The sequence below is a fragment of the Rhinopithecus roxellana genome, chromosome 5 (genome assembly GCF_007565055.1).
Source record: "Rhinopithecus roxellana isolate Shanxi Qingling chromosome 5, ASM756505v1, whole genome shotgun sequence".
Lineage (NCBI taxonomy): Eukaryota > Metazoa > Chordata > Mammalia > Primates > Cercopithecidae > Rhinopithecus > Rhinopithecus roxellana.
Genome location: NC_044553.1, coordinates 103,055,782 through 103,199,960, shown reverse-complemented (window position 1 = coordinate 103,199,960; position 144,179 = coordinate 103,055,782). Strand labels below are relative to the sequence as shown.

The window sequence follows — 144,179 nt, the reverse complement described above, 5'->3', positions numbered from 1 at the left end:
TATCAAACCCTAGAGTTTTAACCATGTAATAGTAATTTTTTAGTGTTTTTGCCGTTATTGTCCTTTTGATTTACTTAACTATGTCTAACTTGAACAAACAATGTTAAGTGGGGAAACAGATGCGATTAAATAGTCTGTAATTATGTTTTTAGTCAACTGCCACCATCACAGACTCCTCCTGCTACTCGGACCAGAAAAAAAAGTGACCTGACTGATTTCACCAACTGCTTTGCCAGGCCCTGATGCAGAATAGATGGCCTTATTAAGCAATCAAAAAATCAGCCATTACAGAGGAATGGTAATCAACGGTGTTTATACAGCCCACACACTAGCCCCACAATACACAATCAGGACCGTGAATTCTGCTAATTGGGTACCTTCTGTGTCCAGAGGTGCCTGCAAAGGGAAACAAAAGGGACTTGAAAATTAGTGTTTGTAGCAATTAGTTTCTGTCTAAAGGCTTAACCCAGCTCAGGGAAACCATGATTCAAACAGGGATTATTATAGCAACTCTGGTATTTAAATGTCTTCTGCCATTATTTGAGGTAGGATTTAGCTTTGGCAAAAGTAATGTAGATTCATCTTCTTTTTAAAATTTACTTAAAATGATTTTTGTTTAGAACTTTTCAAAAATCAAAACCATTAAGCCATTTGCTGCTTTAAATTTTCTGGCACTGAGTGTTGTGTGTGGATGTGTGTGTGTGTTTATACCTTATGATCTTGTTCAAGACCAGTTGAAAAGACTGTTAAATACATGTATTGTTGGGAAGCTCTGCCCGAGGAATAATATAGTCGAGTTTGCTGTGCCATTATATCTCTCAGAATGATCTGTAGTTTAGTGGGAACCACAGGGTGTAATTCTTGGTGAGGGAAAAAGGGACAGCAAGTGTTTTATTTAGAAGTGTATGTACAAATTCACATTCTAAGTAATAGTGCTCAAATAGTCCAGGAGGAGAATGTAGAGTCTCTGTGTGTATTTCATCTGAGTAAACTAGCAGGGCATTTCCAAATGGACCCTACTGAAAGCCCAGTGGATTTTATAAAATTGATTACAAAAAGCCTTTTGCCCTTTTCTTCCCTTTTAGTCTTTAGCATTTCTGACGTGATAATCAGACAGACAAACCTCCATGCTTTGCTTCTGTCTTTATGGACTCCCTGCTGTAGATGCTCAAAGGGCAAATTAACAGTAGCACAATTCGAGGGACCTCTTCACCTCCCATAGAAAGCATCAGCTGCAGGTTCTTGCTGTCCTGAAGCTCTCCACACAATTATAGAAGGATCATAACAATGAAGAAAAATAAAAGATTAGGGAGGGGAAGGGAAAAACCTAATGATTCAGAAGAAAACCAAAAAAAAATCGGTGCTTCACTTTCTGTGATTTAAAGGCTACATGAGCAAATGGCAGTTTGTCTTTTTAAATTTATTAATCATTTGCTCTCTCTAATTATTTAAATGATGGCTCACCATTGTGTCAATAAGTATAGTAAAAATTGTATTATTAACACCAAATTTCACGTTATTAAGACAGAAATTATTGAAAGAATATTGGTACTTTGAAAACAATCAGAATGATAAGTATGATAGTTTTAGAGACACTAACAACATTTTACTCCTGACTGATTACATTACATATTGATATTAATGAGCATCAGTATGTAGTGCAATCAGTCAGGAGAAAATGAGTGAAATGTGAACTAATGAGAGCTAATTGTATCACATAATAGCAAGGACACAATTCTACCAATTAAATTAGTTTGAGATGAAACAAATATGAATATAATAATGTTTATAATAATGAAGCAATTAGAGCTAATGAAATAAACTGTTAATAAAGACTAGGATCCCTAGCCCATTTCTTCCCTTCTCCTTCTAATTTCTCCAACTTCGAGTTGTGTTGTATTCACTGAAATCTTTTCAGCCATTGATGCTTGTTTCTTTGTATATTGGAAGCTATAGGGATGAAGAATAGAAACCTTTGTTATCTGCATGTTTCTTACTGTCATCCCTATAGAAGGCTCCTCATGGTCTGGTGTATTTCTTGGCAAGGTACCCCTTTCCTTCTGATGAATAAATCATGCCTTGTTCCACAGAGCTTTTACTTTCATATACTGTCTTTTCTTTACCTAGGGTTAGGAAATTGGCACTTCTTGGTGTCAACATTGATCTCTCTTGACATATTGGAGAGTTAACTGCTCAGGTCTAGTGCCTCTCCGTTGTGTAATTCAACTGGATTTTGCTTATTAGTCACTTCCTTGGTGTCCCTAAGTCTTTGATGATCATGCCACTTAGTACCCAGATACAGAGAGTCTCAACTGGGATGGCAAAGCCAGTTTCTTAAATATCTGATTAGGAATGTACTCTCCAGGAGAAATTGCACTCATGTCTCTCAGAAGATAGTTTTGGAGACCCAACTTCAGTCTTTCAAACTATCGACATCAGCGAAACAATCAGGAACCATATTCTGTATTACAATTTAGATTTCAGCCTAAATGTCTATGTTGCTGAGCATCTTATAGAACAGTGGGTGTAGGTATTAGGGAAGATGATACAGCAGTATGTTTCTGATCAGCTTTGAAACTCACCCATTTAGTGAAGACTATTACCTTCCAAGGAATGATGCATTAATATAAATTATGGATTAAGAAAAAAGTATTTTCTGTGGTGCATGCCTGTTCTATTATGAACACTGCATTGGTAATTAATGGCAATCTTGAAATATTTTAGTAATTTCTTCTTGATTATCTATTTGGATGTTACTCTGGTTGGTGTATTTATATTTATTCTCAATCTAGGCTAGTTAGTAAATAATATTTGGCCATTAAAGTAGGTGGTACTCTGTGCTGTGAAAGTTTCAACAAACTTCCTCATTTGGCTACCGTGTTTTTATCATGTATATTATTGTGTTTTTGCTTTTGCTTTTGTGTTACATTAAAAAGACATCAGAACGAGCTGTGAGTTAATGTTTCACTTATAAAAGGTTATGGATTACTCTCAGCTGGTTTCTCAGGCTGACACAGGGTTCATGATTAGAAGAATGAAAACAAACATGAATTGAAAATGTCACTAACCTTTATTGGACTCTGAGAATCCCGGAGTCTGCGTGACAGGAGGCTTTCCTGTTTTCAGCAGTATAAAGAAGATTGAAACAAAACAGCACGGATCTTAGCTATTTACATCTTTTAATGAATGCTCTTCACGTTTGGGTTCCTTTGTCTGTCTCCCAGTTTTCAAGGGTTTAGCTGTGAAAAGTGCGGATGGTATCACATACTCCTATAAACCATGGAGCAGACATCTGTCTAGTATGCTTTTTCCTCCAAATTACACTTAATGTTAAGGGCATCTATACAGCTGTGCTTGTATAAGGTAGCCTCTCAATGTTCACCAGCACTGAGTTGGAAAGTGTTTTCAAATATACTATTAGTAAAGCTGTGTGTTTTTGTGGGTGTGTGGTGAAGGGATATTTAAGATGAGATCTATTTTACATGTGATGGGCCCATTAGGTTTGAATCTGATAGTGCTGTCTTTAAAAACCTTTTATGAATGGTAAACCCTACACCCCAGGACCTCATTAGACTAGAGAAAGTAAAATGAACTGAAACAGTTTGTTTACATGAACCATAAAGTATCCAGAGATTAAAATGTGATATAGGGGATAATAAACACATCTGACCATCAATAATTTGTTTGAGCTTTAAGTTTCTATGAAGAATCCCTGTCTTTGTTTCTATACAATGATTTGGGCTTGGTTGTTCTTGACCTATATATGAATAACCTTACAGCATCTGAAACATATGTATATTTTCCTTTCCCCCTTAATTTCTCTCCCTGCTACCTCTTGATCTGGCACACTTTGTGACAAATTGTACTATATTTTTCACTGATTTCATGTGTAATTTGAGAAAATATTCTATAAAGATCACTAAGGAGATCTTAAAGCATATTCCTTTAAACTGCAAATACATAGTGGGTGAGGAATTTTAGACTTTTACAAAGGTATTTACTTGTTCCCAAATTAAAGTGAGTTCTATAGCCCCATGCTTAGTCCAAAATTATTTCAAATACTGGTATTTCATAGTGTAACTTTGGCCTATAATACAGATTTAATGACATTCGTTGATGGAGTATAAGTGTTTTGGAAACAGATCTATGCCTTTGTATTCCCAGTTTGTCTAATTACATATTATTCTTTTAACCCAGAATTTGTTTTTCCTTTTAAAAGAAGATCAAAGTAATCCTTTGGCCAGAATAAAATTTCATTTAAAAATATGGAGCATTTTCTGTTTTTATTTTATAATAGTCTTAGAAAAATTATATCTAATTAATAATAACATAATAAAGCAAAACTTATGCCCAAATATTAATCGTTAAGATCGACATCATTATTTTTTTTTTCTTTTTTTTTTTTTTTTTTTTTTTTTTGAGACAGAGTCTGGCTCTGTCACCTAGGCTGGAGTGCAGTGGCCGGATCTCAGCTCACTGCAAGCTCTGTCTCCCGGGTTCACACCATTCTCCTGCCTCAGCCTCCCAAGTAGCTGGGACTACAGGCGCCTGCCACCAGGCCCGGCTAATTTTTTGTATTTTTAGTAGAGATGGGGTTTCACCGTGTTGGCCAGGATGGTCTCGATCTCCTGACCTCGTGATCCGCCCGTCTCGGCCTCCCAAAGTGCTGGGATTACAGGCGTGAGCCACCGCGCCCGGCTATTTTTTTTTTTCTAAAGAGTTCAGTGCTTTTTAGAAAGATCAATTCTAAGTGATCACTTGGAAGATCTTCTATTGATTTATTTTTATTTTTTATTTTTACAGGTACATAGTAGGTGTATATATTTATAGGGCACATTAGATACTTTGATATCGGCATACAATGTATAGTAATCACATCAGGCTAAATGGGCTACCTGTCACCTCAAGTATTTATCCTTACTTTGTGTTAAAATCATTCCAATTACACTCTTTTAGTTCTTTAAAAATGTACATTATTGTCGATTATAATCACTATGTTGTGCTAGCAAATGTTAGATCTTATTCATTCTATCTAGCTATACTTTTGTAACCATTAACCGTCCCCACTTCTCTGCCCCCTCCCTCCATTACTCTTCACAGCCTCTGGTAACCACCATTCTACTCTTTATCTCCATGAGTTCATTTTTTTAATTTTTAGCTCCCACAAATAAGTGAGAACATGTGATGTTTGTCTTCCCATGCCTAGCTTATTTCACTTAACATAATGTCCTCCAGTTCCAGCCATGTCGTTACAAATGGCAGGGTCTCATTCTTTTTTTTATGACTGAATAGTATTCCCTTATGTATATGTACTACATTTTCTTTATTCATCTGTTGATGAACCCTTAGGGTGCTTCCAAATCCTGGCTATTGTGAATAGTGCTGCCATAAACATGGGATTGCAGATATCTCTGACGTGCTAATTTCCTTACTTTTTACCTAGCAGTGGGATTGCGGGATCATATGGTAGATCATATTCTAGTTTTTGAGGAACCTCCAAACTGTTCTCCATAGTGGTTTTACTAATTTACATTTCCACCAACATTATAAGAGGGTTCCCTTTTCTTCACACCATTGCCAGAGTTTGTTATTGCCTATCTTTGGATACAGGCTTTTTAAATTGGGGTGAGATAATATCTCATTATAGTTTTAATTTGCATTTCTCTGATAATAATGTGGAGCAACTTTTTATATGCCTGTTTACCATTCATATGTCTTTTGAGAAATGTCTATTCAGATTTTTAAAAATCCCATTATTAATCGGATTATTAAATTTTTTCCTACAGCATTGTTTGAGTTCCTTATATATTCTGGTTATTAATCCCTTGTCAGATGGGTTGTTGGCAAACTACCCATTTTCTCCCGTTCTGTGGGTTATGTCTTCACCTTGTCAATTATTTCCTTTGCTGTGCAGAAGCTTTTTAACTTAATGTTCATTTTTTCTTGGCTTGCTTGTGCTTGTTGGGTATTACTCAAGAAATCTTTGCCTAGACCAATGTTTTCTTTTAGTAGTTTCATAGTTTGAGGTTTTAGATGTAAGCCTTTAATCCATTTTGATTTGATTTTTGTATATGGAGAGAGATGGGGATCTAGTTTCATTCTTCTGCATATGGATATCCAGTTATCCCAGCACCATTTATTTGAAGAGACTCTTTTCTACAAGGTACGTCCTTGACACGTTTGTTGAAATGAGTTCACTGTAGGTGTGTGGATTAATTTCTAGGTTCTCTATTCTGTTCCATTAGTCTATAAGGTGAACATTATTTTTAAGCATGAAGTTAGAAAACTTGGTGAAAAGAAAGTTACTATTTTGGTACTTGTTTGGCTCAAAAGTGACAATTTTATTATTGCTTCAATTTAAAAGATTTATCTATACATATAATATTCTTTTATTTCAGAACAATCAAATGGGCTTTTTTCAATTTAAAATGTTTCCTCTTTGGGAAAATGTACAGGTTTTTCAGAGAAAGCAAATCACTCAGGCTTAAATTGGAAAGATTGTGGGACAGGAACCTGGTTCCAGTTTTGATCTTGCTGCTCTTGGTGATTTCTGTAATGTTGAAAGTCACTAAACTCACTGTCTTCACATTTCCTTTCCTTCTTTCTTTTCTCTCTCTCTTTTTTTTTTTTTTTTTTTTTTGAGACAGAGTCTCACTCTCTTGCCCAGGCTGAAGGGGCGATCTCGGCTCACTGCAACCTCCGCCTCCCAGGTTCAAGCAATTCCCCTGCCTCAGCCTACCAAGTAGCTGGGATTATAGGCACCTGCCACCATGCCCAGCTAATTTTTTGTATTTTTAGTAGAGATGGGGTTTCACCAGTTTGGCCAGGTTGGTCTTGAACTCCTGACCTCAAGTGATCCACCCACCTCAGCCTCCCAAAGTGCTGAGATTATAGGCGTGAACCACCGCGCCTGGCCCAGTGTTCACTTTGACAGAATGTGAAAACATCTGAAATTGAAGACATTATGAAATAAGCCAGTCACAAGACAACAAATACTATATTAGTCACCTTATATGAGGGACCTAGAGTAGTCAAATTTTACAAAGGCAGCAAGTAGAATGGTGGTTGTCAGGGGGAGGGAATATGGAATTATTGTTTAATGGATACAGTGTTTTAGTCTGGGAAGATGAAGTTCTGGAGATAGAAGGTGGTAATTGTTGCATGACAATATCAATGTATTTAATGCCATTAAATTGTTCATTTAAAAATGGTAAAAACTGTAAATTTTATGATTTGTGTATTTTACCACAGAATTCTTTTCATTGTCAAGGTTACCAATGACCTGGAAGGTGCCAAATCCAATGCTCAGTTCTTGGTTTTCACCATACTGAATCCCTCAGCATCATTTAACACGGAAAATCTTATTAAGCATTTTCTTCATTTGGTTTCCAGAGAATTGTAGTGTCTTAGTTTTGTGGTTTCTTTCTTTCTCTGTCTTTTCCTTTCTTTCAGTGGCTGCTCCTTCCCAGTAATCTTTGCCATATCCTCCTCCTCTTAGTGATACCAAATGCTTGGGAGGCCTCTTCTCTGCATATCTAAACTTGCTCTTCATGTGATCTGTCCAGTCTCATGACTTCAAATATCCACATGCAGATGACCCACACTTGTATCTTTAACCCCTGTTTTTCCCCTTATGTAGACACTATTTTAAATATCTTCATTTATATGTCCAATAGACCTTTCATATTTAACATTTAAAACAAAGGTTGATTTATTTTTTTCTCCTAAACCTGTTTTTCACCCATTGTTTACCATCTCAGTAGCTGGCAAAACTCTACCTGGTTTCACATGACAAAAATAAATAAATAAATAGAGAAATCTGAGATCATTCTTGACTATTCTCTTCTTTTACATCATGTATCTGTTCCATTAAAAAAATCCCGTTGGTAGTGCTACCTTCAAGATAAATCCCAAATCTGATCACTTGTGACCATTTCTTTTTCTGATACACTGATCTAAGCCATCTCTATCTTTTTCCTGGAACTTAGCATTGGTTTCCTAACTAGTTTCCCTGCTTCTTCTACTCTTGCTACTTCTCCCTCCTTCAAGTCTCTTCTCTTTCTAGCACCTCTAGTGCTCCTATAAAAATCTAAATCTGATCATGGCAAATACTCTAATTCTTCCAATCCCACTTAGAGGAAACTGTAGTAATAAATATTTTGATTATTTTAGAAAAATACTGATATTCTTTTTATCAAGTAGAGTTTGGTTAATGCTATGGCCTGAATGTGTCCCTACCCCCACTGCCATATGTTGAAGCCTAAATTCCTAATGAGGGAGTATTAAGAGGTGGAGCCTTTGGGAGGTTATTAGGTTATGAAGGCTCTGCCTTAATAAAAGAGGCTTGAGGGAGCCTGTTTGCCCCTTCCACCTTGTGAGGACAGATGGAATGCACCATCTGGGGAGGTGGGCTCACACTAGACACTGGATTAGCTAGTGCCTTGATCTTGGACTTCCCAGCCTCCAGAACTGTGAGAAATAAATTTCTGTTGTATATAAGCTGCTCAGTCTAAGGTATTTTATTATAGCAGCCCAAATGGAGTAAGACAATCAAATTTGTTATATGATTCTTTTAGCCCATGTATTTTTTATGTTGGGATATAATCCAGAATTTATAGAGAAGGGGTGTTTTGTTGATAAACAGTTTCTTACTATCTTTTCCTCAGGTCACCCATTTCTCTTAAGTGGCCTGGTCAAGTAGTGATGATACTAAAACAGGTAAAAAAAAAATCCTGCCCGCCTCTCTTATCTTTCACTATTTTCAACACACTTACAAGATTAGAATGAAAATAAGGTGACATTTATATTAACGTTTTGCTTGGGGGTGCCAAATTAAAGAGTAGATTAATACATTGCTTTTTTGCCAATGATTTTTTAAGCTTTTATTGTTCTCCTAGTAGGTTCTTTTGACTCTTCAGTATTTTGGTAAGGCCTTTTTTTTTTTTTTTTTTTTTTTTTCCAAATTTTCATCACGTACTATTATTTATTTCTTTTTCCATCCAGGTTACTAACAGTGAGTCGGAGTGATCGTGTTCTTCAACCTCTCTTAGATTCTGGGGCCTTGCACATCCACAACAACCATACAGGTCTTAACGATGGGGTAGCAACATCTAAAGTATGGCCATTGCAAAGGACACTTATCTATCAGGTTCTTTCCTGGGTTGTCATTTAAGGCTGCTTTCTGCAGCATACTTTCTGGTATTTGACTCCAATTTGGTTTAAGGGTCCCGTATAATTGGACCTCCATCCTTTGGGTAAAGAAAACAGCTCTTTCAGGGACAAGTCAATTAACCACCCTCAGCCATGCATGGTGCCTTAATAGTGTGGGCAGGGAATTGAGTTACTCTCAACTACTCACAGGAATATGCCCAACTTTAGCCTAATAGTTGCTTGGTTAGTGCATAGTTTGTTAAATCTCCTATGGGAGGCAAAGACTTTATAATTTTTCTGATACTTAATAGAGTAGCTTCAGAGTAAATCTAGTGGTATTTTTCTGAAGTTGTACTCATATTTGTGCTGTTTAACAAGAGAGTAACGTCTCCTAAGTTGTCCAGGTCATGCTCTAGAGAGAAGCTCTTTTTCATAATTTACAGGACGTGAACTGGATTTCTTAAATCACAAAAAGCACTGACCTAATTTTTTTGGTCTTTGTTTTTTTTTTTTTTTTTTTTTGAGCTCTTGTGACCTTGCGGTGATGAATTTTAGTGAGGTGGGAGCAAGGTGTGACAGTGTTTGTGGAGGAAAAGGTAGACCTGGCAGGTCTCAAATTGGCTTCTAAGAGTGTCCCAGTGTCCCAGCCTGACTCACGAGCTGCCTGCTGCAGTTCTGAAACTTTCAGCACCTTGAAATAGTGTTAATTATTTGGATATTGCTTGACTTCTTCCAACCCCTTTAAGTCTTAGAAAAAAGAAAAGATACGATTTTATTGGTGGTGAGGGTGGCTAAATATACACCACTAGAAAATGACATTTTCTGTTTTCTCAGCCCAGGTGAGCAATTAACGAGCAAGCTTTCCTGTATCCTTTTCCCCATACTGGACCTGGTGAGACCATGTCTGGCCTCAACTAAATAGCTTGTGATATGCCTGATTGATACTCTGGGAAAAGGGAAAAGTATTCCAGCAAAGAATCCAGATATCATACGCAGTTATTTAGACTAGCCCACGGGTATGATAACTGTAACTCTAAACTTAGACATATTCTGGAACCACATGATGCTTTTGTTGGTGGTTTTGGGGTGAGTGTTGTGCATTTTTATGTCTCTTCTGGTGAAGATGCCTAGGCAAATGTGTAATATGTACTAGACTAAATCTAGTTTTCTGTGCTCTCATTAGATATGTGATAATTGACTCATTTTTTTTTTTTTTACTTTTAATCTTATAAGGAATGCCCTTTGCTAATGTTTCATGAAAAGCTATGGCTGGCCAGACATGGTGGCTCACGCCTGTAATGCCAGCGCTTTGGGAGGCCGAGGTGGGCGGATCACCTGTGCTCAAGAGTCCGAGACCAGCTTGGGCAACATGGTGAAACCCGGTCTCTACTAAAAATACAAAATAATTAGCTGGACATGGTGGCACACACTTGTAATCCTAGCTACTCAGGAGGCTGAGGTATGAGAAGAATTGCTTGAACCTGGGAGCAGATGTTGCAGTGAGCCGAGATCATGCCGCCGCCCCCAGTCTTGGTGACAGATCAAGACTCCATTGAAAAAAAAAAAAAAAAAAAAAAAAAGAAAAAGAACAAGAAAAGCCATGGCTGAAATATAGAACTCATGAAGGTTTACTCCATTGTTACTGAAGTGCTGAGCACTGATCTGTAAGCCTATGCAAAGACATTGTAGGATGGGCAGCTTATCCCTTTGCTGATCGCTGTAAATTTTACTGAACACCCTGTATGTACTAACCACTGAACTAATTGCTGTCAATTGAACTTGAAAGGAGAGTGGCACTTTCCTGCAAGGGTCTCTGGGTTTCTTTACTGTTAGTGTTATTCCTAACCTCCAAGTTCATTTTTTTATTCTAATTGACAGTTAAATCCAGATAACTAGAAGAATGAACTAGCAAGAGAACTGTTGGCATAGCTTCTTTTAGTTCTGAGAGCCTTACAAAACTCCGAAAACTAGGGATTAAAAATACTTGGGTCCAATCTCTGAATTCTAGTAACTGAAAATGAAAATTGGAATAGTATAAAGAGATTTGGTCTTGGCATCATAAAGAAGAGGTTTGACTTCTTAGCAACAGAACACAGCCTCTCTATTTTTCTACAAAGTCATTGATCTACAAAGTTTATCCCTTTAAAATATATCTATCTTTGTCATCAATAGGAATTTTATATTTAATGTTGTTTCCTTTCATTCATTCACAAATTTTACTGAACACCCTGTATGTACTAGCCACTGAACTAATTGTTGGTTATTGTTGCTGCAAATATCTCTGCTCTCATGGAGCTTACAATCTGGTGGGAAAATATACAACAAACAAACAAACAAGCAATTATATATATAGTTGATTCCTATTGTAATAAGCCTTTCTTCATATGGCGGTTTAGACTTTAAAAATGTTTTTCTCTCCAGATTTTTCAATTTCTTAATAATACACAATTTTTTGAATTACAAAAGAAATCCGACTTTGTTTTTTTTGAGATGGAGTCTCACTCTGTTGCCCAGGCTGGAGTTCAGTGGTGCGATCTCAGCTCACTGCAACCTCTGCCTCCCAGATTTAAGTGATTCTCCTGCCTCAGACTCCCGAGTAGCTGGAATTACAGGCGTGCACCGCCATGCTTGGCTAATTCTTGTATTTGTAATAGAGACGGGGTTTCACCATGTTGGCCAGGCTGGTCTTAAACTCCTGATCTCATTATCTGCCCATCTTGGCCTCCCAAAGGGCTGGGATTGCAGGTGTGAGCCACCATGCCCAGCAGAAATTCTATTCTTTTCAAGGAGTGTTTCTATATCCAAATTTGGCTTTTGATAAAATGAAACTAGATGCTGACTCTGTACTTGCATGCTGTTGGAAATAAATATCAGAGATTTAGTGATAAAATACAACTTGAGAATTATTTAGTACTCCTTTGTATAAACTGAAAATACTCTAAATCATTTAATAAATATTTATTGAGGGATTTATTTATGCACGTCGCTGTGCCAGGCCCTTTAGGGGATGCATAATGTATCTGCAAAGTGCTTAATATATAATAAGTGATATAAGACTTGTAAAAAATAACTATAGTATAAGGCAGTCTGTGACAAATGTCTTAAGAATGAAAAAAGAATAGTAAGAAATCAGATTAAAGAGATATTTCTATTTGATTATATGAGTAATCAAGGAGGCTTTATGAATGGAGTCATGTTTCAATTGGCCTTGAAGGATGGATAGATTTAATTTAAAAATCCAATAGTAGGCGCGGTGGCTCGCACCTGTAATCCCGTCTCTACTAAAAATACAAAAAATTAGCTGGATGTGGTGGCAGGCACCTGTAGTCCCAGCTACTGGGGAGGCTGAGGCAGGAGAATGGCCTGAACCCGGGAGGCGGAGCTTGCAGTGAGCCGAGATTGCGCCACTGCACTCCAGCCTGGGTGACAGAGCGAGACTCCCATCCAAAAAAAAAAAAAAAAAAAAAAAAAAAAAAATCCAATAGTAACAGTTCATTTAAAAACTTGGAACATATATAAAACCATAAAGAAGGAAACAAAATTATCCATGACACACTCAGACACAGACACTGTTCTCAGGTGTATCTTTTTCTAGTTTTGTTGTACACAGACATACATAATTAGGAGTGTATTGTTCATATAGTTAGGTGACTTATTTTCTCATTTCAATTATATCTTAATCATTTCTTTATTATTAAACAGTTTTAGAAAATTTCATTTTAAACTTATACATAGTTTTCCATCCTATGGATTTCTGATGGATAGACTCTAAAGGAATGGTACTAGGGAGTTAATGAAAGGATTTTGAGCAATAGAATGACAGTCAACATGTGGAGAAGATGGTCCAGGAGCCACATTAGGATGGTTTGAAATGAACTGAGCCTGCAGCAGGGAGATGATGCTAGGACTCAATTACATTAGCCTGAGTGTCAGTTTGTGTGAGACTAAATGGAAGAACTAGAATGGAGATGTAAGAGAAGAGGAAGAAAGCATGGGAGATGCTGTGACGGAAGATCTGAGAAGACCCAGTGACTTTTGAAAGTAGAGGGAAAAGGGGAAAGAAACAGTCCCAGGGAAATCTCAAGATTTCTAGCATACGGGGTTGGGAGAGGGATTGTACTATTATCAGAAATGTAGACTTTACAAGTGAGCTGCATTTGAGAAACTGAGAAATGCCATTTGCTGGAAATTTTCATTTTATGCCTCTGGAATTTGATAGGCCAAACAAAGAGATAAGAATATTTAGCTGGCAACTAAAATACAAGATGAAATCTTATGAAAGAAATGGGGATGAAAATAATTGGTAGTCATTCATTCATTTTTTTCATGCATGCATAAATGCTTTAATGAATGTTTATTGAGCATCGAGTATCACTTATTTCTCCTAGATTTTCTTTTCTTTTCTTTTTTTTTTTTTTGTGATGGAATCTAGCTCTGTTGCCCAGGCTGGAGTGCAGTGGCGCGATCTCGGCTCACTGCAAGCTCCGCCTCCCGGGTTCACGTCATTCTCCTGCTTCAGCCTCCCGAGTAGCTGGGACTACAGACGCCCGCCGCCGCGCCCGGCTAATTTTTTGTATTTGTTAGTAGAGACAGGTTTCACCGTGTCAGCCAGGATGGTCTCGATCTCCTGACCTTGTGATTTGCCCACCTCGGCCTCCCAAAGTGCTGTATTTTTCCTAGATTTTCAAATCTGCTAAGTTTTAAATATTTCAACTACTGTATATTTTTTAATTTTCAAGAGCTGTTTAATTTCTGATTGTTCATTGTTCTTGCTTCATGGATACGTTTATTTTCTTAACTCTGTGAGGTATTATAATTTATTTGGAGTTATTTTCAGCTCTATATTTTGTCTCTTTTTTTCGGCTTCTTTCTTTTTTACCTGTTTGTTTGGGTCTCTGAGGCTGTCTATTGTAAGAGTTAGTCAGACACTAGGAGGCTGATTGGAAGGTGTGTGTGTGTGTGTGTGTGTGTGTGTGTGTATGTGTTGGTGGTAAGGCTTGTTGGCTAGTAGGCTTCCCTGTGAGGCTATTTGGTGATCTGAAGGTCTGGGTTTATTTTTTTCCAGAGACAGGTGCTCCATGTTCTGCCCTGGTTGTGTGTTATTTGGGACGGTAGATTTGGGCATGGGGAGAAGAGGTAGAACTCCGGCTGTTGCTTTTCTGAGGTTCTGTGGGAGAAGGGGACTTGGTGGGGGGTACCACCATTTTGTATGTAACCTTCCTTAATTCTTTCATTTTCAGTTCTGGCTCTGTGTCTGGTGTCTCTCAGTCTGGAGCCTGAAGATAGTTTTTGATTTCCCTTTTGATTTCTTTTTTGACCCATGGGTTGTTCAGGAATGTGTAGTTTTATTTTTATGCATTTGTGAATTTTCCTCTTGTTACTGATTCTAGTAAACATTTTGTTCAGAAAAGATACCCAGAATGATTTTAATATTTTTGGATTTGTTAAGCTTGTTTTTTGGCCTAACATATTGTCTGTCCTGAAGAATGTCCCATGCGTGCTTGAGGAGTGTGTATTTTGCTGTTATAGGATGGAATGTTCTGTATATGTCTGTTAGGTCCGTTTGGTCTAACGTGTAGTCCAAGTTCAATGATTCTTTATTATCTGTCTGGATGATCTGTCCACTGCTGGAGTAGGGTGTTGAAATCCCTACTATTATTGTATTGTTTCTCTCTCTCCCTCTAGATCTATTAATATTTGCTTTGTACATTTATATGTTCCAATGTTGAGTGTATATATATATATTTTCCTTTTCTTTTTTTTGAGACAGAGTCTCAGTCTGTTGCCCAGGCTGGAGTGCAGTGGTACAGCCTCAGCTAGTGCAACCTCTGCCACCCGGATTCAAGCAATTCTCCTGCCTCAGTCTCCCAAGTAGCTGGGATTACAGGCACCTGCCACCACACCCAGCTAATTTTGTAGTTTTAGTAGAGATGGGGTTTCACCATCTTGGCCAGACTGGTCTTGAACTCCTGACTTCATGATCCACCCACCTTGGCCTCCTAAAGTGCTGGGATTACAGGTGTCAGCCACCGCGCCTAGCCCGTGCACACGTGTGTGTGTGTGTGTACATATATAATTGTTATATCCTCTGGTGAATTGGTCCCTTCATTATTATATGATGGTCTTCTTTGTCTCTTGTGCCAGTTTTTGACTGAACGTCTATTTTATCTGGTGTAAATATAGCTATTCTGGCTTTCTTTTGGTTTTATTTGCATAAAATATCTTTTTCCATTCCTTCAATTTCAGTGTAAGTGTATCCTTAAAGCTGAAATGAGTCTCTTGCTTGTAGGCAGAATATAGTTTGGCTTATTTTAAAAAATCCATTCAGCTCTTCGATGTCTTTTGATTGAAGAAGTTAATTCATTTACATTCAAGGTAACTACTGACAGGTGAGGACTAACTACTGCCATTTTGTTAATTGTTTTCTGGCTGTTTTGTGCTTCTATTGTTTCTCTCTTTCTTGCTGTCTTCCTTTGTGATATGATTTTCTGTAGAGATATGCTTTGATTCCATTCTCTTTATCTTTTGTATATCTATTACAGATTTTTGCTCATGTTTATCATGAGGCTTGCTTACATAAAATACCTTGTAGTTATAACAGTCTATGTTAAGCTGATAACGTTGATCACATACAAAAACTCTGTACTTTTACTTCTTCCCTCAACATAAAGTTTTTGAGATCCCAATTTGCATCTTTTTTTATTGTATGTCCCTTAACAAATTATTGTAGCTATAGTTTTTTTAACCGTTTTGTAATTTAACCTTTATATAGACATATCTCATTTTATTGTGCTTCACAGATATTGTGTGTTTTGCAAATGGGAGGTTTGTGGTAGCCCTTTGTCAAGCAAGTGTGTTGTTGCCGTTTTTCCAACAGCATGTGCTCACTTTGTGTCTCTGTGTCACATTTTGTTAATTCTTGTAATATCTCAAAATTTTCATTATTATATCTATTATGGTGGTCTATGATCAGTGAGCTTTGATATCACTGTTATAATTATTTTGTGGTACCACAAACTGTACCATGTAAGATGGTGAATGTAATAAGTGTTGTATGTGTTCCGACAGCTTCACTCACTGGCCATTCCCTTTTCTCTCTCCCTCTCCTCGGGCCTCCCTATTCCCTGAGACACAATAATATTGATATTAGGCCAATTAATAACCCTACAATGGCCTCTAAGTGCTCAAGTGAAAGGAAGAGTCACAAGTCTTTCACTTTAAGTCAAAAGCTAGAAATGGTGAAGCTTAGTGAGGAAGGCATGTTGAAAGCTGAGACAGGCTGAAAGCTGGGCCTCTTGTACCAAATGGCCAAGTTGTGAATGCAAAGAAAGTGTTCTTGAAGGAAATTAAAAGTGCTGCTCCAGTGAGTACACAAGTGATAAGAAGGTGAAACAGCCTATTGCTGATATGGAGAAAGCTTTAGTAGTTTCAATGGAAGATCAAATCACCCACAACATTCCTTTAAGCTAAATCCTAATGGAGAGCAAGGCCTTAACTCTCTTCAATTCTATGGAGGCTGACAGAAGTGAGGAAGCTACAGAAGAAAAATTGGAAGCTGTCAGAGGTTGGTTCATGAGGTTTAAGGAAAAAGCCATTTCCATAATATAAAAGTACAAGGTGAAGCAGCAAGTGCTGATGGAGAAGGTACAGCAAGTTGTCCAGAAGATCTAGCTAAGATTATTGATGAAGGTAGCTACACTAAACAACAGATTCCCCATGTAAATGAAACAGTTTTATATTGGGAGAAGTTGGCATCTAAGACTTTCATAGCTGGAGAGGAGAAGTCAATGCTGGCTTCAAAGCTTAAGGGACAGGCTGACTCTTATCTGCTAATACAGATGGTGATTTTAAGTTGAAGCTAATGCTCATTTACCATCCTGAAAATCCTAGGGCCCTTAAAAATTATGCTAAATCCACTCTGCCCGTGTTCTCTAAATGGAACAAGAAGGCCTAGATGACAGTATGTCTGTTTAGACATGGTTCACTGAATATTTTAAGCCCACTGTTGAGACCTTCTGTTCAGCAAAATGATTTGATTCAAAGTAATACTGCTTATTTATAATGCACCTGGTCACCCAAGAGCGCTAATGGAAATGTACAGGAAATCAATGTTATTTTCATGCCTGTCAACACAATATCCATTCTGCAGCCCATGGATCCAGGAGTAATTTCAACTTTCAAATCATATTATTTAAGAAATATATTTCGTAAGGCTGCCATAGATAGTGATTCCCTTGATGGATCTGGGCAAAGTAAATTAAAAGCCTTCTGGAAAGGGTTCATCCCTCCAGATGCCATTAACATTTGTGATTCATGGGAGGAGGCCAAAATACCAACTTTAACAGGAGTTTGGAAGAAATTGATTCAAACTCTCATGGATGACTTTTAGGGGTTCAAGACTTCAGTGGAAGAAGTCACTGTAGATATGGTAGAAATAATAAAACTCAAATGAGAAGTGGAGCCTACAGATCTGACTGAATTATTACAACCTCATGATAAAACTGGAACAGATGAGGAGTTGTTTCTTACAGATGAGCAATGAAAGTAGTTTCTTGAAATGAAAAGTACTCCTGATGAAGATGCTGTGAACATTGTTGAAATGACAACAAATAATTTAGAATTATACATACACTTAGTTGATAATGCAGTGGCAAGGTTTGAGAGAATTGACTCCAATTTTGAAAGAAGTTCTACTGTGGGTAAAATGCATCAAACAGCATCACATGCTACACAGAAGTCTTTTGTGACGAGTCAGTCAATGTGGCAAATTTTATTGTCTTATTTTAAGAAATTGCCAGAACCACCCAACTTTCAGTTAACTACTTCCCAGATCAGTCAGCGGCTGTCAGCATTGAGGCAAGACCCTCCCTCCACCAGCAACTTGCTTAAGGCTCAGGTGATTATTAGCATTTTTTTTTTTAACAATAAAGTATTTTTAAGGTCTGTACATTTTTTTTTAGACATAGTGCTATTGCACACTTAATAAACATTGCAACCTAATATAAATAATACTTTTATATGTACTGGGAAACCAAAATATTCATGTGACATGCTTTATTGAGATATTTGCTTTATTGTGGTGGTGTGGAACTAAACCTGCAATATCTCTGAGGTATGACTGTACTAGGAATAAGTAATTTACATACCACCATTACAGAATTAGGGTATTTTGAATTTGATTATGTACTTATTTTGACCAGTGAGTTTTATATTTTCATACATTTTTGTGTTAGTAATTAGTGTTCTTTCATTTCAGATTGGAGAATTCCCTTTAGCATTTATCATAAAGCAGGTCTAGTGGTGATGAACTCCCTCAGCTTTCATTTGTCTGGGAAAGTCTTTAGATATTTATTTGTTAGCTTCTTATTTTATTCATATATTGTTTTCCTAATTTAGTTTTGGCATCTGTGTTTTCTGGTAGTTCATTGAACTTTTAAAAGGATTATTCTGAATTCTTTGCTTGTCAATGTATAGATATCTGTTTCTTTAGGAGTGACTCTTGGAACTTTGTTAGCTTCCTTTGGTGGTGTCACACTCCCCTGATTCTTTATGATCTTTTTATCCTTGCATTGGTGTCTGTGCATTTGAGGAAGCAGTCCCCTCTTTCAGCCTTTAGAGGTTTGCTTTGGCAGGGAAATACCTTCACCAGTTAGCCCAGCCTGGGGTTGTGGAACAGCCAGCTGATAGTGTCTGTGGGCCAGTGGGGCTTGATCCTTGGGTCTCTGTTGGGTGTGGCTGCTGCCCATGCCCAAGGTAGGGTATGGTTGCCGACTGGGCTCTCTTGTTGTAGGGGGCTGCTGGCTGTGCTCTGTACTCAGTCAGGGTTGCTACTGTGCTCCTAGATTGACATGACTGCAGTCTGGGCCTTGCAGTTAGGTGGTCTGTAGGCTGGACTCCCTGGTCAGGCAGGGCTGCAGGCTGTGCTTTGCAATTGGGTGTAGATAGACTGGGCTCTCCGGTTGGGCAATGCTAATGGCGGGGACTTGGTGACACCGTCAAGATCCTGACACTGGTTGCTGTGAGTCCCACTCTCTCTCTTTATTTCTACCTAACTTTAGGTGGTCCAGCCCTGCCAATTCCCTTAGCATTCCCTGTGAGGTGAGATGGCAGTGGGTCTCCCAGACTCCCTGGGCCCAGAATACTGGGAAAGCTGGATGTCTGCCTCAGGCTTTCTTTTCCCCACTGGAGAAACTGTAACTCTACTTGGTGTGGTGCTGTGTGGCCTCAGGGAGGGGTGACATAGTCAAAGTGAAGTTGACCTTTTCCTTCTAAGGCAGTTTTTCTGCATTTTTGAGCTCCACAGTGGATGCTTCAGCCATTTCATCCCTGGATTCAGGGATTTTCACAAAGGCATTCATGTCTGTGAAGTTGCCAGTCAGTATTTTTGTGAGGTGGATTAGAGCCAGGAACTTCCTATTCCACCATCTTGCTGATGTCCTCCACCTTGAAATTCTGAATCATTTTTGAATGAGGGGCCTTGCATTTTTATTTTTCTCTGGGCCTTACAAATTATGCAGTCAGTCCTGTAACAGTTGAGTGGAAAAGGTGTAGAATCATTCGCTTCTAAGTGAGAATAGTGGCCATCGAACAGAAACATCACAGCCAACCTCTTGCTGGGAGGACTGAGGGCAAGGAGGGAGTGCCTTTTGAGAGAACGCACAGTTCGAGGAGTGACAACTCTTTCCCCGCTTTTCCCCTGTCTCAAGTGGTGAAGGCCGTGGGTCATCCACTTGTCCTCCACCCCAAGAGAAGTGGCAATTCTGGAATGGTTCCCTGCCTCACTAAGTTGGGGAATGGGAATCTGTTTTTGTTCAAATGTTGCCAACACAGCTGGGTAAGCATCTGGAAGAAATGGCTATGAGAGAGTGGGCCACAATTCCTCCCACACCAGGTCTTGGGAGGCAAGACTAGTCTGCACTAGGGAAGAAGGGACAGAGAGCAAGCGAAAATGGTGTGGGGTAGGAGGGAAGTCTTAAAATGAAAATGGGAATGGAGTGTTATGATGAACAAGAGTGTTAAGAACCAGAATGAGAGTGTTTTGATAATTGAACAGTGAAAGCTTGAGGAATTGGGCATTTAAGTGTCATTAAATGAGCACATCACCCAGAGAGAAGCGGTGTTTAACAGAGCACTTCAAAAAAGAATCTGGGTTAGGGGAAGCTGGGGAAAGAAGGTAGAAGAGTGAGGAGGAGAAAGGAAGTAGGAAGTACAGGTGAAATAAGGTTGGTTACAGGTTGATGGTTGTTGAGCAGGTGAAGTACATAAGTGCACCTTGCTGTTTTCTTTCCTTTTATATATGTGAATGCTCTATAATAAAAAGTTAAAAAAGTATGGCCCCAAACGGATCACCTGAGGTCAGGAGTTTGAGACCATCCTGGCCAACATGGTGAAACCCCGTCTCTACTAAAAATACAAAAATTAGCCAGGCGTGGTAGCGCATGTCTGTAATCCCAGCAACTCAGGAATCTGAGGCAAGAGAATCATTTCAACCCAGGAGGTGGGGGTTGCAGTGAGCCAAGATCACGCCACTGCCCTCCAGCCTGGGTGACAGAGCGAGACTGTCTCCAAAACAAACAAACAAAAAAATTGGCCCCAAAATGCTTTAAAAACCTGCTTTGGAATTTTTGTTGTTTGAATATATTTGACCCATTTTAATTTGTCTTGTTTTATTTTTTATTTTTAAGGCATAATGATTTTATCTTTTAATATTCTTTTTGTTTGTTTTTGAGATTGAGTCTCACTCTGTCTCCCAGGCCGAGTGCAGTGGCGCCATCTGGGCTCACTGCAACCTCCGGCTCCCAGGTTCAAGTGATTCTCCGGCCTCAACCTCCCGAGTAGCTGGGATTGCAGGTGTGCACCACCATGCCTGGCTCATTTTTGTATTTTTAGTGGAGACAGGGTTTCACCATGTTGACCAGGCTGGTCTTGAATTCCTGACCTCAAGCAGTCCACCTGTCTTGGCCTCCCAAAGTGCTGGGATTACAGGTATGAGCAACTGCACCCAGCCTATATCTATTCCTAGTTTTACCTTTAATTTTTTATGCCTTTACATTAAAATACCTGTCACTTTTTAATATATTAGGAGAGTCCTAGTCTTACCATTTTACATTTCTGAGGTTCTTGTTCTCTTTTCTTGATATTTTAAAATATTTTTAACTTTTAAATAAGTTTAAACCTTAAGTGTCCTTCTCTCTCTCTCTCTCTCTCTCTCTCTCTCAGCAGCACTAACCTCCACCACTCTCCTCTAGAGTTTTCCAAAAATTATTTAGGCTAAAAGCACTTTTAAAAACCCTGTTAATCTTACTGTACAGATAGCACATTTGATTTGCTAAACATTGTTATTTCTTGTATCACGTAACTGGTCTCTTCCAGTTTCTAAAATATGCAGTCCTACCACACACCATTGGCAGCATATATCAGTATACAGGTATACACTAGTGGTTTGCTGTGTCTTGGACTCAAATACTTGGCCTTATATATCTTTTTGTAAAACTCATTTTGGAATATTTTTGCCATTCTGACTATAGCCAGCTCTTAGTTACTTGTAAGAATGGAAGTGTAGAAGTGAGGGTTTTTTTGTTTTTTTGTTTTTTTTTTTTGTTGTTTTTTTTTTTTTGAGACAGGGTCTTGCTCTGTCACCCAGGTTGGGGTGCAGTGGCATGATCACATTTTGCTGCAACCTTGACCTCCTGGGCTCAAGTGATCCACCTCAGCATCCCTAGTAGCTGGGACTACAGGTGTGCACCACGAGGCTCAGTTAATTTTTGTGATTTTTGTAGAGACGGGGTTTTGCCATGTTGCCCAGTCTGGTCTCAAACTCCTGGACTCAAGCAGTTCACCTGCCTTGGCCTCCAAAGTGCTGGAATTATAGGCATGAGCCACTGCACACCCAGCTTTTTTTTTTTTTTTTTATGTGGTTACACCTAATATTCTCTTCAAGCCATTCTAAGGAGACCTGCTTCAGAAGGCTCTGAAAGTTCTCCTTTTTGCAGTTTTCTTTTCACACTGCTTGCTTCTTTGTTACATTATGCTGTCTCTATCCTGAAGTGGCTCCGCACTTTGAAGCAAGGATGATTATTCTGTTTTTGTTTCCATTAAGGGTCCTAGAAGTCTAAAACTTCAACCAAACAAATAATTAAGTGAAAGTATAGGTAACGTAAGTGAAATTTCTTTTAGACCCTTGCTTTACAGGGGCCTTACTGGGTTCTTTATAAAATTGCTGAAGTCTATCATGGTAGACCTTTTAAAATATTTAAATCAGTTTCCTACAAAAAATTAAATACTGTGCACATATGCATAAGTATAAGCGTTTGATTTATTCCCAGGATTATGTCAGTATACTAATAGTGGTTCAGTTTCTCGAGGAAAAAGTCATATTAACCAAACTGTTGATGGTTGTATAGATAAAATATTTAATAATCTGCACTAAGAAATATAAGAGATGGGGAACACTCTTTGTGTGGAAGCACCTTGAAAGGTTTAAAGTCAGAAGCTTGGAATTTGGTCAAGGAGGGTTCATAATTCTGTATAAGAGTGCCAGGGAGTCTGATGAACGTGCAACCATAATAAAGAAATTTTTCTCTTACGACTGGTCCCCGAGTGGGCCATCCTTTTCCTTGGTCAAATGTGTAGATAAGCATTCATTTTTCTATGTTCCAGCCTACACATTCTTCCTTCTGACCAACAGTTTCTTTCTTTAGGGATGTTGTACCATTGGTTTGCTCATAGTTATATTCCTACTTCTACCTATTTCTGGCCCAGACATTCCTTTTTTTTTTTTTAGAAGGTCTCACTGTGTCACCCAAGCTGGAGTGCAGTGGCATGATGACAGCTCACTGCAGCCTCAACCTCCCAGGCTCAAGTGATTTTCCTACCTCAGCTTCCTGAGTAGCTGGGACTGCAAGCATGCCCTACCACACCCAGCTAATTTTGAAAAAAGTTTTGGCCGGGCACAGTGGCTCACGCCTGTAATCCCAGCACTTTGGGAGGCTAAGGTGGGTGGATCATGAGGTCAGGAGTTCAAGACCAGCCTGACCAACATGGTGAAACCCCATCTCTACTAAAAATACAGAAATTATCCAGGCATGGTGGTGCGTGCCTGTAATCTCAGCTACTCAGGAGGCTGAGGCAGGAGAATCACTTGAACCCGGGAGGCGGGGGTTGCAGTGAGCTGAGATTATTCCACTGCGCTCCAGCCTGTGCGAAAGAATGAGACTCCATCTCAAAAAAAAAAAAATTCTTTTGTAGAGATGGGGTTTTTCTGTATTGCTCAGGATGATGTTGAACTCCTGGAGATCAAGGCTGCAGTGAGATGTGATTGTGCCATTGCATCCCAGCCTGGGTGACAGAGCAAGACCCTGTCTCAAAAACAAAACAAAACAGAACAGTAAAACCTTACTTCTACACTTCCATGATATTCCAAAATGAGTTTTACAAAAAGATGTATAAGGCCAAGTATTTGAGTCCAAGACAAGGCAAACCACTAGCTCAGATTAAAGCCTGTACGTCTGAGATGGTCAATGAAGATTTGTTGATGGATTAGACAGATCGTTGCACTTCATTTGTTTGGTGTCAAACATTAAAGAGGTCTTGCATCCTTAGACACTAGCACATCTTATTAAAAAGTCTGATGTTTGCTCCTGTTTCCAACACTTGGAAACTTTAGGGTTCTTCTCATTCTTTTTTTTGTTTTGTTTTTTGAGACAGAGTTTTGCTCTTGTTGCCCAGGCTGGAGTGCAACGGCTCAATCTTGGCTCACTGCAATCTCCACCTCCCGGGTTCAAGTGATTCTCCTGCCTCAGCCTCCTGAGTAGCTGGGATGCACCACCACACCTGACTAATTTTGTATTTTTAGTAGAGACAGGGTTTCTCCATCTTGGTCAGGCTTGTCTCGAACTCCTGACCTCAGGTGATCCACTTGCCTCGGCCTCCCAAAGTGTTGGGATTGCAGGTGTGAGTCACTGCGCCCAGCCTCTTCTCATTCTTGTACCCATAGTAGAACTTGCTTTCTCTCATCTTACCACCACTTGCTTGATTCTTCAATATTTTCTCTCCTCTTTCCAGCTGGAATCCCCCAACAGGAGCCTCACTCTCCCGTGCCTAGGAATACGTACTCCAAAAATGTTGAAACTTGTGCCCAAAGATGTATCTGCTAGGATATTCAACAACCTAAATATTCATCAAAAGGAAATCGTTAAATGGATGTATAACCGTGTACATCCATATAGATATTATTTGCATGATTATATTTATAAACATTATATATATTCACAGTAAATTCTGAGCAATGGCTGTCCAAGAAAGAGGAGGAGGAATTAGTTGAAGGATTGTGAGAGAATAGGTAACCTTTTACTTTTTATACTGTATACTTCTGTATTTTTTGAAAAATGGCCAAATGAGCATCAAAAGATTGAATGATATACACAGATTTCCTCTAGCTAATATTTTATCTGGATTTCATTTTTCTATGAATCAGAGATCTTTCCCATTTCTCTTTGCCTATTCTGATGATAGATGATTCCATCTTGTGATTTCTCTGTCAATTTGAAAACTAATATGACTTTGAATAAATAGTTTGGATGACATTTCTTCCTTGATACCAGCGTTTCTGAAAGAGTGTAGACCTAAAACACTAAAAACATAGTATGAGTTATTTGTTCTGCATTCCCTTGAGACATAATGTTGAGCTTGAAAGTAGGTTTAGTTTTTTGAATACACAGTTCTTGGTTTAATAGTTAAGTGTCAGGCCAGGTACAGTGGCTCACGCCTGTAATCCCACCACTTTGGGAGGCAGAGGCAGATAGATCACCTGAGGTCAGGAGTTCGAGACCACCCTGGCTAACATGGTGAAACCCCATCTCTACTAAACATACAAAAAAAATAAATAAATAAAATTACCTGGGTGTGGTGGTGCACGCCTGTAGTCCCAGCTACTCAGGAGGCTGAGGCAGAAGAATGGCTTGAACCTGGGAGATGGAGGTTGTAGTGAGCTGAGATTGCACAACTGTACTCCAGCCTGGGCAACAGAGCGAGACTCCATCTCAAAAAAAAAAAAAAAAAAAAAAGTTAAATATCTGCAGAGTGCTAGATACACAATCATATGTAGAATAGGCATGTTGTGCATTCATTATTTCTACAGTATGAACCAAAAAAAAAAAAAAAAAAAAAAAAAAAAAAAAGGAAAAATGCACACAGAATGAGGAAAGAAAGAACAAGCAAGTGTATTTTATTTATTATGATAATCCTCCTCAAGTCCCCTCTTCGCACTTTTGATCTAGGTGAAAGCAAGCTGGGAACCTAATTAAACCAGTGCTAGAGAGGCCAGGAGATACAATGCACAAAAAAACCCGATTCTGATCAACCAGATTTTGAAGTTGAAGTTAATTAAGGCAATATACAAATAATCCCTGCAAGCAGTGACATTTAAAAATGCATGTTCAATATTCTGAAGCAGTGATGTAAATTATCAAGAATAAGACTCCAAAGGAAATGTAAAAACGCAGGCTCAACTTTTAATACCTTTTGGTAATGTTTTTATTGGACTTAATGTTTGCTGGGGGACCGTGTGTTTAGAGGTAATCTGACAACAAAAATGCAGCCCCATGACGTGGGGAGCCATGGAGGAGGGAGCCCACCAGGAAGGAGACCTGTAGTTAAGGGTCGATAATAACCATAAAAGTAAGAAAACTAATGACATTCTCTGTGGTTCTGTGGTGGTTTTGAGCCTCCCTGCAAGGTAAGAAGCAGAACCAAGATGCTGAGGTGTGGCCTTAGTGCTTATGAGGTTTATACCTTGGATAGGTTCTTAGAATGGGGATGACAAAAATTTTAACTGTGAAATTGTATCATATAAGTTAGAAGTTGCACAGACTTTCAAAGAATTCTAGTTCAGAGATTTCTATAGGACGAGTAGGGAACATGTGGTAATTGTTCTTTTTACATATCTGGGGAAAAATGCAGAATATTTAATATTTCTAAGATCATACAGCTGGCCAGTGGCAAAATGGGGAACTGGCCCCTGGGGTTCTCATTCTCACTTCTGTAAGATATCTGCAAATTCTGGGGGCAGCAACTTCTGGCACAGTTGCCTCTAGAAGCAATTCTGTTAACACAGGATGTAATATCATCATGAATTTCTCCCTGCTTCCCTCCCAATTATGCTTGTTTCTCTGTCCTTCCCCATTCCTTCCGTCTTTTTCTTCTATATCATTGGCATTGGCCAGCCGTTTCTTAAGACCTTCTAACTTTGCTCCCCTCCATGGCATTTCATCTTTGTATATATGTCCAGAGATCATCCTAGAAATTGTGAATTCTCTTGTATATTGTCAGTTCTATTTTGGTTGGGTGCTTCTTTTTCTCTTGGTGGGAGAGGAGAGGAGAAATTGTGCTGATCTATTTTATGTAGCTCAGAATTGAATTTCTAGAGCCTCAGAGACTTAATAGAACTGGAAATGTGCTCCACATTTTGCCTATCAACAAAGCCTAATCAAGAATACATTCTTTGCCAGCAACATTCAAAATGGAGATGATTCCAAGCTGTGGCTTGGAAATAAACTCCTTTTATTGCATTTCAATTTATAGTGTTCTTCGCTTTTATTTTGTACAAATATTCAGGGAATTTTCCCATGTCGAAGAACCTGATGCATAAATTAAGATATTTCAAGTAATGTCATTTATGATCTGTGGAGAGATCATTTTGGGTTGATATGCAATACTATTCTGAGTTTCAGACAACAATCTATGTACTTATAATGTGTTCCTACATACACTTCTTACAGGAGGACTAATTGTCTTGGGATTAACAACATAATTTAATGGGACTGGTGTATTATTCAGACCTCAGTTTGCAAACCTGTGGGTGTTCTTTTGTTTTTGTTCTCCCTTTTTTTTTTTTTCTGCTTTTCTTTGATTTTCCTCCCCACAAACTCTCTCATGGGACACAGCTCGCAGAGCTGCTCAAAATTAATTTAAGACCCCAAGACAAATCACCAGTTCTTTGATTTGTAATAGCAGAATCAGGTAACATTTAAGAGCAGGATAAACAACATGTGAAGTATTCATGGGGATGGAACTGTCACTCAGGTTGAACAATTCAAGAGTTTGGAAACTGCTATTTGCAAATTCATCTTGTGGATCTACTTGGTGGAATGCTGCTTCTAACTAAAAACAAGGGAGAAAAAAAATCAAGTGGAAGAAATGTTTAAGTTCCCAGAACCAGAAAAAATTAAATAAATCTCAAATACTCACATTAAATTAACCCTGGATATATCTTGCTAACATGGCAAGTCGTTATATGCTTAATACAATTGAGATACACGATTTTGGTGAGTGGACAATATTTCTTGAAACAATATTTTTCACAGTACGTGAAATATAAGAGGTTGGGATAACACCAAATTAACCCTGAGGGAGACAGTCACTGATATGCTCATTATTTTATATGGGAAGCTGAGGAGAGTAAAGCTGAAGAATCCGATAGATAGACAGACAGGTCTCAAGCTGTGAACACATGTGTTTTCAAAGTCCATTTAAAATTGGTAGTTTCTAACTTTTCAGCACATTTTCCTACGATGATAATAGTGAATTCTCAATAATGTTAGCTATGGGCTAGGCCCTTTCTAAGTGCTTATGTGAATTGTCTCATTTAATTCTTTCAAAAATCCTATGACTTAGATTATAGTTAACCTAATTTTGCAGAAGAATCTGAGGCATGGAGATATTAAATTGTTCAAGGTTACACAGCTGGATGCCAAGCAGTCTGACTCTAGAACCTGTTTTTTTACCCACTTTGCACATACAGTTGATGGTATGAATCATAATTAGGTTCTGTTTTGATGATCTGTTACTGTATAACAATCTACCCTCTTCCCCCTGCACATTTTATTTTACTTACAATTTTATGGGTCAGAAATTTAAAAAGGGCACATCTGGGCAGTTTACATTTGTCCTACCTGTTGTCAACTGAGGTAGCTAGACTGAGGCTGGGGGATTCACTTCCAGTGTGGCTCACATGGCTGGCAACTTGGTGTTGGCTGTCAGCTGAGAGCTGGATGGGGGCTGTTGGCCAGGGTCCTTGGTTCTTCTCTACAAGGGCCTTTCTGTGGGGCTGCTTAGGCTTCCTCACAGGATGGCGGCTGGATTCCAAGGGTGAGTGTTCCAAGAGATATGAAGTGGAAGCTGCCAGTTTCTTATGGTCTGGGCCTGAAAAACTAGTACAGCGTTATTTCTGTTTGTCAAAATTGTGATAGAGGCCATTTAGATTCAAGGAGAGGTGGTCTACTTCTCAGTGGAAAGAGTGGCAAAGAATTTGCAGTCATCCTTAATCTACCACAGGTACGCCAAATAGACCATAAAAGTCCACTTATTTACCATGTGACCTAGATTAATGTTCCTCAAAACTCATGTTTAACCTCTTCCTCTATCAGTGTAGTTTTAATTTAAATCTTACTTTTTTTTTTTTTTTTAGAGACAGAGTGTTGCTCTGTTGTCCAGGCTGGAGTGCAGAGGTGTGATCATAGCTCACTGCAACCTTGACCTCCTGGGTTCAAGCAATTCTCGTGCCTCAGCCTCCTGAGTAGCTGGGACAACAGGCGCTCACCACCATACTGGCTAATTTTTGTATATATGTATATATATATGTATATATATTTTTTTGGGTAGAGATGGGGTTTCACCATGTTGCCTAGGCTGGTCTTGAACTCCTGGCCTCAAGCAGTCTGCCAGCCTCAGCCTCCTAAAATGTTAGGATGACAGGTTTGAGCCACTGCACCTGGCCAAAATCTTAACTTTTAAAATATGTTTTCTTTCAACTCTTATGGTTTATGATTCTTTGAGACAAGTGTGCATTATTTTACAATATAAAATCCCTAGAACAGAGTTGGGATTCTAGGTATGTTTACCATTTTTCCTTTTGCTCTTTGCAACCATAAGATTTAACAACAATAAAGAATTAGGGCCAGGCGTGGTGGCTCATGCCTCTAATCCCAGCATTTTGGGAGACTGAGGCAGGAGCAAAACCCGACTCTACAAAAAATATAAATATTAGCCAGGCATGGTGGTGTGTGCCTGTAGCCCCAGCTACTAGGGAGGCTAAGGTGGGAGGATTGATTGAGCCTGGGAAGTTGAGGCTGCAGTGAGCCATGATTATGCCGCTGTACTCGAGTCTGGGTGCCTTAGTGAGATCCTGTCTCGGAAAAAAAAAAAATATATATATATACAAAGAATAAAGAATTTGGCCAGGGACAGTGGTTCATGCCTGTAACCTCAGTGCTTTGGGAGGCTGAGGTGGAAGGGTCCCTGGATCCCAGGAGCTCCAGGCTGCAGTGAGCTCTGATTGGCCATAGCACTCCAGCCTGGGCAACAATGTAAGACCCTGTCTCTAAATAAATAAACAAATAAAACCCAAAAGAACAAAATGGATTGTTTCTAAGTGCAAATATTCTACTTTATTGGTTGGGCATGGTAGCTCGTGGCTGTAACCCTAGCACTTTGGGAGACTGAAGCAGGTGAATCATTTGAGGTCAGGAGTTCGAACCAAGCTGGCCAACATGGCAAAACCCCATTGCTACTAAAAATACAAAAATTAGCCAGGTATGGTGGTATATGCCTGTAATCTCAGCTACTTGGGAGGCTGAGGCAGGAGAATTACTTGAACCCAGGAGGTGGAGGTTGCAGTGAGCTGAGATCGTGCCCCTGCATTCCAGCCTGGGCAATGGAGTGAGACTCCATCTCAAAAACAAAAACAAAAAAACAAAAACAATAAAACCCAAATAGTCTACTTTATCTTTTACAACATAAACATTTCATTTTCCAAGTTGCATAGTAACATTTCGTTGTTTGTCATCAAACTCTGTATCTGTGGTCTCTTTAGTAGGGACAGGGGCTATGTCTAATTCATCCCTTATACTGAATTCCCAGAGTAAATACAGTAACCTCAGAAATAGTAGGCACTCAAAAATATTTCAGGAATGAAATTTAACAGGCGAGAAAACAACTTGAAAATCTAACGTGTTGATTCCTAACAAAGGAAAAAATGCATCAGGTGGTGTGACAGTTTAATACATGTGTTTTTCACTTTAAATGTTTTAACACAATTATAAACCAGGGACACAAATCATCCTATTCTGATAAATTTAAAATATACAAAGTTAATATTAATGCACAGTTATGAGGATGTGTATCTACCAAGGGCTATTTACTGATACCTCAAAAAGTAAGACCTCTTTGTCTTTCTAGTGAAAATGTATTTTAATCTAATTGTCTGCCATCAGGCATTTTCCATTTAGCTAAAGTTAACACGAATATCAAATACTTGGCCTGAAGTACCATCTACTTACTTTGATTTAGAGCAGTCATGTCCAACTTGCGACCCTCGGGCCACATGCAGCCCAACATGGCTTTGAATATGGCCCAACACAAATTAGTAAACTTTCTTATAACATCATGAATTTTTTTGTGATTTTTATTTTTATTTTTTAGCTTATCATCTAGTATTAGTGTTAGTGTATTTTATGTATGGCCTAAGATAATTCTTCCAATGTGGTGCAGGGAAGCCAAAGGATTGGACACCCCTGATTTAGAGTTTCTCTTTTCATTTGGTCTTTTATTTCTTTCTCAGAAATAAAGAATAAATAAGACTGAACATGCAGAGCACTAGTTAGTTTGAACATTGGCCTTTTAGGTACCAAGCATACATTTGGACCTCCTTCTGCCACTCAAGGCCTGTGAAATCATATTGTTAAGCTGCCTCATAAGACATCTAGGGGCCTCTGAATTTCTGGTCTGAGAGTTCTGGGATTATTAAATCTTGGCTAAGTTCAGAAATGCCACTCACTGTTCACATGTGGAGAAAAAGGTTTATAGAAATTATTTTCTTCAGCAGTAGATTAAAATATTTAATTAGAAAAAGCGAAATCAAGGAAAAGAGTAGACCACACTAATAATCTGCTATATAAAGATATGTTCTTAATCTTCAATGGAAACATTCTTATGTGAATAGCTAATCTTCAGGACATTGGCTCTCACAATTTTCGATTGTGAATAATCCAAATTCATTGCTTCTCTTCCTATTAAAATTTGTCCTGTTTAAATATGCACTCTAATTCTTGTTAGAGTGCATTGCCCCAGGTAGCAATTTAGCAAACCAATGAGTAGAAAGGAAGTGCCAAAGAAGAATCTTAAATAAATGCGTTTGGCTACTTATTTTGTACTTTAGTAACAGCTCACAGACTAAAAAATTAGAATTATTGGGTAAAAGTAAGTGTGGATATTTATTCTTTATAGATTTTATTAATGCTTGTGGTCTTTTCAATGACTGCTGTAATAAAGATTAACCTTTCATAAGGATGAAGACCTACACAAAAGAAGGACTAACATTGAGAGCATAAGATGAGATTAAAAGATAAAAAATATGCATAGAAATTCATACCCTTAAATATTTAAGGAAGATAGTCTGCAAATAAGTAAAAATCAGGTCTTTTAAATGATGATAAGGATGATGATATGGTGATAATGATGATATGGTGATGATGATGATACATAAAGGTAATGATAATGAAAACCAAAATCCATACTCTAGCACATACATTTGGAAAAGAGAATAAAATAAAGTAGAAGAATTCAGAAAGGTGACTAGTCTGAGCCAGCTTCTCACCTCCTTTACATACTTCCCCAACTCCAATCAAAACACTCCAGTACTGCAATGGGAAATGATGAACCAGGGCATTTAAAAAACCTCACTTCTAATTTCATTAAGGCCGATTGCAAATGACTTATCTCAGGGAAATGAAGCACCTTCATCCCAGCCGTTTCAATGGGGGGTTGCATTTCAGAAGCACACACAAAAAATTATGAAAATGAGTATGCATGAAGGTTTAATAGCTAATTTTCCAAGTTGATTATCTTGGCCAGTTCATTGGGATGCTCTTGCTTCTTTGTTAATTTGTTTCATCCTTTTTATTGTCTCCTTTAAATAGCAATTACGGAAGATAGCACTCCATTTTGCCTCCTACTTGCCCTTTTGCTAAATCATGATTTCACCCTGTGCCAGATAGTTACGGGTGTATGAAGAGATGGCACTGGTGAAAGGCAGAGAGGGTGAACACACTTGACTCAAGTCTGAGGAATCCAGGAAAAAGTTGCCAATGATGAAAATGTGTGTGTGTGTGCGCACGCGCGTGTGTGTGCCCACACATGCATGTGTAGTGAATACTTGAGAACAATTCCTCTATTCACATATTCAGAAGTGTAAAACATGCCTCTTTGGAAGTACGGATTCACTTACATAATGTCTATCAGTGTGCTGCAGCTATTTAAAAGCTAGCTGTCAACTTGGTAAGATATGGGAACCTTTCTATTTTGTACCTGCTGTTTTAGAACTACTATATATATTTGTACATGTGGCAGGCATCTATTAAATGTTATAATGATTTTTTTTTAGTATACTGTCATTAAAAGGCATTTATCAAGTGCTTGTTTTAATATAGCACTATCTTAGGTGAAAGAAAAGATGGCCTCCTTGATATGTAACACTCCACTGATAAAATTTGCAGTCTGTTCTTAAAACACTGTATTCTGATGAGGAAAGTACAAAAGGTCTCAACTTAACATGTATTGATTTTATGCCTTTTTTGTAGACGAAGTAGGAAGAACAGTTTCTGTTCTCAGGCAGCTCTATTTGGGGGATAAAAATAGAATATGAAATAGAATGCAATAAACAAATTACACAGCTATACTTTTTGAAGTCCAGGACGGGCAGTGAGATTAGGCTGTAAGACCTCTTAAGTTGTGAAAGCTTAGTTAAAGACAGGAGTTGACATGGCCAGGGTGTCAACCAGTGGGGTTCTCTGTAGCAGATGGCTTTGTTAATTTGCAAAATTCACAATAAAAGTCATCCATAGTCATTGCTCTCTTTCTCTACTGAGTCCCTTAGTCTTCAGGCTCATATCATCCAAATTAATGAAGGGAAAATCTATAAAAACAGCTTCATTGGGAGTTACGTCACTAAGGAAAAAGCAGAAATTTGTAGATCTTCAAAGCAGTATTTGCTCTCAGGTTATCTCCTTTTATATTTATTATTTATATATGCCCTACTAGGAAGTACTTATGTTGTTTTTCTTAGAAAAAGTTTTCCAGACACTAACAGTTCACAACATTTCAACAGCAAAGTTATTAGTTGAGAGAGGGGTTTTCAGGAGCTGGGGATTCTAGAGTATGAGGAAGAAATGTTGGTATCCCGTTTCATTACAGATGGATGGCATAGGTCATAAATGGGAGACTCTGGCTGCTAAGTCAATATCAAAACCCACTGGACTGACACTTCCTTCTACAGGGTTTATTTTCCTTCCTGTTGTCTTCCTGACCCATGAAAATGCCTGCCACCATGTAAAGCCCACTGGTAGCTAGCTTAGGCTCCAGTCTTCCCCCTTGGGTAGGAAAGGGAGTGAAGGGAAGGCCACTTCTGAGTTTCCATGCTCTCCTCTTTCTCTCCTTGAGGTGGTTCTTCTGTCTTCTCCTTTTCTTCTCTCCTTCCTGTTTCTCTGGCAGCTTCCCTTAAGCCTTTTCTGAAGGTGTTACTATCACTCCATCCCAGGTAGATATTTCAGAAGCAAGATGGCTGGCATCACCCTCCTGGCCAAGGATCTTCCTAAAGCTACCATGTGAGAGGATTCGGACCAGAGTTGGAGCTGTGTGGCAGACCATGTCCTGCAGTCGCATGGTCATGACTGTGTGTACTCTCACAGGGGTCAGTGATACCCACTGACCCTGATGGGAACGGTCCTTCAGTCAGAATCTGCAAGCAATGCTCATATGCAACGGGGCCAAAGGCTGTCTAGTGAGGTTGTTCATCACAGCAGAATGACACAGTAGCTCAAGGATCCAGAATGTGAGTGGCTCAAAGTCAGGAAAACGAATCGTCAAGTCCTTGAGTAGTCTGAGGAAAACTTTATGGACTGAGAGGCATTTCTCTCAATCCAGCAGGCAGGTGGGATGGCTGCCAAGGCATTCTGCAATACCTTGCTATCCAAATAGACTTTGGGGTCCAGTTTTCCAAGATGCAGTGACACTGTTGTAGTGAGAGCCTTCACTGGAGCATCAGAAGAACTGATTTCAAGCCAGTTTTGTTGGTCAGCACAGTCAAAACTTCAGCAGGATCTTGTGCTGTGAGACTTTCCACAGCTTTGTTCCCCAGGGCAGTAACAGCTTCCATTGTTGGCAGAGTCTTTAGTATTACCACCGGGGCAGCTGCATTGTGGCCTGGAGCCATCGTTCTCTCTTTGCATGATCCTACCTGTCAGACTTCTTGAATTTGCACTTCAAATTAGAGCCACAATCAAATATCAGTCACATTGTTTATTTTTGTCACCAGAGAAAGGACAGAGTCCTGTTCAGCAGAGTTGGGAGCCAGGTACTGATTTCTCTTTAGCAAGGCCTCACTGAAGGACATTTCATCAGGTGCTGGCTTAACCCAGGGGAAGGCCATTTCACACAGAAATCAAATAGGATATGTGGCACAAAGAGCCCGAACCCTCCTGCTGGGCTTCTTCTGGAACCAAAGCGCCCACCAGGACCCTGTCCTCTGTCATCTCTCATGGCACCTTAAAATCCCCCACACTGGAGGCTGCACCAACCATCCCTTTCCTCTCAGATACCTCGTTTTAAATCATGGTAGGTTTAGACTTTATAAGCCTTTAGCATTACATATTCCATTGTTTATCTTTCATTCTCTAACATTTATGAAGGTAGAATTTTCCTCTCCAAATTGTAATGTGATGATGAAATAGCAGAAAAGATCTCACTTTTCTCCTCTTGGAAGAAATATGGAATTCAGAAATATAATCTAAAATCTGTCATCAGCTCAGCCGTTCCTGACTCAGTGTTACAGTTGTCCAGAGAGGACGAATTGCCATTAGAGCTGAGAGGGACTGTCACAAGATTCTCTAGTTATTCCTGTAACTAGAATGCATTAGCCTTAGAAGATGTGTTTGTATACTGGGTGAAGGACCCTAGTTTGAATGAATGAATGAATAATTGAGGAATCTAAAAGGCCATTGGGAGGCTTAAAGAATGGCAGCTCCTTCTTCTCTTGCTCTGTTGTGAGTCATCATTGGGAAAATAAGCAGCCTTCACTTTAGTAGAGAGGAAGGCAGCATCCTCAGTGGAAATCCTGCCATGCAGATGGAGTTAGTGTTCTGGGAAAAGACTGAGAGTTCAGTGGAGTTTATTAACTTGGGAGTTGGAATTCTAGAAGAGCAGCTATGGGAAGATTATTTGCTAAGGAAGAACATAGAACCAAATTGGAGTGAGTGTGTGGGAGCGGGGGGATGACTAGAGGGGCTTATACTTTGGTAGCTTAGGAAGACCTGGATGAAACACAAGGTCAGATGAGATGGGCTCAAGCTTCCATTGTGAAATTGTTTCCATTCTGCAGCTTCAGGGGTATGTGTGATCTTGTCATCTTTCCTCTGTCCTATAATCTCTCCACAAGGCATGTCCTCCATAGAGCCCAGCACATAGTGGGTGTTCAACACAAATTTATGGATAGTATGAATTCATTAAGAAGCATACAGACAGGAAATGCAGGATACAGGCTTAGGTCTTCATTGCTTCTAATTGCTAGACCTTCTGTGTTTCCAAATTATTTTTGTTAAATTAGTTCAAATACTTGCAGTGCTTTCCTGTGGAAGATGGATTCAGCCAGTTCAAAACTACCTCTAAGGGCAGAACTGAGGACACTGGTAGAAGTTAGTGAGAAGTAGATTTGGCTTAAAATTTTCTAATAACTAAAGTTAGGAATTAAAAAGGTACTGTTTTTTTAAAAAGTAGTGAGCCTCCTAACACAGGAAGTATGCAAGTAAAAAACTGAATGTCTATATCTTGGGGATGTTTTAGAGAGGATGCCTTCCACCAACAAGAGTTTCATATTATTTCTGATATTGTATTAAGTGATGGTCTAATATGATAAAATACAAGTAATCTATTTTGGAAAGGACACATAGATACAATTATTGAAAAGCACAATAGAGAAAAAGATTGCATCTATATTATTGCTATATAACCATATGCCAATATGTCTAGTACATAATATTAGAAAATGTGTCAGGGTATAATAAGTCACTTTTTAGAATGCGCTATGCAGAATGTAGGAGCAAATCTGAATTAGAAAGGCAGAAACTGAAGAGGACTGGAGTCATTAGGGAAGGCTTCATGGGCCAGCTGGTTCTTTCACAGGGCCTTGGAAAAGGTTAGAATGAGGACAGGCAAAGGGGAAGTCCCTCCATGGAGGACTGTGCAGGAGTATCAGTGGGAGGAGGTGTTGGGAGGAGGCAGGATGATTGGGCTCACTCAGGCTCTCTGTATGTATGTGCTTTGCACAGAGAAGATGGGAACAATCAGTGGTTATTTGAGGGAATGACACACATTTAAGTCCCTGTTGTCTGAAATCCTGCAGTATCCTAAGTTCCACTGGAGCTGAGAGACCTGGGAGTCCCAGCTGGGTTCCTAACTAGCTGTTTGGTCAGACACATCACTTAACCACCCTGAGCCTTATTTTTCTCAATTATAAGCCAAGACGGTTAAATCAGTGCTGCTTAAACTTGAATGTGCAAATGGAGAGATCGTTAAAATGTAGCTCTGATTTCATGGGTCGGGGTAGGGCTTGAGATTCAGCATTGCTAACAGGCTCCCAGGCGATGGGCAGACCACCCTTTGAATAGTAAGGGGTTGTATGACTTAGGTACCTCCGTGATATGAGCACTCTACAAACTAGTTTTAATTATGGTCTCATACTTTTTTTTCGTAGTTGCTTCTTCTTAGGTAATACGATTGAGAAGTATCTAGCACAGAGCTTAGTCCGCAGTGGGTACTCAGTAACATTTGTTTATTAACGTAAAGTTTCTCCCTTGGATACTGTGTTTACCTTAGAGATGCAGTCGTTTTTGTTCAGTCCTGCATTTCAGACATGTAGTGCAGGTTCAGCAAATCTAATAAAACTCAAAGAAAAATCTCGGTGCTTTTTAGATCTCTTCTCTTGCCTCATGACTCCTGTTTCTTCCAGTAGGAAAGGAAGTAATGAGCTGTCTAAATATCTGATTGTTGTGTTGCTTTAGGGAAAAACAATTAGACTGCCTTGCCATTTGCCAAGTAGATGGAATGAAGGTTTCACTCCATTAACACTCATTCCATGAGTCATTCTAAATTTTTGACAGTATGCCAATAAACCCCAGTTAATTCACCAAAATTGCCGCTGGTAGCATTTTGCCTCTGCAGGTAACCAGCAGCACTGTAATCACTTACTCCACAAAGATAATGAGGTTGTATGGTTTTTATTTATGCTACCAATTTGTTTTAATATTGTTATTGTTCCTTTTATAGTAAGGCAGATTGGTCTCTGTCTTAAAGGACTGAGAAAGAAGGGATATTAAGGTTCCCAAACTGAATGTAAGTATTAATATTGAAAATAGTATTATTGTTTTTTGGACTGACAGTAGTAATTTAGAAGTGTTCTAAAGAGGTTGTATTGATTGAATATATACTTATCTGATTCTTCAAGATTTTTATCAGATTCCAGTTGGCTTCTAACAAAAGGTTTATAAAGATAATGAGATTCCTTCCAGTTCTAAAACACTATAACCTCATGAAATATGACCAAGAGTAATGTATACACAGGACAATTTATACTTGGAACATGAAGTCTACCAAGTTGTTCCTGAGGTTTTTTGCTTGCCACCAAATATAAGACAATATCATTGAAAACAAAGAAGAGAAAATACAGATACAAAGGTCTGTCCTTCAAGGTAATCTAATAATTCAGTAATAAAAATCTGACACACAAATTTGGTATGAAATCTCTGCAAATTAGAGAAATCCATTACAACAATCAATCTAATAGAATATCAACATAGCACTGAATTTGTTTTGTAAAGAAATACGCTGTCTGTACCCAAGCCATATTTAAGGGTTATTCCATAGTTTATTTGGGTTGAGAAAAACTAATTTGAGTTACTAGACTTTAGATAAGTGTCAGAAGTCCATATTTAACTCATTTAGGCAAAAGGGATATTTAATGGAAGGGTCTTGGGGTAGTTGACATGACTGAAAGAAGAGTAGGACGACCAAGTCACCAGCCGAGCAGGAAGGAATGCAGCCGGGCCTCAGGAGCCCTCGAACCAGGAACCAGCTTGTCAGGACTTTGTCTCTCTTTTTGGTTTCTACTTCTCTTGGTGCTGGCTCTATTTTCTCCCACTGCAGACCAGCTTTCTCCACTTGGCAGTTAATGGGGTTGTTGACACCTTGCATGGGAGTTCTCCTTTTACAGCTTCTTCTGTCAGAGAGAGAGACTGACTCTCCCAGATCCATTTTTTTAAAAAAGCTAAGGGAGAACTCTGGTGGGCTGGGTCAGGTGGCTGCTCAGCCTTGGATGCCAGCTGTGACTAGAAGGTCAGGATCATATAAGAACATGCCACATTTTCCTGTAAGCACGTGGTTGGAGTTGGGAAGGGGGAAATTAATTCCAACATGAGGGAGGAATACATTTGCTAAAAGATGGAGGCCCGTGGCTGGGCAAGGACTCCCAGTGTGTTGGTCCATAAAATAGTTTGGAGTAGCACCCTATCCGTGCTTTAATTCTCCTTGCCCCTCTATTGGTTATAGCAGGTTGGAAATTCTATGCTAGATGTTCTATAGTCCCATCATGTAAGCTGCAGGGGTCTTGCACTGTCTACTTCTTGGAATACAAAACTGCCAGTGTTTCCTGGGCCCCACACTTGTCTATGTGGTGGGTCTATTACTGCTTTTGTAATCGATTAGCCTGAGTTACAGAAGAGGGAAAGGATAGGCTGACAGATGGTATTTGCAGTAGATCCAGAAGAAGATTTGAGTGTCTCCTAATACAAGTCCCCTTCCTACTCCTCCCTCCTGTCTGCCCCCACCAGCCAAGGAACATGTGTGGTCCTCACAAGTAGACTGCAAGCCACCCAGGAGGCAAGAACAATAGCATGCATGCCTTTAAATCCTGGGAATCTCTGAATACAGTTCTTACACAGCATGAAAGTGTAACACATATTTGTAGATTTTATGTTAAACCAAGTTTAACCTGTATAAAAATGTAAGAGATGTAGCTGAGTTACATTGTGATTTTTAAAGTTCCTCCAATGTGAGCATTTTGCATGCAGTATGCACATTGCTATTGTTTCCAAGTGTAAATAAGAGGGCAGAGTCCTATTTATTGGTAATTCTATTATAGATCTATAATAGTTATAGATGTATGATACTCTTATTAAAGACACAGCTACAGCAGTTTTAATTATTCACCCATAATGAATGAACCTGGTCCCTGTTTAAGAAATGCAAGATTTGTATGATTCAAGCATATTCTCTCTTATAGGCAGACACTAATGAGTCCTATGAAGGTAATAGACTCTTATCATTGAACCAGAGCCTGAACAAATGTGTTCATTAGTCTTACTTGTCTTCTGATGATAGATAAGTTGAATCTTGAGCTGGACACATGTCCAGATTTGAACTTCTTTAAAACATAGGGGTTATATTTTAACAGAAAACTTTATAATCAGTAGATTGTTATCATTTGTTGTAGAAAAGAATTTGCTTCTGATGCTTATCATGAAGATTCTCATGGATACTTTGCATTTTTTCCTAAATGGGAATCTTTTTATTATTTTTTCCTGATTTTATAAGTAATACACACTCTTTGTAGGGAATTTAAACAATTCAGAGGTGAATATTAAATTTAATTCAAAACTCCCATAACAATATTCCTCAAAAGAATCACTGTTAACATTTTGATGCATATTTATTTATATGATTTAACAAGCCCTTGTACAGCAATTTGTGTACACTAAGCTCTTGTCCATCCACTTTACAATTGTGCTTCATTTACTCCTCTTGACAACCCTATGAGGTGGGTATTATTATTTCCCTATTTACAGAGAAGGAAATGGAGTCTCAGAGGCTTTAATAACTTGCACAAAAGTACATAGCTATAAGCGGCAAAGTTGGGATTCCAACAGAGACCCTCTGACTCCGGAGTCCCTGCTCTTAGTTATATACCAGGCCTCTACGCATCCTTCCATCTCTCCATGACTAAAATTTAAAAAAATATATCCCATGTTTCCAAGTTGACCTACCTCCTGCAGTCAATTTTTCCTTTAATAGCCTCTTAAAATGGGTCAAGGCCCCATCCACAGAAAGTGGGAAGTCCATTGTGCCTTTTCCCCAGTATTTCTGTGGATTCCCAGTGGTGGTGTGTTCTGGGACATTCTTCTGAATCCCACTCCCTCATAGCATCTTGTCCATGCGTTTGCCATCTTGTCTCTTTGTCTCTGGACACCTCCTCAATGTACCAGTAACACAGATAAGGTGGTTATATGTAGAGAACTTTTCCTGAAGATCTGAGGATAAGGAAGATAATTAAAATTAGGAAAAAAATTAACACAATGTTTGAAATGATTGTTCTTAGACCCTGAGGGAAAATTAAAATGTCAAAAATTTAAAAATAGTTCCTCTTTGTACACATTCCAGCATCCAATATTACTTTCCTGTCTTGTGAGCTGCTTTCTCTCTGACTCCTTCTCTCAATTACTTTTTTCCTTGTTTAATATTCTCAACGCCCACCCCTCCACTTTTTTTGAGGCAGTCTCCCTCTCTTGCCCAGGCTGGAGTTCAGTGGTGCAATCTCAGCTCACTGCAAACTCCGTCTCCGGGTTCAAGCGATTCTACTGCCTCAGCCTCCCAAGTAGCTAGAATTACAGGTGCCTGCCACTACTCCCGGCTTATTTTTGTAGTTTTAGTATAGGGGGTTTTGCCATGTTGGCCAGGCTGGCCTTGAACTCTTGGCCTGAAGTGATCCACCCTCCTTGGCCTCCCAAAGTGCTGGGATTACGGTAGTGAGCCACCATGCTCGGTCCCCTTTTTACCTATGTTATCACCCCCAAACCCCAGTCCTTTCTTTCTCTATTATGCAAAATGACTTAGCTCTACTTCTAAATTTTAAAATCTGTTGTTTTTCCAGTGGTTCTCAATTGGTGGGTGGTGGTGTACGTATGAGTTTACCTTTCAGAAGATATTTTTGTTGTGATAATTAAGAATTATTCAGCTCTGAATGTCAACAGCACTGAGGGTGAAAAACCCCAATCTATAAAAACTGTTTATTTTGCTTTTGGAAACTGTTTTCCTTTACTTGAATGGTGTAATTTTGGGGGAGCCAAAATTACCTAGTAGTCATAGTATATACTATGTACTATATACATAGTGCCTACATAATACCTACAGAGTAAGCCACAGTACCTGCTCTCTGACTTTTACCGTGAGCACCCACAAGGCTGGGTCCAATTTTGGGGGACTAGGTATGGACATTTGGATCAAATTGGACCAATCCTCACCTGGGTTGTATTCTACAGATGCCTTCCTGCATGTGTGGAGGGAGGGAATTGACAGGGATATTCATTGCAACACCATTTGTGATAGCAAAAGCTCAGTAACAACCCAAGTGCTCATCAATAGGTGACTGATTAAATTACGGTAAAGCCATACAAAGAAATACTATCATGGTAGTTTGTACCAGTACCAGGTTAACTGGGTAAAACTTAGAACTATGTTTCCCAGAATCCTTTCCTGTAGGATTCTAAGTGAGAATTGGCCAAAAGAGGAATTAGTGGGACATTTGCAAGGTGGAAGTGAACAGCACCTGTTACTCTCTTAAAGGCATGGAGATTGGATGGGAGACAGACTCAGAGAGGCTGGTGGTTGCTGGCAAGCCCTCACTCTTCTTTGTCCCATGTTCAACTTCTCCTCCTGACTGGCACCTTGCTAGAGACCCACAGAGGAAACAGCTTCCCATAGATTCCCCCCAGCTTCCCCTTTGTTGAACTGCTTTGTGGCCTGAAGTACTGTAGGGGCTTCTCATATTGACTAGTAACTCTTCAGAAATGTCAAAATCTCCCTCCCAGATCTTTACTTCTCCAGCTCCCCCACCACTTGTACAAGGTCTAATTTCTATACTATCTCTCTCAGCCCATAACTTTAAGTGGTTTTGCCTCCCTGATAAACTCTGGCTGATACAACTACGTGACCTTAAAAAATAATGTGGCAGCTCCGTATACCAATATAAATTCATCTCCTAGATAAAAGGGAAAAGAGCAAGGTGCTAAACTGATGAAAAATGTTACAGATAAAGCTAGAGTCCCCTTTGACCAATACCTCTAATCCTGGTCCCCATTTCTTTCTCCCAGAGATTAATACTATTATTAGTCCTAAATCAATTCTTATGGTCTGAGGAAGAGTCCTTAGCAAATTGTAACTCCTGTAGGAGACATTTTGCTAAGATTCTTTTATTAACATATATATAAGTAACATACAATAAAATGCACAGATTTTAAGTGCTCACATTTTTGATAATTATATGTACTTGTGTAATATCACCCCTTAAAAACATATGGAACATTTCCACCCTCTGCCATTTTCCTTGTACAATTTTCTAGTAAATTACCCTAATTCTGCAACCATGATTTCATTTCTAGCTCCATAGATTCATTTACCTGTATTTGGCTTTCACAGGAATGGAATTGTACAATGAGTACTCTTATGAATCTGGCTTCTTTCATTCAGCATAATGTTTTTGAGATTTGTCCATGTTGTTTTATGTATTAGTAGTTCATACTTTTTATGCTTGAATAATATTCCATTGTATGAACCTACTTTCCTGTTGATGGACATTTAAGTTGTTTCCAGTTTGAGGCTATTATAAATTCCTGTAAGTTTTTTAATACAGCAAAGAGATTGTTGAGATTATGATTATTAGTATTTTAAAGATTGTGCAATCTCTAATTTTCCTAGAGAACTTCCTTCTACCAAAAAATCACAAATTAGGTACAAAGTTATGATTTCTGTTTTTTTTCAGAGCCTTTCCCATAGTTGTGGGAAAGAAGATGGATAAAGTTATTGTTAATCTACAGATGAAGGAGTGATGCCAAATTTTTCAAGGCTTCCAGAGTCACAGGAGGAGTCACTTGGCAAATCCAGTAGCAGAAGCCAGGTACCAGTTGGAAGACCACAATGTGTTTGTTCAGACCTGTGGGCCTCCTGGATCCTTAGCAAAAGACCACAAAGACAAGTGTTGAATGCAGCTTTTAAAAGTATGGAAGAGACAGTAAGACAATTCTAAGCATGGACTAGAATATAATTTAAGGTTTCTGTGACATGGTGATAGAACTCTTTCCTAGAATTATGAGAGCTGAACTAATGGCTCCCAGATAATTGAGGCATAATAATTAAACTAGAAAAGTGGCCTCTTCTTTTCTGTGGTTGAACCTAAATGTAGTTTTTACTTTTAACTAAAACTAGGTCAGTTAAGACCATTGGTGTGTGGTATTTATTGGGGATTTAAAATAAAAATATTTTTGTTCTTTTATAAAATTTAAATATAAATAGATTGTTTTCCCTATAGTATCTAGTGTTAATTATCTGGGCTGACACAATTAATGGCATCAAGAACACATAATTTTGTTTATTATACTAAGAAATTATTCAATTACATAATTGTTTTAATAGGTTAGGTGATCTTATAGATTTTTTATCTGTTTTTGCAATAGCTCTATTCTGATTTCTTTGTGAGAAAGCTTTTAATGTTTCAAAAATTTTGAGATAGACTTTTGTTAAATTAATCTCATAAAAATAGTATATATTTTTCAGTAACTGGAGATTTTCGTAAAAGCCATTGAAGATATAATATTAAAAGATCTGCGGTTAAGATAGCTGTTGTCATAAAAATCTGTTGATGAATTTTGAATTTTGACTATTAACTGTCCGTGCTAATCAGATATTCAGAGAACAACAAGCAGCATTTGCTGAATTCATTTTTAAGGAAGTCTCAGTTAATATAACTGATTCTTTTAAATCTCCTCCTAAAAGAAGGTATTTCTTTGAAATACGCTCTTGCTCAAAGTTTAAGATCTGCAACAATTTATTATGCTCTCAGAGTCTATTCTTGAGCAATTTAATATCATTGTGACAGGTATTTATTTACCATTGAAGTAAGAATCATTATTTGCTGACACTTTGTGATTTCTCTTCAAGTAGTCCTATTAGATGTGATAGGAATGAATTAACTGAATTTGACCATGATGCTCATAACTTTATTTCCCCCGCAGAGGCAGCAAAGCAGTCTTCTTGCATGCTACACATCTGATTTTTCTCTTCCCAATGCTGTTTTTTTTCAGTTCGTGCTTCATTAGTAAAAATATGGGTCTTAATTTAAAACACACTCAATTCTGAACCCAGAAATTCCATTAAGTAGATATATTTGAATAGGTCAGTTCTCTTGAAGGATAGTTTTCACCCAAATGCAGTGTCTGTTTAGTATTTTTGTACCACAGAAAAATATGTTTTGAACGTTGTTATTTACCTGTAAGTTCTTTACCCTTAGTTTTTTGCTCTGTCTGCAGGTTAAGTGACCAGCCTAAGGCAAGAGCCAGATTTGGAGCTTGGAATATGATAGCCCTTAGGGTGCTTTATTCCCTGAGACAATCCACACTTCTACCTCAGTAAAGGAATCAATTGAGGGCTCAGCTTTTCCTCTGCAAGAAACCTGCTCTCTGGGACAGTAAGTCACGCCCCCTGTGAAAAGATCTAAAAAACCAATTCATCTTTGTTATTGCTTCACGGCATCCTAAGAGTATAGAGTGATAGCCTCTTCGTGAGGAAAGTCAACTGAAGGCAGGCTGCTGTGTAATGCCGTGGATCTGATTTTCAGTGGACCACTCTGTTTTAATCATGTCGTTATACAGAGACCGTAAGGCATGAATGACATTGCATGTGTGAAAAAAAAAAAAATACGAGTTTTGTGATTTGGTTGAATGGAAAAGTGCTGTGTCTAGCATCACAATGTCTTTTCTGACCTCAGCTGAATATTGCAGTCTAAATCACCACACAGTTCAGGTCTTATTTACATATGGTAGCATCTGATACTGTTCATTTACTGTTTGGGTGTTAGTCTTGCCTCTCCCAGAACATATTGAACTATTTGTGTTGGGGGAGCAAATCATATCATTAGTATCCCTTAGTACGTCTGCTATGGTCTGAATGTTTGTGTCTCCTCCCCTACAAATTTATATGTGGAAATTCTATCCCTCAAGGTGATAATATTAGGAGGTGGGGCCTTTTGGGAGGTTATTAGGTTGTGAGGGTAGAATCCTTGTGAATGGGATTAGCAATCTTGTACAATAGGCCCAAGGGAACTCATTCATCCCTTCCACCATGTGAGGACGTGGTGAGAATGTGCTGTCTATGAACCAGGAAGCAGACCATCAGCAGACACTGAATCTGCCAGTCCCTTGACCTTGGACATCCCAGCCTCCAGAACTGTGAGAAATTCCTGTTGTTATAAGCCAGCCCTTTTATAGTATTTTGTGATAGCAGCCTGAATGGACTAAAACAATGTCTAAGACATTTGGCTGATTTAATTGTTGACTAAAAGAACTTTTTTCAAGGATATGGTGCATAATTATATAAATGTCCTTTATTGCCAGCCATACTGACTGTACAACTTATGAAGTATCATTCCGTGATGATTAAGAGCTTGCGTTCTGGAATCTGACTGTAATGTTTCTTCTACTTGCTATCTTTGGAATTGAAGACACATTCCTTAACCTCTTTGGGTCTTAGTTTCCTCATCTGTAAATAAGAATAATAATGGTTACTACCCATAGTGTTGTTATGAGTTTTAGATGAGTTACTATTAGTAAAGCAGAAAACAGTGTCTGGCTCATAAGAAGGGCTTGCTATTGCTATTTTAAGAAATAGTTAAGCCTGTAGGGTCTTGACATCCAGGTTGGCTATAGTTTGTGGGTTCAGGAAACCTGAAGATTCTATTCACAGCTGGCCTAGAACCTCTGTGAAAAGTTTTGAATTATGACTCCAGAGCTGGCTCTGGAAAGTTCCCAATTGGTCAGATGAGTACACATGAGAAATGGAATTGAGTATCAATATAGCCATTTGCGAGAATTTTGGCCTGAGGCTAACATGAGTTAAATTGATTGACTCAGAAGTCATGGCAGTAGGCCAGCCCTATGTACCAGAAGTTCTGTTATTTCAGCAAGAAATAGTTAAGGAAAATTCAATCAGAGGATCCTAAGGCTCAGTGAAATTCTGAATTCAAAATCTCTTTCAGCAAAGTCACTTACTATTGTAGTAGGTTCCAGTTAGTTGAAGTGTAGTCAACCCCAGCTTTGGTTAAATCATCATATGGTTCTGAACCACATGGAGCAAATGGTAATGGAGAATGTGGTCACTGATCTCCAAAGATGGCACACAGGGAAGCCTCCTTTCCAGCACTCATACTTGTTTGATTTTCTCCCTGTGAATCTAGGATAGTCCTCCCAACTTGCTTTTGCCCCCACACAGTGCTGGGGATGCAGTGCTATATGGCTTCTGAGGCTAGGTCATAAGAAAGCTCACAGATTTTGCCTTTCTTCCTGGAAGGCTCTGAGGGAGGCTAGTCATGAGGCAAAAAGTCCAACTTTCTGAAACAGCCATGCTGTGAGGCAGTGGTGTACCAAGGCACTTAAAAGTACAGAGATTAAAGGGATGCATTGTCTATAAAGAATTTTAAAAGTATGCTAAAACCAACTAAAAGTTGGTCTTCCTTTTATTATCAGCATGCACAAGCAATTCTTAACAAGGCTCAGTGATAACATATCCCTTCCCATGAGTGGATCAGTCCCATAGCCTCTTCTACACACCTTGCCTCCTGCAAGCCAGTGCTGTGAAGCCCAAGCTAGCCCTGTGGCAAGGGAGATGTCTGCCCAGTCTCCAGCTGCTTCAGCCATCCCAGCCCAGGCTCCAGCCATCCCAGCCCAGGCACCAGTCACTTGAGGGAAGAAGCCATCTTGGATGTCCAGCCTAGTCTGGCTTTGAGAAGACTCTAGCTCCTGCTGCCATCTTACTGCAGTTGCATGAAGGATCAAATGTCATAGCCATCCAGCTGAGCCTTGGCAAACTACAGACTGTATGAGGAGTTTTTTTAGGGCACTATGTTTTGGGGGTAGTTTGTTATACAGCAATTAATAAACAGAAAATAGAAGAGGCATGCAAGAAGAAGAGAGCCTCTTCTATCTCTTAAAACAGCAGCAAGTATCCTTGGCTGTGTGGGGACACCAGATATCAGCTTATCTTGATGTTGACAGAGGCCAAAAATACTTGATTTCACTACCGGATGGAAATTGTATTTGTGTAGATGTTGCTAAGCAACAAGAGATCAGAAACCTATAAGGAGTGACCATATAATGCAAAGCATTGGGTCAGCCAACTAAGTTCCTCCTGCACTTACTTTTTAGAACCTGCTTATGAAAGAAGCAATGTCCACAATGCATGGGGGGAGGAAAGTCTCCTGGGACCTTAAAGGAAAGTGTACACTTCATCATAATTTGCCTGCAATGATCAGCAAACTAAAAAGTCAACAAATAACCTGAAAAATGGTCACTGTTTGTGATGTAAAAGAAGAGTAAGCTTTAGCAATAAATACTAACAGCACTGGGAACTCTGTCTCATCCTCACATCCTTTGAAAAGGCATTTGTAAGTGTTAAAATCCTTTCCCCTTGAAATACCGCAAAGCTGTAAATATTTATTAAAACATCCAAATCAGTAGGCAGTAATGTCTTTCTGAGCTTTACAAGGGTATTATTAGGTGGTCAGTGAACTTGAGGGTTTTTTTGGAAGTCAGTGGGACCTAAAAACTTTTCCTTTGACTGGTCAGAAAAGCAGGCTGAGAAAGGGGGGATCTTAACAAGGGTTTTGTGAATAGCCTAGTAGCAGGTGCATGCGAAAACACTAGTGGTCAGAATAAAGTCTACACCCCTTAACTGTTCCTCACCAGCAATCATTTTCATTATTTCTGCTCAGCGACCTTTTGTTCCCTCCATTTTTCTCTGATAATTAGATTTCTTAAATTACAAAAGGTAGGGGGAGAAATGGTAAGCTCAATAGAAGACAAACAGGAATTGAATGTATGTATGCATTTATTTTTAATATGTTGTAGCAAAACCTATATGTACCCCCCCCAACACATATACATCACTGGGCTTTAGAGTCCTTGCTGAGACGTGGGTTTGAGGGAGACAACCACGCGTGTTGAGTTGCAGAGGCTGCCCTCCGCCTGCCAGCGTTGCTGTGGGGAGCGCACTCTCTGTCGAGCACTGCTCTAGCAGACCCACCAAATCCCATGTAAGTGGTCAGAGCACAAATGAGGCTGTCGGTGGGTAGTCCTACCCTATTCATGAGCTCTTTCAGAACAATTTTCATTACTTTTTTTAAATACTGTTTTTGGCAAACACTTGATACTTGAAATAAAAAATGCATGAGTCACCTACTGGGATAGGCACAGTGTGTGGTTCATTGAATTTAGCTAAATTGTGAGTCATCCATCAATAGTCCTCTTGGTGAACATACTTGTAATAATTTCACACATTACAAACAAAAATAGGTATGATTTTCAAGATTCTTGAAGCTGTTTCCCTTGGGGATTCTTTGGATTGTGTTTAGAGTTTTTTGTGTTGCTAGGTGGTGAGAAACTTGTCAGCCTTGTTTTTAGATGGATCCAAGGCTTGTGTCTCTGTCACGTGGTAAAATAACTTTGGTTTGGGAGGCTCAGGGGCAGAGTATGAAGCTGAGCATCGTGAAGTGGGGGAAACAGGAATTAGTAATTAATATTTGTCCTTGTCAGATCATTGACTTTTAAGATTGATTTTGGCGTCTGAGAAATGTTTGGCTCCACTCTCAGAACACAGTCAGAGCAGTAAGAATATGCACCTGTGCCCCCCACCCGCTTTTTTCTGATAGGAGAGAGCTGAGCAGGGTGGTTATGTGTCTGTGCACTACTGCCCTCTGTTGGATGGCACTAGAGTTTCTCTGTACCCACACCCCGGTTGAATGAGTGCTCCTGGTTGACTGGCAGGTGACCCAGGCAAATATGTCAGTATTGGACTAAGACCAATGAAAAAAAAATAGTTGGCCTGTATAAGCTAAGAGAGACTTCTGTCTGGTAGAGAAATAAGAGTGTAGACTTTCTGACCTGTTGGGTTCTTGTGTCTATTCTGGTGGCTGCCAGGCAAGAGGCTGGCATCTGCTGCTGAATGACAGGACAGACTTTGTGATTAAACTGCTAGATCTTTGGCTTTTCAGGAAGTGAAAATAATCACAAGATAAAGTATCCTTACTTGTATTTTTCCCCTTTCATAAGTGCAATAGGGCATAAAAGGGCTTTGACTTTTGGCTACAACCAGAGGTGAAAGTTTTTATATGGGTATAAAAAGAGAAGTTAAAGCTCTTTGCAAACTATGGCTAAAGTGCCCATGTCAGTAAGATGTATGCAGTGACCCAGGACACTGGCTGGGAAGTTTTCTTCATTTTGGCAGATTCCTCTGCCCTCCTTCACCTTCTCCAAGGTAGTGAGAGTAAGTGTCCAGGCAGGAGCTTTGGGGATCCTGTCCTGCCACTACTGGCTGAGTAACTTGGGAAAATTGTCTGACTCTTGGACCACATTTTTTTCTCACGTGTAAAATGAGGCATTTGAAATAGATGCTATCTCAGAGTCGTTTCATTTCTGAGATGCAATAAATTATCTTTTGTTCCTAGATGATAATGTAAGCACAAAGGACAAAACTATTTAAAGATCACACACATACCCTCTCAAACACATCATCTGCCTTTGGGAAAGCAACGTGTTCACTGTGATAATTCAGCACCAGGACCTGAGGTGGTGGGAACAGCTTTGGCTGGTTTGCTGCTCTCCAAGGAGCTCCTGTGCCGGCCTCATTGGACAAGCATCCCTGCCCTGAGGCGCAGAGTCTCCAGGACCAGCAGATGGCGCACTTGCACAGTCCACACATTTTCCAGGTTCTCAAGGTAAATGGTACTGATTAACAACCAGAAATAACACCCACTGATGTTTGAACAAATTGCAGCGTTTTCGAGGCCACTAAAACCATGGCACTTTGTGAGCTGGAATATTTGCTAATATTTAAAATGGCTAGAAAGATTGTTAATCTATAATACTTTTGAGTGTTAACAGCCTCTTTCACCCACACATCAAAAAGCCCTTAATAAATTGGCCTTTTTTTTTCAGGTAGGGAAATTAGGGCAGAGGGTCAATTGGCTAAGATCACAGCAGAACGAGTCCAAATAATTCAGACCATACACCTTGGTGATCTTTTAGAATTGTCTTTCCTCTTGCCCTTCCTTTCTTTAATGCCCACTTCTCTTGGTTGTGGAGAGGAATGTGCGTGTTGACTGGGGATGTGGAAGAGGAATTGACATCTTTTGCGCTTTGGGGCATTGCCACCTGCCATGGTCATCATAACTCCTGATCGCCGCGACCTATATTCCGAATACCTGTGATCATAAGAACTGGCATTTACTGATTACTTACTTTGAGCCAGGCATTGTTCTAAGCACTTCTCACACATTAATCTTTTAATCTTTCCAGCAGCCCATAAAGGAGGCAGAGAGAGTATGTAAATTACCTAGAATAACAGATCTTTGCATTTATCTAGGCTCTAAAAGCAACAATGACTTCAATCTATTTTTTAGTGGTAATCACTCTTTCACCCCAAATATTTTCCAGCTAACAGATCATTGACTGATTTTTACTTTAATATTTAAATTGAGAAATTTATTGGAGCTTTGGTGATAACATGTAAGTAAGCCTTGGTTATAGTAGCTTGTAATGCTATTGTTAGTGTAGAAGATTTCCTTTCACAACCTTGTGCTTAGAAGGAGTGATTCACTAGAAATGGAAATAAGATGTAAATGAAATGGGAAGCTTGGAAATTTAATCACTCAAGTAATATATATATTTTCAAAGTGCTCACTTAATCCATTAGTCACAAAGCAGCATTAGAGATGTGTTGGGTGGTTTCACTCCAACAACATTTATTTGTTTCAAAAACATACGTAGTGGTTACTGCATACCACGCACAAATATTAGTTCACTTAATTCTTCTCACAACTATGATGAGCCCCTTTTACAGATGAGAAATCAAGGTAAGAGAGGTAAGAAACATAGCTAGTAAGTGGTAGATCATGATTTAAACCAGCCCCTAGCTTCAGATCCATGCTCATAACTACTAGGTTGTGCTACCCCTATCAATAGCAAGCAGGTATGCTGGCAAGATATAGAGTAATTTAACCAGGGTCAAAGGCAGAAACAAACAGTTATAGTGTTGATTTCCTCCTAACAACAATCCTTATATAGCAAATAATTTCTTTCTTTCTCTCTCTCTCTCTCTCTCTCTTTTTTTTTTTTTTTTTTTTGGAGACAGAGTCTCACTCCATCAGCCAGGCTAGAGTGCGGTGGCACGATCTCGGCTCACTGCAGCCTCCACCTCCTGGGTTCAAGCGAGTCTCATGCCTCAGCCTCCTGAGTAGCTGGGACCACAGGTGCATGCTGCCATGCCTGGCTAATTTTTGTATTTTTAGTAGAGACAGGGTTTCGCTATGTTGGCCAGGCTGGTCTCAAACTCCTGGCCACAAGTGATCCACCTGCCTTGGCCTCCCAAAGTGCTGGGATTATAGATGTGAGCCACTGTGCCTGGCCATTATATAGCAAATAATTTCTAAAATAAAAAGTGAGACTAAAAATAGCTAAGTTAGCTGCTAGCCTTGATAAAGGAGAATAGGAATTATAAAGAACAAGAAACTATAGGGAGACCTACAGATGTTTTGTTTGTTTTTGAGACAGAGTCTCACTCTGTCTCCCAGGCTGGAGTGCAGTGGCATGATCTCAGCTCACTGCAAGCTCTGCCTTCTGGGTTCAAGTGATTCTCATGTCTCAGCCTCCTGAGTAACTGGGACTATAGGCGTGCATCACCATGCCCAGCTAACTTTCATATTTTTAGTGGAGATGGGTTTTCGTCATGTTGGCTAGGCTTGTCTCTAACTCCTGGCCTCAAGTTATCTGCCTGCCTCAGCCTTCCAAAGTGCTGGAATTACAGGGGTGAGCCATTGTACCTGGCCTGTGTTTTAAAATGAGTATTGATGTTTGTGATACTTAGAATAATAATTAGTTCATCATTTTTACTGAAGACTAATCAAAAGGAAATTGTGTGGCATCACAGTTGTGTGTGAGTGAACATCTGTTTTTTTCCTCCTTCCCCTTTCTGTAATGATGTCATCCTTCACGGCACCTTTCCCAGGAGAAAAACCTTCTCCATTTATAAAGTGCATGGGAGTCAGCTGGGGATCTTGTTGAACTCTGGATTCTGATTTGGTGGATCTGGGATGCAGCTCTGGATTCTGATTTGGTGGGTCTGGGATGCAGCTCCAGATTCTGCATTTCTCACCAGCTACTAATGCTGCTGATGTGAGGCCTGCTGGGAGTGGCAGGACTCCTTCCCTTCCTCATCCTGCTTGGGTGTGGGATTGCCAAAGACAGTACCTTCCACATCACATTCCTTCTACCTTCTGCATAGGAGTGGTTGTCATGTGATCCAGATTTGACTAGATATGATTCCTGTCTGGAATTTGGTTCTCCTGCTCCCAACTCATATACCTAGGAGAAGCCTGGCTTCAGGAGGAGGCAAGGAAGTCAATTCGTTGAGAGCTGCAGAAAGAGGAAAGGAGAAGGAGGAGAGAGAACAAGGATGACTAGATGATGTACTTTGAATTCTGGAGGCCAGCTCTATCCAGGAACACAAGCCAATAAAGTCCCTTTATGCTCAAGCTAATTTGTATCATTTCTGCTACTTGAAATTAAAAGGCCTAATACAGAAGTAATTTAGATTTGATATAAAGGAGAATTCTTTACTGTAGCAGGAGGGTGCTTCGCAACTGTTGCTAAAGACCATTGGGAACAGAACAGATACTGAGGTTATTTGGGGGAGACTTGCAAGAATAATATTAAAATATTTAATAATTAACATGGCATGGATGCTGACCAGTCAAAACAGACACCAGCCACGGTGACATTCTGAGAACACCAGCCTTGGTCACCTGGATGCCATTTGTAGTAGGTACAGGATCTGCAGTATTTTTGTGTTGCGAATGATATGCCTGAATTCTTTAGTCATATAATTTTGCTAACGAGGCTTTCATTAATGCTTTACAAGATATAATGTTCTCTTACTTTCTTTTTTAATAAATTATAAACTTCCATTTTGCCCCAATATTTTTACACAGGGTTAATTCATTGTCATGTCAGGTGATCATCTTCATGTTTTTTTAGAATAATCTTCAGAATGTTCTCCTATAAAATTAATTTTAATATCCCTAGTCCTTTACTTAAATAGAACGATCTTATATTATTCTAAATGTATTAAGTAGATAACTGATTAATATTACAAAAATGGATACCTGTAATCTGTAGGAATTCTAGAATATTAGATGAAGTCGAGAGTGATACTACAATTTGATTTAAACATGCTAAAAATATACCAGAAGAAGCCAGAGTCAGTTTCCAGGAGTTACAACTATGGTGGATTCTATCTTTAAAATATGCTGTTATGAAGAGAAGTGGGCTAAAAGGCACAAACATACAGTAAGATAGAAGGAATAAATTCAATGTTTGATAGCAGAATAGGATGATCATGCTTAACAAACATGTATTGTATGCAGGTGACGGACACCCCAAATACCCTGAGTCACTCAGTACCCATTATGTGTAACAAAATGTCTGATGTACCCCACAAATTTGTGCAAATAAAAAAATAACATATTCTATTAATGTCACCAGGAGTAAAATAAATTTTTGTGGGCTGTGGATTGGTGGACAAGGGGAATATGGTGATGGAAAAATCCTGGAGACACTTAGGCCCAGCCACTCTTTTAATGCTTTCTCTGCTTACTTAGTTTAAAGGCGGGAGCATTGCATTAGAAACCCAGAGATCTGGCTTTTAGTCTGACACCTCCCTGAATTCCACTCTGCACCCCCACCTCACCTTCTCAGTTCCCCCTTCCCCCACCTGCCCTCAAGCCCCAGGCTTTTGTTGTAGAACAGCAACAACAGAGGGAAGAAGCTCTTTCTAGGAATGAGATGCTCTATGTTATTCTTAAAGGGAACATGCAAGCTCATGACCAGAGGTTAAGATTCTCCAAGAAAGAGTCAAAAGGCCTTGATACAAGAAAACAGGATTCCAGAGCAACCTGGCATTGTTCCAGTCTGAAGTATGGGGTGGTTCCAAAACTGGGGACTGTGGAAATGTATTACAGGGATCTGTGGCTCTAGAACACACAGCAGACACTGTGAATGCACTGAATAAATATCTCCCACGTATTGCGCTACTGTTTTCTAATCTATGGAAGTGCCGTTTAAATGACTAAATTACAGTTATTAAAAATGGGAATGAATTCATAGTAGCTTTCTGTTATATTTTTCCTTAAAGACCTAAGATCTAAAATATGAAATGCTAAGTCTAGATCATATGGCAGTCTCCTTCTTTAAAAGTTTAAGCATGTTAAAAAAATAAGTCCATGAAATTTTATAGGTAACTTGGATTTTTTAAAAAAATGAAAACTGAAATTCTTTCAGCAGTGAATGTGTGTGTTTTTTTAATTCCCTGGATTGATCAGAGGGTGCTCTCTCTCTATCCTTAGGACTGTGAAGAATTACCTAGAGGCAAGACAAGAGCTCATTAATTAAATATTTCCGCGCTGGACACTCATCTGCCTGACAGTTCTCTCATTATGTGCCCCTGAGAGGGGGACTAGTTGTCAGCAGCTGATGTAAAATAATTTTCTCACTGTTGTAACTGCATGAGCAAAGCCTTGATAGCAGTTCTTCATGTCTATTAGGTAAATCATTTGAGGGAAAAATGGTTTTGCACTGAAGGGAAAGTCAAAACATCTCATGCAAAATCTTAAATAACTTGTTTTTTAAAATAAGAAAAAAATGAACTTTCTCTAACTATAAGTATCTTTTGTTTGCACCCCAGGGATCTCTCTACCTTTGCTGTCTCTTTCCTCAGGTATATTTCTCTATTTATTCATATAGAGAATATTCTATGTGCCCTGATGTGCTATATCAGAAATACCAAGCATGACTAATTCAGTTATCCTCAGTGAATATTATTAACTGAGGAATTGGGCAACTCTTTATGGCCTTTTTGGTGGGCAGGATCTCTGGGTACTCTTTCTGTATTCTTTTGCTTGATAGAGATGAGCACATTTAAAATCCAAATCTATGTCTATGATCTATATCTGCCTGCAGCTAACCCAGTTGAAAATTTTGCTTTGTGATTTCTTTTTATTAGATTGGTGCAAAAATAATTGCAGATTTTACAGCCTCTAGTTATCTGGTCAATTATTCGGGCTCCAACTAATCACACCCTATTTCTGTAGTTGATTTAAATGCAGTAAAAGAAGGCACATCTTGAAATGTAAAAAGTCATCAAAGATCTACCTCCAGAAAAGCACTGGATTCATAGTTTTACAAACCAATTCCTTAAAACTTCAATGAAGGAGATACTATTTTAAATATTTCAAAACTTCACAATGCATTTTATAATCACTCTGATGCTCAAAGAAAACAACATATAAAACTTCCATACAAAGATGCCTTAGTGCCCTGCCCACATCGCATGGGGCAAGGGTGGGTTCTGACTTCACTACAGCCAGTCTGTTATTTCTTCTGTCTCAGACTTTCCCAAGCCCTGGGAGCTTGCTCAGCCTGCATGAGGGAGCAGCCCAGGAGTGCGGGGGATTTAGTGTCCCCAAAGAGAACTATCAGCCACCGGGGTTAAAACTCAATAAGGAGGCATTCCGGTATGCATGGTACACAGTTCCTCTGAGGATCCCCAAGGGGAATGGAGCCCCAGTTGCCCTCAGTAGTAATAGCTCATCAATGTACCCTTTATTGTCTTTTCCTCTGTCTCTGTCTCATCTCTCCACTCCCTCACTTCAAGTACATTACTGTACTAATGTCCCTATATCAGGCTCTGCTTTTGTGGGGGATCCTAAACTAGGACTGGAGGAAGACAAGTTTACTGAAAAAAGTAACTGCTGTCAACAACTAGTATTCAAGTCACAGGTTTCCAGCAGTCAGGGCATCATGCCACAGAGGCTCCTGCTTTAAGAGTCAGCTGCTGGACAGAATCCAGGAACCTCAGCTGCCATCCCACTGTTGCTGCTGCTGTTGGCTACCGCTGCTTTTGGTATTACTGTCGCCGCTGCATCAAGTTTAGACTGTCCTTGCAGCTGCTGCCGCTATCAGATATACCATCAGAAACCAGAAATAGGAAGAGGATGGCTTCTTCCATCCTCCAGTCTTCCAGTCTTCTCCCAGTGCCTTCCATTGGCAGAACATACTGGAAGCTAGTCGGAAGAGAGTCTGGAAGATGCAGTTTTCAGTGTTCCTGTCTCCTTACCATATATATCAAAGCACAAACTTTTGTGAGTGAGGCCTTAGAGCAAAATGATTGGCTATTGAAACCTATAACCAAAATCGTACGTAACTGAAATTCTAGCTTTTTAAAAGTCAGGGACAAGCCAAAGATTCAGGTTATCCCAACTCTGTTTTTTAAGTTCAGTGGTACATGTGTAGGTTTGTTATATTGGAAAACTCATGTCATGGGGGTTTGTTTACAGATTATTTCATCACCCAGGTATTAAGCATAGTACCCATTAGTTATTTTTCCTGATTCTCTCCCTCCTCCCACCCTTCACCCTCCAGTAGGCCACAGTGTGTGTTGTTTCCATCTATATGTCCCTGTGTTCTCACTATTTAGCTCTTATAAGCGAGAACATGCAGTATTTGGTTTTCTGTTCCTGCATTATTTTGCTAAGGATAATCAACTTAGGTTGATTCTATGTCTTTGCTATTGTGAATAGTGCTGCAACGAACATACATGTTCATGTGTCTTTATGATACAATGATTTATATTTCTTTGGGTGTATACCCAGTAATGGGATTGCTGGGTCAAATTGTAGTTCCATTTTTAGGTCTTCGAGGAGTAGCTACACTGTCTCCATAATGGTTGAACTAATTTACACTCCCACCAACAGTGCATAAGTGTTCCCTTTTCTCTGCAACCTCACCAGCACCTGTTATTTTTTGACTTTTTAGTAATAGCCATTTGGACTGTTGTAAAATACTATCTCATTGTGGTTTTGATTTGTATTTCTCTAATGATCAGTGATGTTGAGCTTTTTTTCATATGCTTCTTGGCTACATGTATATCTTCTTTTGAAAAGTGTCTGTTCATGTCCTTTGCCCACTTTTTAATGGGGTTGTTTTTTTCTTGTAAATTTGTTTAAGGTCCTTCTAGATGCTGGATAGTAGGCTTTTGTCAGATGCATAGTTTGCAAAAATTTTCTCTCATTCTGTAGACAGTTCTTATTTTTTTGAGGTGTATTGATATCTAGTTCACATACCATACATTCATGGATAATGTGCAACCACAATCAGTTTTAGACATCACCTCAAAAAGAAGTTTTGTACCTTCCATCCCACCTCCCTCCCCTACCACATTCCTCCCTCTACCCCACCCTTAAGCAACCATTCATCTATTTTCTGTCTCCATAGATTTCTTTATTCTGGACTTCAGTATAAAAGTAATCATACAATATTTGGTCTTTTGTGACTGGCTTCCTTCACTTAATGTTTGCAAGGTTCATCCATGACTGTAGTATTTATCAGCACTTCATTATTTTTTATGGCTGAATAATATTACATTGTAGGATTATACCATGTTTCACAATGTTTAACATTTTCCTTTAAGTTGTTTAAAGTTTAGTTTAAAAAGAAGCACGAATCTTGGGAAATTAAAGGTAAAATTGTCCCTATTTTCTGATTATAGAATTGTGTGCCTTGAAAAGTCAAAAGGATTAAGGAAAAATGATTATAACTAGAGAATTCTGCATGGTGAGTGTGTGTACAATGAAAAGATAAAAAAGGTGGTGGTCGGGGGTAAATGGAGTTAAAGTATGCTAAGGACCCTAACATTATCTGGGGAATAATAAAAGAATTAGTTTGTACTCTAAAAAAAAAAAAATCAAGAATGCATGCTGTCAAGGAGGGTAACAACTAAAAGAATAGTAAAATAATATATAATTAACAAGTTAATAGAGGGGAAAATAGAACAACAATATACGTAATTCATTAAAGACAAGAAGAAGAGAAAAAGTAATGTAAAACAAGTTGAAGAAATGGTAAGTAAAACAGGAAAACAAACAAGTTGGTAAATATAAACCCAAATTTATCTGCAAGTACATTCAATATTAATAGACTAAATTCTCCAATTTAAAAAGAAAAGTTGCCAAACCGTATTAAAAATGAACTCTGCCCAATTTTATTATGCTTAGAAGAGATACGTCTTGAATGTAAATACAAAGGAGGATTGAAAGTTAAAAGAAGGCTGGGCGTGGTGGCTCATGCCTGTAATCCCAGCACTTTGGGAGGCTGAGGCGGGCAGATCACAAGATCAAGAGATCAAGACCATCCTGGCCGACATGGTGAAACCCCGTCTTTACTAAAAATACAAAAATTAGCCAAGCATAGTGTCACATGCCTGGAGTCCCAGCTACTTGGGAGGCTGAGGCAGAATTGCTTCAACTGGGGAGGTGGAGGTTGCAGTGAGCCGAGATCGTACCATTGCACTCCAGCCTGGGCAACAGAGTGAGACGCCGTCTCAAAAAAAATAAAATTAAAATAAATAAATAAATAAATGAATAAATAAAACAAATACCATAGAAAACCTAAGCAAAAGGAGTTATTCTGATATCAACCAAAAACAAACACTATAAGTGAAAAAAAGACATTTTAAAATGATAAAGGGTCAAATAACCCTCAAATAAAGCGATTATAAAATTGTATGCATCTAATAGCCTAGGTCCCAAATATAGGAAGCAAATTTTTTAGAACTAAATGAGAAATGGAATCATAGTGAGAAACTCCAGAATCATAGTGAGAAACTCCAAAACATGTCCATCAGTAATTGATAGAACTAAAAGATGAACCTCACAAAACTCTAAGTATATAGAAGATTTATTAATATGATTAATGAAACTAACAAAATCGATGTTATCCACAGATAGAATACTGTAACCAGCAACTGCAGAGCATGGAACATCATCAATATTGCACATATGCAGAGCCATATAGCATTTCTTGACACATTTTACAAGATAAAAATGTACAGATATGTTCTTAGGCCTCAGTGCAGTTAAGCTAGATAATAACAGAGTGATAACAATAAAATGCCCAAATCTTTGGAAATACACTACTTAATTACACAAGGGTCAAAGAAGACAGTACAATGAAAAGTAGAAAATACTTTCAACTGAATGATAATAAAAATATGATATAGCACAACTTATTGTAGAATATAACTAAAACCATGCAGAAAGGAAAATTTTTAGCCTTAAAATGCTTACATTACTTCACTGAAAAAGTCATGATCAAAGTATCCATTTTAAAGAAATTAGAAATGCTACAGAAAATTGGGCCCAGAGAATGTAAAAAAAGGAAAAAAATGAAAATGAAAACAGAAATTAAAGAAGTAAAAAACAAACATACAATAGAATAAAAATGCCAAATCTGATTATTTGAAAAGATTAACAAATCGATAAGCTTCTAGCAAGACTGATCAGGGAAAGAAAGAGTGAAGCCACAAAATAAAATCAGAAATGAAAAAGAAGACATCACTGCAGATTCTACAAAATCAATAAGAAAATAAGATGATATTACAAAGAACTTTATGTGAATAATTTTGAAGATGTAGATAAAATGGACAAAGTGCTGGAAAATAACAGCTTAGCAAAAATAATACAACAAGATATGGAAAATCCGAGTAGTCTTATAGCCATTAAAATAAGTTGAATATCTTCCCAAATGGAAATCTCTAAGCCTAGATGCTCCAACCTTCATTTAAAAAAGCATCATTCTTAAATTATCCCAGAGAGTAGAAAAAAAGTAATTATTCTTAACGTGTTTTATAAGGCCAACATAACCTTCATACCCAAACGTAACAAAGACATTGTAAGAAAGTACACCCAATCTTTCTGTGAACTAAGATGCAAAAATTCTAGATAAAACATTTGCAAATCAAATCTATTGATTTATAAAACAATATCTATATCTCAATCAAGTTACTTTTACACCAAAGTTGCTTTAATATTAAAAATATTAAGGTAAATTATAACATGAAAGAATAAAGAAAAAATATGATTATTTTAGAAGATACAGAACAAACATTTGACAAAATTCAATGATTATTAAGAAAACTTAGGAATAGAGGTAACTTCTTTAATGTGAAAATATGTGTCTTCAAAAGACAAAAAATTAGCGAGGTGTGGTGGCGCACGCCTGTGGTCCCAGCTACTCGGGAGGCTGAGGCAGGCAGAGAATCACTTGAACTTGGGAGGTGGGGTTTGCAGTGAGCTGAGACCATGCCACTGCACTCCAGCCTGGACAACAGAGCAAGACTCTATCTCAAAAAAAAAAAAAAAAAAAAAAAAAAACCCTATAGCAACTTCATACATATTGGTGAAATATTGAAAGCTTTCTCTTTGATATCAGGAATGAGACAGACTGCTTTCATCAATACTATTCAACACTTTCTGGGAATCCTCAACAGAGAAAAAGGCAAATAAAATAAAAGTTATAAAAATTAAAATTAAATAAAAATAAATAAATAAACAAACATAAATCTTTCATTATTTGCAAGTGGCATGATTATGTGTGTAGAAAATCCAAACAAATCTGCAGAAAAACTGTTAGAAGTAATGAGTAAATCTAGAAAGGACCTTATATATGATGTCAATATAAAACGCAGTAAACAATTGGAAAATAAAGTTTTTAAAATAACACAATATCATCAAAAACATTAGATAACTAGAAGAAAAATCTAGCAAAAGATGTGTAAGTCTTCTCTATAAAACATTATAAAAACTATAAAACTAAGTGAAGAGACATGCCATTTTTATGTATTGGAAAAGTAATTTTTTTTTTTTTTTTTTTGATGAGTCAGAGAGTCTTGCTCTGTCACCTAGGCTGGAGTGCAGTTGCTCAATCTCGGCTCACTGCAACCTCTGCCCCCCAGGTTTAAGTGATTCTCGAGCCTCAGACTCCCAAGTAGCTACGATTACAGAGGCACCCGCCACCACGCCCAGCAATATTTTGTGTTTTTAGTAGAGATGGGGTTTCACCATGTTAGGCTGGTCTTGAACTCCAGATCTCAAGTGATCCACCCACCTTGGCCTCCCAAAGTGCTAGGATTATAGGCATGAGCCACCACACCTGGCCTGGAAAACTAAATATTGTAAAGATGTAAATTCTTCCAAATTTATCTAGGTAGGTTCAGTGTGATTTCAAATGAAGTTGCAGTAGACAGTATTTATAACAAAACTAGGTGACATGGTGTGTGAGGGATGGAGATGTGCCACCCAGGGAAGACTTGCTGCCTAGCTGCAAGGATCTGTTAGCTACTTCAGGAGCTGTCTCAGCTGCAGAGAGCTGCCTTCTTGGGATCATACCTTCCCAGGGCAGCCCACATGCAATGACGGAATGAGGTGAGGTATAAACTCCTGGCCATTTTGGCACGATATGAGAGAATTCTGACAGCATTCAACAGTCAGCTTCTGGGAGAGGATTGAAATTGGGAAGGGGCACCTGGAGGAGCTCCAGTACTGGCAGGCAAAGTTCTATTTCTTTTTTTTTTTTTCCCCGCTCTTCATAAACATAATTTTAATTGCAACATAACAGTCTCTTCTAAAAATTCCTTCCTTCCTTCCCTCCTTCCCTCCTTCCCTCCTTCCCTCCTTCCCTCCTTCCCTCCTTCCCTCCTTCCCTCCTTCCCTCCTTCCCTCCTTCCCTCCTTCCCTCCTTCCCTCCTTCCCTCCTTCCCTCCTTCCCTCCTTCCTTCCTTCCTTCCTTCCTTCCTTCCTTCCTTCCTTCCTTCCTTCCTTCCTTCCTTCCTAAAATTTCAATCTGTATTTTAGGTTCAGGGGATACATGTGCAGGTTTGTTACCTGGGTATATTGCATTATGCTGAGGTTTGGGGTACAGTTGATCCTGTCACCCAGGTAGTGAGCACACTGCCCATCAGTTAGTTTTTCAACACTTGTCCCCTTTCTTCCCTCCCCACCCAGTAGTTCCCAGTATGTATCGTTTCTTCTTTTTGTAAGTGAGAACATGTGGTATTTGGTCTTCTGTTCCTCTGTTAATTTGCTTGGGATAATGGCCTCCAGCTGCATCCACGTTGCTACAAAGGACATGATTTCATTCATTTTGTGGTTGCATAGTATTCCATGATGTATATGTACCACGTGTTCTTCATCCAATTCACTGTTGATGGGCAGCTAGGTTGAGTCCATGTCTTTGATACTGTGAATAGTGCTGCAATGAACATATGAGTGCATGTGTTAAGTTCCATTTCTTGACGTGGGTGGTGTTTGACTCATAATAATTCATTAAGCTATACATTTGCCTCAGTGATATTTTCTGCATCTATGTTTTACTTTATAAGTACCTCATATCATATGGAAATGTCAATTTCAGGTTGATTATAGTTATAAATGTGAAAATTAAATGTCTGCAAGAAGTAAAAAATAAAATTTCTAGAAGAAAACAAAGAAGAATATCTTCATGACCTTGAGAGTGCAAGGATTTAAAAAACAGAACTTAAAATGCACTAAAGCTAAAGGAAAAGATAGATAAATATGACTAAGTTAAAATTAAGAACTTTTGTTCAGCAAAAGGCAACACAAAGAGGCTGAAAAAGCAAGCCAGAGAGTGGGAGAAGTTATTTGCAAAATATTAATACATACCCTACAAAAAACTCATATCAAAAATTTATAAAGAACTCATCCAAACTGATGAAAAAGTAACCCAATAGAAAAATGGGCAAAAGACTTGAGCAGGCACTTCGTAAAAGAGGATATCTAAATGGCTAATAAACATGTGCAGTCTCCAGCCTGCTGGCCGACCCTGCAGAATTTGGACTCGCCAGCCTCCTCCATCATGCAAGCCACTTCCTTAAATCTCTGTTTATATACATATCCTATTGCTTCTGTTTTTGTCGAAAACCCTAATACAACATACAATGTGTAATTGCTTAGTACATCATTAAGAACAAAAGCACTTAGAAGTGGCAACTGTATACTCTTTCTTGAATGTGTTAGCCTCCCCCTCCTACCTATACCCACATCTAGCATATGCTACGTTTTCACTAATTACTTATAAAATTGATGAATAGGCCAAGTGCAGTAGCTCACGCCTGTAATCCCAGCACTTTGGGAGGCCGAGGCAGGTGAAACACTTGAGGTCAGGAGTTCAAGACCAGCCTGGCCAACATAGTGAAACCCTGTCTCGACCAAAAATACAAAAATTAGCCGGCGTGGTGGTGCATGCCTGTAATCCCAGCTACTTGGAGGTTGAGGTAGAATTGCTTGAACCCAGGAGGCGGAGGTTGCAGTGAACTGAGATAGCACCATTGCACTCCAGTCTGGGTGACAGAGCGAGACTCCATCTAAAAAATATAAATAAAACAAAATGGATGATTAAATTCACAAATCAATTCTACAGAGGGGGGTCTTAAAGGAAAAGGCTTCATGTAATTTAGGAAGTGTTATATATGTATGAAGTTGACTCAAAACTTGGGAATGGTTTTTATTTAATTTTTATTTTTGATTTGTTACTAAACACGTAAAGAGAAGGCCTGTGGCTTTAGAGATTATAATAATTGGAAGCAGAGGAAGCTTGGTTCATTAGTTGGGACATGGGCAGAGAATGTGTGCTTTCCAGATTTGGCATTGGAAAAATAACACTTAGGAAATAGGAAAGTGGTTCTGTGTGGTCACCAGCCATGAGGGCCTTGAAAGATGCTCTCGAACAAGAACACAAATAATATATGGATGTCTTTCTCTCTGTCTCTATCAATCAATCTATTTAATCTATCATATTTTTAAGTGACCAGGAGAAAAAGATGGGAAACCCAGAGGGACAGGAGAAAAAACTGAAACCAAAACCAAAACCAAAACACCATGTTTGCTCTACATTTCCAATCTGAATTAAAATAAATGGAGTTAAAATATTTTACAAAGGATCAAAGTGATCAGATCATGAATTAGAAGAAATAAAAATGAGGGTTAGAAGTGACAGATGGGAACCTGGCCTGGAAAGCAAGCTGAAGCTTTCTGCCACTGAAGAGGTTCAGAGGAAACAATCAAAACATTGTGAACACTGAAAGCTTTTGCCACAATGAGAAGAGATAATGCCCCAGAAACTCGAGGCCACCCAAAAAAAGAGACTTATTGTCTATAAAATAATACCTGAAATGTCCTTTTTCCCTCCTCTGACGGAAAGCTGCCTCCCTTTCTCTTACTCATCTCATCTTACAAGTCAAATTGCTCTTACCTGTGATTGACTGAGGGAGGTGATGATGCCTTCAAATTGAATCCATTTGGTGCATACTCTAGTGATGGCTTCTATGACTCCAGCAAAGGCTGCTCTGATGCTAGAGGCTGGGAACTTTTGTTGGGAGAAACAGGTGAGAAGGAAGAGAACCAACTATCCTAAAAAAAAATAGCCAGTGAGCTGATATTATATTCTTGGCATCACTTATAGGTTCCAGAGATGAATCAATGACCCAGGCAAAGTTTCTGTATTCATAAAGCCTGAATTATAATGGGAAGAAACAGACAATAAACACATATAAAAATATAAAATAATTTCAGGTAGTGACAAATGCTAACATACAGAGGAACTGAGGGGTGCTGTTTATCAGGATTAGGTGGGGAAGCCCTGTTGTTAAAGTTGAGACTGAATCATTAGAAGGAGGCAGCACATCAAGCTCTCCATGAGTAGAATTCCAGGCAGAGGCGATAACGTCAGGAGCAAATACATGTGTTTAAGGGACAAAAAGAAAGGCAGGTGTCAGGAGCGTGGTTGTGAGGGGGAGATGGCAAGAGATGAAGTAGGAGAGGGATGGAGAGGTCAAATCACGTGGGGCTTTAGGGACCAAGATAAAGAGTTTAGATTTTATTTTAATTGCCATGGAAAGTCATTGGCAGATTTTTCAGCAGGAGAGTGATATGATCTGATTTATGCATTCCATCCATTTTTGACCCTTTCACTTGAACTTTGCCTAGCAATTTTTTAGCCTGGCAGTGCCATTAGAGAGCCTCAAATTACTAGCTCTAAATAAAATTGATGAGAAGTGCTGTCATTCTTAGAAAAACATTGAAGTCAACATAGCAAGAACCAACTCAATTTAAAAAATAAGAGATTTTAACAGACACTTCAGCAAAAGAAGATATATGCATGGTCAATAAGCATATAAAAAGATGCTCCACATTATTTATCAGGAAAATGCAAATTAAACCAATGATGAGGTACTACCATACATACACTGTAATGGCTAAAATTAAAGGCAGACAATATTGAGTGCTGACGAGGATGTGACGTGAGGGAACTCTCACACATCACTGGTGGGAATGTAGAGTGATTCAGCCACTTTGGAAATGGCTTGGCAGTTTCTTATGAAGTTAAAATATTCACTTTTTTTGCCATACAATTCAGCAATCCACTGCTAGGCGAGTGAAATCAAAACATGTCCACACAAAGATGTGTGTACAAATGTTCATAGTAACTATTCATAATGGCCAAAAATCTGGAAGCAAAATCTGGAAACAATTGAAGTGTCCATCAGCAGGTAAATGGATAAATATAGTGTATTCATGCAGTGAAATTCTATGAAGCGATACAGAGGAGTGAACTACTGCTATAAACAGTACAAATGAATATAAAAATTTTTCTTAACAAAAGATAGGCACAAAAAGCATATATAAAGCAGAACTTCACTTATATGGAAATCAATAAGAGGCAATGATTGACGGTAATAGAAGGTAGATGAATGGTTGCCTAGGGGTTGGGGGTGGTAGTGTAGAGGGCTTGAGGAAACTTTTCGAATGATGGGAATGTTATATATCTGGACTGTGGTGATGATTACATGGATGCATACATTTATCTAAACATATCAAACTGTGTACTCAAAATAAGTGTATTTTATTGTTTGCGAATCTTAACACATAGCAGGAAATACTTTCTGTATATTCTCATTAGGGAGATGTTACCTCTCAAAAAAAAATCCTGTAACCTGGCTCTGTCAGCCTTGACCCAGTGAGGAGGTGAAGACCCTGGCTTAATCAATACAGAGACACAACTTTCTTCCTTCCTTCCTCCCCTTTCCTACTTCCAACTCATTCCCTAGGGCCTCCTGTCCTCTGCTCTGACCCTTGAATCTTAGGTCACAGAATTTCCTGCCTTGGTTGTATAATTCACATCCTTAGACTTTATTAGGGCGGCCTATCATCTTCCAGGAGCTGTGGATCCAGTTGGTGTAATCATTTCTTTTGGGAAAACTGGCTAATTCATCCTCTTACACCCTTTTGATTGGACCACTTTGTATCAGGTTATTTTTGAAGACTTTCAGTACTAATCTTTTCTCATTTTTGATCTAGTTCTTGCATTTTTCCTGGAACTATTCAGCTTATTATAATTCTCTGTATTCCTCATTCCTTCCTTACACTGAAAGAAATATATGAGTGTACTTTACAGACAGATATATCCTCATAGAGGCAACAGAACACCCATAGATGCCAACAGTTACATGTGCTACTGCAGAATAATGAAAAGAAGACTTTTCTTTATGAGCACCCTAACTGTGGGGTGCCTAAAATTGGGTCTACCACTTGAGTAAGTGGCTGAGTTAAATATTTTGACTTGAATTTCATAACTTGTCACAGTGATCCCATTGGCAGTAGAGTGGTAGGTTGCAAAGAAGGCAATTAATTATCTCTCTGTCGCCCTGTGTATTAAATTTTGTTCCCGCTCCCTAAAGAGAGGTGATGCTATGGCTTACAACTACTGTGCTCTTGCAGAGCTCTCCACACCAATTAGAAGGGTTCTGTGTTATGACAGTCTTTTATAAGATGTTATGACACTCTTTGATAGAAAGCCGTTGTCCCATTGAAGCAGAAACTTCATCAGAGGCACTAAGAATCAATGGTGTGCTCTAGATACCCTGAATGAGAGGGGACTCTGTGCTCACTGGGTCCATCAAACAAAGCGCCTCCCACATAGGTCTTTCCATGTGATCCAGCTATTTCCCTACATTGATCTCCTAGCCCCACCCTTATTTAAGTATACAGTTGGAGGAAGGCCTGTAATATCGCATTTAACTCACTACTGGGAATACTTTATTGTGTTTATTTAAAACTCTTAAAGCTCTCTTCTGTGAAAGGCAAAATTGCCCTTAGCACATGAGTGGGTAAAGGGTATGGGATTACTTCTTGATTAGAGTCATGTTTTTGGTTAGGAAAAGGTGAAAGTCACTGCTATAAGCCATGTCATGACACTACTGGGAATTGTGGATTTTAACATCTCCAACTCTAATTTCCTTTAGGAAGCCTTGCCTGTGGTCTCACATCAAATTTTCTTATCTGGACAGTGAGAAGTTTAATCTCAGAGACGTGAGACCAAGTTGTTAATTACTTAGCACCTGAAATTCTTAGATACTGTTATGTTTCCATTATCAGGGCCAAGAACTGCATAAATAACTCACTGCATTGGTTGTCTCAGTCTCATTTCTCTGTAACTTTCTTTAGCTTTAAGTACAGCCAATTTCAATAACAAATAATAAGCAAACAAAACAACAAACTGGAGATTCAAAACTTGCTAACTTTCTTCCCCCTGGACCTTTTCAGATCAAGGGGTATTAAACTGAGCACATGGAATCTTAAGAAAGTGTGAAGTTTTATGGGAAGATGTGCAATTAATTCAACCACTCGCGGTCCTAAATATATAGCTGGATACTCCTTAACCTTGGCATATCTATTCTTATCATATTTGTTGGTGTCTTTGAATCCAAACAGGTTCTGGTTAGACCAATAGTGAAGAATTATGTTGAATTAAGTAATAGTTTTCAAAAGTGGATAAGATGTAAATGTTAATGGTGCTATCCAGTTGCTCATTTTCGTCTTGGAAAGTTTTCCTATTTTTATTCAGAGGAATTACTCTGCTTGTTTACCTGTAGTCCTTCCTGATCCTGATATACTGTCTAGGACAGTATATATGTCTATATTTTCCTGTTCATCAGTACATAGCAGTCATTACTATGCTGGCAGGTGTTTTGTTTGTGTGTGTTTTGTTGTTGTTTAGTCTAATATTTGATATGTAGAAATGTATCATAAAAGGATGAGACAATGGAATAGACCTCTCAGAAACAGAACTGGCCGGGCGTGGTGGCTCATGCCTGTAATCCCAGGGAGGCTGAGGCAGGTAAATCACAAGGTCAGGAGATCGAGACCATCCTGGCTAACACGGTGAAACCCTGTCTCTACTAAAAATACAAAAAATTAGCCGGGCATGGTGGCGGGCGCCTGTAGTCTCAGCTACTCAGGAGGCTGAGGCAGGAGAATGGCGTGAACCCGGGAGGCGGAGCTTGCAGTGAGCCAAGATCGCACCAGTGCACTCCAGCCTGGGCGACGGAGCAGGACTCTGTCTCAAAACAAAAAGAAACAGAACTAAACTGTAACGCAGGAAGCCTGAATTCCAGTCTAAGCTTTGCTGTGTACTAGCTGTATAATTTTGGGCAGATCACTTTAATCTGTATTTTCGTTTCTTCATTTTAAAAACGGAGGTGATGATATTAACTTTAAGCCTTATGTGGAAGCAAACACAGAGCCAGGCATAAACTCAATGTTGAATAAATGTTTGTTAATTCTACATCTAAAAATATTAATGTTCTATAGCTCGAAGTTTTTATAGATTCTACAATAGCTCTAAATATTAAAAAATATGCTCGTGTTTCTCAAAACCAGAAAATGGCAGAAGTTGAGGATTATTGTGATGAAGGTAACAGCAATGAATTCTGAAGAGCATGCATTTGTTTTTAATCTTTAAATGATTCTAAGATGTTGGTGCTTACCAACATATTAGAGTCAAGATAGGAAGAAGGGAGAGGATAGAAAAATGAACAAGATATTATTCCTGCCTTCTGGGAGCTTACAGACTCAGGCCTACCATCAACATGATAGGAAATCTTGGACGCTGGTGCATTTGTTTTATGCTCTATGAGCGTCTCAACTTCAGTAGAGAATTGTTAATTTATTTGAAGTTGTTTTACATTTGTAATGGTATAAAATATATTTTATAGGACTTTCTATTTGTATTTAGTTAGAAGTTTGTTCTTACTTTAATCTAGAATCATTTCTGTCATGTTTCCAGCTACTTTCCGTTAAAATTCCTCTTAATCATTACCTACCCTTGTTATCAAGAGCTAGTCAAACCAGTCTCATAGTGTATGTGTTTGTGTATGTGTTTATATATATATTTTCCCTCCTTATTTGTTTACTCCATTAGTTGTGATACAGGCTAAATTGCTGTAACAGAGACCCAGAAATGCAGTGGCTCTGTCCTATGAGTTCGTTTGAGGATCTGGGCTGGTGAGTCAGCTCTGCCATGTTGAACATGTGGCAGTGGCTCTGTCCTATGAGTTCATTTGAGGATCTGGGCTGGTGAGTCAGCTTTGCCATGTTGAACATGTGGCTTCCATTTTAGACATCCAGGGTAGCTGTGTTAATTATTGACATTTCTCAGCCAAAGGGAAGAGGGCAGAGGAGGTCCATGGCAAGGAGCTTTATCATTAAGTAGGTGACTCAGCAGCTACACACAACACTTCTGTTCACATTCCATTGGCCTGAACTTCATGTTACTACTTCTGGCTGGAAGGGAGGCTGGGCAATATACTGTCTAGATGGGCAGTGGGGGATCCTATACTTAAAGGAAAAAAGAGAACGGTCACTGGCTGATAACTAGCAGTGTCTGCCACAGTCACTTACTCCTCCATCAATATTAATTCACATGTGAATACCAGTCTCTCATTTGTTCATGTTCTTATTGGCAACATAGGGATGTGACTGATAATTCCAGCAAGACAAGAATACAAGAATGATACTGGTTCTTGGAGTTAGTTTCTTATGTCTGTCTGTCTGTCTACCTACCTACCTACCTGCCTATCGACCTTATTTGTCCTGTGGGTACACAATTATCTGCAATTCTGATGTATGAACCTCTTGGTTATGGGTACGTTCATTTTTGCCAAAAAATCTATATTTCCTTGGGAAAGTTAACTGCATGCAAATGAATAACTACGAGTTAACTAAGAGTAGAAATAATTATAAAACACTTGTCAAAAGTGAAGTGCCATAGCAAAGCTAAAAAATGACACTAAGAAAAAACTGATTGTCGTGACTTCAAAGGAAGTGTGAGGTTGGAGTGTTTTGACGTGTATAGCATTTAAATGATCTAAATAGGTGTTTAGGTGCTCACATGAGAGACTGTTCTAGCTACTCAGGGGGAAATAAGAGTCTGTTCTATCCACTCAATGCTTAGATGTTTCCGTGAGAATTTTATCATCTTTAAATATTATTTAAAAAGTAAAGATTGTGTTGTTCCTGGTTATATTTATCTAAAGGAAAAACATTGCCTAACAAAAATATGACATTCTTCTTAGACTGCTTTGTTCCTAGAGCCTCTGCCTCTGGTATAATCTGTTGCTTCTAGATCCATGTGTTGACCAGACATACAGGAGTTAGTGCTGCAAACCAGGAGTGAACTCTTGTCAGAGATGGAACTTTGGGTTAGGCAACTTTCTTGTTTTAAAGACGTGTATTTAAATATTTATTAGATATAGGAGGCCTCTCCAAAGGCAATAATCTGGTTATTTGAATGTTAAGTGAAAGAGAAAGGAAGAGATTATATTGCTTCTAAGTATCAGCAGTTTTAAAATAAGAAAACATAAATAGTTTGGATAGGAAACCTTGGAGTGTGTGAGATATCCCAAAACTCAACACCATCTACACCCACGAATGCTTTGGTTTAAAATATTTGTTCTGGTGTGTTATTTAGCACAGTGGGAAAACCTCTGGCTCTGGGCTCAGTTAGAGTTGAGTGCAAATCTATCCTGTGATCTTGAGCCACCAAGATCTTCTTTCTCCATACCTGAGTTTCTTTACTGGTAAAATGGGTACTGGAATAATAATAGTACATAATAAGGTTTCCTTCCTTACTCCCTCCCTTGCCTTCCCTTCCCTGCCCTCCCCTCCCTCCCTCCGCTCTCTCCCTCCCTCCCTCCCCTCCGCTCTCTCCCTCCCTCCCTCCCCTCTGCTCTCTCCCTCCCTCCCTCCCCTCTCTCCCTCCCTCCCTCCCTCCCCTCTCTCCCTCCCTCCCTCCCTCCCCTCTCTCCCTCCCTCCCTCCCCTCTCTCCCTCCCTCCCTCCCTCCCTCCCCTCTCTCCCTCCCTCCCTCCCTTCCTTCCTTCCTCCCTTCCTTCCTTCTCCCTTCCTGTCGCCCAGGCTGGAATGCAGTGGCACAATCTTGGCTCACTGTAACCTCCACCTCCTGGGTTCAAGCTATTCTCCTGCCTCAGCGTCCTGAGTAGCTGGGATTACAGGCGCACACCACCACCCCCAACTAATTTTTGTATTTTTAGCAGAGACGGGGTTCCACCATGTTGGCCAGACTGGTCTCGAACTCTTGACTTCAGTTGATTCACCTTCCTCAGCCTCCCAAAGTGCTGGAATTACAGGCCCGAGACACCTTGCCTGGCCTTTAGTAGGGTTTTGAGAAGTGAGATGGAGCATGTGAAGTGCATACCACAGAATACGGTAAATGTTCGACAAATGTCAGGAATGCTTTTCTGTTTTTCTTTGCTCAGATATTTTGTAAAGAGCGGCATTCACAGTATTTTTCGGTGGATTATTTCAAATCTCAGACTCGCTGGGGTTCCATAGAAATATTCTCTTATGATGTGGCAGTATACCTTAGTGGTTGGGCCCAAACATCTTCCACTAATCTCTACCTGTGTACCTTGGGGCAAGTTAGTTAATCTCTCTGTGCCTCGGTTTTCTCATTTGTAAAATGGAGATCATAATAGTACCTACCTCAGAGGTTCTTATAAAGACTGACTGAGATATATGAAAGTTCTTGTGAAAATTAAAAGGTAGGTGAAGTGCTTAGTTTGACATACAGTAAATGTTCAACAAATGTAACATATTAATTTTAAGGCTTAAATTTTTTTTTTTTTTTTTTTTTTTTTTTAGTGAATTGGTAAATTTAGTGAATTTGGGTGTCTAGTACCACCATTTTGAATATAGTTCAATTCCTCATTTTAAGAACAGTTCTTTCAGTGCCCCGTGGCCTTCAAAGCAGTTTCTCAACTACAGGGTGTGCTATCATGAATACGTGGCAGAAAGAAGCACCACGCTGATAATCTAACATTCTAACTGACTGTGAAGTACTTAGTTCTAACACCACCCTCAGATTTGTTGTAGTAGAAGCTAATTAATAAATCTGGGTGTTTATATTTTCCCTTTTCTCCTTTTTAACTTCCTAATGAAGTAAGCAGATGGCAGACAACTGGCACCAGAGGTGAAGAGAACTGGCAGTGCAATGGTTAACTTCCTTTCCTAAAGGACATGTGGGCTTTATCCTAGTATCCCAACTCATGACTTGTAGCATTGATGGAGAGGCCTGAAGAAAAGGATCCCAGGTAGAGAGCAGGTGTGTCGGGCTGCTGGGGTTCTCCCTCAAAACTAACTGTAGACACAATACAGGTGACCTGGCAACACTCAGAAGTACCTTCGAACCACGTCTAGTGGCCTGTGATGCTGGGAATCTGCATGACCTTGTGAATGCTTTGAAGGCAGGAGCGTATCTTACTAGACTTAGTTTCTCTGGCATCTAAGTAACACTGGCATATAGTAGGTGCTTAATAGCTTTTTGCTCATAAGATACCTGGAAGTAAAACATACTCTTCATAATTTTGTATTAGATTTGATTTTATTTAGATGTTGCCAGTGCTGGGAGATTATACTCTGCTACTTTATACTAAACAATTTTGTGAAGGTTTATATTTACTAAAGAAACTTTCTATTTAAAGAAATCTGTGAAAATCCTTTTGTAAAAATTGATTAATTTTTAATACTGTATGCTTTGTAAATTTCTCTCTCTGTAAACAAAGAAGCATGAATCTAAAATAAACTGTTACCGAGCAGGCATAATAGCCAGGGGAATCTGAAGTAGCCCCTTCTTCCATTTAAAATGTAGATCTGTCTTACTCCTTGCTTTCTTCTTTCGGGGCTGCCTGCCACTAAATGTTAAATGGAGACATCTGTACTGGCAATTGAAGAAAACAGACATGAAGGCACAATAGACTCTTCAGAATGAAAGTGTTATATTTCACCATTCTCTCATTATTTAAAGGTGTAAGGCTTAATTCCCATAGAGCCTATTCCTAAGTAAGATTTTAAGGCATCCCCTTGGGGCAGAGGTGAAGGGGGTGAGGGAGATAGGGTGAAATTTGGGGGTTTCTTTCAGAAGTTGTGCATAGGAGGCTCTCACAGCGACTGTCCCCTGGCTCTGCTCCCATTGGCTGTGGAAAGTGGGGTGGGGTTAGCCATTTCTGTAGTTGCTGCTGGGGCAAGGCATGGACCTCTGAAAGAACCAGACACAACCTGCCTGATCACTCTGTGTGTTCTCCAAGAGAGCACTCTGGCCCATGGCTTGACCTGCCTTTATCTTTCAACAAAAGGAGGAAAGTGAATTCCTTCTAGAGCTTGTTTAGGTCCTCCTTGGCTCCTTGGTGCTGGGCTCTGGCAGGATACAGCCGCTGAAGTGTAGTGCATTTTAAAAAACTCTTTCTGGGAAATGAAAACATGATTTTGAAGTAGTCTGTAGTATTGAAATGCAGCACTCTGCTTCTTTGCGAAGCAAGACTTACTGGAGGCTCACTGGTACAGAAGGGCCCTCAAGGCAAAGAGGCTCAGAAACAGCAGGAATGGGATCTTGAGAAAGGTACCGCTCATCCTAGGATACAAATTGCTCTAATTAAAAAAAAATGTGTCACGTTAGCAAGAGGAATTCAGCTGGCAATGTGACGGTGGAAGCAAGTTGTAAAAAGCCTCCATAGAAATATCTACTCTACTGACTTCATAATCTCTGCTGCTTTTTGAGGTGTGATGAAAGGGATGGGAAATTGTTGGCCGGTGGCCTCCAACACTTCTGGCCATTCCCTTCTCCCCTCACCCTCTTCTCCCAGGAAAAAGAATCTCTTGAAAACATTTTCCTTTTATTTTCCTTTTCATCCTCCTGTCTGAGTACATGGCTTCAACTGGGAAAGATGCTTTAAGACATTAACATTTTATCAACTTAAGCCTCTTTCAGCAATTGCCCACAAATCCCTATGGAATTTTGAACACTTAAGATGAATTACGTTGTGCATTTGTTAAAATTCTGTGCCCTTAATAATAAAATAGGACCATCAAAGGGAAAAAACATTTATTAAAATATACATAGTATTTGAGATCACAAATTTCTATGTCTACCTGGAAGCACTATCCTCTACTTTCATTAATGTTTATATTCTTGCTTTTATTTGATTCTATTTGCATGAATTAAAATGTTTTGTTTTATTTTGCCATTTGCTTTTAGAAATGCTAAAATTTAACCAACTTTAATTGAATCATATTGTCTATTGGTATAGGACATTCTCATTCTATTTCATAATAGAAAAACACCAAAAGCAAAACGCTATAATGAAGCAAAATACAGTCTACATGTTTGGGGATTATAAATCTCTGTAGGTTCTTTGAAGAATTATCCAAAATTCCCATAGAGACATAGTTTTTTTTATGTCAGTGGTTCTCAAAGTTTAATGTACCTGTGAATCACCAAAGGGATTTTTGTTAAAATGCAGTTCTGATTCAGTAAATCCTGGGCAGGGTCCAAGATGATACAATTGTGACAAGCTTGCACATGCTGCTGATGCTTCTGGGATACAGACACACTTTGTGGAGTTAGCACCTACAGACATTTGCATTTTAGTTTCTTTGGTTTCAGCAGTATGCTTTCACCGGTTGGTGGAACTCAAAGTTTACTTAGAAGGATTTAATAAAACTTACATTTTTCATACTGACTTAGCAATGATAAACTTTCTTTTCTTAAAGGAAGAGAAGGTGAGATTCACAGATGAGTTCTCAGCTGGCCCTGGGCCCTCATGCCCCTTCTATAGTTGTCTAATGGGACTCTGGAGCTTCTCCTTTTTTCTCCTAGTCAAGTAGAATTGAACTTTGCATTCTAGATATCAATTAGAGATGGGCATTTTTTTTTTTAAAGTGTACTCCTATTTTAAAATATTTCCTTATCATCAAACTTTTACCAAGAGCCCTGAAGAATATTCAATAAATCACAGGCCTTAGAGATAAGAGCTGGTCTGTATATTTTTGGCTGATTATAACACAGAAATAAATATTTCAGCTAAATAATGATAAAATCATCTGTTTTAAATGTTGGTTGTTTAAATGTTGTCTCTCCCATTAGACTATTAATTCCTTGAGGGCAGGCTCTATGTGTTAGGTTGTTCTTGCATTGCTGTAAAGAACTACCCAACACTGGGTAATTGATAAAGAAGTGGTTTAATTGGCTTACAGTTTTGCAGGCTGTAAAAGCATGGTGCCGACATTGCTTGGCTTCTTGGGAGGTCTCAGGGAGCTTTTACTCATGGTGGAAGGCAAAGTGGGAGCAAGCACTTCACATGGTGAAAATAGGAGCAAGTGACAGAAAGAGAGAGACCAAAAGGTGATGGGGTGTGGGGAGGAGCCACACACTTTTAAATGATCAGATCTCGCGAGAACTCACTATCATGAAGACGTCACCAAGCTAGGAGGGATCCATCTCCATGATCAGAACAGCTCTCACCAGGCCCCATCTCCAGAATCGCGGATTACAATCCATGGTGAGATTTGGGCAGGGACAAATATCTAAACTACATCAGTCTACGTATGTTTCACCTGTGTACAGTTGTATAACTGTAGTTGCCAATAGAGGTTTTAGATAGAGCTGGCAAACCATAAATACTGGATAAATGGAATTCAAGTATCAAGTTGACATAAAGATTGTCACACAAAAAGATCTCTAAAAATGACAATGGCCACTCATGGAGAAGGCTAGGGTTCTTTTTCTTCTTAGGACTTGCGGTTCCTCAGACATGTATAGGCCTGCCATTGACTCTGTGTTGCTCTCTGAATCTTAATTTTCCCACTGTTTTTTTTTTTTTTTTTTTTTTTTTTTTTTTTTTTTAAGGTGGAGTCTTGCTCTGTTGCCCAGGCTGGAGTGCAGTGGAGTGATCTCAGCTCACTGCAAGCTCTGCCTCCCTGGTTCATGCCATTCTCCTACCTCAGCCTCCCAAGTAGCTGGGACTACAGGTGTACACCACCATGCCCAGCTAATTTTTTTTGTATTTTCAGTAGAGACGGGGTTTCACCATGTTAGCCAGGATGGTCTCGATCTCCTGACCTTGTGATCTGCCTGCCTCAGCCTCCCAAAGTGCTGGGATTATAGGCGTAAGCCACAGTGCCCGGCCTATTTTCCCACTTTTGAAATGGAGATGAAACATCTGTCATGAGTAAGGAATGGTAAGAGTGAGCTATAGGTGTGGCTGTTTAGTGACTCTACCAGTGTGCTTTGCTGGAAATAAAGAGACAAATGGCATATATAAAACGTCCTCGGTAGGAGCCAGCCTTCCTCTCCAACAGGCAGAGACAATGCTCAGTGTTCATTATACTGTGTTTTAGTCACCATGCAGAAAGATAATTTTTTTTAAATTTTTTATTTTTTTGAGACAGAGTCTTGCTCTGTCACCCAGGCTGGAGTGCAGTGGCTCGATCTCGGCTCACTGCAACCTCTACCTCCTGGGTTCAAGCGATTCTTCTGCCTCAGCCACTCCAGTAGCTGGGATTACAGGCATGTGCCAGCACATGCGCTAATTTTTGTATTTTTAGTAGAGATGGGGTTTCATCACATTGGCCAGGCTGTTCTCAAACTCCTGACCTCAAGTGATCCACCCACCTTGGCCTCCTAAAGTGCTGGGATTACAGGTGTGAGCCACTACATCTGGCCTAAAATATTACATTTTTTAACTTTCTTTGTAGGTCTGGAATGATATGATTTGGAAAATGAAATGTAGGTAAAAAAGATGATATAATTTCCAGACTTGATCCTTAAACACATCTTGCATTGGCCAGGCATAGTGGCTCATGCCTGTAATCCCAGCACTTTAGGAGGCTGAGGTGGGTGGATCACCTGAGGCCAGGAGTTTCAGACCAGCCTGGCCAACATGGTGAAATCCCTTCTGTACTAAAAATGCAAACATTAGCGAGCATGCTGGCATGTGCCTGTAATCCCAGCTACTTGGGAGGCTGAGGCAGGAGAATTGCTTGAACCGTGGAGGTGGAGGTTGCAGTGAGCTGAGATTGTACCACCACACTCCAGCCTGGAAGACAGAGTGAGACTCTATCTCAAAAACAAACAAACAAACACCATCCTGCATCAACTGCTAGCCTTCTCTTCCCATTTTCTGGTAACACTGGAAGCCACATGCCCCAGATGGGGTAGCCACAAGATGAAAGCTGTTTAGGTCCCCGAGCTTGGAGGTTAGTCACCCAAGAGAGCCACATAACCCACATGGGACAGTGCTGTGAAAGAGGAAAACAAAACGAAACAAAACAAAAAAATGACCAAAAACCTTGATATGTGAAGCCACTGAGATTTTTGTGGTTACAATGGCTAGCATTAATAATCATTAATAATTCTAATTAATATGCCCCCTAAGAGATTTTCTAGTCTGGGGGAGGGAGGAGAAGCAATAGAGGGGATAAAATGAGATAGAGGGGTTGTGGTGCTTGAGAGAAGGGGATAGGGGTGCGGATACCATGTTCAGAGTCAGTCTACTTCTAGGAGAACTTCGCCTTACCGTTCAACAAGAGCTGTGTTTATTGTCGGTCCTATTGGCATATTGTGAACACGTTCCTTTCACAGTAGTCAGTAGGTCTCCCTAGATGACTGGCTATAACACTCATCTGTATTTCAGAACTCTGTCTGGGGCTGGGCGTGGTGGCTCACATCTGTAATCCCAGCACTTTGGGAGGCTGAGGCAGGAGGATCACTTGAGCTCAGGAGTTTGGATCAGCCTGGACAACATAGTGAGACCTCATCTCTCTCTATAAAATCTTTGGCTGGTTACTGTCTAACATAAATCAGTTGGACTCCTCTCTCTCTTACTTCCTCTCTCCCTAAATACAGAAGGTTCCTGTTCTTTTGTGAATCAAAGAACATGAAGGTGGATCCCTGAATATCTAAAATAGTAGGATAGAAGGAAAACATCTCATTGGTGTCCTTGGAAAAAGGTATACAAAACTAGCTCATAAGCAAGGACAGTATGAGAAAGCATAGCCCTGTTATAAAATAGCTAACATGGCCGGGCACAGTGGCTCATGCCTGTAATCTCAGCACTTTGGGAGGCTTTACGTGGGTGGATCACCTGAAGTCAGGAGTTTGAGACCAGCCTGGTCAGCATGGTGAAACCCCGCTTCTACTAAAAATATAAAAATTAGCTGGGTGTGGTAGCATGCACATGTAGTCCCAGCTACTCAGGAGGCCAAGCAGGAGAATTGCTTGAACCTGGAAGGTGGAGGTTGCAGTGACCCAAGATTGCACCACTGCACTCCAGCCTGGACAACAGAGCAAGACTCCCTCTCAAAATAAATAAATAAATAAATAAATAAATAAATAAATAAATAAATAAATAAAACAAGCTAACATGTAATGGTGTTTATTATGTAACTGGCACTGTGCCAAAAGATAGACACATATCATCTCATTTAATCATCACTACAGCTATATAAGTTATTTATTGTTTTATTTAATAAAAGAAGAAACGTTTTATTTTTTAAATAAAAGAAGAAGTCACAGAAAGGGTAAATTGCCCTGATCCCATGGTTAGTAAATGCAAGACTCAATGATTTCTCATTGCTTTTGAGACAGATAACAAATACCTCAATATACCTTACAAAATCCCATATGATCTGGTTCTTGTCTATGAACCCATCTTACTACTGAAGCCAGACATACTGACCTTCTTTTAATTTCTCAATCATATAATGTTTTTTTCCCACTCTAGTAACACTTTCCCCCATTCCCCTCCTTCCTTTTTTTTTTTTTTTTTTTTTTTCACTTGGAGAATTTTTCCTTGACTAAGTCCCGACCTGAAATTCTGTCAAGTCCTCTTTCTCCACACACTCATAGTAACTTGCACTTTGGTTCCTGGCATTATCAGAAACATTTATTTGTATTATCCTTGGACTATTGTCTGTTTCTTCTAGAATGTGATCTCTGTGAGGCAAGGACTAGGGCTTGTTAGCTCAGTATCTCTATTTGGCCCATACTAAGCTCACAGTAAATGTTCAGAGAATGAATACAATGAATGATCCTTAGGTTTCTAAATTGGTCCCTAGAATAAATATTGATGGAAGACGGGATGAGGGTGGGAGAATAGGTGAAGAATATTGCTATTTGAAAAGAACTCTGAGAACATATCACTTGCTGGTATTCTTAATAGATTCATTGTTTTGGAAAGAGATTTGTTTGCTTTTTAAATATTTTTCACAGTTTTGCAGTGATAGGTACTCTTGATATGTTTTTGAAGATAATATTATTCTATACAAGTGGAGGATGGTGGTGCATGCATGTAGTCCTAGCTATTTGAGAGGCTAAGACTGGAGGATTGCTTGAGCCCAGGATTTCAAGGCCAGCCTGGGCAACATAGTGATACACTGTCTCTAAAAAACAAAAGTAAACAAAACCCCTGCCAATTTAAAATAACAAACAAAAAAACTGAGTTTTCCAGCTCCTGGTGGTCCTGAATTTATCACAAAGGATTCTTGAATTTATAAAAGTATTGACCAGGGGTGACCAGGTGCGGTGGCTCACGCCTATAACTCCAGCACTTTAGGAGGCCAAGGTGGGTGGATCACGAGGTCAGGAGATCGAGACCATCCTGGCTAACATGGTGAAACGCTGTCTCTACTAAAAATACAAAAAATTAGCTGGGCATGGTGGTGGGTGCCTGTAGTCCCAGTTACTTGGGAGGCTGAGGCAGGAGAATGGCGTGAACCCAGGAGGCAGAGCTTGCAGTGAGCGGAGATCGCACCACTGCACTCCAGCCTGGGCCACAGAGTGAGACTCTGCCTCAATAAATAAATAAATAAATAAATATTGGCTGGGCGCAGTGGCTCACGCCTGTAATCCCAACACTTTGGAAAGTCAAGGCGGGCACATCACGAGGTCAGGAGTTCAAGACCAGCCTGGCCAATATAGTGAAACCCTGTTTCTACTAAAAATACAAAAAATTAGCTGGGCGTGGTGGCAGGCGCCTGTAGTCCCAGCTACTCAGGAGGCTGAGGCAGACGAATCGCTTGAACCCAGGAGGCGGAGGTTGCAGTGAATAGAGAGTGCACCACTGCACTCCAGCCTGGGGGACAGTGCACGACTCCATCTGAAAAAAAAAAAAAAGATTGGCGTTTTGTGTAGATTGAGTAAATGACATGTCTTTACATATGTGTATGTATCTACACTCTTCAAAAAATATATGTAGATGCTACTGTAAATAATACAATGCCAATTTATTTAATAGCATGAATAAATTTCACAGTAATTTTTCATAATTATGCTTTCCCTCTATCAGCAGATACCTTCACTCTAATTGTTTTACGTATTCTTAATATGAAAACATGGTCCTCATACTTAAGTGGCGAAAAGAGGACTAAATCTTCTAACTATTACAAAATGAATTTTAGAAATGTTATTAAAATAGAAGAGATCTTTAGGTATCAGTGTTCTAGTTTTATATTGTATTTTTACATTCCTCATGGAAACTGGCTCCTTAAATCAAGGCCATCTCCAAAATTATGTTTGGTTCTTCTTTTTATGAGATATTTCTTTGTTTGTTCTCTCCTTAGCTTTTTTGTGATATAGAGAATACTCATGGACCAACTACTAAAGGAAAAAATTGATATTTAAGGGACGTTATAAATTAATTTTGACTTGTTAGAATATTAGGAAAATATTGTCATGCTACAAAAAAATTTCATTTGCTTATAATTATCCATTTGATTATATTAGTAGGAATTAAGAAAAGTGGAAAAGTATCTTTCCAATAAATCAAAGTTCTTACAGTATCTCTTCAATCCATCCTATGCATGTCTCCAAAGTAATTTTTCTAGATTTCTTATTTAACATTTTAGTTTCTGCTTAAACACCTGCAGTGGCTCTAATCACCTGCAGATTAAAGCCCAAATATTTTAGCTTAGTGTGCCATGTTCTCCTCAATTTGTTTCCAACTTGTTTTTCTATTTTTATTTCTCAATATGTCCCTGCAAATCTGCTAGAGTGTGGAGGTTAAGCATTTGGTTGAGAGCAAGAAAAACTTGGATCAAGCCCTAGTTGTACCAGTTGCCATTAGGCATTGAGTTGAGTGCCTAACACTCAATATCACATTTAAACCCCACAGCAGCCATTGTGATCTTGACTTTACAGCTCAGAACACCAAGACTTTAGGGAGTTAGGCAACTGGCCTGATGCCATGCCAGTTAAGTATATGGCCTGAAGAATGAGACACATTTTCAGTTTCTGTAAACTGGTCAATTCTTTAATTGAAACATGGTCAATTTTTAAATTGAAGGTGTGAGGCATACATGGTAACTTTGAACATATTCAATTAAAAAAAATCCAAATCTAAATGAGAGAATGTAAATACTGCCATAGAGTTTATCAAGTGGAAATTAACTTATTTCCACAGTTTTATCCTAGGATTTGTTTCGAAATGAAGCCTGACATTTAAGGAAGAAGGATGATTGGATGGGAGCAGAGTGTGTGGAGACACCTCAGGCCCTCTGTGACTTGGCATGCCACTTGGTTTCCCTGAGCCTTACTTACTTTACCATATTGTAGAATGTGCGCCCCGAGGGTCTTCTTTCTGGCCTCACACCATCATTATCAGGATATGTAAAAGTACTAGAAAATGTATCAAACGCTGGGCAAATAAAAAGTACTACTACTATCTTCTGTTCAAGATGTAACTATTTTTCCCATAGCAATAGAGGATGGAATCATATTAATTTCTACCATGGAATCATACTATTTTCCACCTTGGTGATAGGAATACTTTCTTAGGACATAACATTTTTTCATTTTCTCCTACATGATTGTGTACATACTTGAATTTAGTTTAATTTTCCACGGACACAACTCCATTTTGACCGCTGAGTAGATTAATAAACTGATTCAGAAAATAACTAGACGCTTGGTTGGCTGATGAATAGGACAGAGATTAATAAGCAACTTATTTTTAAGTTTTAAAAATATAACCGGGAAAACATTAGCCAGTTGCAAAAACGTTGTCGTATTTTCTCTTTACCAATACCTTACCTCACTGTTCACAAGCTCTAAGCTAAGGGAATATGTGCAGACTAATCAACATTCCCACCTGTGTAGCAAGACAATTGGTCAGTGGATGGGAGAATCACTACAGTTCACAGGATCTCCTTGATCTGGTTTCTCTTTTTATCTTTTTTTTTCTTTTTTTGAGATGGAGTCTTGCTCTGTAGCCCAGGCTGGAGTGCAGTGGCGTGACCTCGGCTCACTGCAAGCTGCGCCTCCCAGGTTCTCGCCATTCTCCTGCCTCAGCCTCCTGAGTAGCTGGGACTACAGGTACCCGCCACCACGCCCAGCTAATTTTTTATATTTTTAGTAGAGACAGGGTTTCACCGTGTTAGCCAGGATGGTCTCCATCTCCTGACCTCGTGATCCACCCGCCTTGGCCTCCCAAAGTGCTGGGATTACAGGCGTGAGCCACCAAGCCTGGCCCTTTTTTTATCTTAAGTATATGTGACAGCCTGATTGTAGCATGTGAGGTCAAAACTGTACTCATGTGGTTTAAAAAAATACAAAACTTAAGTTTCTAGTTTTTTTTTTTGCATAAGAGGCAGTATAAGACAATATAAAAAGCACCATATCTGTAATTACTACACATTGCTTTGCTTTCGTATATGGAATAGATTTTGTGAAACCAAGTAAATCATTTCCTAATGTTTAGTCCTCATATGATATAACACATAGTAAATAGTGCCAAGTACTAAGATGTGAAATACAAGCAAAACGATTCACAGAATACAAAGCATTCATTCCAAATACTCTTAAGAATAAATGAAGAGTAATAAATGAAAACAATCCACCTATTTTACTTAATTCTCAAACGTAGCGTAATTTCACGTTTAGAAAAGAAAAAAATACAAGATATAAATATTTTCCATAAAGCTGAACCGAAGCTTTGAAGAACTTTTTCCTATAAAATTATTTACAAGCAGAAATGTTTGTCCTGAATATCAAGATGAACACTTGAATGTTTGTTTCAAAGAATTAAATTATTTCAGTGCTGTCCTAAAGCTGTAGTTTCAAAATCATGGAAAGGTTTTTGAAACCAAATGCATTTCTTTTTTTGAGGATATAGATACACACATGCACACACACACACACACACACACACACACACACACACACACACTCTTAAAAGACCTGGGCTCATTTTTCAAAATGCAGAATACATTTTTCCAACTCCATTATTCCTCTCCCTCTGGCTTGTTGAGATGAACACTTTACTAGGATAAAGGATTTCTTCTGTAAGCAAGTCTTATGTCAGATTAATTGGAACCAATTGAGAACGCAAACACCATTCACTTTCCAGCATTGATACGCTGTTGGGTTGGAACCCATCTGCTGCTGTTGCCAAAAGTACTTGGCCACAGTTGCAGTTTGGAAAGAGATGGAGGAAAATGGACAAGGGAGCACTTCTCAGAGTGCAAATTTAGGCTCCATACAAGGAGCTTTCCCTTCCTACAGGATGAGTAGTGGAATGGCCTCACAATTTTTACCAATATGTTTTTTAGAATTGCTGTGGATCATAAAATGCTGTATATCTCCTATTATTTCCCATTAATTTTTTTTTCTTTTTTTGAGAGGGAGTTTCGCTTTTGTCACCAGGCTGGAGTGCAACAGCGTAATCTCGGCTCACTGCAACCCCTGCCTCCCAGGTTCAAGCCATTCTCCTGCCTCAGCCTCCTGAGCAGCTGGGATTACAGCTGTGCACCACCAAGCCCAGCTAAGTTTTGTATTTTCAGGAGAGACAGGGTTTCACCATGTTGGCCAGGCTTGGCTCGAACTCCTGGCCTCAAGTGATCCACCTGCCTCGGCCTCCCAAAATGCTGGGATCACAGGCATGAGCCACTGGCACCAGCCTATTTCCCATTTTAAATGGTAAAATTATCGTTGAGTATCCTGTCCTTGTTTCTCTATTGTATGTTAAGTGCGGTGAAAGCAGAGAACTTGAATTTTTTAATTCATAGGTTATCAGACCAAGGGGAGCCCCCAGGGAAAGACTGAATATCAACTGGAGAGCCTAAATTTTAAGCTGGTTGTGGTAATTGGCTGAGACTTTGTAGGTTTTTTCTTTGGTTAGAGTGTTTTAAGTGTAGAAAGAAGAATGAAATATTTTAGTGACCAGAAGGGCAGAGCAAAATCCTACCCATTCACCACACTGTTTTTCTTTCTGGAAAGAAAATTATTAAGATCACTTTCAATCTGACATTTTAATAAAAAGGCTGAAACTGGAGTTATGGTTGTAGATGAGATGGAGTAAACATGTTTCACCTTTTCTCTCCCACTGAATATAACTATAAAACCCAAATAGAATGCATAGCGGCAATTGTTGGAAGATTCTGGAAAGTAAATAGGAGCAGGTGGATTGGAACAAAACAGAATTTGAAGTATAAACCAATTCATGGTGAATCTACTATTTTCCCTCTTTGATGTACCCCAACTTGAACTCAGTGTGCCTGTTAACCTGGAAGTGAGCACTATAGTTCAGGTGGAAAGGACTCCAAGAGAAGCCTCTGTCCTTGGTTTGAAGCCTAGGAAACGAAGCCCCTAATGCTCAAGGAAAATGTGAATATGCACTCATTCCTGTTCTGTTTTCTTCATTGTTTTATTTCCTAGCCCACTCAGGCAATTCTGAATGGTAACAGTGGAAGCAGCTATGAAAACCCCAAAATCCAAAACTTTGAGGAAGAGGACCCGTCCTCTCCATTTGGTGGAGCTGTTGTTCCAAGACAGTGGGACAAACCCCTGTTGATTCCCTGCCTCTGTTCTCCCTCTGCTTTGGCCCGGACACAGGTTTAGTCATGAAAGTGTGTGACACAGAGTGTGACACAGCAGGGTAACCAGAACTCCAAGTGTTTGTCTAGTGGACCATGTAGCAGAGGCCCAGGGAATGGGAAAGTATTGGAGAGCTCTTGGGAAGGGAGGAGCTTGTGAAATCAACCCCATAAAGTTGTTTATGAGCACCAAGCTCACCTTTAAGCTGCACCAATATAGGTCTGATTCTCATATGCATACCAAAGACTTTGAGAACTGAACTAATAGACTGTCCAGGGTTCAGACTGACCATTTGGCAGTACACACTTAGGAAAGATCCAAAAAGCATGACAGAAGCTTTGAAAATTGAACTGACTTTGGAATCACAGTCTATAGAGAGTGTACCTGAAACTTGTGTCTTGTACATACTCAGTCAATTGCCTGCTAAAACCAAATATCAATATTCTTCACAGAACTTAAACAAGACCCAGAGTGACAGGATATAATATTCAAAGTGTCTAGAATATAATCCAAAATTATTTAGTGTTCAAAGAATCACAAAAATCTTAACTCACATCAAAAAAGACAATCAATATATGTTAACACCAAAAGTATACAGACATTAGAGTTATCTGACGAAGACTCTAAAGCAGCTATTTCAAAAACTTTTGAATGAATAGTCATGCTCTTGCAACAACAGTTAAAGCCTCAGCAAAGAAATTGATAATATAAACAAAAACAAAGTGGAAATTTTAGAATTAAAAAATACAATTATCAAAAAAATTAAAAGGCTTACTGGAGGGACTAATAGCAGAATGGAGATGAAAGAAGAGTCAGTGAACTTGAAGATAGATCGATAGAAATTACTCAATCTGAAAAAGATTTTGAACAACTGGAAAAAGAATTAATAGAGCTTCAAGGACCTGTGGAGCAATAAGAAAAATCGAATTTTCTTATCATCAAAGTCTCATACAGAAAGGAAAAAATACAATGCTGAAAAACACTTGAAAAAATAATGCCCCAAATCTTGCAAATTTGTTGAAAGACAAAAACTTAAGTTTATACTTATTAAGAAGTTGGGCAAATCTCATACATTATAAATTCAGAGAAATCCATGTGTAGAGACATTGTAATCAGACTGTTAAAGTCTTAAAACAGCCAGATTAAGATAATGCATTACATGTATGGGAATGATGATTTGAATGACTGGATTTGTCATCAGAAAGCAAAGAGGCAGGGAGGAGGAGGCATAACATTTTTAAAGTACTGAAAGAAAAGAAGCGTCAACCTAGAATTTTGTTTCTAGCTAAAATACTCTTCAGGATTAATGGTGAAATAAAAATTTCTCAAATGAAGAAAAAGAGAGTTTATAGGCAAAAGACCTATTCTAAAAGAATTGCTAAAGGAAGCTTTTCAAACAAAAGTGAAAGGATACTGAAAGGAAAGGTAGAACATCAGGAATAAAAGAAAAGAAAAAGACATGGAAAACATCTCGGTAAACATAATAATAGAATATTCTCATCCTCTGAGTTCTTAAAAATATGTTTGGCTGTTAAAAGCAAAAATTGAAATTTGTGGGATGAGGTTCTCAATGAATGCAGCTGTAATTCAAGACAACTGTAGCGTAAGTGGACAGGCTAAAGAAATATACAAAGTGGTAGGGTTTCTATGTTCCAAGTGAAGTGGTAATATATGGATTCATAAAAAAAAACTGCAGAAAATTGAATGTGTACCTCAAGTGAAATGACTAAAAATACCATACAAAATAAGAATAGATACACTGAAATGAAATATTTTAAAAAGGCTTAAATAACCAAAAGAAGGCAGAAAAAACACAGGAACCCCCCCCCAAAAGGGAGACAAAAATAAATTGAAGAATGGGAACCTAAACCCAAACATGTAAATAGTTACATTAAATGTAAAAGATCTAATTGCACCAATTAAAAGACGGATATAATCAGAATACATTTAAAAACATGACCTAACTTAATGTACTGGGTACAAGAAACTCACTTCAGTTTGATACATAAGTAGGTTAAAAGAATGGAAAAATATGTACCATGCAAACACTACTATAAAGAAAGCTTGAGTAGCTATGTTAATGTCAAATAAAGAAGACTTTAGAGCAAAGAAAATTACTAGAAATAAAAAGTGCTATTACATACTGTTAAAAGGATTAACTCAAGAAGAATACACAAATACTAGACGTGTATGCAATAACAGAGCTTTAAGATACATAAAGTAAAAACTAACAGGGATGAAAGTACAAGTAGACACATCTATAATTAGAAGCTTCAACATTCCTCTCTCAGCAATAGATATAATGAATAGATGGGACATGAGCAAGAATATAGAAGAACTACAGAATGGTTCAACCAACTGGATCTGTCATAAAACACTCTACCCAAGAGCAGCAGAATAGACATTGTTTTCCAGTGCATGGAACATTCACCAAGATAGACCATCTCATAGATCATAAAATAAGGCTGAGAAATTGAACATCATTGAAATAGTACAAAGTATCTTCCGAGGCTACAAGAAAATTAAACCAGAAGTAACAACAGAAAGATAATATCTCTAAATACTTGGCAATTAATCATCAAATCTTAAAATAATGGGCAAAAGAGAAAGTCTCAAAGGAATTCAAAAATAGTTTGAAGTAAATGAAAATCAAAATACAAATTGTAGGATTAAGTTAAGTGTTTAGAGGGACATTTATAGCACTAAATATGCATATTTTAGAGGGAAAAATGGTCTTAAAGAACTTAAGCTTCTACTATGATACACTTGAGAAAGAACAAATTAAACTCAAATCAATAAGAATGAAGGAAATTATAAAGACAAAAGCAGAAATCAATGAACTTGAAAACAAAAAATAGAGAAAAATCAAAGAAACTAAAAATTGGTTCTTTGAAAAGATCAATGCAATTTGTGAAGCTCTAGCAAGAAAACAGAAAGAATGCAAATGATTGATACCAGGAATGAAAGAATGGGCATTACTATCAACTCTAACATTAGAAAGAAAATAAGAAATATGCCAAATAATTCTACTCACATAAATTAGATGAAATGGATTAATCTTTTAAAAACCACAGACTCCCAAAACTCACCTCAGATGAATAGGTAGCCTCAACAGTTCTACAACTATTGAAGTAATTGAATTTGTAGTTAAAAACGTCTGGAGGAGAAATCTCCAAGCCCTGTTGGTTTCACTGGCAGTAACAGGATTTTGAATGTTCACAACACAAAGAAATTATGTGTTTGAGGTGATAGATATGCTAATTACCTGATTTTATCATTACATGTTGTATACATGTATTGAAATATCACTCTGTATCCCATAAATATGCACAATTATTACATCAACTAAAAAGGGAAAAATGTCTTTACATGAATCCCAGGTACTCTTAAAAATACTTGTTTGATAGACCATAAAATGCTCAAACAGCACGATGGGCTTTAAAATAATTCAAAGGAAAATACTAAAAGAAAATTGGTGGTGATAAAAACAGGTGAATATAATTATTTTGATAACTTTTTTTTTTTTGAGACAGGGTCTCACTGTGTTGCCCAAGTTAGAGTGCAGTGATGGGATCATGGCTCGCTGCATCCTTGATCAACCTGAGCTCAAGCAGTCCTTCCACCTCAACCTCTTGAGTAGCCCTGACTACAGGCATGTGCCACCACGCCTGGCTAATTATTTGTATTTCTCGTAGAGAAGGGGGTTTTGCCCTGTTGCCCAGGTTGGTCTCTAACTGCTGCTCTCAAAGTGATCCGCCCACCTCGACCTCCTAAAGTACTGGTATTACAGATGTGAGCTATCGTGCCTGGCCAAGAACACTTTAAAAACTATAATCATTGGAACAAACAGAACTCAACAGATGGGATACATTTTTTACTAAACCCAAAGAAAGTAAATTGAAAAGTGATGTTGAGAAACTAATCCCAAACGTAAGACAGATAAGGGGATAAAAAATATGAAAGAAAAATTAAGAAACGTAGTATATAGCTTGAGGGACTCCAATACATGTCTAGTGAGAAGCCCAGGCATAAAGAATGGAGTGAAAGGTGGAGAGGCAATAGCTAAAGAGATAATAGCTGATAGTTTTCAGAATTGAAGAAGGACATTAGTATTCAGAATGAAAGTACACATTGAGTGCTGAGCAAAGTAAATATATATTGAAGGGTGACAACAAGAAAAATTACCTCGTAGTTAGATACAAATGTACATGAGAATTTATACCAACCAATCTCTGACACTTGCACATATTACATTAGAGTAAGTTGTGTAAATGAAATTAGAGTTGTTATTTTCATTTATGTAGCCTCCAAAGCCCCTAGAAAAGGGCTTTGCTGATTGTAGATACATAGTATATTTGTTGAATAAATGAAAGAAAACTTAGGCAAGGAAAACGACTTCTCTCTATCTTGCTTCCCCATATCTGTGGTCATTAATCAGGGTATAACTGCCTCATGCTGACTTTTTCAAGTGTGAATGGGAAGGAGTTGGTGTCTGAACTTGGATCTTTCTAAATCATTTTTCATGGCTTTTGTACTCCTAAGGGAGGAATTTTTTTTTACGGATCTGAGGTTAGGATGCTTGCTCTGGCTTTGTTTTGAATTCTATATCCTAGTCTCACCTTCCTGAAATGACAGGCTTGGCTTTAGTGCAACTTTGTTTTTACCTGCCTGTGTCCATCCAGCTACTGAAGTCAAGGCACTAGGGTAGTTTGGTCTGAGGCAGATCTGAATGGAAAAACCATTTGCATTCTAAGCTTTCATCAGTGAAAAGCCATGTTGCGAAATAAAAATATGCTTTTAAGGGGACATAGTTTGTCTGCCATGACTGATTTCCTGGACCTGCCACCCTCATGCTGTTTCAAGGCCTCTCCAATCCTGTCTTCTGTCTTGGGCAGCAGCAGCCCTCAGCTCCCAGTGAAAACCTTTTCCATATTCTCTTTTATGCTGTATTTTTGCTTAAAATGCAATATTCACATAATTTAGGTGATAACATAGGCATGGTTTTCCCACTATTTCCCTCATCTTTCTTCCTGATAATGAATATTTAGACAAAATCCTAATCATCTACTTTTAAAAAATCCACTGGAATCCTGATTAAAAAACTAAACTGCAGATTTCTGTGTATTTCCATCTCCCACTCCCTTCCTGTGAATTTCCCTCCTGTGGATTCCAAGGTCATTGACAGAATATTGAGCTAATCAAAAGCAAAATGTTTCAGCAGCTTTCAAACACTGATTTCAAGGGGTTGTTTGGATTTTCTCTATATTAGTAGTATGAGATTTCAGGATTTCCAGTTAGATGTATGGGAAAAAGTAATTTTAAATTAGTGTCTAATTAGAAACAATTAGAAACTCATTCCAATCTGTAAAATTCAGCAGGGATCATTATTCAAAAAGTCATTAAAATCAATGTGTTATTGACAAAAAGAATTTGTATTTCTCATCACTTACACAAAACTTTGGAATTTTCTTTGATCTTGACAATCAGTAGCTTTATTGTGTTAACCATAAAACATTTTCTTAATAGATTTATTTAAATTATGGGAAAATCAATAGTTACCTGAGTATGAATCTTTTTTTTCTCTCACTGAGGGAAAAAATATCAGAAATAGAAGTGTTAGTGGCATATAGTTTACACATTTTTCTTAATAACTTGCAAATAAATGTCACATTATTTTTGTCTATGTAGAATGCTAAATACTGTGATGTCATGGAGTGTTTTGTAGGCATAGCCCCTGATGAACAAGGTGATTTGTATGTTTGTGTGTGAGTTATACCCAGATATGATATTACACCCTAGTCCCTGTCTTTGTGGTTGCTAAAGTTATAGGTTCAAATTAGAAAAAGATGGTGGTTGGGAAGAGAGGTCTTTAAAGATTGCTCACTCCTGTAATGTATGGATAAAGACGAAATATTTTAAATCATAATCCTAATTACAAGTGTCATTAATAAAATGTAAGCCTCAATCAGCGATACCATATTTTATTATAGCACTGAAATAAAAAAGAAACATGGGGAAGTTGTAGCATTTCCCACTGTTCGTTTATAAATAACAATATTTAAGCATAAAATATTAAACCAACATAATTAAGGCTCTTATACCTCAAGAGTCAGTTAGCAATAATATTGAAAGTATCTAAATTACTAAATGGTAGAGGAACAGACTCCCATGTAGTCTGGCTGCACTAAAATAGAAATGTGTCAGTTAAAGTCAGTGCCATGTTTTCTAAGGAACCAGTCAGGCTTATGCAGTTAGTTAGAATAAGATGCCTGAAGTGTGAATGTATAAAGTTGACTGTCATACACCGTGACCCTCTGCAGCTCTCCAGTGCTCAGTTCATGCTTCTCTTGTAAGTGTAGCTTCTTGAAGGCTTGTGTGAGAGCTGTTGAGGGTGAGGGTAAATTTCCTAATATTTCTCCTGCTTCAGGTAGAGAGTTAAAAAAAAGGGTGGGGTGGGGTAGGGAGGGACTTAAAACATTCCTTTTTTGCAGATATTTTCTGAAGGTTCAAAAGTGGAGAGGTGAAAGTCAAATATGTCATGTTTCATAGTACTTGAGCAGCTGCAAATTTCCTACTATAGAAAAAATGATCTTGTGGATGGTTCAGATGTACACCTCAAGATAATTGAAACTTTCACCAGGGGTTTTGGACTTTCTATAAGAAAAAAAAAACAATAATTGGAAATTGTTCATTGTGAATACATTAGATTTCTACAGACAAAACATTCATGAAGTGCAATTATAGCCAGTATTGCTATATTAGTATGAATGTTAATAGCATGTTTGTTTTTGAAATGGGTTATGCATTCTGATAAATGTCTGCTTTAATCTAGTCATCTGTGTATCACTTGTCTAAGTACTCTCATTTAAGATGCCATATCCCTTCTTGTAGCAATAAAGGGGTAAAGCAACATTAATATTAAATAATTAGAAAAACAAAAGGGGAATGATTAAACATATTTACATAATTGAAATAACACTGTGTCGCAGTGGGAAATCGGGACAATGTTGTCTCCTTTCAAAGTAATTCATAATTCAGATTTTTAATTATGGCATATTCATTCATTTAAAGATGATTCTGGATGAGAGGGCCACTAATGAAATACAATCATTAGCATCTAAACAAAGTAATTTACAAAGTCTCCTTTAGGGGAAAAGATTTCTAGAACATCATCAATCACACAAGATATGCAAAAACAAGCAATTAAACCACACACAAGAACTACAACAGCCTTATATATCAGTAATGTACACATGAAAACATAACTGATTACAATGATTAGACTAGGGTAGTGTGGTTAATTTGTATTTTATGTAGTGATTCCATGGAAGAATGAACCCGGACAGACACATTACACACAAGAGGAACTTCGTTTCATTCATGCATACTTAAAACACATTACCAAAACTCCCCAAAAAATCCCACCTTGAAATTTGAGTCATTGCCTGGACATCCATGTGGGATCAAAATTCTGCCCAGTTTAATAAAACATCTTCCTTTCTCTTGCCACTCTTTTTGCCTGCTGCTTGCTTTTATAAACTGGCAAAATGTGGAATTAGGAGAGTATTTTGTGAGAGGCAGGTGCTACATTGGTTTCTCATTATTTGCTCAAATCCCGCTTTAGGCTTCCAGTGACAAAGTGCTTCCTGCCCTCGCGGGGTCAGTGATTTACTGGCTCTTCCTCCACATACACAATTATGAATCATTAAGCATGTAGCAGGCCTAACTGGATAGTAGGATTCTCTGACTTTTAATGCCTATATACAGTATCTTGCTAACTGAACCCACAAAGGGGCTGGTTTCAAACACTGCTCCTATGGGCCGAATTCTAATCTTGTTGAAAACCTACAGTACTTCCTTCTGCCAGCTGGTTTTTCTTTGTGAAGGTAGAAGGAAGGCTTTGGTGTCAGAGGAGAAGAAATTAGAAGAGTGCTATTGTGTGGGGAGGGGGGACTCTACTGAGGAGCTGGCACCCCAGTGTAGGCTGAGCTGCCTTTGATAACCACTAGCTACAGAAGCCAAAATATGCTCTATTTAGTACTCGAAGGATAAAAATACTGGTTAATTTTCAACAGTGCTCCTTCATTTGACTTTACAATTCACAACAGTGAACATTAATGCAGGAATGGCTTGGTTGAGGAGGAGTTTAAAATTAGAGCCCCTCTTCTCATTAGCTCCAACAGCCTGACCCAGGGTGACTGAGAAGCAATTTGTCGCCAGATTCTCATTTTTCTCCTGTTATGGCTCCTTGTAAATGAAGCGCGGCAATTTATTGTAGCACCTCTAGGAGTCAAGAACATAATGTGTAAAACACATACAAAAAAATCTTTCTTCACATTCATTAACACCCAGCACATAGAGGCTGTTCACTTTTCCCTCTAATGAAGGAGGGGGATCTTAAATCTGAAGCTTTCCATCAAGTGAAGAAGTCCTCTTCAGGCCATTAGACGGAGGCTGAGTTGGATTGAAGAAAGGTCATTGACAAAAACAGAGAATGGCAATACGAGGAAAAATAGAAAATGGATAAAAGGAAAGACTTTACAAGCCTCAAAGAATGGAGAGTACATTTTTGGCATCAATGATCAACCCTTCTCGTCTCCCAGTGTATTTTCTGTTGTCCAGTGAAGAAAAGAATACCTGGCTTTTTATTTAGCTGGAAATTGCTCTAGTGTTTGGTCAATTCTCATTTCTTCACCCTTGATCTGACCTTGCAAGAGGCATTAAGTTTGGTTCATTTGAAGAGTGTATTGTCTATGATCTTTAAAACATCTCTGCTTCTTCCCCCTACCCCTGAGCTTTAAAAAAAATTGTGGTGTCCATGGTTTTAATGCATTCTGATTGTGTAATAGGCTGCTCTCGCCCAGGGCTGGCCGTGTGCTTTATCTTACCTGCGTGATTAATTCTGACTAATGATTTTGTTGTGTGGGGGTCCCACAAATGGCACCTCCAGATGAACCTAATAACAAATTACTATACGGAGAAAATTGCAAGAGTCCAGGAGTCCTCATCTGATTAGATGTTGAACGTTGGTGTCTAGGGTACTCAGATGCTCTTCCCTACTTTATAATGTACTGATAGGTACTCAATATTTCAGGTAATAATCATGGTCTTTTAAAACTCATTTCAGAAAAGTAAAACTTTGAGTTTGTAGAACCAGGTGAAAATGTCAGTAAAATCTGACAGATTTTCTTTTGAGAGTTTCTTGAGTGTCTATATTAAGTGCCAGCCAGGTACCGTGCCAGGCAAATAGCATAAATTAAGTTGCTCCTCACAACACCATATGAGCATGTGAAAATAGAAAGAGGAGATTACATATAGTAATATAGAGTCCAGATATTATTATCTTCCTTCCTCCTCACTATGCAGATGAGGAAATTGAGGCACAGAGAGGTTAAATTACATGCTGAAACTTACAGTTAGAAAGGGGCCAAAGCCTGCATGCATCCTCTTGACCATATGAGCTACCACTGAGGGCACTTTTTGTTCTAACCTCCAATAACACCTTCCTCTCCTTGTTTCAATTAAACTTAACAAACATATTTTATTAATGCTACACATTAAAATTTTCTCTTTAAACTATTGAGGTTTACAATGCTAAGGTTTTAAAATTCTATTTTACTGACTATATCAAATTTATTGTAGGGAATTTAACACTACCATCTCTTTTCTGCTTAACCCAAATAGTCAACTTGCAGTTTTATGTTGCTTTATTTTTCTATTGTTTATCCTTCTTAATCCTGCTCTTAGTATCTCTGATACTTGGTTTGGACTTGCTATATAGTCAGTTGATCTTTGGTTTTTAGTATTTTATTTGTCCTTATTCATAAAAGTAATGTCTATTGACCAAATATGGTCCACATTTGAAGGACAAAATTTGACAGTTTAAAAAGGTGAAATTAAAGAAAATTTGAGAAGAATTCAACCACGTTGTTCTGCCTTTTGGGTCTTCAGTCAGCACCCAAGTAGAACAGGCTGGTGGCGCTGTCTGGTATTCATAACTCATTCCTAGATGGGATCTAGATGGGATCCCTAGATGGGATTTTACCTGGGCATGTGCTGCCACCTGAAAACTCCATGAGACACAGACCTCAGCAACTTAACAGTGAAAGACCATTAGATGGTTCAAATGGCACAGCTGATATCTCAGTGTCACCTTGTGATTGTGATTGCGTGCATCTTTCAAAGTTCAGCTGGACTGTAAGTTTCACATGGAAGGGAGGGTGTCAGTCTTACTGTGTTCCTGAGGGCAGAGCATAGTACCTGCCAACCAGGAGACACACAAGTTGTTACTGATGGCAGAATTCTTCTTTAACTAAAGGAGGCCTGTAGTGTCTGCTCTCTGTAGGCTTTAGATAAACTTGAGCAAATGTGCATTAGCCAGAAGTGGATGGTCAGCATTTCCTGATTGCTTATTATTTTATTTAGAACCATTCAATTACTTTTGAATTGTTGTCACATCCTCCCATAATTCTTATTTTCTTCAATGGAATGTGATTCCTTGGGGGACAAGAAGTTTTTCTGTATAATGCTTTGTGTATAGTAAGCACTAAATAAAAATTGTGGATTGATACTCTAAGCATTTATTCATCTCTTGATTGACTCAGAAAACATGTATTTGGAACTTCTGTATGCTGCCAGGCTCTGAGCTAGGTGTTGGATATAAAAAGGTAAAAAATTCATGTTCTTAATAAGTTCAAGGATAGTGAGGAGAGACAAATACATAAACATATGCAAAAATGGCATTTCTTCACTGATGATATTCCAAGCTGAGGAGCCACAAACTCTGTCTACACATCTGGTATCCAGGACTGTGGAGTTGCTATAGTCAATTGAGCTTTGGTTTTTGGATCATTGACTGGATTTATTTCTCACCTTCCAAAAATCTGCTTTAGTGTGAAGACACCAGGATACAGATTATGAAATCAGTCATGCTCAGAGTTTGAAACAAATACATTCAATATCTTCAGAATTGTCCCACTCAGTTAAATCTTAATTCAATTTCTATATGATGTCACTTGGGTATTTGAAGGCTGTTTTCAGGTCCTCATAAGGTCTCTCTTCTAGTTCATTCTGCTTTATTTCACGTTTCCCACTTCTGTAAAACATGAAGGCCATAAGAGACAAATTTATAGTGAAGCTAAATTTCAAGGTACCTCACTCACATAGGGCCCTAGAGATGTGCTCACATGGGCATATATCTTTGTAAAACTGCTGCCCCTTTCCACTTAGAGTTCCCATTCATCACACTTCCCCTCGGGTAGAGTATTGTCATAATGGCCTTGAACATTTCTGGGGTGTGACTAAGGGAAAATGGATTTGGACATGCATATTGTCTGGGTTCAGTGGGATCTGTTTATGTGGCTTGAAGTCACTTCTGCATATACTTAAATTATTCCAGCTACTGTAATCCTAATTTGAAATTTGAAATGAAACATGAAATTCCAAGGAATCCTGAATAGCCAAAACAGTCTTGATAAAGAAGAAAGTTGGAAGACTCACATTTCTTGATTTCAAAACTTATTGCAAAGCTACAGTAGTCAAACAGTGTAGTAATGGCATAAGGAGAGACATAAACCAATGAAATAGAATTGAGAACTTAGAAACAAACCCTCACGTATGTGGTAATTGGTTTCTAACAGGAGCAACAAGACCGTTCAATGGTTTCTTCAACAGATGGTTCTAGGAAAACTGACCACCCATATGCCAAAGTACCACTAAAGTATTCTTCAGGCAGTAAATAGGTGGAAAAGTACTGTAGAGGTGTGTCAAGCCCTTACGTAATATAAATATTATGTTATTATAATGGATTTTGTGGTATCTTAGTAACTTTTCCAAATTTAATATTTCTTATTCTAAATAAATATCTACTTTCATGTCTGATTTTCTCCTTATAATTATTTTTCTTAAAGAAATTCCTTTTCTGTACACCAATTGTATAAGCTTTAGGTCCCCTAAAGTCTGGATTTGTATCTGGAAATCAGGCAGGATCGCCACTAATCCACATAGCACATGGCATGACACATAAACTAGTTGAATTTCAGCTGTGCTCCCTCCCTGGGCTGGGTGACCTCACACAAAGTCCATTTTATAAATTCTACACAGCAGCCTGTCACCTGCTATATATGATGTTTTGAGTGGGTTTGATCTCAGTAAAAAGTAAAACTGTCTTCTTCTAGACACCACAGTTGTAATATGAATCTTTAAAAGAGGTAATGACTGTAGTTTGGGCATTGAGGCAATTAAGCACTCTGTAATTTCATAAATTTAAAAAATATTTATTGAGTACCTACCCTGTTCAAGGTCCTGTGAGAACCAAAAAGACGAGTGAGACCAAATTTTTCCAAGTCATAGTTTAGCAGGGCTGCTAAGACATACTCATAACTTAGTACCATATCATAAACAGTGACACATCCCAGAGAGGCTCCGAGGAAGCCTGATGGGTAGAGTGATACTATCAAGTGTTGTCTAAACTGGCACACTTTGAGAGTGCAAGAAGATGCTTCTAATAATTATGCTAAGACCACAGACATAAAGTGGGGCAGCCCCGGGCACACCAGGACCAAGCAGTCACCTGGTTATGGAGAATTGCGGCTGAGGAAAAATCACAGTGGAAACAGGAATCCATGTTAGATATAGAAACTGAGGCCAGAGAACCAGCGAGTTACAGACATGTGAAGTAACAGATCACAGACTTCTGATCACAACTTGTCTCAAGGTCGACAAGACCATGGTGCTCCCGATGCCTCAAAGAAATGTTCATTGTTCATTATGACAGTGAAAAAACTCAGACAGACACTAATAAGATTACATACCTCTGAGTAGTCTCTATTCTGAAGTCACATATGAAAAAGTATTTTTCAGTAGTGGTCAAAAGCATTTTCTTAAGAGACAATGTTTTCTGATCAAATTATGTTTTAAAATTGTAACATTATACTGTCTGTCCTACCTTTATCAGGTTGTCTGCAACCTGATTAGTTGCTTAAAAGATTATTATTTCCCTGTGTTCAACCCACATGTCTCAAAGGACAGGGCTGAGAGCAACCAATCAAAACCCAGGGTTTGGAAATGGCCAAGTATCATGAGGAATAATCCATGGACTATTTTAGATACAAAAATTCTGACAGCTTGTTCTTGTGACAAAGATGTTAACAAGGAAAGAAAATGGCACTAATTTAATCTATTCTTATAGTTCATTCTAAAATGAGACTAGCATGACACCAAGTTATAATAATAAATACTGTAGTAATTTCACGATTCTTCCTACGTGCTGTTCACAGTCCTTTCACATGCAAATATGCCATCCATTGCCTCATGACAGTGATTTTAAGTGCATTGAAGAGTTCTGAATCTTCTTATACTTAGCTCCTAATTACGTTGCAGGAACATACACAGAATAGTACCGTATACTGGCACTTGGTTGATAGCATCTCTCTTTACAGTGGGTTCCTCTCCTCCTGACAGAGTGTCTGTGTTCAGGAACATAGGTTGCACCAGTAAGATAATCACTAGGAGTAGTGAAAGAGAGAAGTAAAATTTGCCAGAAATGAAGTCATCGTGAAATACCCAATACACCTTTGTTTTGTAATAGAAATTTGCATTTATATAAAGTTTCTTTAAAAATGGAGAATAGTTAAAAGATATGTTTAAAGATTTTTTAAAAAGTTTTTGAGGATATGCTTGAAAAAGACCACATTATAACTATGAATAAAAGATATTCAAGATCAGTGCTCTTGAGTATCCCTTCCTTGCCTTTGGGGCAGTCAACTGGCCACAGGTGCATTGGGTGCAAAGCGCAGTATTGCTATTGGCTGAAATTCCGAAGAAAGCAGAAGTGTTATGATTTTTTTAGGACCTTAAAACCCACACCAACTGGGATTTTCTCTTATGTGTTAGTGGTTGCTAGTGGCTGACTCACAGAATGCTTAGATCTAGTGGGCTGGATGAATGTGGTGTTTTTTGGTGGCTTCAGAGAGAATAAAAAGTCTGGAGAAAGCATCTTTCCCGGATTTAATCTAGTTTATGAGCCATAGTACTATCTAAAGCAAGCTTGTTTAACCCGTGGGCTGTGGGCCACATGCTTCCCAGGACAGCTTTGAATGTAGCTCAACAAAAAATCTGTAAACTTTCTTAAAACATTAGGATTTTTGTTTTAAAACTCATTAGCTGTCATTAGTATTAGTATGTTTCATGTGGGGCCCAAGACCATTCTTCTTCAAATGTGACCCAGGGAAGCTGAAAGATTGCACACCCCTGGTCTAAAGGTAGCCCAAAGTAAGTATATTGGAAAATTCTTCACTTCAATGAAACTATTGAGAAGCGGTGGTCAATTTCATTACTGGCTTTTGTTTTTAAATACTGTCATGTTTGGTGGTTTAATGGCTAGTGGTTGTGAAGGACTGAATGAAAATGTCTACTTTCTGGGAAATGACTTTGGATTGGGTCCCTCCCACCCCTTCTATGCAAATTTCTATGAATCCAAAATTGTTAATGAAGGAACATTTCAGGTGACAATGCTTCTCACCCATTTCTTTAGCATCTTTCCCACCAGGAGCATTAAGACCAGGCTCTGACCCTGTCAGTAACTTATCTGTGTGCTTGTTTAATTAATTAAGGACTGTAGGTGTATCACAGCCTCTGAATTCAGCTTAATAGCCTTAATTATGCAGGAAAACAATACACTGTGTAAATTAGTACACACCAGACATGACATAATTACCAGGGCAGGGTGGACAGCATTTTGTTGAAGTACTGCTTTAAATGACTCATTTCAATGTTGAAAATGTATTTTTTTTGTATTTGAGAGCTAATGTACTGAATTGTTCTTTCAGAAATCTGGCTCCAATTGCTTTAAAAAGGCAGGTAGGAGGAAAATAATAAATTCTGTGTCTTCTGGGATAAAAACCACATTTTGTATTTTACTGCTGGGCGGCACAATCACTGTAATTCTGGAAGGTTGCTATTACTGTATGAGCAAACTTTTTTTTGTATTACTACTGTTTATTTTAATGCAGGGGCATGTTCTCTAGTAGACACATAATGAAAATGGCCTTGTATTAAAATTGTTTACCTGCTGTTTGCTGAGAGGAGTTTTAAAATTGGAAATAGAAAAGACTTCCTATGTCACCTAGCCCATCCCAGGAAGGGCAAAGAAAAAGATTATATCGTAATGCAGCTTTCCTTGGGGAGTCCAAAATAGACCACAGTCTTCACACATCTCACGGAGTAATTTCTTGGAGGCAGGATGAGATTGTTTGTGTCAATTCAGGAGGTAAAACAGTATTTCTACAGATGTTGAAAAAGAGGCGTAGCAATTTATTGACAAATTTATTGACTGAGGTCCCACGTTTGAGGACTTTAAGATCAAAAGAAATTTGTAACATTCCCTAAATTGATTGTGCTGAATTATGCAATCAAGTAGGGTTTTCCTACTAATGTATCCAGTTATGTGGGTCAGTACATAAGCATTGAGAGGAAAATGATATTCTCTTTGGAGATAAAATGTGCTATAACAATGGCTTGGTTGGAATTTTACTACTTCTCCTTTCCTTCCTAAATTTTCCAGAGGCCATGAGAAGAACAAGAAATGGCAAAAATGTACATAAAATCAGGAAGAAGCTGATGAGACATAAGAGGCCTAGATAATTTACATCAGAAATGAACCTCCTATCCATCAAAGGTTGAAGTGACATTGTAGTAATAAAGCTGAATTCACCCTTGGCAAAATTGTGGAGCAGTCCTGGTTGTCGCTTCTCTTGGTTTTGAAGACATTTCCATCATTTTCTCCACCCTTTCTTTCTCCTGTTAGTCCCCACTTACCCCTGCTTTTCCACCCTGGGACCCAAGAACCCCACCTAGTCAGCCAGAATATTCACCAAACTAAATTGGAAAGAAACTGACGTTGGCTATTTACCCATGTATTTTACAATTTCAGCTTCTCATTTTGGCACACCCCTTCTGTCAGACCTCCATTGTGATTAGAGAAGCTCTTACTTAGCAAGCCTTTGTCACTTGAGAATTTCAAGGGCCTTCATACTGTGACTGTGGTCAGCAGCTGCTAATATGGCCCCTAGTGATCCCTGCTTCCTGGTGTTTGTCCCTGTGTGTCATTCCTTCCGCCTGAGTGTGGCTGGAACTAGTGACTTGCTTCTAACAAATAGAATATGACAAACATGATGAGATACCACTTTTGAGATTAGGTTGCAAAAATACTAGGGTTTCTTTTTTAGGCTCTCACTCTTTCACTGGCTTGCTCTGTCTGAAGGAGGCTGGTGTCATTTTGAGCTGTCCTATGGGAGGGAACAGAAGGAAGCCTTTGACCAACAGTCAGTGAGGAGCCAAAGCCTGCTAATGACGTGACTAACCTTAGAAAGTGATCCTCCTGTGTTAAACCTTCAGATGAGAACACAGACCTAGATGACAGCTTCCCTGGAATTTCATGAGAGACCTTGAGCCGGAGACATCCAGCTAAGCTATGCCCAGGTTCCTGACCCACAGAAAATGTGAGGTAATAAATTTTCATTGTTTTCAGCTTCTAAATGTTGTTACACAATGAATGATAAACAATGAATTACCTCGTTTATAACAACAATATATTTAAGTTAAAACAATAATTAAACTGAACTCAGACTAATGAGTTCTGGTGGTTGGAACACAGGGCTAATGAGGCTAAGTTTATAATTTTTGACCCACTTCTGAACCCAAGTAGTTGCTTAACTTTTGTCCTGATCACAGGTTATACCATGTTGGGCTACATTATAAATTTTGCCTTTCATTCCAAGGGTATTTCCACATTTAGTTGATTGTGGAACACTTTTTCAAGCAGAATTTCATGAGACTAGTGCTCTAAGGAACACAGTTGGGGAAACATTAGTAAGCTATTTTCTGTTGTTGGACATATAAATTGTTGGCAGTTTTTAGCCTTTATAAATAATGCTCATCTTGGAGAACATTTTGAACCATTTCCTAGAATATATCCCTAAAAGTAAAATGGCTGGGTAAAATAGTGTAAAGTTTTTATATAAATTCTCAGATTACTCTTCAGAAACATTACACCAATTTTATATTTCTACCTTAGTGTGTTTTCCTCAAACCCTAACACTGGAAGTTATTTTAAAACATTTGCCAGTTTGATGGGTGAAAACTATATCATGTATTTTATAATACATTTTATGTTTTTGACTACAAATGTAAACATTACATTTTTCTTTGGCGAATTGCTAGTTTTGTTCATCTTTGCTCATCTTTCTATTCATGTGCTTGACTTTCTTCATTATTGTGTGGAAGTTTTTTATATGATTTCATGTGAATATAGTGCTTTGAAGCCAAATAGCAGGGTAAGAGTTTGGAGAACCAACAAAGGACAGAGGTTGCGGGCACATTATTTTAGACAGCATGGTTGGTAAGACTGCTCAGAGGAGGTGACATTTGTTTATTGGAAACACCTTTTATTTGCCTTCATGTAGGAGATTGTGCATTTGTCCCTCTAGGTTCACTCTCTGCCCTTCCCACAGAGCTCCTCTCTGGGAGGCTGGCCCGTGGACACTGTGACAAACACTTCCTCTGGCTTCTCATTGGGTTTAGCAAATGAAGAGCCCAGCAGGAGATTAGAGGGTGGAAGAAGAGTGAGAATGGGATATTTCTTTTATTCTTCTTTTTTTTTTATTATTATACTTTAAGTTCTAGGGTACATGTGCACAATGTGCAGGTTTGTTACATATGTATACATGTGCCATGTTGGTGTGCTGCACCCATTAACTTGTCATTTACATTAGGTATATCTCTTAATGTTATCCCTCCCCCCTCCCCCATCCCCACAATAGGACCCGGTGTGTGATGTTCCCCTTCCTGTGTTCAAGTGTTCTTATTGTTCAGTTCCCACCTATGAGTGAGAACATGCGATATTTGGTTTTCTGTTTTTGTGATAGTTTGCTGAGAATGATGGTTTCCAGCTGCATCCATGTCCCTACAAAGGACGCAAACTCATCCTTTTTTATGGCTGCATAGTATTCCATGGTGTATATGTGCCACATTTTCTTAATCCAGTCTGTCACTGATGGACATTTGGGTTGATTCCAAGTCTTTGCTATTGTGAATAGTGCCACAGTAAACATACGTGTGCATGTGTCTTTATGGCAGCATGATTTATAATCCTTTGGGTATATACCCAGTAATGGGATGGCTGGGTCAAATGGTATTTCTAGTTCTAGATCCTTGAGGAATTGCCATACTGTTTTCCACAATGGTTGAACTAGTTTACAATCCTACCAACAGTGTAAAACTGTTCCTATTTCTCCACGTCCTCTCCAGTACCCGTTGTTTCCTGATTTTTTAATGATTGCCATTCTAACTGGTGTGAGATGGTATCTCATTGTGGTTTTGATTTGCATTTCTCTGATGGCGAGTGATGATGAGCATTTTTTCATGTGTCTGTTGGCTGTATAATGTCTTCTTTTGAGAAGTGTCTGTTCGTATCCTGTGCCCACTTTTGGATGGGGTTGTTTTTTTCTTGTAAATTTGATTGAGTTCTTTATAGGTTCTGGATATTAGCCCTTTGTCAGGTGAGTAGATTGCAAAAATTTTCTCCCATTCTGTAGGTTGCCTGTTCACTCTGATAGTAGTTTCTTTTGCTGTGCAGAAGCTCTTAGGATATTTCTTTCTCTGCTCCACTCTCCTCAGTGGTCACCTTGACTGATTGTAGTCCTTGACTGAAGGTCATTGCTTCTCCCAAGGCAGCTCTCTCTACATGACCCTCTAATTATTGGTTCCAGCAGCCACGCTATCCCTTCATCCCCCAGCTCTGGAAATAGTAACAGTTTTATCTCTTGTAGTTTACCTAACCCCAAGCACACCTTTATCCTTTGCAAATATACTACCTTTAAATTATCCTAATTTGAGTGTGCCATCTGTTTTCCTTTTGGACCCTGTACTAGAACCTGTTGGCGCCCCACCCAGATCCCTTCTACCTGCCCAGTGTAACTGTCTTCCTGCTACTGTGACTGTTGACTGCTTATGGCTTATAGTTACAGTCTTCTCCAGAGAATTGCCTTTGGCCCCTGGGAGTCACCTTGCTTAGAAATGCCTGGGAATTTAGGCCCTCCTACCCTTGGGGCAGCCTGCAGTCAATGCTGACTGATTGGAGGGACCAGGATACAAAAGCTTAAGCCCTTAGCTAAGGTAACTTGATAAAAGAACAGCATGTGATGAATCATTTTACAGATTCTCGGCAGTAATATGAAACCTCACTATTTAAAACTGTGAGATACTTTCCCAGCTAGACAAATTGACCAATAAAGAAGAGAGAGAAGACAGACCGTATACTTGGGAGTTTCATATGTGAGAAAGGGGATAAAATCACCAATAAATGATGCTGAGGTACTTGGCCATTATATAGTACAAGATAAAATTAGATTGCTATACCACATCATTCACAAAAATACATTCCAGATAGCTTAAAACCTAAATGTCATCAGCAAAGCTCTAAAACTTTCAACCAAAAAATGGGAGAAGATTTTTATGCCTTTAGAAAAAAAATTTTTAATTGACCAATAGAAATTGTATATATTTTTATTTATTGTATACAACATTGTTTTGAAATATGTATACTGTTGTGGAATGGTTCAATTGAGCTAATTAACACACACATTACATCATGTACTTATCATTTTTTGTGGTAAAAACAATCTACCCAGTGATTTTCAAAATATGTTAACTATACAACCATGTTGTACAATAGCTCTCTTGAACTTATTCCTAAGATATAATTCTTAAACAGAGAAAGCACAAAAGGAAAAATTAATACATTCTGACACACTGAAACATAAAACTTCTGTATAAAAGGTGGGAGATGAAAATAAAAGTCACAGACTGAGAAAAGACATTTGCAACTCGTATTACCAATGAAATATTAATATGCAGAATATATAAAATGCTCTTAGAAATCAATACTCTCAGAGAGAAATATTGTTAAAATATATAATGGTAAACTGACAGAGGAAGATAGATGGCTGATATGGTTTGGCTGTGTCCCCACCTAAACTTCACCTTGAATTCTAATAATCCCCATGCATCATGGGAGGGACCCTGTGGGAGGTAATTAAATCATGGGGCAGGTTTTTTGCATGCTGTTCCCATGATAGTGAATAAGTCTCATGAAGTCTGATGATTTTATAAACAGCAGTTCCCCTCACATGCTCTGTCTTGCCTGCTGCTGTATAAGATGTGCCTTTCTCCTCCTTCACCTTCCGCCATGATTGTGAGGCCTCCCTAGCCATGTGGAACTATGAATCCATTAAACCTCTTTTTCTTTATAAATTACTCAGTCTCAGGCCTGTCTTTATTAGCAGTGTGAAAATGAACTAAAACAATGGCCAATAAATATATGTAAAGATGTCCAACTTCTTTAGTACTTAGGAAATGTAAATTAAAACAAGGACATAACATTTTATATTTACAAATTTATTAAGTTTGATAATATCCAATGTTGGTGATAATGCTAACAAAACAAGAACTCCATGGCGTGGCTGGAGGGAGGGAAAATAAGTATAAACACTTTGGAAAGCTATGTTAGAACTACCAAGTAAGGTTGACAATGCATTTTCTCCATAGCCCAACAGTTCTACTTCTGGGAGCTTATCAGGGAGACACTCTTGTTCAAGGAGACATATACAAAGATGTATATTTCTGAGTTGTTAATTGTTACAGGTTAAGAAAATTTTATTGTCAAATAGCAGGGGGATGAAAAAAATACACTGTTGTTTGTTAGTCCAGTAGAATGCCTAAGAATGAAATGAATGAATTGGATTTTAATGTATCAACATAGCAAGTCTCAGAGACATAATGTTGTGGCTAAAAAAAAAAGGCAACGTTGAATATAGAGTATCAAACATTTAGGAAGTTTATCCAAAGGAAAGAAATAAACATATATGAGTATGATAATACTTATTTCAGGAAAAGGGTTACTTCTGAGTAGACAGGAATGAGGAAGAGATGGAGGGTGGGACTGTAACTGTATTTGTAATGTGTTGTTTCTTTGAACATAAGGACAATCTAAAGGAAATGTAGCAAAATATTAATACAGACAATCTCAGTGGTGAATACATTAATATCATGTTCCTTGAGTGTAAATATAACATAACTTTAAAAAGACTAGCTATTAAGGCCATGATATATAAAAAAGTTTAAATGAACAATGAAAATAGTAAAGCCTATAAATAATGCCTAAGTTGTTTGTCTTAACATGACTCTAAAACACCAGTTAAAGTCTTGTTGATGGAGAAGATACTTGATGTAAGGAATTAATAAACACCACCTGAGTTTTTGAAAAAAACCTGAGCCTTTTGCCGCAAGGTGGGACAACCACGTGGTGATAATCATACTCCAGAACTCCCTTGGGGTCACGCTGGGGCTAGACTATGGCTGAAACCACATCTTGAGTTTCTTTCCCTGCCTTATCCTGTTCCCCTTACATTATTATAATTTGCTCAGGAGAAAAGTCTCTCAGTTAATCACTTGTATAGAGATTCCTGTTTCAAGCTGTGGTTCTAGAGACCCTGATCTAAGATAGAGTTTGATTGACACAGCCTTGATTCTTGAAACAACATTTTCACTTGGTATATAATTCTAGGTCATATCTATCTAATCTTGAAGTTGTTATTCTGTTTACTTCTAGCTTCATTGTTGCTTTTGAGAAGTCAGGCATCAGTCTAATTGATATTACTTCGTTGCTGGTTTGCCTTTTTACTGTGTATTTAAAAATATTTTTATCTTTGGTATTCTGCAGGTTCATTACAATATCTCTACATATATGTTTCTTTTTATTTACCCTTCTAGCATTTGTTTGGTTTCTGTAACCTGAGAATTTATGACTTTCATAATTTGGGAAAATTCTCAGCCATTTACTTTTCAAATATTGTCTATTTCTATTACCTTATTTCCAAACTTCAATTAGATTTATTACTCTAGTCTCCTGTGACTTAATCACTTTTTTATGCTGTAATCTGTGTAATTTCTTTAGATTTATTTTCCAGTTATTTTCTCTTCAATCATTTCAAATCTGTTTAATAATATTATTTACTATATTTTAAATTTCTAGATATTTTATTTTTTAAAAAAATACCTAATCATTTTTGTAGTGTCTTATTTTATATTTTCATTGATATATCATAGTTGTACATTTTTTTTGGATACATGTGATAATTTGACAGATGCATGCAATATATGATCAAATCAGAGTAATTGGGATATCCATCACCTCATTTTTTTATGTTGGGAACATAATAATTCTTTTTTAGCTATTTTGAAATATATAATAAATTATTGTTAACTATAATTTCTGTACTACACCATCACATACTAGAACTTATTCCTTCTAACAGTATTTTTGTACCCTTTAACCAACTCTTCTTCATTCCCCATACCCACTTCCTTTCCCAGCCTTTGTAACCATCATTCTGTTCTCTACCTCCATGAGATTCAGTTTTTTAGCTTCCACATCTAAGTGAGAACATGTGATGTTTATCTTTCTGTGATTGGCTCATTTCACTAACATAATGACCTCCCATTCCATCCATGTTGCTGCAAATGACAGGATTTCATTCTTTTTTTTTGGCTAAAAAATACTTCATTGTTATAGATACCACATTTTAAAAAACTACTCATCTATTGATGGACACTCAGATTGATTCCATATTTTGGCTATTGTGAATAGTGCTACAATAACCATGGTAGTACAGATATCTCATCGACATACTGATTTCCTTTCTTTTGGACATATGCCCAGCAGTGGGATTGTTGGGTCATATGGCAGTTCTGTTTTTAACTTTTTGAGGAAGCTGTGTATTGTTTTCCATAATGGCTGTATGTAGTGCATCATTTATTAATTGTTATTAATTGTAGTATTGATACTCTTATTTTAATGGTATTTACTACGTAACCATTATATTCTATATGTAATAATTCTAATATCTACAGTATTTGAGAGAGTTACTCTTCTTTCAGTGATTTCTGATCACTTTTAGTATCTTATTTACTCTTGTATTTTCTCTTTTTTTGTGAGCATATATATTTTTATACATTTTGCAGGGATTTTGTTGAAGCCTGGGATTTAGGTTAGGTTCCTTAGTAGATGGTTTGCATTTACTTCTGTTGGGAACATGGTGACACTCCCATTCCAGCCTTAAAGAAATTTCTCAGCTTCAAATTAATTGGATCATAGAGGTAGAGAAAATTCTGGCTCCAAACATACATGAAGAACAGGTTGTTATGTATTCTAGAAGAACATTTTTTCTTCAATTTGGGGTCAAGGCTTAGACACACATTGTTTTTCCTGTTTTACTTTGGGAGGAAAGATTTTCTTTCTAGCTCAGATGTTCCCTGTAGGTGTAGTGTTTTTTCTTTAGGGGATCTGTGTACTTGAAAGAGGAGGAGGTCTCCAATCCAACTTTCTCTTTCAGTGGGCTCTAGGTTTTGTTTAAAATTGAGATCAGAGCGTCCAATTCAACTTTCTATAATGATGGAAATGTTCTGTATTTGTGTTGTCCAACATGGTATCCATCAGCCACTGTGATTATTGAACACTTGAAATGTGGCTTATGTAATTGAGAAATTAAATTTTTAATTATTTTTAAAAATTGAAATAGTCACAGGTGGCAAGTAGCTACTGTATCGAACAGTGCAGCTCTGGACTATCAGGGATCAGCCATTGTCTCAGGACAGGCATTGTTTTCAGTATTCTCTTACCTTTTGAGATTAATGTTTTTGCTTTAACTTTTTGGTTTCTATGATTTTTTAAAAAAACTTCTCAAACTATTAAAATATCTAAAAATGTATTTTTAAAGCAATTTTAGCTGTTCTCTGCTGGGAAAGTTTTTTTTCAAGGTATGTAGTTTGCTGTGTTGCTGGGAATAGAAGTTGTAGATAATAGTATAAGCAGATTCTTGAATGGAACGAGGAAGGAATTCACGCAAAAATGAGATACAGGGGAGAAAAAAATGCAAGGTCCCTTGGGGAAGGCATATCTTTGAATATTTAAGAACTAGCAATACCACAAGTGTAACTAGTATGGAGTATCAAGGGGGAAAAATAGTAGAAGATATAATGTCAGAGAGGCAGGCTAGAGATAGGTCTTTTTAGGGTATTATAGAGCGTGGAAAGCAATTTGGATTTTTATTTCAACTATGGTGGGAAACCATTAGTAGTTTGAATGGGGGTGGGTGGTGTGATGTGATTTATGTTTTCCAAAGATTACTAGGATAGTTCCAAGGAATATATGTAGCAAGATCAGTAGTTTAAGTGGGAGATGATGAACACTATATGAATTACCGTCTCTGTTCTTAAAACACACAAAGAGCACCACATACCATGGCACATTGCTATCAATAGCATGCCTTTTATTACCAACATTGTTCATGCTACAATGCCCTTATCTCTACACCTGCTCCAAGGCAGGCCACTTGGAGGATGAATTCATGCAATGAGGGATTTTAATGCCATAATTTTACTTCTGCAAACTCTGCTTCCATTAATTATTTTCAACAAGATATATTTTAGTAAATTCCAAAGTCTTGTTTAAGGTAATTTCTCATTCCGTTCCACAAATTACCTGGAATATATCATTGAATTAAATAGAATATCTGAGAGGAAAGGCTGTTTATGGGCAGGACATCATTTATCGAACATAAGTGCCATTATTCATCATTATGCTCATTACAGTACAAAGGATTTACCTGCTTTTGACATCTGGCCTTTTAAAGTCACCCAATTGTGGCTGCCTGTGAAAGGTTAAGAAGAAGTACAGTCCATTTCTCTAATGATAGAGCTGTAGAAGCTAATGGCAGCATAAGCCATTCTAGACAACTAGGAACAACTTGAGTAGTACTTTTAATTACTTTTAGAGGAAAACCTGAAAACCTATCAAGAAAGAAAAATGGAAGTTTACTTTATAATGAAAAAGCTTTTACTTCTTGGTATTACTACCATGGATGAGGGGAGAAAAAAGGAAGCGTATCTTAATATGAATGGAATTTAGTGTGTGTGTGTGTGTGTGTGTGTGTGTGTGTTTCATGGGTAATTTACCCTAAAGAGCCCCTGAGTAGTAGAAAACTTGGAGGAGGAATAAGAAGTTGGAGTTAAGTATGAGTTCCCATTCTGGCTGAATAATTTGTTGAGTGGCCTTAGGCAAGTCAGTTTTCCTCTTTGGCTTCATGTTCTAATATTCCAGTTTTGCAACCTCTTTTCCCTTAAAGAAGGTAGTCAATTTCTACCGGAGAAGTGTCTACCGGAGAAGTGTCTCACTTGTAAATAACTGCTTGACAGCTGTGATGTCTGCCTCTGCATCTGTGATCCACAGAGGCACTGACTTCAAAATTTTCTGTCTGCTGCTCATACTGTATGTGTCATAAGCTTTAGTAATAATTTTGGATAATGAAGGTGGCGCTGATAATGAAATTGAAAATGCACAAACTTGATATTTGTTGTATTTTAAATCTCTTTTATTAGGAAGTCTTCTAAAAAGCCTTAAGAGATATTGCTACTGTGAGCATAACCTACTTACAATACCCAATCAATGTCTTTCACCCCTAATTTTTATTAGTGGTTGTATTACTCATGTTTCTCTAGAGGGACAGAATATATTATATATATTAAATATATATATTATATATATAAAAAATGAGTTTATTAAGTATTAACTCACATGATCATAAGGTCCCACAATAGGCTGTCTGCAAGCTGAGGAGCAAGGAGAGCGAGTCTGAGTCCCAAAACTGAAGAACTTGGAGTCTGATGTTCAAGGGCAGGAAGCATCCAGCATGGGAGAAAGATGTAGGCTCAGAGGCTAGGCCAGTCTAATCTTTTCATGTTTTTCTGCCTGCTTTATCTTCTAGCTGTGCTGGCAGCTGATTAGATGGTGCCCACCTAGATTACAGCTAGGTCTACCTTTCCCAGCCCACTGACTCAAATGTTAATCTCCTTTGGCAACACCCTCACAGATACACCCAGGAACAGTACTTTGCATCCTTCAATCCAGTTAAGCTGACCCTCAGTATTAACCATCACAGTGGTAGACTCCCTGCAGTGCACTCTCTGTAAAGAAAGGACAGGACAGGATGAGGATTAACCATTAGACATTTAATTTTGGTGGTGGTTTAAATTTTCTATTTATACTTTAGAAGTAAGTTTCTAAGATTGCTTATCTAGGATTAATAAGAGGTAAGAGTAAGAAGATATGATTATGAGGAGGCATGAGTAAGAGAGAGGGTAGCCAGTATCAGTGGGGTGGTTGGAAAAAGGATAAGAGTAAGAATGCAAGTATGAGGAAGGGAGATAGGGCAGGATTTAGTCTATTTACCCAGTAATTATGCTTATAACAGAGGTCCCTTATCAACTCATTCATTTATTTATTCAACAAATACTTGTTGATTGATGTTATGCTAGGTGCCAGGGAATAAAATGCAAATAGGATATCATCAAATAGTGAAGAGAGATCTTCACAGGCTTATAGAAGAGTTACAAAATTATTTGGGAGTCTAGAGAGAAAAGAAAGTTGTTCTTAAGTAGGTCAAGAAAGTCTCCAGGAAAGAGATATTGAATGGGTAGGAGTTTTTCATTTGACAACAAATACTTAATGAGCACCTATTATGTGGCAGACTATTCTTGCTCTTGAGAATACAGCATTAAACAACACAAAGTCCTTATTTTTGAGGAGCTTTCATTCTGGAAGGGGAAGACAAGAAAGTTACATGCAGTGTTTCTTTTTTTCTTTGTGTTACAGAAAGAAAAGAATAACAAGGTAGAAAATAATGGATGGTGCTATTTTATTAGGGTGGATGAGGATGGCTTTACAAAGAAGATAACATTTGAGCAGAAACACAAAGGGAGGAAGGAGTAGGCCATGCAGATATCTAGGATGTGAGCACTGCATGCAGAGGTGAAAACAAGCACAAAGGCCCTGAAATGGGAGCAGCTTGACATGTTTGAGGTACGACAAGGAGGCCAGTGTGGCTGAAGCACAGCATGCAAGGGAAGAACAATAAAATATGAGATCATAGAGATATCAAGGGGGCCAAATTCTGGAGGGTCTTGCGGCTTATGTAAGAACTTTAGATTATACTCTGAATGAGATGGGCAATACTGGAAGATTTTGAGTAGATGATGATTATAGGGCTGGGTATAACTAACAGATTATGTATCCATTGGAGAGGGGGGTCAGACAAGGAAGGAAGCTGGGAGGCTCTCACAGCAATCCAGTTGCAGGGTGATGATGGCTCAGATCTGAGTGGTAGGAGCAGCATAATGAGAAATGGTTGGATTCTGTGTGTATTTTAAACTCGGAGCCCAAGAGATTTGCTATTGGATTGGATATATTCTGTGAGAAAAAGAGAAGAGTCAAGGATAACTCCAAGGTTTCTGACATGGAGATGAAGCAGCTATAAGATAGACATGTGATCTTACATAATGTGGAGCAACTAACACATTGAAGGCTGCAAAAGGAGCAGGCATGGTGGGGGAGGTATGGGGAATTAATACTTATATCTTAATATGTGAAATTTTAGATGTTTATTTATTAGACATGCAAGTGGAGATGATGAGTAGATTATTGGCCATATGAACCTGGAGTTCAGGGGAAGAATCAGAAATGCATTTGAGAATTATCTACATATTGATAGCAATAAAGTCCTGGGACTGGATGAGATTTCCTAAAGAGTGAGTGAAGACGGAGAAGAGGCTTAAATGTGAACCCTGGGTCACTCTGACATTTAACATCTGGGGTGATAAGGAAGAAACAGTAAAGGAGAGAACAGGAAGAAGTGGCTGCCAAATTAGAAAAACCAAGGTAATTCAAATGGAGAAAAGGACAGTTTTTCTAATAAATGGTGCTGGACAAACTGAATATCCATGTGGGGAAAAAATGAATCTTAGCCCTTAACTCACTCTATATACAAAATTAACTCAAAATAGACCTAAGCATCAGATCTGAAATGAGATAAAGCTTCTAGAAGAAAACAGAAGAATATATCCTTGGTATAGGCAAAGATTTCTTAGAACACAAAGTCATAAAAGAAAATAAATTGGACTTCCAAATTTCAAAACTTTTACTCTTCAAATACACTATTAAGAAAATGAAAAGGCAAGCTACAGACTGTCAGAAATTATTTGCTGCACGTATAACATTTCTTTATATATTTTGGATATAAAACCTTTGTCAGTTATAACTCAATAAGAGACAGACAACTCACTAAAAATTTTGACAAAATTTTAGGCACTTCACAAAAGAAGATATGTGAATGACCAAGAAACACATGAAAAGATGCTCAACATCATTAATCATTAAGGATATGCAAATTAAAATAGCAATGAGCTACCACTACATACCCACAAGAATGGCTAAAATTTAAAAGATTGACATAACCAGGTATTGGTGAGAATATGGAACTCTTATACATTACTTATGGGAATGTAAAATTATACAACTACTTTGAAAAACAATTTGGCAGTTTAGTATAAATATTCTCTTTCTGTACAGTCTAGCAAATCTACTTGTGGATATTTCCCCAAAGAAATGCATATATGTCCATACAAAGACTGCACATGGATGATCATAGAAGCTTTATTAATAACAGCCTTGAACTGAAAACAATTCAAGGTAATTGTGGAATATCCATGCAATGTAATACTGAGCAATTAAATAAGACCAAACTGCTGATATATGAAACAACATGGATGAGCTCCAAAAACATGTTGAAAGAACAAAGCCAGATGTAAAACGGTATATAGTGCACAAGTGCATTTCTGGAAAATTGTAATACAGACTAAAATAATCTGTAATAACAGAAAATAATAACTGGGCTCCAGTTTTAAAATACATACAGAATCCATGCATGTCACATTATACTGCTTTTACCACCCAGATCTGAGTCACCATCACCCTGCAACTGGATGATTATGAGAGCCTCCCAGCTTCCTCCATTATTCGCTACCCCCCAGTACACACACACAACATGTGTATATGTGAATTTAGATTCTATATGCAATTATGATCCTTAGTTTGGAACACACACAAAAATCAATTTTACGTGGGTTAAAAATTAATAGGCTATATTTTAGAGCTAAAACTTAAAACTATAGAAAAACTGAATGGATCATGAAGTGTTCTTATACAACCCCCCTTCCCCACAGTTTCCCCTGGTTTCAGCATCTTGCATTAGTGTGGCATATTTGTTATAATTAATAAACCAATATTGATAGACTATTATTAACTAAAGTCCATAGTTTACATTAGGGTTCTCTTTGTGTTGTATAGTTCTGTGGGTTTTGACAAACGCATAATATCAGGTATCCACCATTACAGTACCATACAGAATAGTTTCACTGTCCCAAACATCCTCTGTGCTTCACCTATCCATCCCTTCCATCACCCTCCAAGAATCCATGCAACCATGGACCTTTTTATTGCCTCTATTGTTTTACATTTTCTAAGATGTCATGTAGTTGGAATGACAGAGTGTGTAAACTTTTCAGACTGGAATATTTCACCTTGCAATATGCATTTGTTTCCTTGGTGTCTTTTAATGGCTTGGTAGTGCATTTATTTTTAGTGCTAAATAATGTTCCATTGTATGGATGTATCACAGTTTGGATTATTCATTTATCTATTGAGGGACATCTTAGTTGCTTTCCATTTGGAGCAATTATGAATAAAGCTGTTATAAACATTGTGTGCAGGTTTTTGTGTGACCATAATACCAAAACACATTTTAATTCATCTGGGTTACTTAGGAACACATTGGTATTTGTATTAAGTCCATGTTTACCTTCGTCAGAAACTGCCAGATTGTGTTCTAAAGCAGCTGTGCCATTTTGCACTTTCCACCCATAATAGATGAGAGGTCCTGTTGGTCCACATTCTTGTCAGCCTTTGATATTGTCAGGGTTTTTATTTTAGTCATTCTAATCCATGTGTGGTAGTATCTCAATTTTCAATACCCTAGTGACATGTGATGCTGAACGTATTTTCATATGATCATTTGCCACCTGTTTATCTTCTTTGATGAAGTGTCTGTTCAGATAGTTCTTCCATTTTTAAATTGGGTTATCTTTTTTTGTGGCTTGTCTTTTCATTCTCTTAAGAGTTTTTATTTCACAGAGCAGAAAATTTTAATTTTAATGAAGTCCAACTTGATTTTTTTCTTTTATGGATTGTACCTTTGATGTTCTAAAAACTCATTATCAAATCTTGGATCATTTAGATTTTCTTCCCGTGTTATCTTCTAGAAGTTAACATTTTGAATTTTCAATTTAGGTCTATGATTCATTTTGAGTTGGTTTTCGTGAAAAGTGTAAGGTCTGTGTGTTTTATTTTGGGGGAGGTGGGTAATGCAAATGTCCAGTTTTTCTAGTACCGTTGGTTGAAAAGACTATCTTTTCTCCGCTGGATTGCCTCTACTCTTCTGTCAGAGGTCAGTTGATGGTATTTGTATGAGTCTATTTCTGGACTCTTTATTTTGTTCATAAGTGTAAATCAATTTGTCTATTTTTTAAATTAATACCACATCATCTTAATAATTGTAGTTTTAAAATAAGTCTTGAAATAAGGTAGTGTCAGTTTTCTGATTGTTTTTATTCTTCGTTATTGTATTGGCTCTTCTGAGTGTTTTGTTTTTCCAAATAAACTTTAGAATCAATTTGTTGATATTCACAAAACAGCTTGCTAGGAATTTGATTTGGATTGCATTGAATCTATAGATCAAGTTGGGGATAACTGATATCTTGACAATATTGATGTTTTTTTAATGCCTGAACATGAAATATCTTTCCATTTATTTAGATTTTCTTTGATGTTTTTCAGTCTTATAGTTTTCCTCATATATATTTTGCCAGATATATATATCTATAAATATCCCAAGTAGCTGGAATTACAGGCATGTGCCATCACACCTGGCTAATTTTTGTATTTTTAGTAGAGACAGGGTTTCACCATGTTGGCCAGGCTGGTCTCGAACTCCTAACATCAGGTGGTCCGCCTGCCTTGGCCTCCCACAGTGCTGGGATTACAGGCTTGAGCCACTGTGCCTGGCCAGATTTATATATTTTATCTATATATGTATATAGTTTATCTATCTAAAAATATTTTTCTCATATATATGTATATGTTTTATCTATGCCAGATTAATTTATATGTATATATTTTATCAGATTTACACCTATTTATTTTGGGTGCTTTTGGTGCTAATGTAAAAGATATGCTTTGAATTTCAAATTCCAGTTGTTCATTGATGGTATGTAGGAAAGTTATTGACTTTAGTATATTAACATTGTGTCATGCAATCTTGCTATTTGCCATAATTGCTTATTAGTTCCAGGAATTTGTTTTTAATTTTCCACATAGACAATCATGTCATATGTGAACAAAGACAGTTTTATTTGTTTCTTCCCATCCTGTATGCCTTTTGTCTTCTTTTCTGGTCTTACTGCATTGGCTAGGACTTCAGTGTAATGTTGAATAGGTGTGGTGAGAAGGACATCCTAGTCTCATTCTTTTTCTTAGGCAGAAAGCAACTAGTTTCCCACCATTAAGTATGATGTTAGCTGGAGGTTTTTGGTAGCTATTCTTTATCAAGCTGAAAAAGTTTTCTTAAATTTTTAGTTTGCTGAGAGTTTTGATCATGAATAAATATTGGATCTTTCAAATGCTTTTTCTGCGTTTATTGATATGATCATGTGATTTTTCTTCTTTAACCTGTTGGTTTTATGGATTATATTAATAAATTTTTGAACACTGAATCAGCCTCGCATACCTGCCGTCTAGTTGTGATGGATTGATTTGCTGATATTTTGTTGGAAATTTTAACACCTGTATTCATGAGATACATTGGCACATGATTTTTCTTTCTTGTAATATCTTCATCTGGTTTTGGTATTAAGGTGATACTGGTCTATTAGAATAAATCAGGAAGTGTTCCCTCTGCTTCTGTTTTCTGGAAGAGATTGTGAAGAATTGCTATCATTTCTTTCTTAAATGTTTGGTAGAATTCACCAGTGAGACTATCTGGGCCTGGTGCTTTTTGTTTTGGAAGGTTATTAATTGCTCATTCAATTTCTTTAATAGATTCAGGCCTATTCAGATGGTCTATTTCTCCTGGTATGAGTTTTTATAGATCTTTTGAGGAATTAGTCCATTTTATCTAAATATTACCACATTGTGGGCATGGAGTTGTTCAAAATAGTCTTTATTATCCTTTTATTGGCCATGGGGTCAGTAGTAATGTTTCCTCTTTTATTTCTGATATTAATAATTTATTTTTACATTTTTCTGGGTTAACCTGGCTAAGGGTTTATCGATTAGATTGCTCTATCTTTGGTTTTGTTGATTTTCTTATTTCTTCCCCACTTTCAATTTTGTTAATTTCCACTCTAATTTTTATTAGTTCTTTTCTTCTGCTTGCTTTAGGGTTATATCACTCTTCTTTCTCTAGTTATCTAATGTGAAGGCTTAGGTTACTGACTTTAGGTCTTTCTTCTTTTCTAATATATAAGTTCAGTATTACAAATTTCCCTCTAGACATTGTTCTTGCTGCATTCTGCACATTTTGATAAATTGTATTTCAATTTTCATTTACTTTTTAATTTTCTTGAAACTTCTTCTTTGACCCATGTGTTATTTAAAAGTGTGTTGTTTAATCTCCAAATATTTGAGATCTAGGTATTTTTTTATTGATTTCTATTTTAATTCAATTGTGGTCTAAGAGCATACTTTGATTTCTATTCTTTAAATTAGTGTTTATGTGTTTATATTTAAATATGTGTTTTATATTTAAATATGTGTTTTATGGCCCACAATGTGGTCTATCTTGGTGAACATTCCCTGTGGGTTTGATAAGACAGTTTATTCTGCCGTGGTTGGGGAAGTGTTCCAAAAATGTCAATTAAATCTAGTTGACTGACAGTGCTGTTCAGTTCAACTGTATTCTTATATTGATTTTCTGCTTGCTGGATCTGTCCATTACAGATAAAATCTACAACTATAATTGTGGATTCATCTACTTTGCCTTATAGTTCTATAAGTTTTGCATAATGTATTTTGGTTCTCTGAATACACATTAATGATTATTATGTCTTTTTGGAGAATTGACACTTTTATTAATATGTAACACTCTTCTTTATCCCTGATAAATTTCCTTGCCCTGATTCTGCTTTATCTGAAATCAACATAGCTTCTTTAGCTTTCTTTTGACTGGTGTTAACATGGTACATCTTTCTCTATCCCTTTACTTTTAACCTGAGTTTCTACACAAGCTATGTATCCCGTATCCAAAATGCTTAGGACAAAAATTTTTCAGATTTCAGACTTTTTTGGACTGTGGAATATTTGCATTATATTTACAGGTTGAACATTCCTAATCTGAAAATCTGAAATGCTCCAATAAGCATTTCCTTTGAGCAACATGTCAGTGCTCAAAAGACTTTGGATTTTGGCACACTTTTGATTTTGGATTTTCAAATTAGGGATGCTCAACCTGTGTCTAAAGTGAGATTATTGTTGGGTCTTGTTTTTGATCCACTCTGATAACCTCTTTTAATTGGTATATTTACATCATTTAGATCTACTATCGTCTGAATGTTTATGTCCCCTCAATATTCATGTTTTGAAATCCTACCCTCCAAGATGATGGTATTAGGAGTTGGGACTTTTGGAAGGTTGTTAAGTTATGAGGGTAGAGCCCTCATGAATAGTATTAGTGCCTTTATAAAGAGGCCCAAGGAGGCTTGTTCACAACTTTCACCACATGAGGACCCTGAAAGAAGGTACCATCTATGAACCAAAAAGTGTGCTCTCACCAGATATTGAATCTGCTGGTGACTTGATTGTGGACTTCCCAGACTCCAGAACAGTAAGAAATAAACTTCTGTTTTATGAGCTACTCAGTTTATGGTATTTTGTTATAGCAGCCTGAAGGGACAGACATCTAAAGTGATTATTGATACAGTTGAATTAATATCTGCCACATTTTAAATTGTTTGTTTCACTTTTGAAAAATCTTCCCATTTTCTAACTTCTTTGATTTTAATTGAGCATTTTATATGATTCCATTTTCCCTCCTTTCTTAGAAATCAGTTAAAAAAATTTTAGGCCTTGACCTAGAGTTTTCAATATACATTTACAAATAATCTAAGTACACTATCAAATAGTAGTATGTAGCTTCATGGGAAGTGCAGACACCTTGTAACAGAATCTTCCCGATTTCTTCTCATTCCTTATAACATGGTGCATTTATTCTATTTATTGGGAAGCTGTATATGTTGTTGCTATTATTATTTTGAACAATTATGTATTACATAAGATATGAATAAGACAGTTTAAAAAAAAAAACCCCTTCCTTTATACCTTAACACTCTTCCTTTCTTTATGTAAATCCAAGTTTCTCACCTATATCATTTTTCTTCTCCCTGAAGAACTTTTCACATTTCTTGCAAGGCAAATAAATCTATTGCTGACAAATTTCCTCCAGTTATTGTTTGTCTGAAAAAGCCTTTATAATTTTTTCACTTTTTAAGGATATTTTCACTGGATATAGAAATCTCTGTTGGTGGTCTTTTTCTTTCAACACTTTAAATACTTCATTCTACTCTCCTCTTGCTTGCATGGTTTCTGAAGAGAGTTCCAATATAACTCTATCCTTGTTCCTCTGTAGATAAGGTATTACCCACCCACCCTCTGGCTTTTTTCAAGATGTTTTGTTTTTGGTTTCCTAGTTTGGATATCATATGCCTAAATTTTGGGTATTTGTTCTCCTTGGTATTCTCTGAGCTTTCTTGATCTTTGGCTTGGTGTTTCTTATTAATTGTGGAAATTTATGATAAGTTATTACTTCTAATATTTCTTTTGCCTCTTGCTCTCATTCTTCTCCTGGTATTCCCATTTTATGTATCTTGTACCTTTTGTCATATCCCACAGTTCTTAGATGTTCTGGCGTATTATCGTATTTTAATCTTATATTATTTTGTGATTAAAATATCTCTCTCCTTTCTCTTCTCTTTGGTGGGCTATCTTCCCTGGGTGGTGACTTTTAGAAGAGTTTCTTAGCCTTTTTCCCCCCTATGCTTATGTGAGACTGAAACCGAGGCTGGAGTTAGCTAATTGACCTTCCATCAGGTCAGATAGAAAGGCTGTAGTAGTTTCCCTGAGAGACAGCCTTTGTTATAGAGGACAGAATGAAGACCAGAATGCTCTGGGCATATTTCAAAGTGGGTACTTTTCCCTTGTCTTTATTATTATTGCTGTATACTTGTCTTTGCTGGAAGCAAGAGGGAATTTTTCTCAGACGTTCACTGTGATAATCTGGTGGGTCTCTTGGAGGGAAAACTCATGAAATTGATTTTTCATTTCATTGTGATTTATGACTGCAATGCTCTGATGGATCTAAGAAGAATTGTTGATTTTCAAATTTTCAGCCTTCTTGTTGTGAGGACAGGAATGATGACTTGCAAACTCTTTACATGTCAGAGTGGAAACCATAAGTCTTCTATGTGGATTTTAGATATAAATATAAAAGGTAAAATAATGGAATTTCTACAATATTACATACAAATATATCTTCATGATTTGAGATAGACAAGTTTTTGAAGGTAAAAAAAATGCTAAAAAAATGAATACATTGGACTTCATTAAATTAAAAAAAAAACAACTTATGTTCATCAAAAGACATCAAGAGAAGCCAGGAATGGCAGCACACACCTTTAGTCCTAGCTACTCAGGAGGCTGAGGTGGGAGGATTGCTTGAGCCCAGGAATTTGAGGCTATTGTGTGCTACAATTGTACTTGTGAATAGCCACTGCACTCTAGCTTGGGCAACATAATGAGATCCCATCAAAAAAAGACATCAAAATAGTGAAAGTACAACCACAGAGTAGGTAAAGATATTCATAATACAAATAAGAACTTAATATTCAGTATTTTAAAAGATCTCCTATGTCAAAGGGCTTGTATTCAAAATATGAGAACTAAAAAAAAAAAAAAAATGCGAGGCACAGTGGCTCACACCTGTAATCTCAGCACTTTGGGAGGTCGAGGCAGGCAGATCACCTGAGGTTCAGGAGTTTGAGACCAGCCTGGCCAACATGGTGAAACCCTTTCTCTACCAATGGTGGCGGGCACCTGTAATTCCAGCTACTTGGGAGGCTGAGGCAGGAGAATCACTTGAATCCAGGAGGTGGAGGTTGCAGTGAGCTGAGGTGGTGCCACTGCACTCCAGCCTGGGCAACAGAGCAAGACTCCATCTCAAATGGAAAGAAAAAAAAAAAAAAAGAAAAAGGAAAAAAACAACCCAAGTTTTTAGCAGGCACTTCCAAAAGAGGACATCTGTTTCAGTCAGCTTGGACTGCTATAGCAGCATACCATAGACTAGTTGGTCAAACAATACACATTTACTTCTCACAGCTCTGTAGGCTGGAAGTCTAAGATTAGGATTCCAGCATGATTGTGTTCTTGGTGGTGGTCCTCTTTGATTTGCAGATGGCTGTCTCCTCATTGTATCCTTACATGGCAGAGAGAGAAATAATCTCTCATCTCTTCTTATAAAGGCACTAACCCCATTCATGACGGTTCCACTCTCCTGACCTAATTACTCCCAAATAGTTCTATCTCCTAATACTATCACATTAGAGGTTAGGATTTCAACATATAAATTTTGGCAGGGGCACAAATATTTAGTTTATAACAATATCCAAATAGCCATTGAGTCTATGAAAACATTAGCCATGAGGGAATCACAAATTCAAATCATAACTCTACACATCCATCAGAATGGCAAATTCAGAAATCAAAACAATGAAAACCTATACTGTTGACACGATGTTGACACCCACAGTGTTAAGCAATAGAAACTCTCACATACTACTATTAGGAGATTATTTGTACAACTACTTTGGAATATTCTATGGCAGTATCTATTAAAACTAAAACATGTATTCTTTGACCCTCAAAATTCACTCCTAGGTTTACACCCAACAGAAACGCATCTATATGTGCACCAGAAGACACATTCGAGAATGTCCATAGCAGTATAATTTATAATAGTAGAAACATTCAGATTATAATAAGAGTGAAATGAATAAATAAATCTTCTTACATTTGTACATGGAATACTATATGATAAAAATAAACAAGCCAGGCATGGTGCCTCACCTGTAATTCCAGTGCCTTGGGAGGCCAAGGTGGGAAGATTGCTTGAACCCTGGAGTTTGAACAGCCCCGGCAACATGTCAAGACTCCGTCTCTACAAAAAAACACAAAAATTAGCCAGTTGTGATGGTGTATGCCTCTGGTCCCAGCTACTTGGGAAGCTGAGGTGGGATGGTCACTTTAGCCTGGGAGGTCGAGCCTGCAAGTGAGTTGAGTTGGTGCCACTGCACTCCAGCCTGGGTGACATAGTGATACCCTGTCTCAAAATAAATAAATAAATAAATAAACTACTGCTACAATATTAAGTGAAAGGAGACAGAATCTAAAGAAAATGTGTATGATTCTGTTTATGTAAAATTAAAACACAGGCACAAATAGTCAATGCCATTAGAATAGTGGTTACCTTCAAAGAGATAACGAGTGAGAGGGGACACAATGAGGGCTTCTGGTGAGTGATCTGGGTGGTAGTTACATACAGGTGTTCACTTTGAAAAAATTAATGAAGCTGTTAACTTATGTACATTATTACTTCAATATGAAACTTACTTTAAAAAACAGGTTATATAATACATACCCTCCAAAATTATGCATGCAATATCACAAACATGCTGAAAAGATACCAAAATATTAACAGTGAATATCAATGAATAGTGAGATTTTCATTTTTGTGATTTTGTTGTATTTTTCAAATTTACTTCAATGAACCAAATTACTGCTGTGATTAGAAAATATCATTAAATATTACAGTAAAGATCACTCTAGGAACTGTGTGAAAGACAGGTTGGGGAGAGGTAAGACAAGAATGTCAGGAGGCATTGGTAACAAGTCAAGTGAGAGGTGATGAGGGTCTGACTGGGGTTGTGTGGTCAGGGAGGTGGTGCATTATGTTGAAATCAGGAGTACAAGAGGAGTAGAGGCCTCTCTTTCCTCTTTCTCTCTCTGGGGGAGGGGCAGGGAGCTTGGGAAGTTCAATTTTAAACATGTTAGGATTGAGTTCCCTTTTATCCAAGTAGAGATGTCTGTAAATAATTTTAATTATTATGTAAAATGTCTAATTTCAACACTGCCATTTGATGACCCAATCTGAATACACTGAGTCACCAAATGAAGGAATTTTTTTCTGTGACACCTTCCCTTCTTGGCCCCATGCATTCACAAATTAGTTTTTTATATCATATAAATGAGAAAACAGTGCCCTGATGAGTATTATATTCTCTGCTGGAGCTTTTTCTCCTTTAAGGTGAGTTTTCATGGCACAAATTACACCTCAGGAAAAAGGCACAACTTCTTGCAAGACAATGACTAAACTTTAGAAGATGAAGATTAAATGGCCAAAGAGCTATAATTACCTAATTATTAAAGATTGTAACATTCAAAACCCAAAGAATTCACTATTGAAACTCCAAGGTAGTTAAGTGACTGAGAATTATTTTTCTTCCTTATCTGTATATCTAATGTAAATCAGAGAAAAGAAATCGAGATAGAAAAAAGCCTTAATAACAATTTTGAGGTTCCACAGTAAAAACTTTATCAAGAAAACCTAGTTAGATGATGATATACAAACTACTATAGGTATATAAGTAGCTGGTTGCTACCCCAATGCCCCAAGAGTTCACAAGTGGTTCTTTAATGCATACACTCTTTATTTTGTATTTATTAGAGTATATTATATATATACATATATATAATAGCTTATTTTATACACCCACACTAGCCTTTAAATTATAATCATTTGTAGCATAAGAGAGTCTTAATTAGAAGGTTGTCCTTAGATGATGCAGGAGTAAATGATATAGTAATAATGGAAGACCAAATTTCAGCCCATCTGCACAATTGAGTCTGCCAAATCTTGCTAAATTTGCTTGATTGAACATTTCTTCCTCTCTTTCTCTGTGTCCTATACAGTTTCACAAAATAATCCTAAGATTTGGATGCTCCTGTGCTGTGCTGGCAGTATCTTTCAGTGGTTGGTTGAGTTTGATAATATAACCAAATTGTTGGTGAAAGGGATATATATAATATATATGATTCACATTTGATTGAGAAAAGCACAAAGTCATTTCCATTTTCTTAACCTAATAAAATGCAGCTCTCCTTTGGATTATTGTTCATTCAATAATATAGACTAGACTTTCACTTTAGCAGAAATGTTATTGCATCCAATAGATCATATCTTACTATTCTCTGTTCTTTCCAAATCATGCTCTGCATGAAACTTTTGGTTTATGGGCATTTCCCCTAATGAGAGTACCAACTTGAATGTGTTCTGTAAAATGACACATTGTCCAAAACTGGTTTTTCTAGCTTTTGTGAAGACTATATGGTCTATGGGTTCTGCCTGGTAAGTTTCTGTACATCACTGTATGTCTCTGCTCTTGGTGAGCATTGCAGACTGAGAACAGCTCTACTTTTGATGGATGTTTGTATGTTTCCTCAGTGACTGATTTTTATTAGTTTCAAAAGATAATAATATATGCATGCACACACGCTGATGTTTCTGAAGGGCATTGTGATGAAAGATTAGAATGCTTTTTGCCTTCCTCCTGATCAAACGGTGTGTCTTAGAGAGCATGGGTACATTTACTTTATCACCAAAAAGAATAAAATCTGTTGACATTGTTACTTATCATTCATCTTCATTCATTCTTTTTTCTTTTTCTAATTATACTTTAAGTTCTGGGATACATGTGCAGGTTTGTTGCACCCATCAACTGGTCAGCTATATTAGGTATTTCTCCTAATGATATCTCTCCCCTAGCCCCCCCACCCCTTGACAGGGCCCAGTGTGTGATGTTCCCCTCCCTGTGTCCATGTGTTCTCATTGTTCAACTCCCACTTATGAGTGGGAACATGCGGTGTTTGGGTTTCTGTTCCTGTGTTAGTTTGCTGAGAATGATGGTTTCCAGCTTCATCCATGGCCCTGCAAAGGACATGAACTTATTCTTTTTTATTGCTGCATAGTAGTCCATGGTGTATATGTGCCACATTTTCTTTATCCAGTCTATCATTGATGGACATTTGGGTTGGTTCCAAGTCTTTGCCATTGTGAACAATGCCACAATAAACATACGTGTACATGTGTCTTTATAGTAGAATGATTTATAATCCTTTTGTTATAAACCCAGTAATAGGATTGCTGGGTCAAATGGTATTTCTGGTTCTAGCTCCTTGAGGAATCACCACACTGTCTCCCGCAATGGTTGAACTAATTGACACTCCCACCAACAGTGTAAAAACATTCCTATTTCTCCACATCCTCTCCAGCATCTGTTGTTTCCTGATTTTTTAATGATTGCCATTCTAACTGAAGATGGTATCTCATTGTGGTTTTGATTTGCATTTCTCTAATGACCAGTGATGATGAGCTCTTTTTCATGTTTGCTGGCTGCATAAATGTCTTCTTTTGAGAGCTTTTATATCCCTAACCCACTTTTTGATAGGGTTTTTTCTTGTAAATTTAAGTTCTTTGTAGATTCTGAATATTAGCCCTATGTTGGATGGATAGATTGAAAAAATTTTCTCCCATTCTGTAGGTTGCCTGTTTACTCTGATGATAGTTTCTTTTGCTGTGCAGAAGCTCTTTAATTAGATCCCATTTGTCAATTTTGGCTTTTGTTGCCATTGCTTTTAGTGTTTTAGTCATGAAGTCTTTGCCCATGCCTATGTCCTGAATGGTATTGCCTAGGTTTTCTTTTAGCATTTTTATGGTTTTAGGTCCTAAGTTTACATCTTTAATTCATCTTGAGTTAATTTTTGCATAAGGTGGAAGGAAGGAGTTCAGTTTCAGTTTTCTGCATATGGGTAGCCAGTTTTCCCAACACCATTTATTAAATAGGGAATCCTTTCCCCATTGCTTGTTTTTTTTCAGGTTTGTCAAAGATCAGACGGTTGTAGATGTAGGGTATTATTTCTGAGGCCTCTGTTCTGTTCCATTGGCCTATGTATCTGTTTTGGTACCAGTATGATGCTGTTTTGGTTACTGTAACCTTGTAGTATAGTTTGAAGTCAGGTAGCATGATGCCTCCAGCTTTGTTCTTTTTGCTTAGGATTGTCTTGGCTATGTGAGCTCTTTTTTTGAAATTTAAAGTAGTTTTTTCTAATTCTGTGAAGAATGTCAGTGGTAGCTTGATGGGGATAGCATCAATCTATAAATTACTTTGGGCAGTATGACCATTTTCACGATATTGATTCTTCTTATCCATGAGCATGGAATATTTTTCCATTTGTTTGTGTCCTGATTTCCTTGAGCAGGGGTCTGTAGCTCTCCTTGAAGAGGTCCTTCACATCCCTTGTAAGTTGGATTCCTAGGTGTTTTATTCTCTTTGTAGCAATTGTGAATGGGAGTTCACTTGTTGGTGTATACAAGTGCTTGTAATTTTTGCACATTGATATTGTATCCTGAGACTTTGCTGAAGTTGCTTATCAGTTTAAGGAGATTTTGGGCTGAGATGATGGGGTTTTCTAAATATACAATCATGTCATCTGCAAACAGAGACAATTTGACTTCCTCTTTTCCTATTTGAATACGCTTTATTTCTTTTTCTTGCCTGATTGCCCTGGCCAGAATTTCCAATACTACGTTGAATAGGAGTGGTGAGAGAGGGCATCCTTGTGTTTTCAAAGGGAATGCTTCCAGTTTTTGCCCATTCAGTATGATATTGGCCGTGGGTTTTTCATAAAAGCTCTCATTATTTTGAGATACATTCCATCAATACCTAGTTCATTGAGAGTTTTTAGCATGAAGGGGTATTGAATTCTATCAAAGGCCTTTTCTGCATCTATTGAGATAATCATGTGATTTTTGTCATTGGTTCTATTTATGTGATGGATTACGTTTATTGATTTGCATATGTTGAACCAGCCTTGCATCCCAAGTCATGAAGCTGACTTGATCATGGAAAAGCTTTTTGATGTGCTGCTGGATTCAGTTTGCCAGGGTTTTATTCATGATTTTTGCATCAATGTTCATCAGGGATATTGGATGGAAATTTTCGTTTTTGGTTGTGTCTCTGCCAGGTTTTGGTATCAGGATGTTGGCCTCATAAAATGAGTTAGAAAGGATTCCCTCTTTTTCTTTTGTTTGGAATAGTTTCAGAAGGAATGGTACCAGCATCTCCTTGTTCCTCTGGTAGAATTTGGCTGTGAATCCATCTAGTCCTCTAAGTTTTTTGGTTGGTAGGATATTAATTACTGCCTCAATTTCAGAACTTGTTATTGGTCTATTCAGGGATTCAGCTTCTTCCTGGTTTAGACTTGGGAGGGTGTATTTGTCCAGGAATTTATCCATTTCTTACAGGTTTTCTAGTTTATTTGCATAGAGGTGTTTATAGTATTCTCTGATGGTAGTTTCTTTTTCTGTGGGATCAGTGGTGATATCCCCTTTATCATTTTTTATTGCATCTATTTGATTCTTCTTTTATTAGTGTGGTTAGCGGTCTGTTTTGTTGATCTTTTCAAAAAACCAGCTCCTGGATTCTTTTTTTGAAGGGTTTTTTGTGTCTCTATCCCCTTCAGTTCTGCTCTGATTTTATTATTTCTTGTCTTCTGCTAGCTTTTGAATTTGTTTGCTTTTGCTTCTCTAGTTCTTTTAATTGTGATGTTAGGGTGTCGATTTTAGATCTTTCCTGCTTTCTCTTGTGGGCATTTAGTGCTACAAATTTCCCTCTAAACACTGCTTTAGCTGTGTCCCAGAGATTCTGGTACATTGTGTCTTTGTTCTTATTGGTTTCAAATAACTTATTTATTTCTGCCTTAATTTCCTCATTTACCCAGTAGTCATTCAGGAGCAGTTTGTTCAGTTTCCATGTAGTTGTGCGGTTTTGAGTGAGTTTCTTAATCCTGAGCTCTAATTTGATTACACTGTGGTCTGAGACTCTGTTTGTTATGATTTCTGTTCTTTTGCATTTGCTGAGTAATGTTTTACTTCCAATTATGTGGTCAATTTTAGAGTAAGTGCAATGTGGTGCTGAGAAGAATGTATATTCTGTTGATTTGGGGTGGAGAGTTCTGTAGATGTCTGTTAGTTCTGCTTAGTCCAGAGCTGAGTTAAAGTCCTGAATATCCTTGTTAATTTTCTGTCTCATTGATCTGTCTAATACTGACAGTGTTAGTCTCCCACTATTATTGTGTGGGTGTCTAAGTCTTTTTGTAAGTTTCTCAGGACTTGCTTTATGAATCTGGGTGCTCCTGTATTGGGTGCATGTATGTTTAGGATAGTTAGCTCTTCTTGTTGAATTCATCCCTTTACCATTATGTAATGCTCTTCTTTGTCTCTTTTGATCTTATCTTTGTTGGTTTAAAGTCTGTTTTATCAGAGACTAGGATTGCAAGCCCTGCCTTTTTTTTTTTTTTTTTTTTCCTTTCCATTTGCTTGGTAAACATTAGTCCATCCCTTTATTTTGAGCCTATGTGTGTCTTTGCACGTGTGATGGGTCTCCTGAATACAGCACACTGATGAGTCTTGACTCTTTATCCAATTTGCCAGTCTGTGTCTTTTAGTTTTGGCATTTAGCCCATTTACATTTAAGGTTAGTATTGTTATATGTGAATCTGATCCTGTCATTATGATGCTAGCTCGTTATTTTGCCCATTAATTGATGCAGTTTCTTCACAGTGTTGATGGTCTTTACAATTTGGTATGTTTTTGCAGTGGCTGGTATCTGTTGTTCCTTATCTTATTTTGTGCTTCCTTCAGGAGCTCTTATAAGGCAGACCTGGTGGTGACAAAATCTCTCAGCATTTGCTTGTCTGCAAAGGATTTTATTTCTCCTTTATTTATGAAGCTTAGTTTGGCTGGATATGAAATTCTGGGTTGAAAATTATTTTAAGAATGTTGAATATTGGCCCCCACTCTCTTCTGGTTTGTAGGGTTTCTGCCAAGAGATCTGCTTTTAGTCTGATGGGCTTCCCTTTGTGGGTAACCCGACCTTTCTCTCTGGCTGCCCTTAACATTTTTTCCTTCATTTCAACATTGGTGAATCTGACAATTATGTGTCTTGGTACTGCTCTTCTTGAAGAGTATCTTTGTGATGTTCTCTGTATTTCCTGAAATTGAATGCTGGCTTATGTTGCTAGGTTGGGGGAGTTCTCCTGGATAATATCCTGAAGCGTGTGTTCCAACTTGGTTTCATTCTCCCCGTCACTTTCAGGTACACCAATCAAATGTAGATTTGGTCTTTTCACATAGTCCCATATTTCTTGGAGGCTTTGTTCATTTTTTATTTTTTCTCTAATTTTGTCTTCATGCTTTATTTCATTAAGTTGATCTTCAATCGCTGATATCTTTCTTCTACTTGATTCAGCTATTGATACTTGAGTATGCTTCATGAAGTTCTTGTGCTGTGTTTTTCACCTCCATCAGGTAATTTATGTTCTTCTCTAAACTGGTTATTCTAGTTAGCAATTTGTCTAACCTCTTTTCAAAGTTCTTAGCTTCCTTGCATTGGGTTAGAACATGCTCCTTTAGTTTGGAGGAGTTTGTTATTACCCACCTTCTGAAGCCTATTTCTGTCAATTTGTCAAACTCATTCTCTGTCTGGTTTTGTTCCCTCGCTGGTGAGGAGTTGTGATCCTTTGGAGGAGATGAGGCATTCTGGTGTTAGAAATTTTCAGACTTTTTGTGCTGGTTTTTCCTCATCTTTGTGGATTTATTTACCTTTGGTCTTTGATGCTGGTGACCTTTGGATGGGGTTTTCCGTGTCTGGACGTCCTTTGTGTTGATGTTGATGCTATTTCTTTCTATTCGTTAGTTTTCCTTCTAGCAGGTCACTCTGCTGCAGGTCTGCTGGAGTTTGCTGGAGGTCCACTCCAGGCCCAGTTTGCCTGGGTATCTCCAGTAGAGGCTGCAGAACAGTAGAGATTGCTGTCTGTTCCTTCCTCTGGAAGCTTCGTCCCAGAGGGGCATCCACCAGATGCCAGCTGGAGCTTTCCTGTATGAGGTGTCTATCGATCCCTGCTGGGAGGTGTCTCCCAGTCAGGAGACATGGGGGTCAGGGACCCATTTGAGGAGGCAGTCTGACCCTTAGCAGAACTTCTACACTGTGCTGGAAGATCCACTGCTCTCTTTAGAGCCATCAGGCAGGGGCATTTAAGTACGCTGAAGCTGTACCCACAGCTGCCCCTTCCCCCAGGTGCTCTGTCCCAGGGTTATGAGGGTTTTATCTATAAGCCCCTGATTTGGGCTGCTGCCTTTCTTTCAGTGATGCCCTGCCCAGAGAGGAGGAATTGAGAGAGGGAGTCTTGCTACAGCAGCTTTGCAGAGCTGCGGTGGGCCTCTCCAAGTTGGAACTTCCTGGCAGCTTTGTTTACACTGTGAGGGTAAAACCGCCTACTCACACCTCAGTAATGGCAGACGCCCCTCCCACAACCAAGCTCGAGTGTCCCAGGTCAACTTCAGACTGCTGTGCTGGCAATGAGAATTTCAATCCAATGGATCTTAACTTGCTGGGCTCTGTGGGGGTGGGATCCCCTGAGCGAGACCACTCCCTGGCTTCAGCCCCCTTTCCAGGGGAGTGAACAATTCTCTCACTGACATTCCAGGTGCCACTGGGGTATGGAAAATAAACAAACAAACAACCCTGCAGCTAGCTCAGTGTCTGCCCAAGTGGCTGCCCGGTTTTACGCTTGAAACCCAGGTCCCTTGTGGTGTAGGTACGGGAGGGAATCTCCTGGTTTACGGGTTGGAAAGACTGTGGAAAAGCATAGTCTCTGGGCCAAAGTGCACCGTTCCTCATGGCACAGTCCCTCAGAGCTTCCCTTGACTAGGGGAGGGAGTTCCCTGACCCCATGCGCTTCCTGGGTGAGGCAACACCCCACCCTGTTTCGGCTTGCCCTCCGTGGGCTACACCCACTGTCTAACCAGTCCCAATGAGATTAACTGGGTACCTCAGATGGAAATGCAGAAATCGCCTGCCTTTTGCATTAATCTCGCTGGGAACTGTAGACTGGAGCTGTTTCCATTCAGCCATCTTGCCTGCCTTCCGGGATTTATGTTTTGAGAGAGTCAATCCTTGATAGATTACCTTGTACTTTTGTGGAGAGGATGTTATCATTGTCCCTGATTTAGGGGAAAATGCTAAGAAAATAAGTGATTTTCAAAACCTTGCCATGATGCCATCAGTAATGGAGTTTGGACTAGTACTGGGAATCTCTAGGTATTGACTTGAGACTGCATGCTTATAGGATGTCAGTTCTCTTCAACAGAAGTGTTTTTAAGCTTTTCAAAATTTCCATAAAAATAAAAATGGAAGGCAGTTTTTTCTTTTTGAAGAAAATTTTAGCTGTTTTTACATAATAGCTGCTTAAGAACTGAAAAATAAAGCAAAACTACTTGTCTCAGTTTTTGTTGTATAAATTGAGTGAAATAAACAACAAAAATAGCCGGGCTAGGTGGTGCACACCTACATAGAAGGCTGAGGCAGGAGGATCACTTGAGCCTAGGAGTCTGAATCCAGCTGGGTCAATATAGTGAGAGTCCATCTCTAAAAATAATAATAAACTTTAAAAAATTTGAAAAGAATAAAATAAGCATAAATGGGGAGAAATTAAAAGGAGACACTAAAAAATATGTCACTCCTCCCACATCTTCTCTGTACTCCCCCAAGGCGTAATTTTTTTACTTCTTTTCACCTTTATTTCCTATGGAATCCCAGCCTTAACAATGGAAATTGGAAAAAGCAACTAGATACCATGGAGGAAAAAAAAGAACAAAGAAATACATTAAGGAACTAAAGAAAGGAAGGAGAGAGGAAGGGAGGAAGAAAGGAAGGAAGGAAAATATAAAAGAAAATCTGGATGTAGACTGTAAGTGGACTAACTTCCAGAGGTCAGGGCCACATGGGCTGAAAACATGTTTAGAACCTGATTTTACAGGAATTCTGCACGTATCTAGAAGGGCTTTTGCCAGAAAAGTGTTAAGCTTAACTACCATTCTGTTGTGAATGTTTTGTGATATAAGGTTATTTTAGTCCTGTATTCAAGGTCAAGAAATGTTTCTTTTTAAAATATAAGGGCATGAACCCTCCTTTGTCAAGTTCATTAACAGAAAATGATATCTTTATTATTTGTCAGTGGATTTCCAATCAATTATCATCTGATGCAAAAATAATCCCAGGAGGTAAGATTAAGTATTGTTTAAATCATGGAACCAAGACCTATAGTCAGACATGACCTCAATAATGCAAATGCGTCTGGGAATAGCTGGGAAGACAAATTCATTTGTAACAACAGACGGTGTCAGGAGAAGATTAAAATATATATGCACCACATAGATGAAATAATTGTAATCAGGACAGCAGAATTACCACAACTGGAGAATTTCACTGAATAGCTGAATTTCATGTATAACACAATCAAATTTTCTGCCTCATTCAATCTCACCAGTGTTCATTTCCTGGATGTTCTGACTAATTTAAACTATGGTTAATTGAATACTGAAATATTCGGGAAACTATGACAAGAACAATTTGCTATGGACAATTTCCACCTGTACTCTCAAGACTTAGAAGCCATATGGATAGAATGAAATAGGTGAGATGAATCATATTTCACTAAATGTTTGCCACAAAATTAGTTTTTGCTTAGGAGGATATAAAGGAAGGGGCTATAAAATGCTAAGGTTAAAGCATTTGTTGAAAGAAGGTAATATAAATAGATACAAATTTCAGTGTTTGCTAGTAGAAAAGATTTCAAGCAATTTCAAAGTTGTAATCCTTGCATTTATGTGTTATTTTCTTATAAAGGGAATTTGCCTGTTCAAACTGCGCTTTAAAAACCAGTCATTCTTTTCATCATGCTAAATTAGAAAATTTTCCAGGAAAACCTCTTAAATGTATTAAAGTTAGAACTATTTTTTTTAATGTAAAACAACCATCCATACTTGAACATTCACAGATTGATTCTCAGTTTTCATATATAGACAGATGATTTGAAAACACTGGATACTACAATCTATACATTTCCCCACTGACCTCCACATCCCCATCCCTTTACATTGTAGTTCTGCATTGCTGCCAGGAGACATCAGAACCATTTTACAATATAAATACACTGGAAGGAAGAGATTCCTGTAGAACATTAACAAAGAATGATATCTTTATTAATATATCTTTTCTATATATATATATTTGTAACAATGTAATATGTCTTTGTAACAGTGATATCTTTGTTAATTCCTACTACTTAATGTTAAGTTAATGTCATAGGACACTTAATTTCCCCAGGCAGTGTCATATCTTTGACCAAAAGGGATGAAAATATCAAATGTTAGACCTGGAAGTAACCTTGGGGTATCCAGGGGAATAACCTCATTATGCAAATAAAGAACCACAGCGGTCCATTGACTTCTTCTCACAGTGAATATTCTCACAGTGAATATTCTCCAGGATTCCATCATTCTCGGCCCATCTCTCCCATCCCAAGTCATTTTTGCCCTCTTCCCACAGGTAGTCAGAAGACTAGAAGTGAATAGGTGAGCAGTAGATAGAGCAGTTTATAAGACAATGTTAAGACCATGATGAAAAGACATTAGAGGAAGCAGTAAAAAAGCAGTATGTGACTCTTAGAGCAGGTAAGTGTGCTTGCCCCATCAAGCCATGCATAGCTCTCCCTCCCCTAAGGATAGGACCTGACTATATGTTTGTCCTATATTCTTTCTACCTCTATGGCCTCTCTGGTGACTTAAAGGCACATTCTCTCTCCATCTCTGTCTGTTTCTCTATAAGATTATTTTCACTTTGACCATTGCCCTCATTTATTTACCCTCAGCATAATGACAACAGATTGAGAGTTAAAAATAAATCCCTTGTTTCCAATCTATTAAAAAAGAACTTAAATTAAAGGATGGGTCAAAAAGAGAAACGATATCACAAGTATTTTTTAAATTAACATTTTAGGTATTTTACTGATCACCTTTCCTTTAACTCAACTGTAGTTTCAGCTGAGAAAATTAATAAAACAGTTAGATAGGTGTTTCCTGATCTATTTCTTTTTCTTCTTTTTTTGTAGGAATTGATGATGTCTTGGAATATCTGCTTCAGGATGATAATGAAACTCATGATTTAGGGCAGAAGAAGCCATGGGAGGAACTTTCACATTTGGTGAGGCAAGTACAATTTCGTTAGGGCTTTTTGAAACTGCATTTGAAAACTCTTGAAAACTTGCTTATTTGTTTTGTGATTTGTGGTGTATATCAAATATTGAAAAGCTGTCAGTAAACAGGATGAGAAGTTCTCTTTTAAATACAGTCAGAGGCACTATAAAAACTAGCAATTCTAAACCTACTGCAAAATAAAAATTGCCCAAAAGAACTGTCATTCTAGAGTGCTTACATGCTCCTCTTATCAGTCAGCCAAGATTAATGGTAAGTTCAAAAGGTCTTCATATTTTCCACCTGTCTGTCCATCCATCCACCCAACGGTTATTGTGTGCTGGATTTAATGCTAGGTAGTATGTAAAAGTATTCTAGGCAGCCTACAGCAACAGCTTGCTCACAGGCTTCCTCTGTCTTCAGACAAGTCCTAAGTGCTTGATGACTTTTTTTTTGAGACGGAGTCTAGCTCTGTTGCCTAGGCTGGAGTCCAGTGGCACGATCTCGGCTCACTGCAAGCTCCGCCTCCCGGGTTCACGCCATTCTCCTGCCTCAGCCTCCCGAGTAGCTGGGACTACAGGCACCCGCCACCACGCCCGGCTAATGTTTTTGTATTTTTAGTAGAGACAGGGTTTCCCTGTGTTAGCCAGAATGGTCTCGATCTCCTGACTTCGTGATCTGCCCGCCTCGGCCTCCCAAAGTGCTGGGATTACAGGCATGAGCCTCTGCGCCCAGCCGATGACTTTTTAATAAAATATGCTACAGAGAACGTAAGGACAAAACATGTTCCTGACAAAGCAGAGTAAAATATGTGTAACTTATTAAGGCTCAACTGTGTCTGAATTTTTAGTGCTATGTGTTTTAAATTGTTTTAAGTGAAAACACACTAATAGATTTCCTTTATAAAAGTTCAGATATTCCAGACAAAGCAAAAATATCCTTTCTAAGCAGTGTGTTTGATGTGTGTCCTTCCAGACTGAAATATGTACATATACTTGGTTTTTAAATCAATAGACTCACATCATATGTGCTGTGCTACATCCACCTTTTTGCACTTAATACGTCTGGGAGGTATTTCCTTTATCATTGCAGTTGTCCCAAAAATCTCTGTGGTTCCTAGGGAATGTACCTTTATCTTTTTTTTTTTAACCATCATATTCATGTGTCAGGCAGAAACAGAAGGTATAATAATATAGACCTTGCCTAATAGTGAATATTATGAAATAACTGTGCAGGGATTGCCAATTTTGGGTGGGGTTCCTTCTAAATTTTTGCTCACTTCTATTAAAGGGTTGAAGTGTTAGCAGACAAAAGTCTAAATATAGTTGGCCTGCACTGGAAGGTTAAAAGTACAGTTCTCCTAATAGAGTTCTTATGATCACTAAGGAAAACATCATCTGAACTTTATAGTGACCAACAAATCAGGTGAGGACAGGCAGTTCAGACACTCTAGCCATGAATTCTAAGGTGGATGGTAGAGGCTATACCATAATCTTTCTTTCTCTGTGATATAATGACTTTCATGGCTAATTAGATCTATGGCCAAGAAGGTCAATCTCCTGGATGTTAGAGCAAGCACATTTGTAAAAGAGAAATCATTTTAAACCCAGCAATAGTGAGTGCAAAGTTATTTCAATACTTTTTCTCCTCTTTGCAGATGATTAATCCTATTTCTGTTTCACCAACTTATTTTATCTTGAAATCTTAATTATTTTCTAATAAATGACTGAGAATAGAGGAAGCTAGCTGGCCCATGTCCTCTGTTAGGTTTTTTTTTTTTTCCGCCTTCTTTGCACACTGGTGAAAAGACGTTGATGCATAACTTCTAGAGATGCCATGCTTACTATGTCATTATAAACAGCTTACTCTAACTGGGACCCCACAACCACAGGGAAAAACATACAATTTTATTTACAAAGAAGACTGAACCCATTTTAACTTCTGTATCAAATCCTCCAAGTAGGTTGACTTCAATAGTTGTGTTCAGTCCTGGGTAGAATGTGGTCTCATTACACAACTTCACCACCAAATCCTAGTTCTCAATGTTATCTAAAGCGGCCTTCTTCCTCAAGGATCTCAGTCTCCTCCCAAAGCCCAGGGGAGCATAAACAAATCCCTCTTTCTCAGGGTTACATGAAAAGCCAAGTCATCATCCAACACAATAAAATAAGCTGGTGAAGGAAAGAACCAATCAAATCTCTTTGATTCTGAGACTTAGGGAAAGCACTCACAAAACCTCATAGTCTGCCCGTCAGAGGGGAGAAAACGCTCCAATTAAATGGGAAGAGTACTCATTTTAAGCACTCTAAAATGTTAAGATTTAAAAAATACAGTGCTTAACGTTCTGTAGAGCTACAACAAAGAATATGCTAACCTTAGTATTTACACACCAAGCTTCTGCCAAGCCATTTTATAATGTACCTTAGAAAAATTTCATGCTTTCTCACAGAAAGACACCCCCTCCCTCCCCTGCTGTTGGCCTTCATGTTCCCAGGGCATGTGAATTGTATCCTTTTGAAGTCCAGGGATGCTGGTGGCTTGAAGGGAAAACTCTTGCCAGTAATATTGTTGCTCCCGATGCTCAGAACTGTTGCTGCTGAATGGCTTATTTTCTATCTTGATATTTTCTCTATGTGACTTTGGCTGAATAGGCCACTTTTTCGTCAAGCTAGTTTCATGTGTGTTGTCTGTGTTCTAGAAAATGGAATTAACTACCACTTTCTAGTTCCATTTCCATGATCTTTACCTAAACAAAAGAACACCCTCTCGGCCGGGCGCGGTGGCTCAAGCCTGTAATCCCAGCACTTTGGGAGGCCGAGGCGGGCGGATCACAAGGTCAGGAGGTCGAGACCATCCTGGCTAACACAGTGAAACCCCGTCTCCACTTAAAAAAATACAAAAAATTAGCTGGGCGAGATGGCGGGCGCCTGTAGTCCCAGCTACTCGGGAGGCTGAGGCAGGAGAATGGCATGGACCCGGGAGGCGGAGCTTGCAGTGAGCTGAGATCCGGCCACTGCACTCCAGCCTGGGTGACAGAGCGAGACTCCGTCTCAAAAAAAAAAAAAAAAAAAAAAAAAGAACACCCTCTCTTTAATAAAACGTTATGCCTTTGCATTCCATTAAACCCTATTATTGGAAGTTTAAACTATTGATTCTGATAATATATATATATATATTCTACTTTTCGTGTGGCTGCAGAAATACTTTGCTGCTACTCTAATTATATGCTGGAGTTAGAATCCTCCCAGCTAGTTAAGGTTGGAAGGATTCTAGTTATGTTGTCTACTGTATTCTTCTTTGTAGCATAACTAGAGTACTGTCCACTGGAGTGAAATAATAGAAGCAGAAACTCAGATTTAAAAAGAAAGGAAAGAGAGAAAGAAAGGTTTTTAATAAAAGTTTATTTATTTATAGACAGGGTCTTGCCCTGTCACCCAGGCTGTAGTTCAGTGGCACGATCATAGCTCACTGCAGCCTCAAACTCCTGGGCTTAAGTAATCCTCCCACCTTAGCCTCCAAGCAGCTAGGACTGCAAGTACATGACACTATGCCTGGCTAACTTAAAAAAATAACTTTTTTTAGAGATGGGGATCTTGATAAGAACAGCTCCAGTCTCCAACTCCCAGCACGAGCAACACAGAAGACTGGTGATTTCTGCATTTTCAACTGAGGTACTGGGGTCATCTCACTAGGGAGTGCCAGACAATCGGTGCTGGTCAGCCGCTGCAGCCCGACCAGTGAGAGCTGAAGCAGGGCAAGGCATCGCCTCACCTGGGAAGTGCAAGGGGGAAGGGAATCCCTTTTCCTAGCCAGGGGAACTGAGACACACAACACCTGGAAAATCGGGTGACTCCCACCCCAATACAGCACTTTAAGCAAACAGGCACACCAGGAGAATATATCCCACACCTGGCCGGGAGGGTCCCACGCCCACGGAGCCTCCCTCATTGCTAACGCAGCAGTCTGCGATCTAACCGCAAGGCAGCAGTGAGGCTGGGGGAGGGGAGCCCGCCATTGCTGAGGCTTAAGTAGGTAAACAAAGCCCCTGGGAAGCTCGAACTGGGTGGAGCTCACAGCAGCTCAAGGAAACCTGCCTGTATCTGTAGACTCCACCTCTGGGGACAGGGCACAGTTAACAACAACAACAACAAAAGCAGCAGAAACCTCTGCAGACACAAACGACTCTGTCTGACAGCTTTGAAGAGAGCAGTGGATCTCCCAACATGGAGGCTGAGATCCAAGAAGGGACAGACTGCCTGCTCAAGTGGGTCCCTGACCCCTGAGTAGCCTAACTGGGAGACATCCCCCACTAGGGGCAGTCTGACACCCCACACCTCACAGGGTGGAGTACACCCCTGAGAGGAAGCTTCCAAAGTAAGAATCAGACAGGTACACTCGCTGTTCAGCAATATTCTATCTTCTGCAACTTCTGCTGCTGATACCCAGGCAAACAGGGTCTGCAGTGGACCTCAAGCAATCTCCAACAGACCTACAGCTGAGGGTCCTGACTGTTAGAAGGAAAACTATCAAACATGAAGGACACCTATACAAAAACCCCATCAGTACATCACCATCATCAAAGACCAGAGGCAGATAAAACCACAAAGATGGGGAAAAAGCAGGGCAGAAAAGCTGGAGATTCAAAAAATAAGAGCACCTCTCCCCCTGCAAAGGAGCGCAGCCCATCACCAGCAATGGATCAAAGCTGGTCAGAGAATGACTTTGACGAGATGAGAGAAGAAGGCTTCAGTCCATCAAACTTCTCAGAGCTAAAGGAGGAATTACGTACCCAGCGCAAAGAAACTAAAAATCTTGAAAAAAGAGTGGAAGAATTGACAGCTAGACTAATTAATGCAGAGAAGGTCATAAATGAAATGACAGAGATGAAAACCATGACATGAGAAATACATGACAAATGCACAAGCTTCAGTAACTGACTCAATCAACTGGAAGAAAGAGTATCAGCGATTGAGGATCAAATGAATGAAATGAAGCGAGAAGAGAAACCGAAAGAAAAAAGAAGAAAAAGAAATGAACAAAGCCTGCAAGAAGTATGGGTTATGTAAAAAGACCAAATCTACGTCTGATTGGGGTGCCTGAAAGTGAGGGCGAAAATGGAACCAAGTTGGAAAACACTCTACAGGATATCATCCAGGAGAACTTCCCCAACCTAGTAGGGCAGGCCAACATTCAAATTCAGGAAATACAGAGAACGCCACAAAGATACTCCTCGAGAAGAGCAACTCCAAGACACATAATTGCCAGATTCACCAAAGTTGAAATGAAGGAAAAAATCTGAAGGGCAGCCAGAGCGAAAGGTCGGGTTACCCACAAAGGGAAGCCCATCAGACTAACAGCAGATCTCTCAGCAGAAACTCTACAAGCCAGAAGAGAGTGGGGGCCAATATTCAACATTCTTAAAGAAAAGAATTTTCAATCCAGAATTTCATATTCAGCCAAACTAAGTTTCATAAGTGAAGGAGAAATAAAATCCTTTACAGATAAGCAAATGCGTAAAGATTTTGTCACCACCAGGCCTGCCTTACAAGAGACCCTGAAGGAAGCCCTAAACATGGAAAGGAACAACCGGTACCAGCCATTGCAAAAACATGCCAAAATGTAAAGACCATCGAGGCTAGGAAGAAACTGAATGAACTGACGAGCAAAATAACCAGTTAATATCATAATGGCAAGATCAAGTTCACACATAACAATATTAACCTTAAATGTAAATGGACTAAATGGTCCAATTAAAAGACACAGACTGGCAAACTGGATAAAGAGTCAAGACCCATCAGTCTGCTGTATTCAGGAGACCCATCTCACATGCAGAGACATACATAGGCTCAAAATAAAGGAATGGAGGAAGATCTACCAAGCAAATGGAGAACAAAAAGAAGCAGGGGTTGCAATCCTAGTCTCTGATAAAACAGATTTTAAACCATCAAAGATCAAAAGAGACAAAGAAGGCCATTACATAATGGTAAAGGGATCAATTCAACAGGAAGAGCTAACTATCCTAAATATATATGCACCCAATACAGGAGCACCCAGATTCATAAAGCAAGTCCTTAGAGACTTACAAAGAGACTTAGACTCCCATACAATAATAATGGGAGACTTCAACACTCCACTGTCAACATTAGACAGATCAACGAGACACAAAGTTTACAAGGATATCCAGGAATTGAACTCATCTCTGCACCAAGCGTACCTAATAGACATCTATAGAACTCTCCACCCCAAATCAACAGAATATACATTCTTCTCAGCACCACATCACACTTATTCCGACATTGACCACATAATTGGGAGTAAAGCACTCCTCAGCAAATGTAAAAGAACAGAAATTATAACAAACTGTCTCTCAGACCACAGTGCAATCAAACTAGAATTCAGGACTAAGAAACTCAATCAAAACCGCTCAACTACATGGAAACTGAACAACCTGCTCCTGAATGACTACTGGGTACATAACGAAATGAAGGCAGAAATAAAGATGTTCTTTGAAACCAATGAGAACAAAGATACAACATACCAGAATCTCTGGGACACATTTAAAGCAGTGTGTAGAGGGAAATTTATGGCACTAAATGCCCACAAGAGAAAGCTGGAAAGATGTAAAATTGACACTCTAACATCACAATTAAAAGAACTAGAGAGGCAAGAGCAAACACATTCAAAAGCTAGCAGAAGGCAAGAAATAACTAAGATCAGAGCAGAACTGAAGGAGATAGAGACATAAAAAACCCTCCAAAAAATCAATGAATCCAGGAGTTGGTTTTTTGAAAAGATCAACAAAATTGACAGACCACTAGCAAGACTAATAAAGAAGAGAGAGGAATCAAATAGACGCAATAAAAAATGATAAAGGGGATATCACCACCGACCCCACAGAAATACAAACTACCATCAGAGAATACTATAAACACCTCTATCCAAATAAACTAGAAAATCTAGAAGAAATGGATAATTTCCTGGACACTTACACTATCCCAAGACTAAACCAGGAAGAAGTTGAATCCCTGAATAGACCAATAGCAGCCTCTGAAATTGAGGCAATAATTAATAGCCTACCCACCAAAAAAAGTCCAGGACCAGATGGATTCACAGCTGAATTCTACCAGAGGTACAAGGAGAAGCTGGTACCATTCCTTCTGAAACTATTCCAATCAATAGAAAAAGAGGGAATGCTCCCTAACTCATTTTATGAGGCCAACATCATCCTGATACCAAAGCCTGGCAGAGACACAACAAAAAAAGAGAATTTTAGACTAATATCCCTGATGAACATCGAGTCAAAAACCCTCAATAAAATACTGGCAAACCGGATTCAGCAGCACATCAAAAAGCTTATCCACCATGATCAAGTGGGCTTCATCCCTGGGATGCAAGGCTGGTTTAACAATTGCAAATCAATAAACGTAATCCATCATATAAACAGAACCAAAGACAAGAACCACATGATTATCTCAATAGATGCAGAAAAGGCTTTTGATAAAATTCAACAGCCCTTCATGCTAAAAACGCTCAATAAATTCGGTATTGATGGAACGTACCTCAAAATAATAAGAGCTATTTATGACAAACCCACAGCTAATATCATACTGAATGGGCAAAAACTGGAAAAATTCCCTTTGAAAACTGGCACAAGACAGGGATGCCCTCTCTCACCACTCCTATTCAACATAGTGTTGGAAGTTCTGGCTAGGGTAATCAGGCAAGAGAAAGAAATCAAGGGTATTCAGTTAGGAAAAGAAGAAGTCAAATTGTCCCTGTTTGCAGATGACATGATTGTATATTTAGAAAACCCCATTGTCTCAGCCCAAAATCTCCTTAAGCTGATAAGCAACTTCAGCAAAGTCTCAGGATACAAAATCAGTGTGCAAAAATCACAAGCATTCTTATACACCAGTAACAGACAAACAGAGAGCCTAATCAGGAATGAACTTCCATTCACAATTGCTTCAAAGAGAATAAAATACCTAGGAATCCAACTTACAAGGGATGTAAAGGACCTCTTCAAGGAGAACTACAAACCACTGCTCAGTGAAATAAAAGAGGACACAAACAAATGGAAGAACATACCATGCTCATGGATAGGAAGAATCAATATCGTGAAAATGGCCATACTGCCCAAGGTTATTTATAGATTCAATGCCATCCCCATCAAGCTACCAATGAGTTTCTTCACAGAATTGGAAAAAACTGCTTTAAAGTTCATATGGAACCAAAAAAGAGCCCGCATTGCCAAGACAATCCTAAGTCAAAAGGGCAAAGCTGGAGGCGTCACGCTACCTGACTTCAAACTATACTACAAGGCTACAGTCACCAAAACAGCATGGTACTGGTACCAAAACAGAGATATAGACCAATGGAACAGAACAGAGTCCTCAGAAATAATACCACACATCTACAGCCATCTGATCTTTGACAAACCTGAGAGAAACAAGAAATGGGGAAAGGATTCCCTATTTAATAAATGGTGCTGGGAAAATTGGCTAGCCATAAGTAGAAAGCGGAAACTGGATCCTTTCCTTACTCCTTATACGAAGATTAATTCAAGATGGATTAGAGACTTAAATGTTAGACCTAATACCATAAAAACCCCTAGAAGAAAACCTAGGTAGTACCATTCAGGACATAGGCATGGGCAAGGACTTCATGTCTAAAACACCAAAAACAACGGCAGCAAAAGCCAAAATTGACAAATGGGATCTAATTAAACTAAAGAGCTTCTGCACAGCAAAAGAAACTACCATCAGAGTGAACAGGCAACCTACAGAATGGGAGAAAATTTTTGCAATCTACTCATCTGACAAAGGGCTAATATCCAGAATCTACAAAGAACTCAAACAAATATACAAGAAAAAAACAAACAACCCCATCAAAAAGTGGGCAAAGGATATGAACAGACATTTCTCAAAAGAAGACATTCATACAGCCAACAGACACATGAAAAAATGCTCATCATCACTCACCATCAGAGAAATGCAAATCAAAACCACAATGAGATACCATCTCACACCAGGTACAATGGCAATCATTAAAAAGTCAGGAAACAGCAGGTGTTGGAGAGGATGTGGAGAAATAGGAACACTTTACACTGTTGGTGGGATTGTAAACTAGTTCAACCATTATGGAAAACAGTATGGCAATTCCTCAAGGATCTAGAACTAGATGTACCATATGACCCAGCCATCCCACTACTGAGTATATACCCAAAGGATTATAAATCATGCTGCTATAAAGACACATGCACACGTATGTTTATTGCAGCACTATTCACAATAGCAAAGACTTGGAATCAACCCAAATGTCCATCTGTGACAGACTGGATTAAGAAAATGTGGCACATATACACCATGGAATACTATGCAGCCATAAAAAAGGGTGAGTTTGCATGCTTTGTAGGGACATGGATGCAGCTGGAAACCATCATTCTTAGCAAACTATCACAAGAACAGAAAACCAAACACCGCATGTTCTCACTTATAGGTGGGAACTGAACAATGAGATCACTTGGACTCAGGAAGGGGAACATCACACACCGGGGTCTATCACGGGGAGCGGGGGGGAGGGATTGCATTGGGAGTTATACCTGATATAAATGACGAATTGATGGGTGCTGACGAGTTGATGGGTGCAGCACACCAACATGTCACAAGTAT

The 144,179-nt window shown here is 38.4% G+C and overlaps 1 long non-coding RNA gene and 1 pseudogene across 1 annotated transcript; one reads left to right on the top strand and one right to left on the bottom strand.

The window, feature by feature from the left end:
* Window positions 1–33,553: 33,553 nt before the first annotated feature.
* Window positions 33,554–34,740, bottom strand: LOC104663944 (annotated as a pseudogene).
* Window positions 34,741–49,803: 15,063 nt separating this feature from the next.
* LOC104663936 lies at window positions 49,804–133,982 on the top strand. Its single transcript, XR_748194.2, has 3 exons — window positions 49,804–50,062; window positions 132,804–132,950; window positions 133,805–133,982. It is a non-coding gene; the product is annotated as an uncharacterized LOC104663936 (long non-coding RNA).
* Window positions 133,983–144,179: the final 10,197 nt, after the last annotated feature.